We start from the raw sequence: 144,179 nt of genomic DNA, 5'->3' as shown, positions 1-144,179 counted from the left end.
TGCAGTTTGCAGGCAGGTTTTGTTGAATTAGTGTCAAAACTTAACATCGAAGCTCAGATAGCTTGTCACACATTTCTTTGTACTGATTCCAGTTTTAAAAACAGTTTTATATGAATTTTCTCTGTAAATAGCTGCAAGGCAGCAAATGAAAATATTCAGAAAAATTACAGAGCACTTGTGCTTTATGGAAGGATGTTGCTATCTTTGTACATTGTGACCTAAATATCAAGCTAAGCATTTAGTAGAGATGAATTATTTCAGATTAGAAACTAAGGATAGTGGTAATTTTTATTTGATGGTCCCAATTCAAGCTGCGATATGCTTTAGGGCCACTGTAGAGATGTAACATCAAATTCCACACACTTATTTACTTTGCATTCTTTTTGAAGAATAATGAAAAACAGAAATATCATTGCACAAGCTATCTAATTATGTCAGATACTTATAAGTGAGGAAGCTGATACTTTAGAGTTATGATATGCTTTTACACACACTGGGAACAACCCACTCTATGGGGATCAAGATAATTTGACAATAGATGCTGGGATTTGGCTGGGTCACACTAAAGGTCATGCCCATAGTGACGTTCACTCCATGGTTGGTCGTTGCTCTTTGTGGGACATTAGGAGGGAGCTGTTGTTAGCTGGTGACTGTGTTCTGAACTGGCCCATTCTCAAGTTGTTTTTATTGATCTAATTCTGCAGGATCCAATTTCACATCATAGCTGGCAATCACAGTCTCAACCTGCTCAATTTTCCACAGCCAGTGCATGGCCAAATCCTTTTAGTTGACTTTGCAGTTTCTACCAGGACTCTGCTAAAAGTCTCAATCAGAATTTAGCACTTGCAGCCCCTCACTATGAATTCATGGCACTCATAGTGCTTAGCATCAATTGGTAAACATGTTTTTTTTAATACTCGCGATTTTGATAACACAGGTCAGAGCAGGATTCCCTCTTTTACACTGAAACTAAGCCATAAGTACATGGTCTGAGCATACCATCCGAAAGCATTGATTTTCAAACAATGCAGTAGTTTCATTATATGTTGCATGTTCACAATCTGTTGATGAATCCTGGCAATAATGTGCCTTTATTACTTCCATCAAAATATTGATATTCATTGTGCTCTTCTATGATCTGTTCTTTTTAAGATAAAAGAGATGCATGGAGAGTGTGTTGGATTGCCTGGAACTTAGAGATCTTCAGGCATTCTCAATCATCACCAGTTTCAAAAGGTATATGCCCCAAAATAGTTCACTCTTGGGTTTGTTATGTAATTGGCTGAACTCTGCCTGGGCAGGCAAGTGGGGAATGAAACCTCCATTCATTAACAGGGGCAGATGAAGATCACTATTCAAGGAATAGGTGCAACAGGGAAATAATTGAAGAAGATTTTTAGAGACAGGATTTAATTATATTTAGAAAAATAAGGCAGGGAGCATGGCTTTGTGCAGGAAAGGTCCTGTCTCACAAAGTTGATTGAAATTTTTGAGGAAGTAACAAAGATGATTGATGAGGACGGAGCAGTGGATGTTGTTCGCATGGCCTTTGACAGATCCCTCATGGCAGGTTGATACAGAAGTTGAAGTCATGTGGGATCCACAGTGAGCTGATAAAATGATTACAGAACTGGACTGGTCATAGAAGACAGAGAGGTAAAAACAAGAACTGCAGATGCTGGAAACCAGAGTCTAGATTAGAGTAGTGCTGGAAAAGCACAGCAGGTCAGGCAGCATCCGAGAAGCAGGAAAATCCAAGTTTCGGGCAAAAGCCCTTCATCAGGAATAGAGGTAGTGTGCCTGCAGAATGGAGAGATAACACTCTGCAGGCACCCTGCCTCTATGCCTGATGAAGGGTTTTTGCCCGAAACCTGGATTTTCCTGCTCCTTGGATGCTGCCTGACCTGCTGTGCTTTTCCAGCACCACTCTAACATAGAAGACAGAGAGTCATGGTTTTCCAACTGGAGATCTGTGGGCATTGGTGTTCCACAGGGGTCAGTTCTGGGACTCCTGTTGTTTGTAATACATATAAATGATTTGGAGGAGAATGTAGGTGTTTTGACTTGTAAGTTTGCGGATGGCACAAAGGTTGTGGGAGCTGCGGATAGTGAGGAGGATTGCAAGAAGAGACAGCAGGATGTAGATAGGCTAGAGAATTGGGCAGAGGAATGGCAGGTGGAGTTTATTCCAGATAAATGTGGGGTGATGCATTTTGGGAGGTGTAATGCAGGAGGAAAGTATACAGTAAATGGCAGCACCCTTAGAAGCATTGACATATCGAGGAATTAGGCATACAGGTTGACAGTTCCCTGAAAGTGGCAAGGCAAGTGGATTAGGTGGTCAAGAAGTTGGAATGCTTGCCTTCATTGGTGGAGGCACAGATTATAAATTTCTAAAAAATCATGTTGGAGTTGTGTGGAACGTTTGTAAGGCCTCATTTGGAATTTTGCATTCCAGAAGGATGTGGAGGCTTTAGAGAGGGCAGAGCAAAGGTTTAGCAGGATGTTACCTGGTTGGAAGGGTATTAGGAGAGATTGGAAAAACTCAGTTTGTTTTCATTCGATCATCAGTGACTGAGACATGATTGAATAGACGTTTACAAAATTATGAGAGACATGGATAGAATGGATAGCTGCACTCTTTCTCCCAGAAAGAAATATTAATTAATAAAGGACATAGGTTTATGCTATAAGGGGAACATTTAAAGGAGATGTGAGAGGCAAATGTTTACACAGAGGGTGGTAAGTGCACTGCCAGAAGAGGTAGTAGAAGCTGATACAACAGCAATGTTTAAGAGGCATCTTGACAGATACATGAACAGACAGGGAGTAGAGGGATAGGGACTGCGTGGAGGCAAATGGCTTTTAGTTTAGAAAGGAATCATGTGTTGGTGCAGGGTTCATGGGCCGAAGGGCCTGTTCCAGTTGTACTGTGTTGTACTGTCCTTTGTTCAGACACAGACCTGCATCTGCCGGAACTAAGGCTGTCATCTTCTCTGTGTCCTTCTGATCTACTTTCTGAATGGTTTAATGAACAGCTTGGCTACAGCTTCTGCAAATGGATTTTCAGTCTTTTTTTTAGCATGTCAGCCTGCTGCTAGGAATTGTGAACAGCTAATGACCACTGCAGCTAAACTGAAAAGAGCCAAAGCTCAGATTTTGCTCTGCTGTTGACACTTAGTTGCTCCATTGCTGACATTACCCATCAGCTCAATCCTAGGAGAGGAGCTGATTGGTTGGTGGCCAAACTCAAGCCAGTTGCATTTTGGCAAATATTGTTTAACAAGCCTAGCATTTTAGTGATAGCCTTCAACGTTCCCTTAAAAACAAATGATTAGTCTACTTATAGACTGCTTTATTCTGAAAGCAGCCATTTCAAATTCAGGGCACAGCAGTTTTGAAAAGGGGCCTCAAACAGTTGTAGGCCCCTAATTAGTAGATGCAAAGAGTTAACATCTGTTTTAGGCCCAAGGTGTAATTTTTTTTCTTTTTTTAATTAAAATGGCAAGTGGTGCACTTTTTCTGTTGAATAGGTGCAGGCAAGTGCTGTCTACATATTGGATGCTTTATTACATATGAACTATTTCACAACTGTGCTTGCTTTTCCTTCATTTAATTGTGCTTCTACTAACATCCCAGAGCTTAAGACTGTGAAATGAGGTGCACAGAAATTAGGGCACCAAATCTACTGAAGACTACTAATGAGATGCAAACTGCTGCATAGCTCGTCCTCCAAGTATATCACAAATACCAATCCTATGAGCATATGTACCCCAATATTTAAGAATGAAATCCAAAACGCATATAGCAGGTCACACACTGTAAATTTTTTTTGGAGTAAAAAAAATTTACAACTACAGAAAGAAGTCCAGGGGAATTGTTTTATTTGCAGTTGGATTTCTATGTAAAAATATGAATGAAAATTTGATATAATAAAAGGTGTAGAAATGGTAAATGCCAAGAATACTGACAAGAAAATGTATCAAGGTCACATTTTCATTTACAAAAAAAAAAGGACAAGCCATTTGTGCTTGGGTTCTCTTCCATTATATTTGTAAAATCACTGTGGGAAATGCAGAAAAAAAAATTGCAGGAGCTGCAGTTTATCAGATCATCAAACACTATATGAATATAGAGGCTTTAGCCTGTTAAAACTGGAAATTATACTTGCAGCTCTTTTTAAGGATCAAGGGTCAGACAAGAGCTCCCTGCAGTACAAAAGACTGTTATGGACCCTCATTGACAATGAGCGAACTTCAGGCAGTATGTCACGAGGTTGCACTTGGGTTAGTAACATTCAATAACAAGTTCAATGACATAAACACCACAGGCAAGAAGCATTTATATAATATCTATTAATATTGAAGGATGTTGAAGGCAAGAATAAAATCAATGTGTAGATATTAATTATACCTGAGATTTCTTAAAATTTCAGTATTAGATCATCAAATAAAATAAATCTGCACTACCCTTTCATCATACCCCTCTTTTGATATGCTTGTTAGAATTGTCATTATTTTCCACATTGCGTTTTACAATGTACAACCTTCCATTGGCCTGGCGAAAAAAAAAGAGCTTGTAGAGGATTGCAATGATACACATCTTTTTACATTTTAAGTGCCTGACAGAATTGTTCCATTAAAGAAAACAAGAATATAGATTACTATTCCCCACCAGCTTCCTCCAAGCCCCCCCGTCAACAGTGCCTTTTTAAACAGGAAAGAAAATCAGCATAATATGTTGCCTGATTCAGTCCTGCCACGATGTAAGACTCTCCTTCACTCTCTCAGCTTTCTCTCCTTCACCTGGGGGCAGCTGCTGATGAGTCTCTTGTAGAGGCAGCTTAATGACTGTTTCACGGCAACTGTCAGTTGTTTGAAGCCAAGTAGTACTGCATATTGGTGTATGAGCAGACTTTTTATATGATTTGCCTGGCTGTAAATGAAAGATTTTTTGATGTAGTGAAATGTAATTGGCAAGTGTCAGCAGTCGCAGATAATCATCTCCGCTTTTCTTCTTAATGGCTGCCTGACAAGTAATAACAATTAGCCTTTTTCCACTCAAACATTTCACACAAAAAGTGACACGCCGATTGGAATCGTCCTGGAGAAAAAGATTACTGCATTGTAATGTTAAATGTTAAAATTGTAAAAGTTTCCGAGAACTTGTATGTATTTGTATATTGTTATTGTGCTTTTTTGTGTGGTGTTGCTGCTCCCGAGGGTAACACAATAACTGGTTACAGTGTAGGATATGACATGATATGGCTGTTTCTCAATGCAACAGAACAGAAGCGATTCAAGCTTTCACTTAGATACAATACTTGAACTAAAGTTGTCAGATGATCAGTACAATGCAAAGATTTAAAGATTCTACTCCTTCTCCAGCCTACAGTGACCGGAATGCATTCAGTAATACTCCGCCCCTATAACATTGCCTCAGAAAGTGGAATATTTAGCATGTTATAGTTAGGTAAGCGCTGCAGAGAAATTGCACAATACAGAATAGAATGGAAAGAAGTTTAACAGCATGGTTCATGAGCAAAATAGAAAGAATTGTATAAATTTCAACATCTTTAGTTCAGATTCGGATGGGCATTCAGAGAACATAGAACATAGAACAATACAGCACAGAACAGGCCCTTCGGCCCAAGATGTTGTGCCGAACTTCTAACCTAGATTAAGCACCCATCCATGTACCTATCCAAATGCCGCTTAAAGGTCGCCAATGATTCTGACTCCACCACTCCCACGGGCAGCGCATTCCATGCCCCCACCACTCTCTGGGTAAAGAACCCACCCCTGACATCTCCCCTATACCTTCCACCCTTCACCTTAAATTTATGTCCCCTTGTAACACTCTGTTGTACCCGGGGAAAAAGTTTCTGACTGTCTACTCTATCTATTCCTCTGATCATCTTATAAACCTCTATCAAGTCACCCCTCATCCTTCGCCGTTCCAACGAGAAAAGGCCGAGAACTCTCAACCTATCCTCGTACGACCTACTCTCCATTCCAGGCAACATCCTGGTAAATCTTCTCTGCACCCTCTCCAAAGCTTCCACATCTTTCCTAAAGTGAGGCGACCAGAACTGCACACAGTACTCCAACTGTGGCCTAACCAACGAATATCTTTGAAATTTAAACTGTTCACTTTGGACTATCTCATTTTCAACATTTCTTGTTTATTTTTGTAGACTTTAAAATAACATTCAGTATTACAAAACACCATCTTGTATTGGTGACTGATGTTAAAGGTGAAGTTGCCATCAAGGATAGGATGCCACTATTAGCTATGCTTAAACCAGAGGAGCAGTTGACAGCTGGACGGGTTGACTTTTTTTCACTTTGCACAAGTCTGTGCTGTTTAGTGTGCGTGTGGGAGTAGCATGATTTGAAAGTGCAATGTTGTTTGCCAGCAATTGCATATTGCATAATATATTCAAATATGAAGGAACGTTACTGGTTCCCTGAACCAATCAGTTCCCAAAACAACATTCACCAGTGCTTTGAATGTCATACAGCCAAAATGCATGTCCCCTTTGGTGGAGTTCGAATGCCAGGGCCTGCCTGAACAATGCAAACTCTGTCAACACCAAGATATGCTACGTGTTCACAATGGTTTCTGTTGTGCTGCTTAATTTGTGTAGTTGATTCTTCCAGTCGATCGTATTGATAAAAAAGAGAATGGACTGAGGGCGAGTGTGGAGTTTTCCAAGATGGCAAATTTTTGCTTAGGGGAATCAAGTAAAAAACAAACAGTTGAGATAGTGAGTGAATTATAGAGCAATCTTGAAGAACCAACTCAATATTCATGTTCCATAGGTTCCAATCACACATCCTTTCTGCCTGTCGGGTCCCCTACTGGTACAGCACAGATATAATTTCCTCAGCCCACATTCATGTAGCCAGTGTATGAGTGATTGGCTCTGAAAAGGTTAATTTTGGAGGCTGCATTAAATTATGTCCAATCTGATGCCATATGGCTTTGGATGCCTTGTGAAAAAAAAGGACAATAGACATAGTCAAGGAAAGACACCACCATTACAGCATAAGAAATAGGAACAGGAGTAGGCCCTTGAGTATATTCTGCCATCCAATAGGATCATGGACCACTTTCCTGCCCTTTCCTAATAATTCTTAAATTCCCCTAATGATCAATAATCTATCTGTCTATCTCATTTTTAAATATACACAGAGATTCTGCCCCAGAGTTCTCTGTGGCAAGGAGTTCCAAATGATCGCAATCCTCCGAGAGAAGAAATTTCACCTCATCTCAGTCTTGACTTGGTACCCCTTTATTCTGAGACTAGTCCCTCTGGCCTTAGACTCTCCCATAAGGGAGCAGTCTCCCATCTACTCACCACTTACCCTGTCAACCTCCTTAAGAACCCATTTTAATAACATCACCTCTCATTCTTTTAAATGCTAGTAAGTAGAGTTCTGACCCTTTTAGACAATCCCTCCATACCAGGGTTTCATATTAATGAATATTGTTTGAACTGTCGCCAATGAAATAGCATTGTTCTGTAAATAAGACTGAACATGCTCACAGTGCTCCAGCTAAATTCTCACTAATACCTTGAACAGTTGAACTAAGATTCATATTAGCTGTAAGCTAATGTGTCAGAACTTCATGAATAAAACTGACAATCCCTTTTAGGCAACCAGACCAAATTAAATGAATGGTATTAAAAATAGCATGAAAAGGCTGAAGTTAACAGATGAATGTTTAAAACTTAAAATACATACTGCTGTCATATCAAGAGGACACCATGGGGCATAGGTATAGTAAGAAAATCAAGGGATATAGGAATACATTGTATTGAGATGGTAACAACCAGGTATGTTGCAAAATAGAATTGAGGTGATAAAAAGCACAATTTTAAAACTAAAAGGTCTGAGTGAAGAAGATAATTACAAGAATATTGAGTTTGTGATAAGAACAGGAGACCTTTAATTTAAGCCTTGCTTCTGTCAGGAAGTATTTAATAAAGCTGTGCATGAGGCTTTAGTTGGTGAAGTTGTCGAAAAGAGCATGCATTGTGTATTAACCTATGAAAGGAGAGAAATCATATATTTTGCTGGGAGAAACCCAAGAAACATTCATTTATTGTTCCCTCAGAAGGCAGAATTTGTATTTGACTACAAAAACACAAAAAAAAGTACAGATACAAAATGTTATTATTTAGTGGAATTGAAAACTTTAAAGTAAGGAAAACAGGATATTGCTATGCTACACAACTTGAAAACTTCAACACAAGGAAAATTAAACAGTATTTCTGTTTAGAGAAGAAAAGAGGAATGATGTCAGGCGTGTTGAGATAGTGCAGAATTTAAAGTTTGAAAGTAAGAAGAATAAATAATCACCTTAGGAAGACATGGAAGCAGAAATATACTACCTGCAAGATTTAACATTCGAGAAAGACAAATTAGGGTTGGACATCTTTTTAAAAAGTTCTTATCATTGAAAACATCAAAGAAAGGAATAGGTGTAAGGGATTCAGATCACTGAGCCCGCTCTGCTATTCAGCTTGATAATAGCTGACCCTGTATCACACAGCCACCTTCCTACTCTCTCCCCATACTCCTCAAAACTTTTAATCTCAAGAAATCTAGCTTTTTATTTCTTAAAAATATCCATACCCTTCTATGATAGAGAATTCCACATGTTCAGCATCCTATGAGTCAAGAAATGAAATTTCTAATCTCCAAAGTAACTGCTTGTCTATCCTGGTTTCCTGATCTTAGGCTGTTCCTCTCTATTGTGCTAATGCCAACATTAATTAGCAGAGCCACTCCTCCACCTTTCCCTAGTTTCTTGTCCTTCTTAATTGTCTAACCCTTCAGTATTCAAGTCTTAATCTATGTTACCCTCTAGTTTGATATTTGTAATAGCTATTAAATCACGCTTCTGGATTAGTGGTGCTGGAAGAGCACAGCAGTTCAGGCAGCATTCAAGGAGCAGTAAAATCGACGTTTCGGGCAAAAGCCCTTCATCAGGTATACAGGCAGAGAGCCTGAAGTGTGGAGAGATAAGTAAATCACGCTTGTTTTTTTCAGTTTGCAGTATCAACTAACTGGCTTTGTTTCAAAAGTTGTGTGCATTCAGGCCCAGAGCCTTTGCCTTCACTTTTGTATTAATTTTGGGGTTTAACGTCTAGCCTTATCTGTTTATTTAGACTTAGATTTGCTTTCTCTGACTTTTCCTGTTGTGGTCTGTTTATAATTTCCTTCTCACTCTCTTGCCTTGTCTCTGCTCTTTGATTTACTACATCTTTCAAACTTGATCCCTGATCCTTTGTCTCTACATTTTAAAGGAAGGCACAGAGACTTTTGGAGATGTTCTGCAAACAATTTTAATACAATTTAACAATTAGCTTAATCGGGCAAGAATTCTTACAATTCTTGAAAGAAGAAGATAAACAGAAGTATTCAGAATTCAGGAGAGTATGTATGTAATTTGTCTTTATTCACTCATGAGATGTGGACATCATTGGTTGAGCCTGTATTTCTTGCCTATCCCTAATTATGTTTGAGAAGGTTGTGGTGAGCTGTGTTCTTGAACTGCTGCAGTCCATTTGGTGGAGCTACAATTTCATCAATGGTCTTTACAATTTAGTTAAAACTATAACTTGAACTTTAACTTGGAATCTTGAAAACAGCATACACAAGAAACAGAATTATCATTGGAATTATTGATGGATTTTTGTCAGATTTAATTTAGTATAAAAACGATTTTACTTTGGAAAAATATGTTCAGATTTTGCTAGGAGCAGAAACTGGGAGGAATCACAGGCACATCCCTGGAGTAAAAGGACAGCCTTATCATTGGAAAGCAACAGGACTGATCTACTTTATAAAATGCAAACATACTACAGAGAAACATGATGAGCCTACACAAAAAGGAGTACAAAGAACAGATATTAAGAGTCAGTTTCAGTGCTGTGGATTAAGAACATCCCACAAGTACAAGCGCTACTTATCTTTGACAAAAAGAATGCTACATTTGTAGTACTAAAAGTTACATCCTGAGGATAATGCAGAGTAAGAAGACAGTTTCAAACTCTCAACAAGCAAATGCCTATTTATACAAAGATTTAATTTGATAGATCCATCAGCATTCGAGAAGATATCCAATGCATTCCAAGGGCATTTGGTGAGATCCAAGCAACTCTTGTTTGACAGAACCTCTTATGTCAAGAGACATTGTGTGCATTTTAAGTGTGATATCAGGATGAATGTCTTAACAGATTGAATACATGGCTCAAGAAACAGAAATCACATTCTATAGAGGTTAAGCTACATGATCCAGGTGGCATAATTCACAAGATGATTAAAGATATGCCACAAGCAACTCAGCAACACAAATAATGTAATCGAGCTGAGAATGGATACATGATTTAAAATCAACTCTTTCATATTTGAGACTGTGCAAATGTTTTGAGTTCAATGTCCTTGAGGTAAACAGAAGGTGTTCAACTGGTTCTAAAAGACAGCATACAGGTCAAGGAAAACCAATTTATACAAAGTTTATTCTGTCTGTGTAAATCTTGTCCAGCCAAAAGCTAATGTTGTCCAATGATCAAGAATAACTGATAAACGATTTCATTTACCTTCTTTGACTCATGGCAGAACCCAAGATGACAGAAGTTCAATTGACACTGTCTATGCTTTAACAATAATGACCTTGGACCAGCAATCCACAACTCCAAGGCCATCAAAATCATGGCTTCTACTACTGAGTTGAACAAGAGCAGCAGATTCATGGGCACACCAACACCTACAAGTTTCCCTCCAAGCCACTTACCATCCTGACTTGCAATATATTGTCATTGGTTTACAGTGACTGGAGGTCAGATGGTTTAATTAGCTGGATGGCCAGCTTGGGATGCAGAGTGATATCAACAGTGTGATTTTAATTTCTCACACTGACTAAAGTTGCCATTGAGAACTCTCCTTCTCAACTTCTCCCCCCACCTGAGGCATAGCAACCCACAGGTTAAAGCACCACCAATCATCTCTCTCTAATGAGAGAGCTACCCTATGATCTGGGAGGACTATGGCAAATTTGCTCGGTCAAAATCCTGGAGTTCCCTTTCTAACAGCACTCCATAATTGCAGCAGTTCAAAAGGGAAGTTCAGCACAAGCATTTCCAGGGAAATTAGGTATTGGCAATAAGTGTTGTCATAGCCAGCAAATTACAACACCCTATGAACAAATAAAAAATAAATTCTATTGATGAATCTTTTACATTATTGATTCATCTTTAATAATAATCTCTCAGGACAGTAGCTAATGCTTCTTACACTTTATTTTGTTCACTCATGGGGCATGGGCATTGCTTGGTGGGCCAGCACTTAAAGTTGCTCTTGAGAAGATGGTGGTGAGCTGCCTTCTTGACTCAATGCAATTCACATGCTGTAGATAGACACACAATGCCATTAAGGAGGGAATTCCAGAATTTTGTCCCAGTGACAGGGAAGGAATGATGATATATTTCTAAGTCAGGATGGTGAGTGGCTTAGAAGGGAACTTGCAAGCGGTAGTTTTACCTTGCTCTTGTCCTTCTAGATGGTAGTGATTGTGGATTTGGAAGGTGCTGCCTAATGAGTTTTGGTGATTTTCTGCAGTGCAGCTTGTAGATAGTGCACACAGCTGTTACTGAGTATCAGTGAATGTTGGTGTATGTTGTGTCAATCAAGTGGACGTAAATTTTTATTTTGTTCTGGTTGTAAGTCATACTTTACAACATCTCTAGTAGGATGTAGTGATGTGGAGTTTACCATTTCATGTATTCCCAAAGGACTGAGCTTACGCTTGTACAGGCCACCCATTAACTTGATTCTCTCTCATCGTGTCTGCTTACTTCTTTGAAGGCACCAGAAATAAGAGCGAAGGAATAGAAGTAGGCCACTCAGCCCATTGAACGTTTATTGCCCTTCAATATGATCGTCGCTGTTTGAACGCTTCAATAGCATTTATCCAGCCATCCCCATACCCTGTGTGCCACTAGTAGTCAGAAATCTATCACTCTGTGCCTTAACCATATTCATGGACTGAGCATCCACAACTCTGTGTGGTAGAGAATTCTCAGTATCTTTCTACCTTGCTGTTACCAATTTTACTTTCTTCTAATTTAAGTTACCCTTCAGTTTCAAATCCTCTTGACAAGCTAGTTTAATCCCACTCCAAAAGCACTAACAAATCCCCCTGTGTGGATGTCAGTCCCAGTTCCATTATGGTGTAACCTCTCCAACTTCTACAGGTCCCACCTGCACCAGAATTGGTTCACTTGCTCAGAAATCTGCTTTCGCTGCTACACAAGTTCTTCAGAGTCGAAAAATGTGACACTGGAAAAGCACATCAGGTCAGGCAGCATCTGAAGAGCAGGAGAGTCAACGTTTTGGACATAAGCCATTTTCATCACGGCTGATGAAGGGCTTATGCCCGAAATATCGACTCTCCTGCTCCTCAGATACTGCCTGACCTGCTGTGCTTTTCCAGTGTCACACTTTTCGACTCTGATCTCCAGCATCTGCAATCCTCACTTTCTCCTAGACACAAGTTCTTCAACCATGTATTCAAACAATTAATGCTCCTGCTCCTAATTTTCTACCAAGGTTGTTTTTACTAATGTGAGCCACAACTTCAGGCTGATGCCCTTACCCGAGGAGGATATTTTGGAGCTCCTCTAAGACATCTTGACCCCGGCACCAGGGAGGAAACACACCATCCTGAGTCATGTTTCATATATCTGAAATACCTGCCTGATTCTCTAACAATGGAATCCCCTCGAACTAGTACTCTTCCATTCTCTTCCTCCTCTATTGTATTGCTGATTCAACTCCTGGGGATTTGAGCATGGTACTAGCTGCACTCCCCTGAGGGACTATCAGCCTCATCTGTTTCCAAAATGGAATATCAATTTGCTGAGAGGACACCTGCTTGGTTTGCTTAGGCTGTCTGACAATCATCTATTGCCCTTCTGCATGTATGCTTCCAACCTGCAATGTGACCATTTCCATATATGTGCTGTCCATGTAGTCCCATGCCTCATGGATACACATTAGTGACTCCAGCCACTGCTCAAATTCCAGAATCTGGAGCTAAAGCTTGTGCAGCCTGTAACACTGACTGCAAATGTGTTTGTCAGGAGCACATGATATGTCCATACATACCAAAGGTTGTACACTTGACCCTTCTGACCTGCTGTCCCATACTCTAAAAACTATTTATTACCTTAAAAACAATTACAGACTTATGATGAAAAACTAGTAATCCATTTCTCAGAAAAAGAAAGACATATGAAGTCTTAAACACAAACTAAATATCCAACTTTCACTTTAAATATTGGAAATACTAACCAAACCTATTCAGCAGTCATCTGCTTTCCCTTTACTTGTGATGTTATGTCGTGGTTGATATCAGTACCTGGAGGCACTCTCAATCTGCACTGAATTTCCTGTCCTCTAATTGCTCTCTCCTTGCTGGAGACTTTATTTCTTGAAGTAAACCCCACCCCAAATTACCGCTTTGCCCCAAATTCCCAGTAACTCACCCTGTCTCAATCTTACTCTGGCAAAGTCTCCCTCATCCTGATGTGCACTTATCCTGACTAATACTGTTGCCTTTTAGAAAATGTTCCACTTTTCATCAAATGTACTCAGCCGTTTGCCAATAATTTTTTTTGAAATGTGACTTCTCATTAGTGAATAAAATAATTAAAGAAATAAAGGTCATAAATGTGCAGGCTAGGTAGATTAGTCATGAGAAATGCAGTGTTACAAGAATAGGGTAGGGGTGTGGATTGGTTAGGATGTTCTTTGGAGGACCAGTGTGTACTTAATGGGCTGAGTGGCCTGCTTCCACACTGTAGAGATTGTGTGATTCCATGATTCTAATTTTTAGAAGTTGGGGACTTTAGTGGAGCTTTAATTGCCTGGGGTTGGGGTACATCCAGCATTATTCCAGGGGGTTCCAGCTTCAGAAGACCGCTGTTCAATCAGGTTGATCAACTACTTTCCAGTCCCAGAACTGTCACCAGAAGGCTTGGTGACTGCTGGATCTGTACTGAATCTGGAAGAACAGACCTGGCAGCTGCAATGAAGGTATACCTGCAGGGGTCTCACAGTGGTATCAGGAGAAGAGGACACAGGGTGAGTGGTCATGTGGTAGGACTAAGCTTCGATGTGTTGTCCACATTCGGTATAGGATATCCAATAGGGAGTGCCCCTCTCTTCCTGCCTGCAGCATCAACAGCCTAACCCATTGGGCCTCCCAACCCTGTTCCTAACTTCCCTACTGCTGGGCTAACCCAAAACATACAACCCTTTGGTGACTATGAGTTGGTGATTTAACGGCCTCAGCTGGGGCTAGGATAGGTAGGCCCCACCTCGCCTTGTCTGCCATCTGTAGAATTGCCAATAGGTTGTGGACAATTGGAGGAAATAAGGAGGAATGGGGAATAGCAAATTAAAAGCTGTCCATGAAAGCTTCTATGATATCTAAATAAAGCTGATGGCATTAATTCAATCTCAGCTTACTCTGACAAACAGAATTCGAGAGCAAAAGTGTCATTTGTTGTGATGTCACTCAAAGCCCTCAATTAGATTACAACTCACACTTCACCACAATGTTTTCACAGACTCCTGAGCTGAGAATGTGTGTTCTGTTGCCATAGTTATCTAATTTCATAAAACCGATATCTGATAGTTTGTTGACCTTCAAAATCCTGCAAACCATCATCTCCTGAGCTGACCTTTTAAGTATCAGGCTACTAATTATAAAGCCTCACATGAAAACAACTACAAGTTGCCTCTGTTAACGCAAGGAAAAATGACTTTTCATTTACAGAGCTCTTTCCATGACCACTGAACATCTTAAACTGCTTTAGAGCTGATGGAGCACTTTTGAAGTGTAGTCACTGTTTTGATGTAGGAAAGGCAGAGCCCTTTGTTTTTCTTGAAAACATTCAATTATCCATAATTTTGAATTAAACAATTTAAGTAGAATAAAACAGGAAACCAGTTTATCGCAAGAATAATGTCTTGAATCATCACAAATCAAGTATACATGATACAAAAGCTTAGGACTGAATATTACCAAAAATCAGCAAAATGTCAACTTCAGGGAGTTTCAAGGAGGGTTTCTCTCTGTGAGCTCCACAATTCTCTGCTCAGAGCTCACGTTCATGCTATCGTGTGCACACCATCAGCAGAAGTGCTTGCTGCAGCTGGGACTTTCCAGGATTCTACCCGTTGTGCCATCTTTATAGCCAGGCTGTGCACTCAGTCAAACGCTGCTGACCAGAAATAGCCCTTCACAGTCCATGAATGGGGTGGGAATGAAAAAGAAAAACTTTCTGAGGATAGATAGTTGACGCATCATGGCAATAGAAGATCACGTGTAAATATATTGCCACATTACATAATCAGCTGTTTGATTGACTGTCACTGTAACTGAAGCTAAAAGAAGGTAGCTACCAGGACTACTTGTCCTTAGCACCATGTCTAAAAGAGTGCTACACTTGCTGTAATGCTCAGCGTTTTCCTCCTCTCTCTACAAGAATCTCAGGGAGTCCCTCTCCCACTGCAACTCCCAGGTCATTTACTCTATGCTACTCTCTCCCCACCCCCACCCTCCCCTAGCTTATCTCTCCACGCTTCAGGCTCACTGCCTTTATTCCTGATGAAGGGCTTTTGCCCGAAACGTCGATTTCGCTGCTCGTTGGATGCTGCCTGAACTGCTGTGCTCTTCCAGCACCACTAATCCAGTATTTGGTTTTCAGCATCTGCAGTCATTGTTTTTACCTTGTTGATTTTAACCCTACTGCGAATCCTCTTGCAAGGATGCCTGCCTTGAAGAAGTTTTCCTCCTCTCTCTACAAGAATCTCAGGGAGTCCCTCTCCCACTGCAACTCCCAGGTCATTTACTCTATGCTACTCTCTCCCCACCCCCACCCTCCTCTAGGTTATCTCTCCACGCTTCAGGCTCACTGCCTTTAATCCTGATGAAGGGCTTTTGCCCGAAACGTCGATTTCGCTGCTCGTTGGATGCTGCCTGAACTGCTGTGCTCTTCCAGCACCACTAATCCAGTATTTGGTTTTCAGCATCTGCAGTCATTGTTTTTACCATAGCATAACATCTTCTCATTGTTGAATGCGGGAGCATCTGCTGCCGTAACGTGTTCAAACATTTGTTAGCATTACCTTTTATTAAACAACAAGAAGGTCAAAGAAACAACAAACATAAAAGCTGCATTTGTTTCTGAGACTAAACAAGGGTTGCCTCCATTTTGAGCAACAACAAATTTAAATCAACGAATGATAAATTTACTCAACTCACATCTATCAGAATTTGGCATCAATTAACTCTTGTCTGGCTTGAAGTGCCCAAGCTACATCATTCTCTCAGACAGAAGGTAATGTTCTCTTTCTTAATGTCTGCATTTTCCTTCTTGAGTGGCTGTTGCCATCCTCTCATCCCTTTAGGCGTCATCATATTCCCTCTTTACCTGCAACAGTTGTGCATAACATAGCAGATGAGGATCATGCAGCACACTCCGCCTGGAATGTATTTCAGTGACCCGTCCCAAACTGATCTGAAATTTGCTTCAGGAGGTCTGTCACCTGCATCGCAAATGCCCTGGTGGAAGAATGGACTGCATTGTATCTCCACTTAGCTTCAGTAAGGAGGCTGCGAAATGACGTCAGTCAGTCAGTCATAGTTAGGAGTTATCCCTTGTCTCCCAGCAAATATCCTAGTCAGGCCCTTGAAATGAAGCAGGAACCTGAGAGTTATCAAGTAGAGAGGCATCATACAGCTCCCAGGAGTAAACCTTTAAGTTATGGTACACATGATCCCAAATTACCTAAAAGTTAACCGAAGAGAAGTCTTTATTGTACCTTTATTGAAAAGTGGCCACAGTGACAGTAAGACATGCTACGGCAAGATTAAAACAGAAAATGCTGGAAAGACTCAGCAAGTCTGGCATCATCTATGGAGAGAGAAACAAAATTAATATTTTGATTCTGGTACGACTCTTGTTCAGGGCTGCTGCCCGAATCGATTACCCATTGTTTCAGTTAAACATACGTGAGGCTGATCAGAAACATAGAGAGAGGCTGAATATTCTATTCTGAAATACACAGCACAAACCTTGTCACGCAAATTGAGTAAGAGATTGTAAGTATAGTAAAATTACTGGTTCCTGTCCCTTCTACCGCACCCCAGTTCCATTCCACATCACTACATCACCCAAGAAAAGCAACATTGCATAGACAAATACTTTGTCAAATATTTACAGTTCAATGTAAGAAGAGATCAGCTCCACACTCTTGTTCAGGCTATGGCATCTTGAATTGTTTATTGTTAACTGTGGGCCACACAGGTGACATTTCAAAAGGCTTTTGTGATTACTGCTTCTTCACAGAGGTAACAATGATCAATTTGTAATGACACAGTCAAGATTGCTTGTGGCCAGTATTTGTAACCGACGTGGTTCAACAGCCTCTCAATCTAGGTGACTCCCCCAGACCAAATGTTCCTTTCTACCATGCAGATCCTGTCAACCGCCGTCAGTTCTGAGCTTTCAAACATGCCCATTAAAGTCTTATTTTTAAGTCATAACTTCCCTACTTTACATCCTAAGGCACAAGCCTTCAGCTTAGTTATGCTAAACATCACAAAGTACCATCTTCCCATTGAAGCCAGGGTTGCAGAGAACATTGAAGACCTACTCCCACTGTAACACGTGTCCTCCAGTGCACGATTATTTCCCACCCGAATACGTCAAGGTGCACCCTTTGCAGTAATGCCCCCTCAGCACCCAGCATGTTGCTGTCAATCTCTATAGTTCACTTCCCCAACTTAGCCACCACAAGTGGCCACTGATAGCATTCATTAACTTTTAGTGAACAGAACTCCCACAATAACTGCAGCCTAACCCTCTGACTTAGAAGAACAGCCATAGTAATGAGTGACTAGATCCCTTGCTAATACCTGTGCAGCTCCCGATTGATCTACTGTTAATCCCTGGACCGGTTGCACTGGTACTTCAGGAGTATAATATTTATAGCACTGTTCTTCATTTGAAACATGAAGTGCAATAATATGGAACCCCTGATCCTGAATGACCAACCGACCAAGTTAAACTTCTGGCCTGGAATCATTAATGCCTTTGCCTGACTGCAATAGCATCTTGTCTGACAACAGTTGCCATTGACCTGACTGATGACTACTGCTGTTAGACTTTGAGACATTGCCATTTTGTTGAAGCACATGCAATGTGTTTGTCACATAAGCTGTTGGCAGATGCTGAAGGTGTGATATCAACGTAACATGATTCCATACAGCAAATATCCACCCCCTAGACTGATCACTGCTGAGAACCATGATGAGCTGTCTGGCTTTGTGTCTATGATAACAGTCAAGACAAAAGTACCATGAAGCACTTGGTTCTGAATAATGTGGCAACGTACAAAAATCAAGGCAAGGTAAGACAAAACAGAGCTGCAATGAGCATCAAAATTGGCACAAAACAAGTGAGCACTAAGAGAGCAAGTGAAGACCCCGATACATTCAGTTTTAGTGCATGAGATGTGTGCCTGTCTCTGTGTGCATCGTGGCTTGCCAAAGGTGTTGGTGAGTTATAATTTGCAATATTGAACTGGAGGACCTCATTATAAGTTGAAAGAGTGGCACAATGATGTGGTGAGGCTGGTGCATGTCACATGCTAACCTCCTGTCTTTGAGGTCAGCAGCCTATCCTAAGGTCAAGATGAGAGTAGTTCTGGAAAAGACAGCAGGTCAGGCAGCATCCGAGGAGCAGGAGAATCGAAGTTTTAGGCGAAAGCCCATTCATCAGGAATATGAAGGGCTTTTGCCCGAAACATCAATTTTCCTGCTTCTGGCATGCTGCCTGACCTGCTGTGCTTTTCCAGCACCACTCTAATCTTGACATTAATCTCCAGAATCTGTAGTGCTCACCTCCGCCTAGCTTATCCTACAGGATAAGCTTTATGAATTAATAAATGCATTTGGACCAATCTTGTGATGTGAAATGATTGGATGAAAGGCTGAAGAGAGATATTGTTAAACAAAAGGTTTGTTGGTGAGAGAAATCTTCATGAACTGCACTGATCACCCCATACTCTTAACTTTAAGATACTGGCGCATATTTTTCTTCTGCTACAAAAGAGGTCCTTCCAAACTCACTGCATCACATTCAGACTGCCTGGGTCCAAATGTGGACAAGTGATCCTTTCTCAATATCCAATCATTTACTAATTTGGATCGAACGTATTGATTATATAAACAAAACCCTTCATAGCAGAACCTTGATTCAGAAATATTATGATCTCAAGCCAAGCCCTCAGCACAATAATACAGCCTGTTGCTGCTGCTCCATACAGGTAAACAGAGGGATGCCTTAAATTTTTCACCACTTTAGTTAAAATCTATTACATTCTTACATGCTTTTGTTTTAGTTTTCGTTTTCTTCGGATTGAATTGCAGAATCAGTGAATAAATGAGGTGTAGGTACAACGGTTTGCCAGCTGACTATTTTTATCTAGAGTTTATTGAATCCCTGATCCAAGCACATCATTTCTTGGCAAACTTATTGAACATTTATCAGAATTCAACTGTAGTGCTGAACCCTATCATGCCAACTTCTTTACCAGCACATTATACACATTGGAAAGGTCTCTGAAGCATTCAGCTTGACAAGTCATTGTATTTGGCATTTGATTATGCTCACCATTTGATATTAAGATGCATATCTGTTCTAATTTTTAAAAAACAGTTAAAAATAGATGTAAAATCAGAAACTCGAAAAGTACAAACATTTGAGTTTCTTCAATAATATTTATTTGTGTTGATGAGTCTGCTGTGTATTTTTGACATTTTGCTTTGCTGGTTCATCAACATGAATCACTATGACTATCTAAATTTGCCTTTTTGTAAATTAAACCTATGATCTCTTCAGGGTTTTACCTTCATTGCCTGTCTTTGAAACCAGCTGCAGTGTGACATTAGAATAAACTAGTTATTTTCCACAGCACAAAAAGTATGAGTAAGTTATTTTAAATTATATTGTAATATATAATTATATAATTATAATTATGTAAAATAATTATTTTAATTATATTTTAGTTGACGAGGAAGAGAGCCATTAAGTGTGTGGAATTCTCTTCCACGGAAGGAATGAAGACTGTTTCTTTCAATTTATTGAAGGCTGGGTTGGATTGAGTTTTAACAGACAAGAGACTCAAGAGTTATGAGGTGCAAACAGGAAAGTGAAGCTGAGATCACAACTGGACCAGCCATGATCTTATCATGGGGTGTTGTGTGCTCAAAGGACAAAATGGCCTATTCCTGTTCTTGAGGCCTCTGTTCCTGTGTTTCTGCATGTGGTATTCCATGAACTTGAATTCATAAAAACAGCAAAAAAAAGCAGCTTCAAAGTTCCCACATCAAAATACTGACTCTTACAAAGCCATTTTTATTTACATAGTGTTAATATCTGTGAAGCAAAAGTGAATACATTATTACATTTTGTGCTCCCGACTTAAAGCTTGTCCTTTTGGGAATCTGGGTACAAAGGCCATTAGACCTATTGGATTCTGTTCTCATTATGGCATCTTTAATAACCTCAGGATATTCCACAATGCTTAATAATTTATGTAGTTCTTTTGAAATGCGTCACTATTGTCTGAAAATATAACACCTATGCCTGAAAAGCAAGGATCTGTAAACAAAAATGAGATAAATTACCCACTAATTTTCTTCCTTAGATTTATTGTGAAACATGTCAGAAATGTCAATCAGAATTCCCCCTTGTTTATCGCAACAGTGCTATGGGATCATTTTTACGACCTGAGAGAATATCTCATCAGAAGCAGCATTCTCTAATTGTACATGACTGATTGATCAACCTAGAATTTGGGACAGATTTTTATAGAATTGGGCCAACTCTGGAGTCCTTTAAAAACAGAAGGCAGCGTCTGGACATGTCCAATCCCAGTTCAATAGATGTCTGGTCAGTTGTAGCATTAGGGAGGAAGAAATAGACATGAGTCATGCAAAAGGGGAATGAGAACTCAGTTGAGCTATTTGAGATTTGTGCTGAGTTCATATACAGTCCATTCTTAATGTTCCAATGGTCTTAATATGCAGTGTGGGAGTCATAAATGTATGGAGGAGGCTTTAATCCTTTTAAAGGATAGAATAAGTCTGTTTTAGTGTTATAATCTGAAGCTACTTAAACACCAAACCCTAGACAAATTAAAAGAAAAGAGACTATGGCTTTCTGTTGGAAGAAAAGCAAGGGTGCTCACTATTGGAGTGCATTGATTGACAAGCCATTGGATATTGCTTAGAAAAAGTAATTAGCCTTTTGTTCCTACATTTTCAATAGTCGTCACTGTTAATAACATTTCCCAAGAGTTATTATTGTAGCTGAGCTTATTATGAATATTTGAGTGAGTTTCAAAAACTCCAAAGCCACATGTTTCAGGAGGGAGACTGAAATTATATTCCAATTTTCAGCATAAAATGGAATTAAGTAATAAATTATTTTTGGAATGGTTGATGATTAGAAGTTTGTTGTTATAACCAATGTTGGGAATTGGAATAATTTTTCAATACATGATTGAGGCTATATTCAGAATCAAAAGTGAGAGCTCACTTAACTTGTTAGAAGTTTAATTTTTACATCTCCAACGGCTCATGAGGTTTGCCTATAGTGCATATGGAAGTGGCATAGAGGTATGAGATGGTATGAAGGTGGAATTAGAGATTTGAGGGAGCATTCAGGTGGCATAGAGATTGAGGGACATGGATTTGGCATCTAGCTATGAGGGAGCATGGGTATATCATTTAGGGTGAGGGCTCAAGGCTATAATAGCCTGTTCTGCAACTGAGCTGAAATCTCAGAGAACTAAGGCAGACATTCTAACCAGCCCATCTTGGCACTTGCTGCTTTTGTGGTCACGTCCAGACTGTCGCCATACATATTCAGGCCTGGTTCCATGCTTTCTTACATTTCTAGAATGAAAATGTGACAGATGGGGCCCTTGTAATGAAGATGGGTCTGCTGAATCACTGATTCAAGTTTCCTGCCTCAATGGTGAAAATCCAACCCTAGGTTGTCTAGTCTCTCAGTTTTGTTTCCTTACCTAATACCATTGGTTCAGCATAGTCAAAATTCTGATGTTTGAAGTAATCAGAAACTCTGAAAAAGTTTATTTAAAGCCTTAGCTTTAATTACGTGTCTTGCACGTATGGCATGAATATATTCGGCATAACATGATATAATTAATTAAATATTTAGAAGGGAACATGTTTATATTTATTCTTTTATGGGTATTATGGTAAATTGGATTTTTAAATAAAGTTTCTGAGAAAAATCTGTGGGATGGTTAGAGAGGACTTCAGATAGAGGTTTTTTTAATATTGAAATAAATAGAAATACAGACATTTTATCATCAGATTTGAACATGGATAAAATTAGCATCGACAAATGTATAATTGCAAATGGGATATAATTGAGCAGAGAATTAGTTTTGAGGGAATACATTTTCTTCAAAGCATATCACCTTTCCTTTTAAATGTACATTTGTAAAAAAAAGACTACATTTTAGAAAATTCACATTTCTTGTCCCAGTGCTTACTTATGATTTCAACTATCCTTGTCTCAGCCTTCTCAAGTACCATTACTGAATCTGCTATTTGTCCTGGTGCTCATCTACATGATAAAAAGGTGTCCTTTGTATTGCCAAATGCATTGCTACTAGCAATAGTTAAAAAGGCTATAGGTTTCAGATTATCTATCAGCAAAGACATTCACCTTAGTTCAAAAAACATCTTCAGCCAAGCCACCAGTTGGTACAAGGGAAATAATTTAGCTTTTAGTTGAGAGGGATGGACTCTTTTTCTCAACAACTAGCTAACTATGTATCACAGGTGTCCCTGAAAATAACTAAATACAAGCCTGTTTTATATCTCTCCCCACAGTGCTTTCCCAACCATGATGAGGGAAGATTTTATAATTAAAAACATATGGAAGCTGTGTTGGAAAAGAGGTATACTGTATATAGGCACTGAGATATTCATTGACAATTGGCAGTTGTGATATTTTTACAAATTGTTTTTGGCTTATATATTACAAGGATCATAAAAAAAACAAGTTCTTAAATTGTAACTGAAATGTCTCTACTTACAATGTTTTAGTTGTTGAACAATATTAGAGACTCAGATGCAAGAGAGAGTGACATGAGATGGGAACTAATCTGCATAAAGGACAGTCTCATGGAACTGAGCCATTTACTTTATTGAGAGCTGGTTATTGTATTGTACCATTCTGATTGATTCTAACCTGAAGGAGATAGGATTAGTGGGAATGCTGTAAGTGAAGAATTATTGAAAAGGGTGCAGTAAGTGCATAAGAAGACACTGCAGTATCTAACTCATCACCCAAAGATTTCATGTATTATTAATACCCGATGCTTAATCACCACTTCGACTCTAAATTTGTAGAATACTAGTTTACCTTTCTGTGGAAATATATCTTCTAAACTAGAATTAAACAAACCCGATTGAAGTCCAGAATTCCTACCATTCTGAATTTGTTTTTTTAACATTTGCTGTCTTTTGTTCTAAAGGATAAGGCCAGCTTATCAATAAGATGATGTTCCTGATATACATCTTATATGGACAATTTATAAATAGGATATTGTAGGATATAAATAGAGAGAATAGAAAGAAGAAAGGAGGAAGGAATATTTTAAACTTCTGATAACTCTTGGGTGAACAGTATGAATTGGCAGCGATGATGACAATACTATCATATTCAAAGCAGCTATGCTCAACAGGACTCTGCACTGTTTAATCACTGTCCCACAATAAGCAGGCGTATCAACATATCTCATAAAAATACCATTAATGACAGATTTAAAATGTGTACAATTATTAATATTTGTATTTTATAAGCTTGAATTAGATTATCAGTACTCTGATATAAATCTTACTGAGGAGTAGTGATGGAATTGTTTCCATCTTTGCAGCAAAAATATAGGTCAGAAAGCAAGATTGTGTTGTCCTTTATACAAATAAATATTGCTTATCTGAGCATACAGTAACAGATTAATATTTGTATTTCATTGCTTTTGACTCGTTTCACCTTCTTGATGAAAATTAATCTTTCATTTTAATCCTTCAATCATTTATTGGAAGACAATATCATTTTGGCTTAAGAAAATCAAAAAATTACAGACAGGATTGTTGGTGTGTCATTTTCAACTGATGCATCTTTTGGTCTTTCAATCAACATATATAATCAATGCGCCAGTGGCATCCACAATTAACACAGTCAGAAAAAAGGTCTAAGAGCTTCCAATTAAATATAGGAATTATTATGATTGCACTTAAACATCTTTTATTAATAAAATATTTGTCATCCATCTTGCTGTTTTGTGTGTATGGATATAGGTTGCTCGCTGAGCTGGAAGGTTCCTCAACCTGAGCTACAAATCTTCTCAAAACTCATTTTACATTTATGTTAGAAAGGTAGATAATATTGCAATAAAGAAGATTTGTGTTTCCATACTGCCTCTCAACTCTGAGGAATGTACCTGAGTTATTAAGGAAAAGTACAATTAGTCTGAGTAGCATACTTAAGGATCTCACCCATGAGTCTTCAATGAGATTTAGTTCTGTTGCCAGAATACCAAAATCTGAAGACATTTGATGATGACGTTAATGTTGTGCCTAGGTGAGGCAATCAAATGTACACTATCTTCTTCAAGGAGCAGTATCTTTGTAAAGTCCTTCTAATTTATTTGCAAGTGTGTGATGGTACACAGTCATTTGCTGATGTATCATGCTATTATGAGGAAAATTATGGATAGTTTCTGTAGTTTCTCTCCCTCACTGATCAAAAAATGCCTTTACCAAATATATTTAAAGCAAATGGCAATAATTTTTAACCTAGAATTATGCAACTTTTGTTTTATGTTCTTGCATATAATGAAACAAATTTTTCATGAAGTTCAGTCTTTCAAGATTACATAGAATAAATGGCACAGATTTGGCCCAACCACAGCAGTGGTTAAACTTCACTTGAAAGTCTTCCCATCTTTCTTATCTAAAGCTGTCAGTGTAAAATTTTGTTCACTTTTCCCTCATATGCTTCCTTGTGTTAACATGCAATGACAACACATGGTTGGGTAGAATGCTGCCACCATCCTCTTGTTTTGGCTGAAACTACAGGTCCTACCTGATCTAAAGTGGTTGGGGAAAAACATTAGGTAATTTAATAAGAAAAGGCTCTTACCTTAAACAAGGTGTAGTTCATTGCATGATAGTTACAAGTTACATTATGTGCAAGTTACATTAATATGATAATCTTTGTTATTAAGATGATAAAGAGATCTAAATGGTCTTCAAGATCCAGACTACTTCTCAATTTCTCTGCCTGAGTTCTTATGACATCAGATGGTTGGGTGGAGCTTAATGAAATTTTTAACATTAACCTTTTCCAAACTGTTATCTTACACAAACTGCCTGTCCAACCCCTTCAATGAGCTTTTACTATTCAATTCATTCATTTTCTGTGTTTGAGAATTGCAAATACTCACTATCTGGGAAAGCAAAATGTTTCTAAATTCATGATTGGATTTCTTGATGACTATCTTATAATGTATAATTATACCCTTCCCCACATGTGGAAGCACTTTGCCTGTATTCATTTCATCAAAACCTTTCACCATGTTAAGGTCTTGTATTAGTCATCTCTAAGTCTTCTTTTACAAGAATAAATAGACCCAGCCTGGCAATTCTTTGCCTCTTTGTCGACATTTCCACATTATCATTTTTGATATGATCAATGCAGGTTTAGAATAATTTCCCTACTTTTAAGTCCTGTCCTGCTGGAAATAACCTCGACCCTTGATTTATATTATTTTGTAGTGTTGTAGACATAGTGATTGTTGCTTTTGTATACCAAGATTCATTTATTCCCCTACTTCATTGAGACCTGAAACTTCTAAATAATAAATTACCTTTTTGTTTTTTCTATCAAAATTGACTTCTTCATATTTATCTGTGTTGAAACTCATTTGTCTATTATTTTCCCATTCTGTAACTCCATTAAAATCATTCTGAAATTTGTTCCAATCCACTTCAGTGTTGACTATTTCCACCTGCCACCATCAATTTGGTGTCAACTATAAATTTGTCAATTATGAAACAAAAACAGAAATTGCTGGAAAGACTCAGCAGGACTGGCAGCATTTGTGGAGAGAAATCAGAGTAAACATCGTGAGTCGAGTGACCCTTCCTCATACTAGATGGGTTCCGTGGGGCAGGAGCAGGCAGAAACATTGGGTCTGACCAGGCAGTCCAGTTTGTGGATTTTGGGAAGGAGTTATTTGTGACCTGAGCAAGGTTGAGAGACAATCAGCTTGAAGGAAGTGTTGGGTGTGGAGGCTGGTGGGGATGTGGAAAATACTAGATGAAATGTGGTTAGTGGCCATAGTGGATACAATGGCCTGATCTTCGATGGTAGGATCATGGTTTGGGGAGAGATAGGAGGAGGTATCTGAGAGCTGATGCTCAGCGTCTGCAATGTAGAGGTCAGTCCACCAGACAACAGCAGCACCACCCTTGTCAGCAGGTTTAATTACAAGGTCAGGGTTGGATCTTAGCAAATGGAGTGCAGTCAGAGGGGTCGATAAAGTGTGGTATTGGAGAAAGCACAGCAGGTCAAGCAGCATCCAAGGAGCAGGAGAGTCAATGTTTCGGGCAGGGCACTTTCATCTCTGCCCAACAGCATCACATCATACTGGCTCAGAGCTTCCCTGCTCCCCAGGTACACTTTATCATGTACATGCTAACAAGAATCTTTTTCTTTTCCTTTCATGCATTAAGCAGAGGCTGAGTGTCAGCTCGCAGATACCTCCTCCTAATTCTCCCTGAACCATGATCCCACCATGAAAGATCAGACCCTTGTGTCCACTATGGTCACTAACCTGATTTCATCTGGTGATCTCCATATCTCCACCAGCCCTCACGCCCAACACTTCCTTCAAGCTGATAGTCTCCCAATCCTGCACAGCTTGCTTCTATCTCCTTCCCAAAATCCACAAACTAGACTGCCTGGGCAGACCCATTTTTTATGTCTGCTTCTGTCCCACAAATCCAGTCCTCACTATCTCCTATTGGACAAAGAGGTCAAAATTGTGCATATGACAATGCATGGCACTGAGTTTGGATCTCAGAATGTGGCACAAACTGCACTCTGTAGAACACTGAACATCACAGAGATATCTGTGATCTTGGCTGGATTAAAAAAAATACAAGATGAAACTTGAGTTGGAATCCATGTGGGGTAGGTCTGAGCTGGAGGCAGTCACTGAGAAATGTGATGTGGCTATGGAAATGAGTTTCAGCAAATACCTGGTCAAGCACTAGGAGGGACAGCAAAATTAATGATAGTGGACAAGAAAATAGATTGGAACAGAAATCCTGTCAGAGAGACAAACAGAACTTTTTCAAGGTGGGCATGTCTGGAAGAGATGTGTCCTGAGTTAAATACTAAATAAAAACCAAAAACACTGTGGATGCTGGAAATCAGAAACAAGAACATAAATTGCTGGAAATGCTCAGCAGGCTTTGCAGCATCTGTGGGAAGAAATCAGAGTTAATGTTTTGGAGTGCTCCTCAGAACCAATTGTGTTTTAAGTTCCAAACTTATGTTGCTATTATAAATTGTGAACAACAGTGGTGCCAGTACTGATCCTTGAAGAACACCACTATCCTCTCTACCATGGTTAATAGATTTGCTTCCACTCTTTGACCTTTTGAGACAACAGCTTGCAATCCAATCCAGGACAAAAGTGAGGACTGCAGATGCTGAAGATCAAAGTCAAAAAGTGTGGCACTAGAAAAGCAGGTCAGGCAGAATTCAAGGAGCGGGGGATTCCTGATGAAGGGCTCTTGCTCCTCGGATGCTGCCTGACCTGCTGTGCTTTTCCAGTGCCCACCTTATTAGGGAATCTGAGTAAATTACAAATACTGCAACGCCATTTTCTACTCCTTTCAACATCGCATCACAAATTAGCCTTGCAAGATTTTTCTTTTTGAAGTCCATATTGACTATTCATTTTTATGTTTTGCAAACCAGGGAGAAAGGAACAGGGAACGCTTACAAATTCAAAAGCATCTAAAACATCACTCTTAATTATCTCATCCTCTGAAGTCAAAACCTTCAGCAAATTATCTATATTTTTCTTTGTTTGTTATTCCTTTGTCCTCAGATAGGAAGCATATGCAGTTGAGTTAGGTGTTTTCAAAATGACTTGCAGGTTAGTCAGGGTTCAAAGGGAAGGCAAGTAACTGGGAGGCTTGAAGTAAAAGGCAGCATTGAGGCCAGCAGTCATAACCCTCCATTCCACCTTCGAGGGACCAAATCTTTAAACCAGTCAACAGTATTGCATTTGCCATAAAGTGATTTATAGAATCTAGAACAACACAGCACAGAAATAGGCCCTTTGCCCCACTATGTCTTGTATCAACCATGATACCATTCTAAACTAGTCCCATCTGTCTGAACATGGTCAGTCTGCCTCTATTCCCTGTCTGTTCATGTATCTGTCTTAATGCCTTTTAAATATTACTCTTGCATCTGCTTCCACCACCTACCCTGGTAGCACGTTCCAGGCACCTTATCTGTATGAAAAACATGCTTCGCACATCTCCTTTAAACATTACCCATCTCACTGTCCCCAAGTATTTAACATTTCACCCTGGGAAAAAGACTCAAACTATCCCATCCCTGACTCTCATAATTTTATATACGTCGCTCAGATAACCCCTCAGCCTCCGGTGTTAAGTGAAAACAATCCAAGTTTGTCCAAACTCTCATAATAGCCATTGCACTCCGATCCAGGCAACATACCAGTAAAGATCATTTGCACCTTCTCTAAAAACTCACATCTTCTTTTTTCTGAGAATTATTCACGTGTTGATCACCTCCAACAATATATGTGAGAAATTATCCTTCAGTAATAAAAACAGAAAAATACTGGAAATATTCAGCACATTGGGAAGCATATGTGGGAAGAGAAGCAGAATTAATATTTCAGTGACTTTGCATCAGAAACCCTCCTTCATCCTCTGGTACTTGTCCTGAAGTAAAATTTTGAATATAATTGCTTTGTTGTTTTTATTTTCTTTCTTATCTGTGACACAGTTGCTTTTATATCAGGTCAAAGATTCTCCTCTCTTTTAAAGACAGTAACTAAAATTAGATTTGAAATTATCCTCTTTAAAGTTGTTGAATAGTTTCAATCTTCCTTCAGAAATTTTTTATGAATGAATGTATAACAATGGTAGCAGCTGAAATCCTTGAGTTTCTCATTTCAAATTATAATCAGTAACTTATAATGCTTGGTTTCATAACAGTTAATCTGCCTGCTGCCTCATTCCTTACTCCCATTTGTTTAATTGGATTTGCCACGGAACCCAGGGTTTAATAAACATAAGTGATCACGGGTATTGTGATAAACAGTATCTATGAGAAATAAAGTGCAGGCAGTAAGAATGTTCATGTTGTGCTTGAGGAGTTTGAGGTGCTGTTTAAAGTACTGTATGTTGACACTGTTTGTTTATTAGGAAAGCTGCTGCTGTGCTTTTACAGTGATTGATGGGCTGCAGTTCCAGCCATAGTTGTTGTCATCAGTCATGCATGGAAGTGGCATTTCCTTATGTGTTCAGCTACTAACATAGCAAGTACTGTACTAGCAAAGTGTTTGACTCGGGGTCGGACCCTATGCTTTTTTGATCAAGCTGTTCCCACCCCTCAACTTTTATCCATGTGCATTCATATCTTTAGATATTAAAATTAAACCAGCAACAATTCTGATTCATACTATATTTCTGATCTGTTTTCTCTGATTTAATCTGTGTGTAAAGCTTACAAGGTCGCATCTTGACGATGTTATACAGTATCTGTTTGGTAATTGTGTGATATTCCTGCTGTTTATATTTAATTAATATCTTTTGCATGAAATATTTGATTGGACTAGAACTCTGTTTATAGTTCGAAATACATAAATATAAGCCACGTTTGAAATCACCTGCAGCTTTTCAGAAACTTGTGACATTGATCCCACAAATGTTAAACATTCTGTGGGATGTCACCTTAAATCAGTCACATTGAACACACTGACTGTTGAAATCTAGAATCTTGGCCACTGTCCATCCCAAAGTAAAATGAATCTCCTCCCATCTAATTTTTAGCAGCATATATGCAGACACTTTCTGTTAGAGACCGGTAGCTAAATAACTCATGACTGTCATAGGTTAGGAAGAAAGATGAGAGAAAGGTCATTTTACTTGCATATTTTATCTGAGAGTAGCCGAAGATGAGAGCCAGGATAGGAGAGTGACTTCAACTTTGCATGCACTAGGCATTGTGGGAGCCTGAGGAGTGCAATTCAAGAAAATGATTTATTATTCTGGAAACTGATAAATGGCAGCAAGAATTTGCATTTAATATTTTGGCTTACTTCCTTTCCTTTAAACAAAATGCTTAATTACTGAGTTCGAAATTGGCTCAGAGAAATTGCTCCATCCTTCATTATTTGGGATGCGTGGCTGAAGTTTCAAAGTGGGATATTGAACCCAACACCCAAATAATTGTAAAGTCCCGACCGCCTTGCTCCCAATTGTAGTCTAATTGTGTCCAAGGTGAATTGGCTTAATTAATGCTGTTGAGCACAAGGAGGAGGTAGGAGCTGCCCACAGAGCATGAGCTACAAAGGCAAACAGCAGACAGCAACTGGGCCTACTGCTGCCTTGCAGCATAAATGTATCTGAAAGTGATCATATGACATAATAAGAGGTGATATGTTTGGTCTGGCGCAAGTTTTCCCAGGTCCCAAGGCTTTTCACCACATCAAAAGAAGCTTTTGTTTCTCATATTGAACCCAAAAGAGCTGTGCAAAAGCGTACATCAGATGTTCATGCCTGCGGAAGCAGCAATTGAAAGTTCCATTCTTACTCTCGCTGGCCCATTAAAGAGATACTCTTCAATTGTCCCTTGATTAAAGGATAACTTCTCGTCACGATCATATACTTCTGCAATGGGTCACGTTATGATTCCAACTGGTGGTAGTACTGATTCAGTCAGATCCCAGTGTGAAACCCAACTTGATAGGCCATAAGTTTTATTTTTTTCTTTGTGTTTACCATGGAAGTCAGTCATTGAACCAATTTATGGAAATATAATGTACATTTAACAAAAGAATTTAAATGTTTATTATGTAAAATAGAAAAAAATGTATATTACATGCTACACGAATTATTGTAATGAATTCATTACAAATACAGAATAAAAAGATCTACCCCATTTTAGATTAGATTCCCTACAGTGTGGAAACAGGCTCTTCAGCCCAACAAGTCCACACCGCTCCTTGGAAGAGCAGCCCACCCAGACCCATTCCCCTACATTTACCATTTCACCTAACACTACGGGACAATTTAGCATGGCCAATTCACCTGACCTGCACATCTTTGGACTGTGGGAGGAAACCGGAGTACCCGGAGGAAACCCACACAGACATGGGGAGAATGTGCAAACTCCACACAGACAGTTGCCTGTGGTGGAAATTGAACCCAAGTCTCTGGCGCTGAGAGGCAGCAATGCTAACCATTGTGCCACTGTGCCGCCCATACATTTTTTTCCAATTATAACCTTACAGACATTCAGAACTTCAGTGAGGAATCACCCCTTCTCCACACTAAAGCTCCTTGTTAGCAAGCATAGCTGTAATTCATTTCCTTTTCAGCAATGTTATGGGCATTTACTCAGTGGTATTCTCCTTACATGATGTCATTTGCTAACCAATCAGCACCCTTTTCTCCTGCAGTATAAATTGTTGTTATTGATTGAAATGTTGGCACTCTTGTATTTGTCCTGATGCACGTAAGATGAAAAACTTGAGCAAAACCTCCCTCTTTTTATTATCAAAGAAATAAATGAGAGAAAGAGATAAATAAAATGACAAAGAACTTTCATGTATGGTATACCACGTCTTCAATGAAATTAAGTGAAATTTGGAAAAGCACCACAAACAGTTTATTCACATATATATTTAAGTAGTGTGATGGGCTTCATTTGGAATAGTTATATTCCATTTAGAATAATGATGGATTGTACTTCATCATTGATAAGATTATTTATGATATAATTTGATACCAGAGGGTAAATATTAAACAAATTGTGCTCCTGATCTATGATATTCCACATTGAGAAAGTGACTTACAGAATCTGCTTTTATTGCAACAGTTGGATCTATGGGTTCCAAACTCCATTTCCTTGCTTGGATGAAAGGAAATGCAGCAAGTGGCAGCACTTTTTTAGACATTGATATTCAAGTGTCCCTTGCCTTGGTATTACTGGAGTGCAAATGCTGTATTACTTGATAAGAAGAAAGGTTGTGAGTTCTTTTTTGTACAAGGACACCCTGCTAAGTAACTTATTTTGTCAACTGTTCCTTCTTGCAAGGACTTACGCCCAGACTGGTGGGAAAATTTCAGCTCTTGTCATCCAACATTTAAAAAGCCCTTTGAGTATAGGAGTTGGGAGGTCATGTTGAGGTTTTACAGAACATTGGTGAAGTCTCTTCTGGAGTACTAAGTCCCATTCAGGTCACCCAGTTATAGGAAGGATATTATTAAGCTGAAGAGGGTTCAGAAGAGATTTAACAGAATGTTGCCAGTTTTGGAACGTTTGAGTTATAAAGGATGGCTGGGTAGGCTGGGATGATGAGAAGTGTCCTTTTCGAAGTTTATAAAATCATGAGAAATATAGTTAGGGTTAATGGTAGTTGTCTTTTCCCTAGGATTGGGGAGTCTAAGACGAGGGGGCACGTTTTTAAGGTGAGAGAAGATCGATTTTAAAAAAACACATGGGAATTTTTTACGCAGAAGGTGGTTCACATGTGGAATGAACTTTATGAAGAAGTGGTGGATGTGAGCACAAGTACAACGTTTAAAAGATATTTGGATGAGTGCATAAATCAGAGAGGTTTGGAGGGATATGGGCCAGGAGCAGGCAGGTGACACTGGATTAGTTTGAGATTATGTTTAGCATGGACTGTTTAGACCAAAGGAGAAGGAGAATCAACGTTTTGAGTATAAGCTCTTCATCAGGAATGATTCTCCTGTTCCTTGGATGCTGCCTGACTGGCTGTGCTTTTCCAGCACCACACTCTTCAACTCTGATCTCCAGCATCTGCAGTCCTCACTTTCTCCTTTTTTTAGACCAAAGGGTCAGTTTCCATGCTGTATGATGCTATGACTCTAAAAATAGCCAGAGTTTAGTCTGGATGGTGGTAGGTGCTGGATTCAAATTGTAGATGGGTGCCTCTAGAAGAACTGAGAGATTTGGAGAAGGATTGATGACTCTGACTCTGAAACAGTGTCCAAAGTTTTAAAAGTAATAAAGTATGAAACATCTCTCTAATAATTATTCCTCACCCGCCCGTGTCCCCAAAACACACTGTATTTCCCATCCATGCCAAGCCATTCCAACACATAGCCCCAACCACCACCTCAAGTTGCTCTTACCTCCATGCCAAGCTAAATCCCCACACCCACTTCCCTGTAGCCCTTCTATTCTTCATGCAATTATGTGTGCCTCTATCCAACCCACATTCTCTTTAGTAGCCCCTATAGATTACTTACGGTGTGGAAACAGGCCCTTCAGCCCAACAAGTCCACACCGACCCTTCCGAAGAGCAACCCACCCAGACCCATTCCCCTAAATTTACCCCTTCACCTAACACTATGGGCAATTTAGCATGGCCAATTCACCTAACCTGCACATTTTTGGACTGTGGGAGGAAACTGGAGCACCCAGAGGAAACCCACGCAGACAAGGGGAGAATGTGCAAATTCCACACAGACCGTCACCTGAGGCGGGAATTGAACCTGGGTCTCTGGCGCTGTGAGGCAGCAGTGTTAACTACTGTGCCACCGTGCCACCCAGAGGATAGTAACCTATCCTGTCAAACTAGCCACATTGCCCTTATTGCCCCTATGCCAACTTAGTGCCAACTCATGCAAACCATGCCCTCTACACATCACCTTTTACCCTTACACCTATCATACCATCTTACTTAGGAAATATCAGGACTCACGTTGAGATGAAATATTACAAAGTTCTAAGTATCTGTTGCAGACATCAACATATTAAAGAAAGCACTCTCATTCATTAAAAATAACTACAGTTTCATTCTTTCAACCAAAGAAAGCCTTATAACAACCAACTGATAAACAATACATTGGAATTTATTTTCCCACCTCCATGAATCTGTACCCATTTTAGCTGTCAAACAAATTGTGGAGTAGCAGATGCTCTATTCTAAAGAATATTTGTGAAATCAGTCATGCAGCGTTGATTCAGAAATAGAAAAGCTCAGGCTTCTGTCAACAGATAGAGTGAAATAGTAATTTTAAACATTTGGGAAATTCTATCCAAAGCTTAAAGGGCACAACATTGCATTGACAACTTGACAGCTCCCTTTGTCAGATATTTTTAACAGGACCTTGTGGTGGGTGTTTCTGACTGTTTTGACAGTTTATTTTGACATATTTGTGACAGCTCCAATTATTTTGACAGAAATCATGTTATAGACATATGATACACATATATATCCAAATTTATTAATTTCAAAGGCCACCTTAGCTCCTCACAAATGTGTCTCAAGACCAAATCTAAAGGAGTACCTTTTTCCCTCCAGAGGTGTGCACTAGCTATCTAAACAATTCCATAAAGTACAAGTTGCTGTTTCCAGGTCCACACCAAGGCTACCATACTTCTTGGAGGCAGCTGGTGACTTACATGGCTAGCTAATAAAATGTACAATCATAAAATGTGTCCCAATTCCTTCCCCCCACAACCCCCACATTCCTGTCCCTGCAAAAGTGGGAATTATCATATTTGAATCAAGATTTGCAATTTTCAGCCATTTTCATCCCGATGGAGAGGCTCATCTTGTGTATCCCAGAGCAAGGTACAGGCATCACCAAATGGCATGGAAAATGCAGGAGATCAGATGTGTGTTTCCACAGTCAATCCTAATTGTTACAAAGGAAAGTAACATTTTAATCATTCTAATAAGATTGCTCTTGGATAATGAGCTGCTAGCAGGCAAATGAATTCGAGCTTACAATCAAATTTATTACCTGGGCTCAGAATCCTGCAGGAGATAACTCACCTCCTGATTCCTCAAAACCTGTCCACAAGGCACAAGTAAAGAACATGGTCTACTTGCCTAAATGAATGCAGCTCCAACAGCAGTCAGGAAGTTTGACACCATCCAGGAAGAAGCAACCCACTTGACTGGCATTATATTCTCCACCTTCAAAATTTACTCCCTCTGCCATCAATGAAATGTGACAGCACTTTGTACCAGCTACAAGATGCATTACAACACCTTGACAGTGCCTTGCAGATCCATGTCCTTTACCATGTTGAAGAACAAGGGCACCGGACAGTTGGGAGCATCACCATGTGCAATTTCCATTCCAAGCCACATATTATACTGACTTGGAGTTGTATTACTGTTCCTTCACTGTTGCTAGGTCAAAATTTTGGATGTCCCTCAGTAACAGCACTCTGGGTGTATCTTGGCCACATGGACTACAACAGCCTGAGAAGGTAGTGCATTATCAGTTTTTTTAAGGGCAGTTTGGAATGGACAGTAAATGCTGATGGTATCCTCAGCTCATGAATTAATTTTTTTAACAAAACCAAAATAGAATATTGTAGTGGCCATACTGAGCCAGATACATTTGGAAAAGAAATGGTTGTAGTCACAAAGCAAAACGTGAAAAGCAATATTACATAATGTGCCTAGGCCAAGGGGTTTAAGATCACAAAATGTCATTTGTTTTAGTCTTCCCAGGAGTTTCGCTCAAATAAAAAAAATTGCTTTGAAAATGATCTTTTCTCTGAACACGATAAATGAGAAAGAAGGCTCAGCTTTATTAAAGATAATCATCAGCAAGCATGTTTCTGAAAATGGAACAATGCTTCAAAGTGGGATCTCACTTTAGTCACTGAGTATGTGTTAACTAGAAGCAGGTCCTGGAAATACCCAAGGGCACAGACATTGCTGGCATATGGCTTAAATTGCTTTTGATTTGTTCTTTCTATTGTGGCTTACTGCTCAGAGTTTAGTTTAATATTTGATATAATCACATATAATACTTGATATTGTAAGTTCAATTAGTGTAAGGTCCTTTACATTAGATACTAATACTTCACTTTTCCCTCTAAGCTCCAAAAGAAAACCTAGTCAGAAGCCCAGAAACTACATAAATGCACATTTTGATGTTCAATATTTGAGTAATTCCTAGGTCTGTGGATTATCCATGAAGGGAAATGTTTCTCACTTACCACACTTCTCCAGCTTCCAACATTTCTTCTGCGCTCAAACATAACATTGATTGGTATATACTTGACCTAGGGATGGCATGGTAGCTCAGTGGTTAGTGTTGCTGCCTCACAGCACTAGGGACCTAGGTTCAATCCCAGCCTCGGGTGACTGTCTGTGTGGAGTTTGCACGTTCTCCCCATGTCTGCATGGGTTTTCTCTGGGTGCTGCGGTTTCCTCCCATAGTCCCAAGATGTGCAGGTCAGGTGAATTGGCCAGGCTAAATTGCCCATATTGTTTGGGGCAAATGAAGGGTAGGGGAATGGGTCTGGGTGGGTGAATCTTTGGAGGGTTGGCGTGGACTTGTTGAGCTGAAGGGCCTGTTTCCACACTTGAGGGAACCTAATCTAAAAGCTTTACAGAATGTGTGCAATTTTACAGAAATTGTTATGACTATTATGAGAACCCTGGTCAAGCTGTATCTTTGTAATGATCTGGCTTGATGGTCTGCAGTCTTTTAAGGAATTGAACATGTAAAATGCCCACAAGTAGGCCAGTAAACACTGGGTTGATTATACCAACTTCAATATAGCTAAGCACTTATACCTGTTAGGTTGACTATATAGGTAGGATGCTGATTCTAAACATACACACACATTTCCAACTCACATCCTTGGTGAGAAGGATGGCAAGCACATGAACTTCACCAAGAGAGAGTCCAAAAATCAAAGGAAGGTTTTAGCAATTCATTTCTCCTGCTTCAGTTGGCAGGTCCAGTGGGTCACCAACAGCAGATTAGATTAGATTACTTACAGTGTGGAAACAGGCCCTTCAGCCCAACAAGTCCACACCGCCCCCCCGAAGCGCAACCCACCCATACCCCTACATCTACCCCTTACCTAACACTACGGGCAATTTAGCATGGCCAATTCACCTGACCTGCACATCTTTGGAGTTTGGGAGGAAACCGGAACACCCGGAGGAAACCCACGCAGACACAGGGAGAATGTGCAAACTCCACATAGAGAGTCGCCTGAGGCGGGAATTGAACCCGAGTCTCTGGCGCTGTGAGGCAGCAGTGCTAACTGCTGTGCCACCGTGCCACCCACACAGATGAAAAGCCTGTTTGCCTATATTTGCTTCTCTTTTACACCACAGCCTTCAGGAATTAACTTTGTCTTCTACCCAATCAGGGAAGTTGAGAGGCAAAGCAGTCTTGGTCCTGGCAGATTGCTTTTCACCCAGTTCGGGGTAAGCACTTGGAGCTTTGACCTTAGCACAATCTGGAATACGGCTTAAAATGAGGTTTGCAGTCACTTACGCTGTCACCCAAGCAGCCTGTCTCCTCGACCATCACCAAATCAAACTGACACACCACAAACAGAGGGCAGCTGATGGTACAGTGGCATGGAGCCATGAAAGAAAGAAGTGGCATTCTCTGAGTGGTATGGCACTGCAAGAGTAAAGGGGAGGAAGAATATGTTGCAGAAATTGTGATCCAGTCAGTGCTTGTTGGGCAGTGGTGTTCTCCAGTCAGTCTACACTTTGTGTTCTAATCAGTGCCATAACCAAGGAGCTGTACTCCAATTAATCCAGGGCAAGAGGGAAGGTTGGGTTGTGTTCCAGTCAGTCAAGGGCCAAGCTGTATCAATTCACAATGTGTGTTCGAGATATTCTGAGGTAGGGTGCGATCCAGTCTGTTTAGACAGTCTGCAGTTTGTGTATCAGACAGTACAGAGAGTGGATCCCAGTGCATCTGAATGGTGTTGGCTGTGGTTGGATCACATGAGTGAAGGGTTTATTCATCCATACGGAGAGCAACTGATGTCTGGCACTTGGCCTTGGAGATGCTGATGAAGCAAAGGGAATAAGCAGTCAGATAGGAGGGCAGATGGACGTTCTGTTCAGGGATTTGGAGGTTGGAGTGGGAATGTGCTGCTTCACTGGTGGGCAGTGGGTCAGTGAAGATCTAGGAACAGCTGGGTGCATGGGACTTCAGTCAGAGAGGTGTAAGACTTAGCCACAGCAGTGGGACCTGGAGAAAGAGTGGGGGCATTAATGGTGACAATGATAATTGCTAGTGCGCTAAGGAGGGGAGACAGGAAAGGTGAACCGCCGAGGATGGAAGAGAATAAGGGGGGGGAGGCGGGGTGTGTGTGGTAGTGTGATGATAGTTCTCGGGAAAGGGGGCTGGAATCAATGAGGTTCGGTATTTGAACAGTCCGACAAGCAAACTGAGCTGCACCCTTCTGAAAGTTTCTCAAAATAATGTGCAATAATCCATCAAAGTAAAAATGGCTGTAACCAAAGTAGGGGGACTTTTTCATTTCAGGGCAGGGTAACATCTTGTGCACATAGACAACTGTCGGGGTCCCTTTTAATCAGGAGAGCATTTAATGGACGTTCATTGCTCCATTCGCAATGTAACAACAAGACTTGAGCATTCATATTCTAATGAGATTTTCTCAAAGTCATGGATCCAAAACTATCGTGGCAGCACAGTGGCACAGTGTGGGTGGCACGGTGGCACAGCAGTTAGCACTTCTGCCTCACAGTGCCAGAGACCCGGGTTCAATTCCCACCTCAGGCGACTGACTGTGTGGAGTTTGCACATTCTCCCCGTGTCTGCGTGGGTTTCCTCCGGATGCTCCGGTTTCCTTCCACGGTCCAAAAATGCGCAGGTCAGGTGAATTGGCCATGCTAAATTGCCCGCAGTGTTAGGTGAAGGGGTAAATTTAGGGGAATGGGTCTGGGTGGGTTGCTCTTCGGAAAGGTCGGTGTGGACTTGTTGGGCTGAAGGGCCTGTTTCCACACCGTAAGTAATCTATAGGGGCTACTAAAGAGGATGTGGGTTGGATAGAGGCACACATAATTGCATGGAATTTCTATCTCGGGCAACCAAATCAACACGGACATTTACGAGAAACCGACCGACTCCCACAGCTACCTAGACTACACTTCCTCCCAACCTGCCCCCTGTAAAACCGCCATCCCAGATTCCCAATTCCTTCGTCTCCGCCGCATCTGCTCCCAGGAGGACCAGTTCCAATACCATACAACCCAGATGGCCTCCTTCTTCAAAGACCACAATTTCCCCCCAGACGTGGTCGACGATGTCCTCCACCACATCTCCTCCACTTCCCACTCCTCTGCCCTTGAGCCCCAACCCTCCAACCACCACCAGGCCAAACCCCACTGGTCCTCACCTACCACCCCACCAACCTCCATGTACAGTGTATCATCCGCCATCATTTCCGCCACCTCTAAACGGACCCCAACACCAGGATATATTTCCCTCCCCTCCCCTATCAGCGTTCCGAAAAGACCACTCCCTCCGTGACTCCCTCGTCAGGTCCACACCCCCCACCAACCCAACCTCCACTCCCGGCACCTTCCCCTGCAACCGCAAGAAATGCAAAACTTGCGCCCACACCTCCCCCCTTACTTCCCTCCAAGACCCCAAGGATACTTCCATATCCACCACAAATTCACCTGCAACTCCACACACATCATTTATTGCATCTGCTGCACCCGATGTGGCCTCCTCTATATTGGGGAGACAGGCCGCCTACTTGCGGAACGTTTCAGAGAACACCTCTGGGACACCCGGACCAACCAACCCAATCACTCCATGGCTCAACACTTCAACTCCCCCTCCCACTCCACCAAGGACACGCAGGTCCTTGGACTCCTCCATCGCCAGACCATAGCAACACAACGGTTGGGGGAAGAGCACCTCATCTTCCGCCTAGGAACCCTCCAACTACAAGGGATGAACTCAGATTTCTCCAGTTTCCTCATTTCCCCTCCCCCCACCTTGTCTCAGTCAAATCCCTTGAACTCAGCACCGCCTTCCTAACCTGCAATCTTCTTCCTGACGTCTCCGCCCCACCCCACTCCAGCCTATCACCCTCACCTTGACCTCCTTCCACCTATCGCATTTCCAACGCTCTTCCCCCAAGTCCCTCCTCCCTACCTTTTATCTTAGCCTGCTGGACACACTTTCCTCATTCCTGAAGAAGGGCTTATGCCCGAAACATCGATTCTCCTGTTCCTTGGATGCTGCCTGACCTGCTGCGCTTTTCCAGCAACACATTTTCAGCATTATTGGCTGAGCCAGCATTTATTGCCTGTCTGTAGTTATCCTTGAGAAGGTGGTATTCGGGAGGGAATTCCAAATGCCATTCGGGAGGGAATTCCAAAATTTTTACCCAGTGACAGTGAAAGGATCAGTGATATATTTCCTATTCAGGATTCTCAGTGGCTTGGAGGGGAACGTGCTGGTGGTGGTGTTCCCATGTATCTGCTGCCCTCCTCCTTCTGGACAGTCGTGGTCATGGGTTTTCAAAATGCTGTCTAAGGATCTTTGGTGAATTTCTGCAGTGCATCTTGTAGGTAGAATGCACTGCTGCTACTGTGCATCAGTGGTGGAGGGAGTGGATGCTTGTAGATGTGGTACCTATCATGTGGACTGCTTTGTCCTGGATGGTGTCAAACTTCTTGAGCATTGTTGGAGCTGTACCCATCCAGGTAAGTGGGGAGTAGCCCATCACACTCCTGACTTGTGCCTTGTAGATGAAGGACAGGCTTTGGGGAGTTGGGAGGTGTTACTCACCACAGTATTCCTAACCTGTAAGCTGCTCTTGTAGCCATGTGTTTATGTGATGTCCAGTTGCGTTTCTGATCAATGGTAACCCCAAGGATGTTAATGTTGATCATTAACCTGACTATCCCTTATTTTCACTTTCTTCTGCGTTCTGATAAAGTAAATGAGTTTTATAATCTTTCAGAGTTCATTGGTATGTTTTGAACCAATCTAGTTCTGTCTCATAATGTCTTTGGACTGTCATTACTATGAGCAATATTGATAACATATCTCCTGTTCACCATGTGCACATGTGCTTTCTGATCCTACTTTCCTAGTTGCTAGCCTCTCAAAGCAACCTGATCCCAACATTTAAGTGCATGAGACTTCAAGGTATTTCAAATGAATTTATCCCATATTCTACTGTTAAATATTGATTCCTAAAATTAAATGTTACGATAAGATGTGTTAACAGTGAACTAGATTTCACAGGACATTGGAGCAGTGTCAAATATAATATAAAAAGCAGATGCACAATATTCAGCACAGACACCGATGTCTTGCACCCATCACCTTTAATTGGATCAGACTGAGTTGGGACCCAACTTCGACAGTACACTTTTCAAGGTCATGTTTCACTTCAATGATTGTCACTGACTGTGGACAAAGCTGAAGGTTTTAAAGCTAATAATAAATTGAATAGTTAACCCTTCAGTTCTTCAAGGTGAGGAACATCTAAAACAATTTAATAAGCAATGAGTTTGGTTACTGAACAGGTAGTTCTGTCATGCCATTCCTTGAGCGATCAATTTCCTTTAAAACCTGTCGATCAGCAATGAACCGATATACCAACCACTGCAATGGACAACCGGAACCAGCAACTGGAAGCAGCAGGAATGAAACCAAATAAATTCCAACCAAAACTGTACAGCAGCACATCGCAGGAGGCTCCACAGCACTGAAGGCGTCACCTAGAAAGGGGATGAAATGTCTGCAAACCAACTACCCAGCTTGGTGAACATATCCAAGTAATAAATCATATTGAGTGGCTGATCGCAGTCAGGCCAACCTGCCATTTGTGATCATTTGCCTTTATCTAATTTATGCCCCTTCTTAAAGCAATTCCAAAAACAAAAATGATCGATGCAATGTATTTTGATTCCTTTACACTCAAGGGAGGCTTTCATCGTGAGCTGAGCACATAAGATTGTGGGTATCATGCAACCAATCAAAGTGGCAATGTTAAAATGATGCAGAGTAACCTGATGCAGTCGCACAACATGTCAGGACAAACGCTGCCACAGGTAGTGTTAATGTGATTCAGAGCTGAAGACAGGGACTCCATAGGGGACAGGAAAATATGGGTGGCACGGTGGCACAGTGGTTAGCACTGCTGCCTTGCAGCACCAGAGACCTGGGTTCAATTCCCACCTCAGGTGACTCTCTGTATGGAGCTTGCATATTCTCCCTGTGTCTGTGCGGGTGTGCTCCGGTTTCTTCCCATAATCCAAAAGTGTGCAGGTTAGGTGAATTGGCCATGCTAAATTGCCCGTAGTGTTAGGTGAAGGGGTAAATGTAGGAGAATGGGTCGGTGTGGACTTGTTGGGCCGAAGGGCCTGTTTCCACACTGTAAGTAATCTAATCTGATACTTATTGGCCCCTTGAGCTTGCTCTGCCATTCAATGAGATCATGTCTGATCTAACTCTCCTCACACCCACTTTCCTGCCCTTTCCCCATAACCCTTGATTCCCCTACTATTCAAGAATCTATTTATCTTGGCCTTAATTAGATACAAACCTGCTGTCTCCACAGCTCTCTGTGGCAAGGAGTTCTAAAGACTCATAACCCTCTGGGAGAAGAAATTCCTCCGTATCTCAGTCTTAAATTGGCCTCCCTGATCTCCAGGAGGTGATTGCATATGCTTCAATTCAGGAAAGATCAAGTTGAAAAGCAAAGCTCTAGTGCTCTGGGAGAAGAAATTCCTCCTTATTTCGGTCTTGAATTGGGAAGGAAATGGTTGCACTGGAGTGGGTGCAAAAGGAGATCCATAGGATATTGTCTGGAATAAAACTGTTTAACTATGAAGAGGGGCTCGATAACCTCAGGTTGTTTTCTTGAGAGCAAAGAAGCTTGAAGGGGACCTAATCAAGGTGTATAAGATTATAAGGGGCATGGACAAGGTGGATAGAATGCAGCAGTTCCTCTTAGTTAAAGGGTCAACACCAAGGGGGTATAATTTTAAAGTGAAAGGCAGGAGGTTTACAGGAGATTTGAGAAAAAACATTTTCACCCAGGGTGTGGTGCAGGTCTGGAATGCACTGCGTGGGAAGGTAGTTGAAGTGAGAAACCTCAACCTTCAAAATGTACTCGGACGAATACTTGAGGCATCATAATATTCAAGGTTATTGTCTACAAGCAGGAAATTGGGGCCAGTGAAGGTAGTAGTATATTTTTGACAGTAAATACTTGATGGGCTAAAGGGCCTCTTCTGTATTGTATAATTCTACCATGCTATGGTCCTATGATTTTGGAAAAACAGTGAGGAATATTTGAAGCATTTGATTATGGATGATTTGGAGATGCCGGTGTTGGACTGAGGTGTACAAAGTTAAAAATCACACAACACCAGGTTATAGTCCAACAGGTTTAATTGGAAGCACACTAGCTTTCGGAGTGACGCTCCTTCATCAGGTGGTACCACCTGATGAGGGACCAGCGCTCCGAAAGCTAGTGTGCTTCCAATTAAACCTGTTGGACTATAACCTGGTGTTGTGTGATTTTTAACTTTGATTATGGAGGTACCAAACGTATGGGCAAGTCAGTTATTAGGATCAATGTAAATATTGTGCCTGTGTGGTGCACAAATTTGACTATGTGCATCCATTATCAGGGAGTTTCCATTGTGTTGGCAGGAAGCACACATTCAATATAATTTGAAAGTGCACAATTTGCATAATAATAAAGTTTAAAAAGCCTGAAAAAGGTGTTAGCTTATTACCACTTATTAAATCAGCATTACTTGATTGAGGTCCTCACAAGTGGAGTGCATGGAAGTAGCCACTGGTGGGTGCACTCAGCAAGGTGAGGCCTACATGTTGCTTAATAAGATAGGACCTGCAGTAAACTGATCTTCAACAGCGAGCTGCCTGTTCGCTTTTGCAACTTGCCAGATTCGTAGAAATCTGCTCAGAGCTTTCATTGATCAGATGCAGGGATTTAACCTTATTCCCACTGTAGACCCAAATTTCTTAACGAAGAAGTTTGAAGCTGAGCTCAGAGTCAAACAAGCTCTCGTCATTCTCCAGAGGGTCCCAGAAACTGCAAAGGATATGGGCATTGACAACATTCCAGCAATTTTGCTGAAAACTTGTTCTCCAGTCCTTGCTGCATTCCTGACAAAGCCTTTCCAATATAGCTACAATGTTGGCATCTACTTTCCAATGTTGCCAATGTCCCAGTATTTCCTAGCCACAAAAGCAGGACGAATCCAACCTAGCTAACTGCTGCCCTTTCAGTCCACTGTCAGTCATAAGTAAAGATATGGAATGGATCAGGAATAGTACTGCCAAGCAGCACTTCCTTAACAATAGCCTGCTCACTGATATAAAGCTTGGTTTCCACTGGGCTCATTTGCTTGCTGACCTCATTGCAGTCTTGGTCCAAATATGGGCAAGACAGATTAGATTAGATTAGATTAGATTACTTACAGTGTGGAAACAGGCCCTTCGGCCCAACAAGTCCACACCTCCCCGCCGAAGCGCAACCCACCCATATCCCTACATCTACCCCTTACCTAACACTACGGGCAATTTAGCATGGCCAATTCACCTAACCTGCACATCTGTGGACTGTGGGAGGAAACCGGAGCACCCGGAGGAAACCCACGCAGACACGGGGAGAATGTGCAAACTCCACACAGTCAGTTGCCCGAGGCAGGAATTGAACCCGGGTCTCTGGCGCTGTGAGGCAGCAGTGCTAACCACTGTGCCACCGTGAACTAGGGGGAACTGTGAGTGGCTGCCCCATGAAAATAGGGAAACATTTGACTGAGAGTAGCATCAATGAGCTCTAGCAAAACTGGAATCAATAGGAATCATTGGAAACCAAGCACAAAGGAAGGTGGATGTGATTGTTGGAGGTCAGTCACTTCCAGGACATAGGGGTTCATCAGGGTCGTGCCCTAAGCCAGACCTGAAAGACCTGCAAACATTTAGGCTTGGGCTGATTCCAAAAAGAGAGAATCTAACCTTGACATCCAATGGCATTAGCATTACTGAACCTACTATTATCAACATTTTGTGGATCAATGTTGACCAGAAACTGAACTGGACTAGCCAGATAAATATTGTGGCCACACAATCAGGTTAGAGTCTCAGAATTCCATGGTGAGTAACACCCCTCCTGACTTCTCAAAGTCTGGCTCCCATCTACAAGGCTCAAGTGAAGAGTCTGATAAAACATTCTCCATTTGCTTGGATGAGTGCAGCTCCAGTAACGCTGAAGAAGCAATTAATGGTAGGGCATTGGGTAGTGTTGTAGAACAGAGGGACCTCGGGATTCAGGTACATAATTCTTTGAAGTTTGAATCACGAAGAGACAGGGTGGTTAAAAAGGCACAAACAAATTACTGCAGATACTGGAATCTATACTGAAAACAACAAATGCTGGACATCACAGCTGGTCAGACAACATCTATGGAGAGAGGCCATGCTCACATTTTGAGTCTGGATGACTTTTCATCAGAGCTGAAGTAAAGTGTAGAAGGATTTATTCTATAGTTTGGGAGTTGGGGTTGGGGTGGTGGTTGTAGGGTGCTGATGGAGAAAATATGTTGATGGTCCAGATTAATTGATCTGAATGTGAGAGTGGCAGAAAAATAGTGTGTCTCTTGCCAGAATGGGAAGGACAGACAGACTGAGTGGGAGGAGAGGGGTGGGGTTGGGTAGAGTGGACATGATTAGAATGGTGCTGGAAAAGCACACAGGCCAGGCAGCATCTGAGGAGTAGGAAACACTTCAATCCAAGTGCATCAATGTGGACTTCACCAGTTTCCTCATTTCCCCTTCCTCCACCTTATCCCAGTTCCAACCTTCCAGCTTAGCACCATCCTCATGACCTGTCCTACCTGCCAATCTTCTTTCCCACCTATCCGTTCCACCCTCCTCTCTGAGCTATCACCATCATCCCCCACCCCCATCCATCTATTGTACTCTTCGCTACCTTCTCCCTAGCTCCATCCCATCCCATTTATCTCTAAACCCTGGAGGATCCCTGCCTTCAGTCCTGATGAAGGGTTTTTGCCCGAAACGCTGATTTTCCTACTCCTCGGATGCTGCCTGACCTGCTGTGCTTTTACAGCACTACTCTAATCTAGACTCTGATTTCCAGCATCTGCAGTCCTCACCTTTACCTGAAGAGGACATGATAATAAGCTGAAAGAAAGGGAAAAATGGGAATGGTTCACAATTTAGAAGTGTTGAACTCAATAGGGCTGTAAAGTGCCTAATCTGAACATGGGATGTTCCTCCAGTTTGTGCTGTGATTCACTGGAACACTGCAGCATACCAAGGACTGACAAGTGGGCATGTGAGCAGGACTCTGTGTTAAAATGACCAGCTATGGGAAGGTTGGCGTCTTGCTTACACATAGATCAGAGGTGTTTCGCAAAGTGGTCACCCAGCTTGGTTTCTCCAATGCAGAGTAGGTCACATTGGGTGTAGCGAATTCAATACACAATATAGGAGGAGGCACAGGTCAAATGCTGCTTTACCTGGAAAGACTGTTTAGGCCTTTGCATAATCACAGCACAAACTGGAGGAACAGCATCTCATCTTCAGACTAGGCACTTTTTTTTACAACCTTCTGGACTTAAATATTGAGTTCAATACCATTAAATTGTGAACCAACTCCCATTCCTTCCCTTTCTTTTAGCTTTACTTGTTACATTCTCTGTCACCATGCCTTCTCTCCCCTCTCCCCACCCCAGTGGGACTGCCTGTCCTTCCCAGTCTGGCAGGAGACACACTATTGTTCTGCCATTCTCACATGCCAATGAACTAATCTGAACTATCAACATCTTTTCTCCATCAGCACCCTCCCAGTACCCTCACCCTCACCCCCACCTCCAAACTATAGCATAAATGTTGTCCCCACCACACTTTACTTCAGTTCTGATGAAGCGTCATCTAGACTCGAAACGTTAGCTTGCTCTCTCTCCATGGATGCTGTCTGACCTGCGGTGATCTCCAGCATTTGTTGCTTTTAGTCAAAAAAGCATTTGGCACACTTGACTTCATTGCTCAGTCCTTTGAGTATTGGAGTTGGGAAGTCATGCTGAGGTTGTACAGGACATTGGTGAGGCCTCTTCTGGAATACAATGTTCAGTTCTGGTCGCCCAGTTATAGGAAGGAAATTATTAAGCTGGAGAGGGTTAAGAAGAGTTTTATCAGGATATTGGAATAAAGGTTTGAGTTGTGGACAAAGGCTGGATAGGCTGGGAATTTTTTTGACTGGAGCATGGGAGATTGAGAGGTAACCTTATAGAAGTTCATAAAATAATGAGAGGTATAGATAGAGTTAATGGTAATTGTCTTTCCCCTAGGGTGAGGGGGGTTTCAAGATCAGGGACACATTTTAACGCAAGAGGAGAGAGAGTTAAAAAAAACATGAGGAGCGAAGTTTTTACACAGAGGGTGGTTCATGTGTGGAATCAACTTCCAGAGAAAGTAGTGGATGTGGGTACAATTACGATGTTTGAAAGACATTTGGATAAGTGCATGAATATGAAAGGATTGGAGGGATATGAGCCAGGAGTAGGCAAATGGGATTAGTTTAGTTTAGAATTATGCTTGGCATGCACTAGTTGGACTGAAGTGTCTTTTTCTGTGCTGTGTGACTCAGTGACTCTATGTCCACCACCTCCAAGATACTCGCCAGCCTTGGAAATATATCACCACTACATCAGTGTTGCTGGGTTAAAATTCAGGAACTTTCCTCTCTAATGGTGTTGTGCGGCTACCTATGGCACATGGAAGGAGGCAGTTCACTACCACCTTCAGAAAGATAATTGAGGATATGCCATAAATGCTGGTTCAGTCAACATTGCCAAAATCTCATGAAAGAACAAAAAAAAATCTAATGAGGATGGGATTTTGAAAGACATTTTTAAGTTAAACACCAGCCACTTATGTTTTTCCTTCCCTCTAACAGTTATTTTCCTACTCTAATTAAGATGTAAATGGCCTCGAATTCACAGTAAAGGTTTTGTTCTGTATATATGGATATGTGACTCTCTTCACACTGGATTAGAAAATTTCCAAAACCGAATATTAAGCTCAAGGGATGCGCAAGTGAATGCTTACACCCTTATTCTTACAAATAAAGTTAGACCAAGGATAAGCACCATAATGCAATTGTTCCAGTCATTATATGTTCTGAAAAGCATTTAATTACAATTCAGTCATGAACTGATTGTTTTAACCCATGTTATACTATCATTTCCGTGATAGATTAGATTACTTACAGCGTGGAAACAGGCCCTTCAGCCCAACAAGTCCACACCGACCCGCGACCTACCCAGACCCAGTCCCCTACATTTACTCCTTCACCTAACACTACGGGCAATTTAGTATGGCCAATTCACCTAACCTGCACATTTTTTGGATTGTGGGAGGAAACCCACGCAGACACAGGGAGAATATGCAAACTCCACACAGAGAGAGTCACCTGAGGTGGGAATTGAACCCAGGTCTCTGCCGCTGTGTGGCAGCAGTGCTAACTGCTGTGCCACCATGTCAACGTATTATTCTAAGTTAGTCCACACTTTGGGCAGAATGTCATGCCTTCTCTGTAACAGGTGTGGGGCATTAAATTTTTCAGGAGGTTGGCGGGTGGGTTTGTGGGTGACCTTAATGCCTACTTAAGAGCCTCTTCTTGCCTCAGCCAGTATTCACCCAGTGAAAGTTGGAGGTGGGGGGTGCGGGGGGAAGAGGGACAGGGTTTGTAGACTTGAAAGCAGAGAAGCAAATCCTTTTGGGGTTGCTTGCAGGCTTTGGATGGGTGTGGAGGTTTGTGTCTCTCACTGTCAGGCACTTAGTGCCTGTTTGAGGGACCTGGTGTAGGCAAAGAGGGAGATCCACTGAGTGTCACCCTGCTGCCCTTGCTGTGACATGCCCCAACCCACTTCCCCACCCTTTTGACCCCACCTCACGATTCTACTACTGTCATCACTCCTGTTGCACGGGCCTATTGAATTCCTTGGTGCTTACATTACTGGCACCAGCCACCACCTCTTAGTGACACTATTGAGCAATGAAGGACTGTCAGTATCTGATTGCTTGGAAGTTCTCGGCAGGTGAGACTTGTGCCCCCAGGGTCTTTGATATGGAGCATGAATTCTGTCATCCAGTTAATTGCCCACTGGCACTAGTCCACATCACTGAAATGAAACAGCACAGATTAATCTTTCTGAGAGCTGACTTTTTCTTTTAAATTGAGCATTCAATAAGTACTGAAAATGATTGGCCTTTAGTGTGGTGGGTTTGGAAAAAAAGAAATTATCTATACCTTGGTAAGATCCTAGCCACCTACACCAAATTTTGCCTATGGAGAAAGGACTGATTATAAAATTCATCCTACTAATAGGTGTACACAGGACTCCATGAGATGCAATCCCCGATCAGCTTCAGACCCTAAAAACCTTGAAGATCAAGTCGGCTGAAAGTTTTATTTGTACAAAAGGAGGCTGAAGTTTGGGACAGAAACTTGTTATACTCTGATTCTGCGCTGTTTGAAATTGGCCTTTGAAATTCTGATGAGAGGACTGCAAACAAATCAGACACCATCAGGTCTCTTCCCATGCACATCAAATATTGTGTTGGTGGAGGAAGAGGGCAATGCTTTTGGTCTTCCTGAGAAAACTCTACTAGATACAAATTGAAGTCTTCAACAACTCTCAGATCAAGTGACATGAATGTGCTTGAAGCATTCTGAAAGGTCCTATTAAATTGTCATAATGAATCCCAGTGGGGATTGCAGACCTTGTCTGGGGGCAGAATGTGTTGAAGACTGTGGAAAGGTGATCTGTATGGTAGTCGAATGTTGTTAACAGAAGGCAAGATGACCTTCTGACGACAGTGAGCACTTTATAGTAAATACACTCTGCTCTTGTACAATTTTGTTATTCTTTGGCTGAATACTCTAGAGGGTATGTATTGCCATACCAATTTAAATGTTTATTTGGGCATAACGATAAATAATGTTGGGCATTAGGGAATTGCAGGTGAAGTGGCTGTGGACTGCTATTTGAAATTAAGCCATATTCAAGTGATGATCAAAGTGAATAAAATTCATAAATCCTTGAAGATAAAATAAACCTTTTCATTGAAATCTATTAGGCCTCTTAATTCAAAATATTAAATACAGCATAGCTTATCTTAATGCTCTTTGCCAAATAAATATACTTGGAAACACTCTTCAGTTGTATATTTGAACTCTGCACCACCACCGACAGCACTCCCCACCCCACACTCCCTCCAATTCCTCCCACCACCTCCAATTATCTCCACCCACACACACATCCAGTCAATGACTACATGTTGCCTTATATTTATGTGACTACTCTTAGAGATCCACAGAACACACATTTTCACAATAAGGTTCAGTATGCACAATTCTTTCAAAGATTTGGCTGGAACATATTGTAAACCTGTACTGACCAAGTGTGCCTATCTCAAACAGGTCAATGTGATTGATCCAGCAACGTTCTTCTGATAAGTCTCAATGTCATTATTTAATCAGAAAACTGCTTACAATCCCATAGGAGGTTTTAAAGCTTGTCTTGTGACTCCATTTCATTCCTGTTTAAGACACTATTTCCAGTTAGATTACTACCATGCCATTTGGGGGGGACATGTTATTTGTGTTTCAGGTGAATGCTTGGTAGAAATTGTTGTTTCATACATTAATTATTGTGCTTATCTTCAATTTTAGTCACATTTCAGAGCAGTTCACCTCTTGTCTATTGCCCTCCATTGATGGTTCTCTCTATTTTCAATTCTGTTTTAATTCCCTCATTCTCTTATCTGAATAAATTTCTATTTGGATGGTGGAATAATCTAGAATAAATGTTATATTCTACACATTGCTCCAGAATGCAGCTGAAAAGTAGGAGCCTATTTGCCAATTATTTTTAATTCAGCTAAAGTATAGGTGAAACATTCTGAAAGTACAATTGTCAAAACTGACTTCCTGTTAAGCCCAAAATTCAAGTTTAAGGTATTGACTAGTGTATCGTAAACTGTATCTACCATTAAATATGGTTGTTAACAACATACTTGTGCTCCGTTACCTTTGCATTGCAGGGCTCAAAATAGATTTAATTTTTTTTTTGCTTTCATACCTTATGGCCATCTTATGCTTTAAAAAGAGCTATGTGATAGGTTAACACAGATAGAACATTGAATGGGTATTCAGCTGTTACTTTGCTTACAGATGGCAGAGCTATACATAAATTCGACAGTGAAGACCTCCATCAAATAAGTGATTGTTAGTCTGAGGGAAAAACAACACAATTCTTTTTGAAAAAGAAAGGACAAGAATGAACATATAACATCTGAAATCATGTGGACCAAAAAGCAAACAATGGAGAGGACAATAACTGGATAAAGGAACAATTTTGGATATCACTGCATCGCTCCAAGAGAGCAAACCCAGAGGTCACAAGATGTAGGGAGATTCAATCTCTCTACAATGTAAACAGAAAATTCTAGAAAAACTCAGCTCTGAAGAAGAACCATATCAGACTTAAGATGGAGACTCTGTACCTCTGTCCACAATTGCTGCCCGACCTGCTGAGTTTCTTGAACATTTTCCATTTTTATTTCAGATTTCTAGCATCCACAGTGTTTTGCTTTTATTCAATCTTTCAGATATTAATTGTCATTCCATTTTCCAGTGGGAAAGTACGTTTTAAGCCCAGAATAATATCTAGGCCCACTTTGAAACAAACAGGGAAGACTTGTAAGCATTTATTTGAAGTGGGAGTGTGTTCCCATTAACTGGAAATTTATAAACACACGGTGCTGAATTTACAGGTGCTGTGTACATAAATGAATGGGGCAGATTTTCTTTTGTGTAAAGAAACCACTTTAGTAGAATAAATGGAGAAAAATCAGGAAGGAGAATTTAAAATTATACTCAGTGAAATCGGCAGCAAATTAGACAAGCTCTATTACTGACCTATTACTCTATTACTCATGACACAAATCAGGCATGATCTCATTGGATCATGGAGCAGGCTCAAAGGTTGACTGGTCCTTATGTTCCTATTACAGACACAGTTGCTCCATTTGATTTTACACTAAGCGTTGCACTCAAATGCTCTTTACACCAAGTGTATTAACAGAAAATCTTACAGCTAAACGTGCACACGTCATTTTTCTCATTCTGTGATTTATCTTGGGCAATATACATACATTGGTAAACAACTCAGAATTCTTTCTGGGCAAAACTCAATCTGTTCAGTGGGCGTATGAAATATATTGGTAACATTGCACTGATAGCTACTGCAGCCACAGAAAAGTTCTATAATTAAAATAAACCACCTATGAAATACAGGTGATAGAAATAGACACTGCCAGATTATTTAAAATCAATAATCTAAATTTGGTATCCACATAAGACATATGAACCACCAGCAGTTTATAAAGTTGATTGAGTCTATCAGTGGAAAAACCCAGTTGTTTGCTGGTCATTGGGGCCTGATGACTTCAGTTGACTTCAGTTTGCAATACTTCATAATTGCCCGCTAGTATCCTTACCTGGGTACTTTGGTTGAGGATGAAAATAGAACAAATTAATTTATATTCATTCACTTTAAATGTGATTTGCTTTGTCTAGCTGAGGCTGTTGGCACTATGCTAAAAGATGTATCACTGATGACAGTTTGTTTAAATGAAACTTAAATGCCATTGACAGTTTGAGATTTTTTTCTCAAAAGCCTTGAAGAAATATATTAGCTTGTAATGCAAACAACACATTTTAAAGGTACGCACATCACACTGAAAACACACTAAGAAACAAGTAGCAATGGCCAGTGAAGTTAGTAAAGACTATAAGCAGACAGCTGAGTGATTGATATTTAAAATTCATTTCATGACTTTTTTTCCCTAGAAACAAACATGCTGAACCAGAACAAGCTATGTGGTTCCTCCAGCCTCTCTACTGGAGCTGTGATGCATTATGCATTGTGATTCAGACACTTGCTACCAAATATGGAGAAGCAAACAAAAACAGTTTTTAAAAACTAAAGCTGATTAATCAAATAATATTTTTAAAAACACATATTTTAGACAAACTGAATTAATCCCGAGATCACACTGGCCGTAATTTATATTACTTGGCAATACAGTCAAGCTCCCTTTGAAGGTATCCAGCGAATCAACACTTACCAAGCAAGCGAACAACTGATTCTACTAGGCTTACGATAGTCTAGGAATAGTAAAAGTGTAAACTGGGATATTGTAAACTGGTTTGTATCCCTATCTAAAGAAAGATAGACTAGCATTAGAGTCCAGAGAGGGTTCATTTAGGTGATAGCAGGTATGGAGGTACTTGCTTATGAAGAATGTTGAGAACATTGGGCCTGTACTCATTGGAATATAGAAGAATGGGAGGTGACCTCACTGAAACATACAAGATTCTTAGAAGAATTGACAGGGTAGTCATGGAAAGCTTGTTTCCTCTTGTCCGAGAGTCTAGGATGAGGGGGCATGACCTCAAAACAAGAAGTCGCACATTTAAGACAGAGACAAGGAAGACTTCCTGAAGAAGAGTCACTAGACTTGAAACATTAACTCTTCTTTCTCTCCATCTATATTGTCAGACCTGCAGAGTTTCTCCAGCAATTTATTGTTTCAGATTTCCAGCATCTGCAGTTCTGTGTTGTCAAGGTTGGAGGATTTGAGGAATAGAGAGAGGCTGAATAGGCTGGGGCTGCTTTCCCTGGAGTGTCGGAGGCTGAGGGCTGAGCTTATAGAGGTTTATAAAATCATGAGGGGCATGGATAGGGTAAATAGTCATGATCTTGTCCCTGAGGTGGGGGAGTCCAGAAGTAGAGGGCATAGGTTTAGGGTGAGAAGGGAAAATTTTAAAAGGGCCATAAGGGGCAATGTTTTCCTCGCAGAGGATGGTGCGTGTATGGAGTGAGTTGCCAAAGGAAGTGGTGGATGCTGGTACAATTACAACACTTAAAAGGCATCTGGATGGGTAGATGAATAGGAAGGGTTTAGAGTGATGTGGGCCAAGTGCTGGCAAATGGGACTAGATTGGGTTGGGATATCTGGTTGGCATGGACAAGTTGGACTGAACGGTCTATTTCTGTGCTTTACATCTCTATGACTTTATATGAGAATGAATTTCTTCTGTTAGAGAAAATTGAACCTGTGGAATACTTTCCTACAAAGCTTCAAGGCTAGGTCATTAAGTATATTCAAGGCTGAGATAGACACTAGTTAAATCAGTAAGCAAATTGAGGGTTATGGAGAAAAGGCAGAAAAATTGAGTTGCAGATTATCAGATCAGCCATGATTTTGATAGAATGGTAGAATGGATTAGATGGGCTGAATGGCTTACTTCCATTCCTACTTTTTATGATTTTATCATCTTAATATTAACTCAAGTTCAAGGCTCGGGTAATTTATAAACCTGAGCCTGGACCTCCCTTCACCCCCACCACCCATCTTAACCCCAGCACAGGCATTTGGCCTATCGAGGATAAAGTGACATGTTTCATTTTAGACATTATTATAGCCTGCTTCAGTACTCATCTTAGATATTGTTCCACTGGCTTCTATCAGATATGAATTGGTTGTGAATCTATGGAGAGTTATGAACTATGACACCAAGACCTTTTGTTTCTTCACAAGCCATAGTTCTGCTGCCTAAATGGTGCATGTTGGTCCTGAGAAGCACTGCACTTGTCTAAGTTAAATCCCATCACAGAAATTCTCTGCATGTTTGTGGCTTTTCAGTTAACCAATGTAAAACCATTTTAAAGAAGAGACTGACTCAGGAAGGGCAAACTATTAGTGACCTCTGTGGCTTGTTAGTTAAGGTCGCCATTTTCCTTATGCTTATGTTTTTGAGTTAGTTAGGCTTTCCTCATGATATGATTTCAAATGAAGAGCTGACGAAAAATGCTGAAGATCTTAGAAAGAGAATAATCACATGAATCAAATAAAGTTGACAGGCTTACAATTTTAAGGGAGAAAAGAAGTATTCAAGAGGCTTTTAAAGATCACACATTTCAGTGCAGTCATAGACGTGAGAAGCCAGAAAAATGGGAAAGGTTATATGTTAAAATTGAATCAAATAAGATATCAAATAGATCCGTAAAAGGAAAGAAGTAAAAACAAAAATAAAACAAAATTGCTTAAAGTTCTGTAGGAATGCATGACAGTCACAGTCAAACCCTAAAAAATAATTTTTAAAACTCAAAGAAAATGCATGCACATCAATGTTGCTGATGTGTTTATGGTTTGCACAGACCTGCACTCATCATTATTAAAATGGGAACATTTCTGGTATCTTAAGGAAAATGTTGCTTTTAACAGAGCATTTCTGAATAAATGGTGCTGTGAATTTCAATCTATCCCACTAAAAAAGATCCAGAACTAGGTGAAACATTTTATTTTGATTTATTTAATATTGTCACTTGTACCTTGGTACAGTGATTTACTTACCTATGCTACTTAACTATGTGATCTGTCTGTATTGCTCGCAAGACAAAGTTTTTCACTGTGCCTCGGTACACGTGACAATAAATTCAATTCAATAATGTTGGCAAGCTCTGGCACAATTTTGGATAGAATATCTTGGATATCCAGAATATCAAAAGAATTACTATCCAAGCGGAATAATGCTTAGACTTTTACAGAACTGAGATTGGCCAACATCAGTTAGAGAGCCACAGTGCAAGAGTCATAGTTATTCAGTGCAATAATCCAGATTGTCTCAGTTTCTGATTTCTTTTAGTGCTCACTCCAAGCTGTTAGTTCTAAATGCATCCATCATTTGTGTCAGGGTCAGTAAGAACTCCAATCCAGTTTCCATGCAAATGTTGTCAGCATTCATTGGTTAAGTAAAACTATTCAACAAACTAACAGGAGAATGAATGGTGAATTTAGTGAAAATCCCTTTTCACTGCTTAAAGATTTCTAAAACGAATACTGTTGGCCGGGTCATCTATAAGTAAAGCAAAACTTCAGCCAGGTACTGATTTGTAAAATTTCTACAAATTTATCTATTGATTGTCAACTATTTATAGGATGCAATTAATAGGTTTTGGTCTGACAATTTGACATTATTCAACTAGCTTAATATCTCATCTATGATGCTTGTGTCTCCTTCATGTTAGTTGTGTTCTCTTCTGAATTGAGGGATCCTTGATATCATCAATAATCATTTGTAAATCAAGACCTTAATAAATTGCCAGAAATCAAAAACAACAAGAAATATTTGATCAATGTTTTTTGACAAATCATCACTGCTAACAGCAAGGTTTGCTGATCACATCCCTTTGAATCCACCATCAATATCCTCTTCAGAGCACTCATATGGTGAGCCCAGACAAATCATTTCAAGCTGCTTTGTGATGCTGCCTCTTTATCATTGTCAAATATATTTTTTATTTCTATTGGTATACATTTATAACATAGTAATGGATGTTTACCCATCAAGTTGTGCAGCATGCAAGAGTTGGACCTACCAGGACTTGCCTGACAGGTGTACAACCAACATTACAACAGCGGTTACACTATTAAAGTACTTCACTAGTTCAGAACACTCTGAAAGGAGAAAGTGAGGACAGCAGGTGCTGAAAATCAGAGTCAAGAGTGTGGTGCTGGAAAAGCACAGCAGATCAGGCAGCATCAGAGAAGCAGGAAAATCGACATTTTGAGCAAAAGCCCTCCATCAGGAATTCCTGATGAAGGGCTTTTTCCCGAAAAGTCCTATTTCCTGCTTCTCTGATGCTGCCTGACCTGCTGTGCTATTCCAGCTCCACACCCTTGACTCAGAACACTCTGAAATCAAGAAAGACTCTCCATAATTGCTAATTAATCTTGCTTTTATATGTATGGCAAAGCTAAAGATTGCAATCCACAAACCTTGATAAAATTCAATGCCAATCTTTCCATAATATTTAAGAAGGAGAAGGTTTTCTCGAGCAAAAGTTCCAGTGACCTCAGATATTGGTGTAAGTAGTTTGTTAGAGAATCTCTTCACAAGGCAATCAGTTTTAAGTTGGGATAGATTGGATTTCGGAGAGTTCAGTCGATTGGGCAGTTGGATAGTGATATAGAGTGACACCAACAGCTTGGCTTCAATTCCCATACTCATTGAGGATACCAGGAAGGACTCTCCTTCATAACCTCTCCCCTTGCCTGATGTGGTGACTCTCAGTTTAAATAACTGTCAGCCATCTCTCTTTAATGGGAGAGCAGGACAATGGTAACTTCACATTTAGATTGGATTGTTTGTGGAACTGGGTTTGTCAGTTAGGCATTTTTGTGTAGTGAACAATGATGTGCTCAACAGGGTAAAACAGAAGAAGGTAACTATCAGTGAACACAGGTAACCAGACTAGAGGAATCTGTGTAATTTACAAGAATAGGCTCCTGTATCAGTGTTTGGATGTCACAAAACAATTATAAACAATGACAGAGAAGAGCGAGCAGCCAGAGGTTGTAGTTCATGTGGGAACAAAGCTATTTAGACAAACGTTAGTTGGAGACTTTGTTAAACAATATCTTGGAGCTAAATTCTTAATCAAGAAACAATTTGGAGCCTGATATTTTTAAAATCTATAATAACAGTGCAAGAACAAAGGTTCAAATTTTTGATGGTTCATTTTCTAGGTAAGAAGACTTGATTGCTTTCATTTACAATTATTGCATGTTTAACAGTAATTACTGGAAATAATTTTCTGTGGCGAGTTTAATGAAGAATTAATGTACAAATGAAACAATTTCATGAAATCATCAGCAAGCACCCCCACTTCTGACCGTATGAAAGGGGAAAAGTCATTGATGAAAGAACTCCCACAGAGATGTCCTAGAGGTGAGATGAGTGGCCTCCAATAACTACAATCATCCTACTTAGTGCTAAACATGACTCCAAACAGTGGAGAGCTTTCCTCCAATTCCCAATGACTCCAGTTTTGCTTGGGTTCCTCGGTGCCACACTTCATCAAAGGTGGCCTTGATGTCAAAGACTGTTTCTCTCACCTTACATTGGGAACTGAACTCTTTTGTTCATACCTGAACCGGACTGTAATGAGGTCAGGAGCTGAATAATTGTGGCACAGCCAAAAATGAGCATCAGTTAACATATCATTGCTGAGCAAATGCTGATTCATAGTTCTTGATGACTACGTCCATCACTTTACTGATGGTCAAGAATAGACTGACACAATGGTAATTTTTTGAGTTGGATCTGTCCTGTGTTTGCCTTGCTGTGTTTAGGACACATCTGGGCAATTTTCCACATTGTCAGGTAGATGTCAGTGTGATAGTTGTACTGGAAGACCTTGACTAGGTGCTTGGCAAGTTCTAGAGTTCAAATCTACAATACTATTGCCACAATATCATAAATGAGCTTCACATCCACTGCTTTCAGCCATTTCCTAATATCACATGGAGCCATTCAACTTCATTGAAGTTTGTCAGTTGTAATGGATGGGACTTTCTGAACAAGGCCAAATAGATAATCCACATAACATGGCTGGCTGAAGATCATTGCAAATGCTTCAGCTTTCCCTTCTGCACTGATGTACTAGGCACACCCATTATGGAGGCTGGGGATATTTGTGGAGCCTCCCCCTTCAGTGACTTGTTTAATTATCCACCACAATTCACAAGAGGATGTAGCAAGTCTACATAATTTAGATATGATCCATTATTTGTGGAAACGTTTATCACACGCAAATGTCCTAAGTCATTGCTTTGCCAGGATAACAGTCATTTTGAGGTATGCCTGGTATTGCTCCCGGCATGTCCTCCTGCACTCTCCATTGAAACAAGATTGATATCCTGGCTTTGTAATAATGGTAGACTGGGCAATATATTGGCCATGAGGTTGCATATTGTGCTAGAATGCAATTCTGTGACTGTTGACTGATCACAGTGTTACATGGATGTCTAGGCTTGAGTTTCTAGATCTGTTAGAAGTCTGTTCTATTTAACACAATGATAGTATCACACAATATGATGTAAGATACTATCAATATTAATGCTGAGCTTTTTCTGCACAACGACTGTGTGGTGCTCACTCTTACCAATAATGTCATGGATAGATGCATCTGCAGCAGACAGATTGGTAAAAATGAGATCGACTATGTTTTTCCTTCTTGTTACTTCCCTCATCACCTGCCACAATCCTAGTTTAGAAGCAATGTCATTTAGGGCTGGTCTGGCTAGTAAGTAATGGTACTGCTGAGCCAATTTTGGTGAATTCTCTTTAAAATGCCCCAGTCAGAGTATATCCTTTGCCACATTAGTACATCCTCCATGTGCCTTTCAACAAGGAGGAGCATTGAATTAACAGAGGGTTTGGGACCGCAGTAGATGGTAAACAAGAGGATGGCTACTGTGTCCACCTGATGCCATAAGATGTGGCATGTTCTGGATTCAATATTGATGATTCCTATGGCAATTCCCTCCTGACTATAAGCTACTGCACTTCCACTTCTGTTGTCTGCAACATTGCCTGTAAAGTACAATTCTGTGAGTATGACTACGTCAAGCTGTTGTTAAACGGGTCTGTGAAACATCTCTCCCAATCTCTTCCAGGACCTTAAAACAGAAGCCCAGACAAACAAGTGGCAAGATATATCCAGAAAGTAAATGCTCGGGCTTTCATGTCGGGAATAGGCAGCGTATAGTTACTCAACAGTGGATGGGAGAATCATGAATTGCATATAAATGAGATGAGATTAGCTAATAATGAGATGCAAATGAATGCAATTAATGTAGTTACTACTTATTAATGAGATTCAGAACTTGCTGTTGAACCCTTAAAAGGAAAATCTGAACTTTCTTCCCAACATCGAGAGTCAGATTTCTCAATTCTTGCCATATTTTCCCGGCATTCTCACCACTGCCCACCCAACTTGAGGACTGGGAAAATTCTGCCCTTTCGATCATTTCCACAACGTTGTTTTTTTAGAAAATTCTGTGCCAATATGATATAACACAGTCAAATCTCCAGGATTGAATGATTTGTACCCAAGGGCAATAAAAGATACACTTGAGAAAATTATGGATGCACTATTCTTCATTTTTCACAACTCGCTAGATTCTGTAATTAGACTGAAGAATTGCTCAGGCTGTTCCATTATTTAAAAAGAGAGTGGTAAACCAGGTAGGTCTCAGCTTGGCATAAATTGTGGGGAAATTTCTGGAATACTATCGTGAACAGAGACTAAGCACTTTATTAAGTATGGGATGATCAGAGAGTCAGCCTGGGACTACGAAAAATATACGGATTATTATTTGCTTTCTCCAGGAGGTCAGTAGCATGCTGGTTAGGGAAGTGCAAATTGTGAGCAAGAATTTCAAGGGATATAGAATAAAGGCAGGTAAATGAAGTTGAGATGCAGATGAGCTATGATGTAATTCATCGGGAGAACATGCTCAAGGAGCTGAATGACCTACTCATGTCCATATGAGTCTCTCACTGTGGGCAGATAACTACAAAACTGGCACATTAATTTAGGGGAACAGACACAAACTAGATTATGTTTTTTGATGTACTTTCTGCATTAAATTGTAATGCACACAAATAGCTCTCACTTATACCACTGCCATAGTTTGGATCTGAATGCTTCCTTTGATCTTCTAATGCAGATCTGTATTTTAGAAGATGAAAGGGGAAAATTGGGCGCACTGAATAACATCGTTACAACTAAGATATTGTTGTATGAAGAGCCAAATAAAAGGGGCCTAGTGTAGTTTTAAATGGCCTTTTTTGTTTGAGAAAAATATAGAATCACTCCACTGCGGTTTTTAATGGCTGGCTGTAAGTGAATCTATTCACAGTGGAGACTCTAAAGAGTCTCCCACTTAAATGGTGTGAAGGGAGGACAGTTATGTTATTTTGAGGGAATAGGTACCACACATTCAAGTATCACAATAGCATTAGCATCTCTCGAGTGGCTTTTAGCTATAGTCCTTCAATAAATCTATGCACCCAATTGAATTTTCCATGAAAATACAAGTGAAAAGATGCCTCTGAATTCTGGGCTGGCTGTTTAGAGTGAGGAATGGATGGACACTATTTGCTAGCTGTCACATAAAATCAGCACTTGCCTAACACATAGCTTGTATACTTTGTTATTGTAACATCCAAAACAAACAATGGGTAAAGCAAATGTTACAAAGCTGCAACACAAGAAGTGCAAATGGTAAGATAACCAAGAGAATGCCACATACTTCAAGAAAACAGAAGCAAATTCACTTTTTAAAGAATATGATTGGAAATTTAGAATAGAGAATATAGAACATAGAACAGTACAGCACAGAACAGGCCCTTCAGCCCACGATGTTGTGCCAACCACTGATCCTCATGTATGCACCCTCATATTTCTGTGACCATATGCATGTCCAGTAGTCTCTTAAATGTCCCCAATGACCTTGCTTCCACAACTGCTGCTGGCAACGTATTCCATGCTCTCTCAACTCTCCGTGTAAAGAACCCGCCTCTGACATCCCCACTATACTTTCCTCCAACCAGCTTAAAACTATGACCCCTCGTGTTAGTCATTTCTGCCCTGGGAAATAGTCTCTGGCTATCGACTCTATCTATGCCTCTCATTATCTTGTATACCTCAATTGGGTCCCCTCTCCTCCTCCTTTTCTCCAATGAAAAAAGTCCGAGCTCAGTCAACCTCTCTTCATAAGATAAGCCCTCCAGTCCAGGCAGCATCCTGGTAAACCTCCTCTGAACCCTCTCCAAAGCATCCACATCTTTCCTATAATAGGGTGACCAGAACGGGATGCAATATTCCAAGTGCAGTCTAACCAAAGTTTTACAGAACTGCAACAAGATCTCACGACTCTTAAATTCAATCCCCCCTGTTAATGAAAGCCAAAACACCATATGCTTTCTGAACAACCCTGTCCACTTGGGTGGCCATTTTAAGGGATCTATGTACCTGCACACCAAATCCCTCTGTTCCTCCACACTGCCAAGAATCCTATCCTTAATCCTGTACTCAGCTTTCAAATTCGATCTTTCAAAATGCATCACCTCACATTTATCCAGGTTGAACTCCATCTGCCACCTCTCAGCCCATCTCTGCATCCTGTCAATGTCCTGCTGCAGCCTACAACAGCCCTCTATACTGTCAACAACATCTCCAATCTTTGTGTTGTCTGCAAACTTGCTGACCCATCCTTCAAATCCCCTCATCCAAGGCATTAATAAAAATTACAACAGTAGAGGCCCGAGGACAGAGGCCTGTGGAACACCACTCACCACTGACTTCCAGGCAGAATATTTTCCTTCTACTACCACTCGCTGTCTTCAGTTGGCCAGCCAATTCTGTATCCAGACAGCTAAGTTCCCCTGTATCCCATTCCTCCTGACCTTCTGAATGAGCCTACCATGGGGAACCTTATCAAATGCCTTGCTGAAGTCCATATACACCACATCCACAGCTCAACCCTCATCAACATTTCTAGTCACATCCTCAAAGAACTCGATAAGGTTTGTGAGGCATGACCTGCCCCTCACAAAGCTGTGTTGACTGCATTTAATCAAGCCAAGCTCTTCCAGATGGTCATAAATCCTATCCCCCAGAATCCTTTCTAATGCTTTGTAGATGACAGACGTGAGACTTACTGGTCTGTAATTGGCAGGGATTTCCCTATTTCCTTTCTTGAAGAGAGGAATTACATTTGCCTCTCTCCAGTCCTCAAGTGCGACTCCAGTGGAGAGCGAGGATGCAAAGATTTTTACAAGTGGCAAAGCAATTGCATTTCTTGTTTCCCAAAGCAGCCGAGGACAAATCTGGTCCGGGCCTGGCGACATGTCAATCTTAATGTTTGACAAAATTTTCAGCACATCAATTTCCTCTATCTCTATCCATTCCAACATGCACACCTGCTCTTCAAAGGTTTCATTCACTACAAAGTTCGTTCCTTTCATAAAGACAGAAAGAAAAAACTCATTTAGGGCTTCCCCTACCTCCTCAGACTCCACACACAAACTCCCTATGCTATCCCTGATCGGCCCTAATCTTTCTTTGACCATTCTCTTATTCCTCACATAAGTGTAAAATGCCTTTGTGTTCTCCCTAATCCGTTCTGCCATGCCTTTCTTGTGCCCCCTCCTGGCTCTCCTCAGACCATTTTTGAGTTCCTTCCTCGCCTGCCTGTAATCCTCTAGAGCTGAGCTTGACCCTAGCTTCCTCCACCTTATGTAAGCTATTATGTAAGCTACCTTCTTCCTTTTGACGAGAAGCTCCACCGCTCTCGTCATCCAAGGTTCCTTTATCTTACCCCTTGCCTGTCTCAGAGGGACATATTTATTCATCACTCGCAACAACTGTTCCTTAAACAGTCTCCACATGTCTATAGTGCCTTTACCATGGAACAATTGCTCCCAATCCATGCTTCCTTACTCATGTCCAATTGCATCATAGTTTCCTCTTCCCCAATTAAATATCCTCCCATTTTTCCTAATCCTCTCCTTCTCCATAGCTATGTAGAATGTGAAGCAGTTGTGGTCACTATCACCAAAATGCTCTCCCACCAGAAGATCTGATACCTGTCCCAGCTCGTTTCCAAGCACCAAGTCTAGATTGGCCTCTCCCCTCGTCGGCCTGTCAACGTACTGAGTTAGGAAACCCTCCTGGACACACCTTACAAAAACAGCTCCATTCAAATCTTCTGCTCGAAGGAGGTTCCAATCAATATTGGGAAAGTTAAAGTCACCCATTACAACAACCCTACTACGTCCACACTTTTCCAAAATCTGCCGAGCTATGCTTTCTTCCATCTTCCTGCTGCTATTGGGGGGCCTGTAGTAAACCCCTATGAGGTGACTGCTCCCTTGCTGTTCCTAATTTCCACCCATACTGACTCGGTAGGCAGATCTTCCTCGACAATGGAAGGTTCTGTAGCTGTGATACCCTCTGATTAGTAGTGCTACACCCCCTCCTCTTTTCCCCCCTCCCTATTCTTTTTAAATGCTCTAAACCCTGGAACATCCAGCATCCATTCCTGCCCCTGAGAAACCCATGTCTCTGTTGTGGCCACAACATCATAGCACCAGGTAATGATCCATGCTCTAAGTTCATCACTTTTATTCCTGATACTCCTTGCATTAAAGCAAACGCACTTTAACTGATCCCTTGGTTCCTTCCCAGGAAAACCCTTCCCACTAGCTGGTCTACCTCTTGCTATTGCCTCATCTGCATCAACTCTCACCTCCGGTATACAGCTCAGGTTCCCACCCCCCTGCCATACTAGTTTAAACCCTCTCGAACTACTCGAACAAACCTTCCACCCAGGACATTTGTCCCCTTGCAGTTCAGATGCAACCTGTCCTTCTTGTATGGGTCCCACCCTCCCCAGAAGGCATCCTAATTATCTACATATCTGAAGCCCTCCCTCCTACACCAGCCATGTGTTAAGCTGCGCCCGCTCCCTGTTCTTCGCCTCGCTATCTCGTGGCACCAGTAGTAAACTAGGGAACACTACTCTGTTTGTCCTGCTTTGCAGCTTCCATCCTAACTCCCTGAAATCACTTTTTATCTCCTCAATCCTTTTCCTGGCTATATCATTAGTGCCAATATGTAACACAATTTCTGGCTGTTCGCCCTCCCCTTTTAGAACCTTATACACCCGATTGGAGACATCCCGGACCCTGGCACCAGGGAGGCAACATACCTTCCGGGAATCCCGATCCTGACTACAAAATCTCCTGTCGATTCCCCTAACTATTGAGTCCCCTACCACGAGTACTTTTCTATTCTGCCCCCTTCCCTTCTTTGCCACAGTGTCAGGCTCAGTGCCAGAGAACTGACTGCTATGGCTTTCCTCTGGTAGGTCAATTTGGGCAATGATTTTGTAGGAAGGCTTAGCTGTCTGGTCTGACTGCCCATAGTTACTATTTCATTAAGCACTGGAGTAAACATTTCCATTAAAAAAGACAAACAGAAGAATGTACACAATGCATTCAACATTCTTCCCTGGTATTATTAACACTAATTTTTAGTTTATTGTTGGTTTTAGTCAACACTTTCATGGGTGCATTCCAATTGTAGCTCTAATTCTAGTTTTGTTTTGAATACCTTGATGTTAAATTGACAGGCGACGAATGCATCTTAGATGAAATATTGCAGTTGTGATACTGCTTTGCTAAATTATATATAATCACTGTCTGTTTTCATAACTAATAATTTGTTCTCAGTAAATTTGTACAATGGAATTACCCCCTCTTCTTTCATTGCACAGCCCATTACTTCTGAACTGGAACATTAGCTCCCACTGAGCGAGGACTAATCTGGATCAGCAGTGGGAAGACTGTACATATGCAAATGAAATTTTGTTTGACACAGTTTGTGCCATTTATGCAATCACAACAAATGTCTAGATCAAGAAAACCTTCTCATAAATTTTATCGCATGTTTTCAGAGTACAAACACTTATAACAAACTATTTAACAAATGAGTCTAGAATCTTGAACTCAGATGCCCTTTGTCAAATTTCAGACCATGTTCCACATGAAAGAAGGGAGGAAGTATTTGTTTGCATCGTGCCATTTGTTTATTCCCCAAGGCAGGCAGTACTGCAAGGCAATATTCTTCATTGACATCGGTGAAGAACACTTTGCTGTAGCACCTGCAACACTGCCTGCTCTATGAAATTGATGTATATTTTCTAGCATTGTTACATCATCAGATTCTTTTCCTAGATATCTGTGTTACCACTTTTAATATGCAATTAACTTTCTTAATGTACTCTTGTTCTTCTTTCTTGAAATATCTGTAAATATCATTTCAGATTTATTTTCTCTATTTCTTTCAGTGTCTTATACAATATGTTAAAGCTCAAGAGTGAGCAGTAGTATCATATTAAATTATACCACATCATCCTTCTCTCAATCCTGGGACTGGTCTCATTAGTTTCTCGGACTTCCTCAGTCCAGAGGGATGCTACTGCTGCAATGACCAGAATGCTGTATAGAATTCCAGGTTTGTTTGATCAGAATATTGTACTGATATTGTGAATAGAATTAACTTGGCTGGAAATTCCCTTTACATCTCACTCTACATACACATGGTAAGAAGCAAATTAACTGTCACCTAGGTCACTCGCCACTCAGCAATTTCTATCATGCCAGTACCATATATATGTGTTCCTATCTTATATACTTCCATACTGTTGAATGCACTTGTCCATATTGTGTTAAACAGTCAACCTTAGTTCAGTGGCAATACTTTTACCTGTGAGGAAAGGACCTGAGCCCTCATTAGGTCAAGAGGAAAATTGGCTTAATAGTGGGACACAGAGGGTGGTGGTAGAAGGCTGGGTTGTGTGACTGAAGGCCAATGTCTAGTGGTTAGGACAGGTATCGGTGCTGGATCCTTTACTGTTCATATGTATATATACGTCGTGGTACAGAAGAGAATGTTGAGGGGTGGATTGATAAGAAAATTTGTGGATGACATGAAGATTGACAGAGGAAGAAAGTCTTAGCTTACAGGGAGGCATAAATGGATTGATAAGATGGGCAGATCAGTTGCAGGTGGAATTTAACACTGAAAAAAGAGAAGTTGTGCACTTCAGAAGAAAATACAAGATGAGGGAGTACTCAATAAATGGCAGGACGCCAGGAAGCTCAGAGGAATAGAGGAATCTTGGAATGTTTGTCCACAAATCCCTAAAGCCAGTAAGACAGATTTAATAGCATGGTTAAGAAGGCATAACAGACACATTTTTATGAGTCATGACATAGATTATAAGAGCAGGGACTTTATGTTTTAGCTGTACAATACCTTGGTTAGGCCATTGTTGGAATTCTGTGTGCAGTTCTGAAAGTGGAGGAGGAGTGTAACAAGGTGTTCTGGAAGGAAATGTCCTTGCAAATGCTGATAAGGGATGGGAGGGAATATGTGATTGTTTGTAGCATCCCGCTACGTGTAGGGGAGGCTGGTGGGATGATAAGTGAGGACAAGAATGACACGATAATTGTTGTGAGAGGGAGGGAAGGGCATCATCTCCATCTATTTGACTCCCACTCCCCCAAAATCTGCCATCAACATAAATACCAACATTTCCCATATACTTTTAGTTTTGACAAAGGGTCACATTAACAATATTTCTCTCTCTCTGCGCATGCTGCCAGACTGTTGACTCTCTCGAGCACTTTCTAACTTTAACAATAACATAGTCTTGGATTTGATGGAGGAAAACATGCCGGCTCATTTCACAAAAGTGTTGTCAGACTGAAATTAGGTTAGATTACCTACAGTATGGAAACAGGCCCTTCAGCCCAATAAGTCAACACCAACCCTCCACAGAGGAACCCATTCCCCTAACACTATGGGCAATTTAGCATGGCCAATTCACTTGGACTGTGGGAGGAAACCAACGCAGACACAGGGAGCATGCATAAACAGTCACCCGAGGTTGGAATCGAACCCGGGTCTTGGCGCTGTGAGGCAGCAGTGCTAACCACTGAGCCACTATGCTGCCCTAATTAACAGCCATCTGGACACAAAGATGAGAGAATGGTGACAAAAATGCTTGAGTAAAGGGACATATGGAAGATGGCAGAGTTTCACCATCAATACCAGGTGACTGTAGCCATTTCACATTTGGAAGACCATTAATTGCGAAAGGTAAGACTTCAACCCCTGCTATAGGAAGGAAGTCCCGCCTCGGAGAGGTGTTGGCCAACCTGATGATCAGCAGTACTATAGTCCCAGCAGTGCCACGTATAAGAGGTAGTCACTACTTGCAGCCAGTTCCTAAAGAAGAGGAACCAGTCAAGGCTGGACTGAAATCACATACAAGGTATCAGTGGGACCAGGTTTGCAGGTCCAACTGAGAGGAGTGACAGTGTTGTAAGATCAGGTTTGAGAAGGTTGGGAGAGGGATCAGGTATGGAGGGTGGCATGTGACATTTGTAGCTGTGTTTCCATTGGACACTCTCCCTTGCTCTATCAGATTGCAAGATGCCTTGGCCTGTCCAGCTATGCCTTGCAGTGACAATCGATGCACGCTAACAACCAGGCAGCTGGCCTTACTCTACAGCAGTGCTCAGTCAACGTCATGTACATCCTGTCTTACAGCAGTGTGGCATCTCAGTCTAGCACCTGCCTGTACTACATGGCATCAGCGTTCATGCCAAATACATGAACAAACAAACAATGAGACATGTCTGTAGTTTTAGGGGAGGAGACCACAGTGATGTCCATGGGAGTGCCCATCAAACAGGGAAGACCAAGCACAATGCAGCCTCCCATCCCAGTCCCAGGCCATGGTCAGATATCCAGCTGGAATGGCTTTGCAGAAAGGATTTGCATTTCTGTCCAGACTGCAGGTTGTGGTTGCCCATTTATCTCCACGGGGGGGTTGGTTGTGGTGTCCACCAACTCGAGCTCGGGGCACATGATGGCCAAGGCTGGCAGGTTAGATCCCTTGTGGTATGCCACTATCAGCCTGGCACCAACACTCACAGAAATCAAGGTTGAAGGGGAAAGGGGGTGAGGAAAGGGTCTAAAGAAGGGGCTGAATGAATAGGTAAATGTAAGCAAAAATACATGGCTTGGATGATGACCTGCGGAATTGTGAAGTCCACACATTTGACAATTAATGCAACTAGGAAGAAAAGTTGGTGTTGGGGATCTCAGTGGCATGTTAACACTGAGGCATAAAGCCTGAAACAGAGGACAGCTCATTGTAGTTCATTCGTCAAGAATATGGACAGTGTGCAATATGGAGGAAAATGTCTGCAAAGAGACCTGTAATGGCCAAGGTTCATGAGCTGATGTGTGAGGGAGGGTTTGCATTTGCAACCAGTCACTTGGCATCAACATAGAAACAACATGCACAGTATCCATTCCTTAGTCAGCCTACAGCTGTATGTTGCACCTCCTAGGCAACATAAAAGCTGGCTAGCTTTCTTAAATATACATTCCCACACTAAACAGTAGGCTGTGCTGGATGGGAGAGGACACACAGGTTCTGTGGGAAGTGTTTTCATGTATGTGCATTACTGCAGTTCTCCCACATGACGTGTTTGGTGTTCATTGTACACCCCCGAGCATGGACCTATGCGCCACACAGAGACAGGGACAACCACGTGAAAGATGAAAACATGAATTAACTATGTTGCACTGTGGGGGGGGGGGGGGGGGGGGGGGGGCGGGGGGGGGGGCGGGGGGAGGGGGGAGGGGTGGAGGAGGGTGGAGGAGGGTGGGGGTGGTGGTGACGGGAGCTTGCCGCATGCTGGAGTCCATTGGCCCTGGAAGTTTGATCAGACAATCCTGGGATTGATTGTTTGGATCCAGGCAGACAAGACACACCGAGGACCTTCTTGCCAATTTGTCAGAGTCAAATTGACCCACCACAGCTGGAACTTCCAACAGTCAGAGTTGGGGTGCAGGCAGTGTGGACTTGGAGGGTCTGAGCACCTCCACAGTGTCCTGTATTAGAGACTTTCAAAGGGTCTGTGTGTGGCTCTTCCTCCGGCTAGATGCCTCCTGAAACCACCCTATCTCTATGTGAAGAGGAGGCATCTGGACTAAACTTAGGGTTCCCTGTCTTACTCTTGCCCTGTCTTCAGTGTTGGGGAACAACGCATGGAGTAATGTTTACAGGTGGAAGTGACTATCTGGGCATATCTCCAGCTCCTCTGCTATCAGGGCCAATCCCTCCTGTATACATATCTGGCACCTCGCATCTGACCAAAGTCCACATCACCGTGACCACAGGCTCCTCCTGCCAGGAGGTTCACTAGGTCCCTGGTCTCCTGCAGTCCTCTGAGTGCCTCTGGCCTGGGACATTTCTCACTCACCCATCAGTGGGGCTGTTGGTGTGTGGAACTCACTAGCGTATGGTCCCATACCACACACGTGTAGACTGTCATTGTCCTAGTTACTGGGTGGTCTGGCAGACAGTAACAATCATGATCCCTCTGAGACCTGAACACTCGATTGTCAATCTCTCCTTCATGAGAAACTGGCTGATCCTTGAGAGGTTGGATACACCTGGAAGACATAAGAGACAAGAGGCATTGCAGCCATTGATCAGTCATAATTTGGGCTGAATTGCAATGACCACCTGGTTAATATGAGATTTGCAATGGAATGGCAAGTGGTACATGCTCAGGTGTTGGGATAGGGATGTTTCTGATTCCCTGCTGAATTGGTCCTTGTGTTCTCCTGTCCTCAGTGTGGATGAGGAGATGGATATTTGGCATCTTCCTAACCTACCCACCCCCAAACCTTCCATTGTAGCTCCGCCCTCTTTCGTGATGTCTTCTGTGGTAAACATAGAAAGGGTCGAATGAGTAAGAGACAAGTGGGTGTCTGAGCATAAGCATTGATGGTGCAAGGTGGATCCGGTGTCAGGGATGGAATGAGTGTGAGTTAGCAAAGAACAGAGTGGTGTATTTACCTTGGTGGAGTGGAGAAAGCTATTTGCCTTCTTCCTGCACTGCAGCCTAGTCTTCCTCACCCTGAAGATGGCATTGACCGCAGTAGCAGGCTCAGACCTGCTGGTAGTCTGGTCATGTGGCCTCCTCTATCAGTACTGCAGGAAGAGGACTCCTGTAATCTCACCCACATCATCTGCAAGGACCTCAGGACCTTCTCCAAATGCATGGTTCCAGTATCCCCTTCTCGGTCATCTCACCAACCCCTTCCATGACTAATCTAGGCAGCTTCCAAATGCCAGCAGTCCTGAAGGTGTGCAGCAGCTTTAAAAGATGGTGTGGATGCAAGAGGTGCTGGTCTTAGGGCAGGTATCAGGTAGGTGGGGTGTTGTTCCAGGAATGCTGCGTGGTAAGGTGGGGCAGAAATTATACATGATACTTGCCATGAGGGCTGAAACACTAATTAATGTGGCGAGTTTTGTAAAAGTTTGAAGCAGAAATTCAATTGGTGTCATGGTGAGAATCACTTCACCAAACTCAATGTAACTTGAACATAGACAAAAGATCATAAAATTCAGTTCTGCGTTAAGGTACATGTATCATAAATCTAATTTAGACCATATTGCATTTCCTCTTGACCCCATCTAATACTTCGCTGTTTCTTACTCTAGAGCTCTCCGTCTCTCATTTTTTTTGTACACATTAATTTTTCTGTCTCGTGTTGCCACCTTATTCCTCTCCAACTGCTAAGTTTATTTAAACACTCCTCAGTCATACTAACAAAGTGTCCACAAGGACATTGGTCTGAAACGGGTCCTATTTAATATGAGCAGTTCCTGGGTGAGGTTCCTCAATTTGTTAGGCGCAAGTGAGGACTGCAGATGCTGGAGATTAGAGTTGAGAGCGTGGTGCTGGAAAAGCGCAGCAGATCAGGCAGTATCTGTGGAGCAGGAGAGTCGATGTTTCAGGAAAAAGCCCTTCATTAGAAAACACCCTGAAGAAGGGCTTTTGCGCGAAACATCGACTCTCCTTCTCCTCGGATGCTGCCTGACCTGCTGTGCTTTTCCAACACCACACTCTCAACTCCTCAATTTGTTACATGGAACGTGTCAAATCATTAAGCTCTCAGATGTGGAGGGATGAACTGGCTCCCCATCTTTATTCATCCGCACCTCAGGTGGTTGTAACAAGATTAATTTAGACATGGATATCTTCCTTTGTGGGTACATTAATCCCAGACCCAATTGAATTTACAATCTAGAATCAACCATTTTAACTAGACTATCTTGAATTAACAAAAAAAAATCAGTTTATTAATTATTAAATGGAAGAAAAAATGTAAAGTAACACATAAACATCAAGTAGAAATGAGAAGTGAGTTCAAGAAGGTAAAAGTAAAAAAGCACATTCATGAAGAGCAGATATGAAGATGTTGCTGTTATTATTTATCACATAGGTGACATTGACACTAGCAGTTGAGGAATCAATCTCGAGAATTTTGATTCATAGATTGATTGAAATTCTCTTTCCTGATTTCATTTGAGCTGTGTGGAGGCCTTCATTATTTTATTCTTTTTTTAAAATCATTTTTGGTTTGGAGCTGTGAACTGTGAACATAGAGCTGAAGCTGAACCTTGAACTGTGAGCAACAGCTCTTTTTTTTTTAAAAGAGAACAGACAAGCTGATTTTTGCTTATGAGGTCATGCCTGGAAGTTACTTGCAGGTTAATACTTGTAAAACAGATGTTTTGGTTCCAGAGAAGCCTTAGTAGGTGTTGAATGTTAACTGGGATGGGACATGGAGACAACCAGTGTAACAAAGTAAAATCAAAGCTTGAAGTTGGTGTTTAAGCTTGTGTTTAAGTCAAAAGCATTGTGCCTGTGAAAGCACAGGTCAGAGATTTGATTACTCCCTGGTTATCCTCTTGCTATCAACATGTTGAAAGTTCAGAGAGTAGAATCTCAGTTATAAGTATTATGTGAATATTCCTTGGAGCTCACTGGAAGCTGTTTGCATGCACCAATGTCTTCAGAAACCAAGCAAGGTGCAATCCCATGTATCTCTGATGTTACAGACTATAGCGTCTGCTTAAGTGAGCAGGCCAGTTACATCACTTTTTTTTAACCCTTAACAGTTTCTGTTTGTCAGCTTCCTGATGAAGGACTTTGGCCCAAAACATCGATTTTCCTGCTCCCCGAATGCTGCCTGACCTGCTGTGTTTTTCCAGTACCACTCTGATCTAAACTCAAGTTTCTGTTTGTCAGTCTGTAAATGGAGGCTGGAATCAAGGAAGATTGACTTTAAATCATAGACATCAATTAGGTTACCTTTGCTGTGAATACAAGGATAGGGAGGTTGATTTGCTTTGGCTGTCTTTTTTTGTGTCGCGATAACTAACTGACAGCATTCGAAACAAAAGTCTTTACCTTTTGTTTTACTTGCAGTGCAGAGATGTTTAAAGTGGTTGTTCTCAAATTTGTGACCTTCATAAAATGTTAGTCTACACAATAGGACATCTGCCCAACATCACGCACAGACAAATACTACAGTTAGTTTTTAACCACTTTTTGTGTATATTCCTAGAGGACAGAACAGACATCTGCAAGCCTTCTGCTGAGTCCCTTATTATCACTTCTTGTCAAGTGTCCCCCATTTGATACTTCTCTTTTACAGGTGAGACATTCAACTGGCATCATTAAGGACTTTGCGCTCAGTGCACTCAGCGCACATTCATCTGCTCTATTCCCCTATTTCAATACTCACCAGCATGTCATATGCGAGTAAGTTGGAATTTATTACCTTCAAAGTCCCTCTTCTCAGTCTTTTTTCTAGCTACCTCAAATCTGTCCAGAGGGCCTCAACACTCTTTCTATCTATATTGATGGTACCAATATGGATGATGACCACTCCCTCCTTAGACTGCTGTGTACCTGCTCAATTACATCCTTAACTGTAACACCAGGAGACAACATGTCATCCTGGATATGGGATTCTGGTTCTAGAAATACCTATTTGTACCCAGTCACTGCAATATTTTGCAAATTACTTCCTGCTAGGGAAGGTTTTCTCCTAACCTAAGTTAACAGAACTCCAGACCTTTAAGATTAATTTGAAAAATATGACATTTTGAAATATTTTTGCACAATTAAAGAAGAAACCCTGAATTCAATTGGTGACCATCTGTTTGAGGAGTGTTCTCTAAATGTCTTTATAATTAATGAAAAAAGTCATTATGAATTCATCATTTATTAACCCCTCAATTGCACAAGCTGCAGGGGCCCATTTTCTCCTAATTGCATCCATTTGGTACTGGCAGTAATATAGAATACAATATCTAACAAATGATGTTTTAATTTATACCAATCAGCACAGCTTGTCTTACTGCTAATATCTTTCTCTGCTGCATTGTTTTCAATGGGAGAGGGTGCAGTCAGTCTGCAAATGAGATAGTGTGTGCAAAGTACAGAATTGGGAACTATAAAGAATTTGACCTATTTGTTTGGAGAGAATTAGGATTGATTGTTTGTTCCATAAAAATCTGAAATAGCAATGGTTTGGGAATGGATTTTTTATGTCCCTGCTGGGTGTGTTTTCAGCACTGGGGTGGCATGGGAAATAGAGCAGATGCCCATGCTACCACCTTTCTATCCACCCCTAAAAGGGCCTCTATAATGCAGTCATTGGGAGCATGCTGAAACCAGCAACGTCCCCATGCATTAAAACCTCAGGTTACATACCAAGTGCAAATAAATGGGATTAGTGCAGTTTAGTGTTTGTAGGTCAACATAGACATGGTGGGCCCAAGGGCCTGTGTCTGTGCTCTATGATTCTGTGATTCTGTTATGACCCTGCTTGTGCCAGAATAATGTTGATGTGGGTGACCCAGTTCTTTTTTTGTAAAATTTTTGTAAGCACAATATCTTTGTAAACTGTCTTGTGTGCACCATTGACATCCCTGTCATAGATAGGACCCCCTTCTTATCCTAATAGACTTTAAAATCAATCCCTCCACTTTGTCTGTAAGCCCTGTCTAGTTAATGTTGCTTCCTTACTTGGACCCATGGATCCAGTAATCCTCTTCTTGGGACAATTTGTGTACCTAGCATCATTCAATACTGAGATCTGACATTGCAAATATTGCTGGAGTTGCTTGCCAAAATGGTGGGAGTTCCTCTCAGCAAGAGGTGAAGTTCTATTCTGGATTAATTTAACCTGCCAGTGCTGAACCATCCAGTCTTATCCTCCAGCACTCCCATGCCCCATAAAATGCATCCTGTAGTCTTGTAGTTCCGTATCTTACAGCATTAGATTAAAGTCAACTAGCTTATCCAATATGCGAGATTTAAGGCTGTGTTTCTACAGGTATCCACGCTGTTAATGAAAGTTAGCAAACAGTTTTAGCAAGTTTTGCAGAAGTGAAATCCATCGAGTTATGACATTTCCAAAAAGACAACTGCACTTCAAAAAGATTTCTTTGTCTGCAAAGCATTCTGTTGGTGCAGAAAGCTGTTTTATTAATGCAAGGCTTTTTTTTAATTTCCTGGAGCCTGAACACAGAATGTGGAGAAGATCTCATGGTGCCAGAATTGCAGAGGTGTTATGGTGTAAAATGAGACTATTCAACCCACGTTTGCTTTGGCTCTTCTAATAACCATCATTGTTTGCTGTCAATCTCCTGTTCTTTACCTTCCATACAATTTCTATCTAAATGATTATCCAATGCCATCTTGAACACCTCAATTGAACCAGCCTCTACCACGCTTGCAGGTAGTGTGTTCCATTTCCTAACTATTCGCTGTGTGAAATAATTTATTCTCACCTTGTATTTACTTTGTTTTGCAAATCACTTTAAACAAAAGTAGCAAATACACGGTGAGAATAAACATTTTCACACAGCGAATTATTAGGAAATGGAATACACTACCTGCAACCATGCCTTCTGATACTTGATCCTTTCATGTGTGCGAACAGGTTCTCCCTATTCACTCTAACCAGCCCCCTCATGTGTTTGAAAACCTCTACCTGATCTCCACTGGGTCTTCTTCTCTCCAAGGAGAACTGTCCCAACTCTTTAAATCTATCTTCATAATCGAACTTTCTCAACCCTGGAACAATGCTCGTAAATCACTTTCTGTACTCTCCATAATGCATTCACATTCTTCATCTAATGTGGCACTCACAATTGTACACAGTACTCCGGCTAAGACTAACAAGTATCTTACATACGTTTAACATCACTTTTTTTGCTCTTGTACTCTGTGCCCCTCGTAATAAAGCTGACAATACTGCTTTATTCATTGTTCTCTCAACCTGTCCTGTCATCTTCAATGATCTGTACACATTTATGCCCAAGTCCCTCCTGCGCCCCCTATAGAATTGTGCACCTATTTTATAATGCATTTCAATGCTTTTCCTAACAAAATGCATTGCACCACCTCCTCTGTGTTGGATCTCATCTCCTACCTATTTACACACTCCACCAACCTGCTTAAGTCCTGCCTATTCACACACTCCACCAACCTACTTAAGTCCTTTTGAAGTTCTCCACTATCCTTCCTACAGATTGTAATTCTTCAAAGTTTCATGTCATTTACAAATTTTGAATCCATCCCTTGAATACTGATATGGACCAGGCCGGACCCCCTCAAATCATTTTAAGAAGGTAGCCCAGACCCTAATTTTTTCTTATTTTAAAGGCAGATGTAAAGTGAATATTCCAGGAGTGATGCAGCTGGTCAGACCACTCAGCTTTAAGCAAAACAGAATTTATTTACACACTATAGTTGAAACACAAACAAAAGAAAACAGAATTTAGAATAACAACTATTTGAAACCCCAATTGACTTCATATAGCAACTTAACTATGGAGCTATTTCAATCTCCATAAACACACCCCTTGGCAAAAGGTAAATTCAAACACATGTTCTTACAGACAGGAGAGATTTCAGAGAGAAGAGTCAGGCAAGAGACATCTGTTGAAGTATGGTACTTCTTTTCACTGTAGTCGTTTCTCTGCTACCAGCAGCATCTGACTGCCTGCTAAAACTAAACCAAACCAGAAAAAAATCTGAACTGGGCGAACTGGCCACTCGCCTGCCATTGTTAAAGTAGTCATTTCCAGACATATCGGCACCTTTGCCTTTGTGACCCCTCTTGAAAGAAACAAGGACAAAATGACTTTGTTAAAGGGGCAGCATCATCACAATACAAAACCTCAGATCATTACAGTGTATTGGGAAAAGCAAGGGCCCCAATTCCAACCCCTGGGAATTCTACTACAAGCCATACTCCTGTCTGAAAAATATCGATTGACCTTCATTCTCTGTTCCCAATCATTCAGCCAGTTTTGTGCCCACATTGTTCCTATTCCTTTTCTTCCATGGCCTTTAACTTTCCTCACATGTCTATGTGTGACATTGCATCAAACACCTTCTGGATGCTCAGGGACACCATACTCATGATGCATACCTCTGCAGTGATTACAACAAGATCGGCCAGGTGGATCATAACCTGGTCCAATCAAGGAGTCTGGCTGATAGATAAAGACAGGAGGTTCACAGGCTCTGTTGATGCTGAGAGCTGGCTGTGAAGAAACAAGACCAATGTCAAGTACTATGCACTTATCAATAGAGAGTCACTCAGTGTTGGGATACCAGTCTCTGTTGAGTTATTTCATCCTCATTGAATCTTTTGGTTACCTCCTCAAAAGCTCCAAAATGTCAGTCTAACATTGCTGTGGGTCTGGAGTTATGTTTGGCCAGACCAGGTAAATACCGCAGATTTCCATGCTTAAAGGACATTAGTGATCCAGCTAAATTATTAACCACAATTGATGATCATCGTTGGTCACAATTACAGATACAAGCAAGTTTGCAATTCCATATTCATTAATTCAGAATTTTAAATTCCATCAGCTACTGTTTTTGAATTTGAACCCACAATCCCAAAACATCAGTGAGGATGTCTGGATTAATAATTCACTCATATTACCACAATTCCACCATTTACCCTTGACCTCTTCATGCTCTGCCAACTCAAGTTATTGATTGTGGGGTACATTTCGAGTTCACTTCACCTGTTGGCCCTCCATTGTAGGAAAGGAAATCCTTAGGTATGATTAGATTAGATTACTTACAGTGTGTAAACAGGCCCTTCGGCCCAACAAGTCCACACCGATCCACCACCCACCCAGGCCCATTCCCCTACATTTACCCCTTCACCTAACACTAGGGGCAATTTAGCATGACCAGTTCACCTAACCTGCACATTTTTGGACTGTGGGAGGAAACCGGAGTACCCAGAGGAAATCAACGCAGACATGGGGAGAATGTGCAAACTCCACACAGTCAGTCACCTGAGGAGGAAATTGAACCCGGGTCTCTGGCACTGTGAGGCAGCAGTGCTATCCACTCTGCCACCGTGCCGCCCACAAATAATTATTTCGTGCAATTCCTTTTTGTCTCCTGAGGTTAACACTGCTGTAACTATTATGTGTCCAATGAATTTATCACATTATTACATGAATAAATTATTGCAATCTGCAGACTTGATATGGTTGACTATTTCTCCACTCACCTTGTAATAGCATTCTTGGTTAAATAGTCTGCACTATTATTGATCATATATTGATCATATATTGATAACTCTTGTATCATATTAAAGCTTGGATCATGTATCACATTTCCCAAGAAAGCATTGAATGGACTGTTTTGCAATGTTGTACCACAAAAAAAGATGGCTGAAATGGCTAGACTCGTTTAAAATTGAGAATACTGTGAATTCACTTGTCCTCCTCAATTGACACTTCTAAGAGGCAAAATAGGAATGTAGTAGTAGTAGGAACACAACAGCCATCTCTTTTTGATAAGACAAAGTCCTTCTTCAGGATGCAGACTTCCAAGAGATTGGCACATCTCCCAGTGAAGGCAATGAGGTTATCATCTGAGGCCAGGATCATGCTGACTGTATCTTGCCCACTGGTTAGAAAAGCAGCAAGGAACTGCTCTCAGTGTTGTCAGGGAGACCTACAGAAAACCTATCTGCCAAGAGCTGACAGTCAATCAGAATTGTTGGCATTAGCACCACCAGGAGCAGTGCTGCTTTTGGCACTGCATCAACCCAAGGCCCAAGGATTGTGGAGGGACCCTAGGCCATAGAAAGGTGAAGGCAGGACGGTGGTCATGAAGTGGACTGGAGTTGCAGGAAAATTGGGAGAGGGTTGGAGGTGAAGGGAGGGTGCTGGAAGGTGTCTTTCAGAAATCATCTCCGTGTCTGATGCTGCGTCCCTCAATTGATCACAGAGTGCCTGATGTCATAGGAGGCATCCCAGTGGGAGACTTTCCAAGAACATAAGAAAGATACATGTGCCCTCTATTTTATTCTTCAGCCTTGAGTACATTATTGCCTCGAGTAGCGAGAATCCCACTTCAATCACCTCCACTCTTTGACTCAATCAGGGGTCACTTTGGTATCACAGGGAGACAGACACACAGCTTCTCTTACCATTAGGTGGGCTTGGCTGCCATTATTCCTGTTGTGTATCGAATTCAACCTCTGGTGTGTACTGATTCCAATGTGGTCAGACTGTCTGGAGATGAGTTTTCTCAGGGTTCAGTAAAAATCCCAATTAACCTCACATCCCCCAGTGCAGCTACAGATTAAAACATCAATTCAATTACTTCAGTTCCGTTCAGTTGCTATCTATCCATCTTAGCTTAAGCTAAGAATATAAAAATAAAATTTACCAATTTGCAAAATAAGACTTTGGATTACTCATGGCACCTATCCATAATTTGTATTTATGTTGATGCCTTTTTCTTGAAAGACTCCATTTTTAAATCCTGACCTGACTTTCACGTTTTTGTCTTGTGAAACAGTTTCACTTGTAGAACTGTCTGGTGATTAGTGTATCATAATCCAAGTGCTGTCCATGATGAAGCAGACACAGTGGATTGTGTAGCCCTGGCTGTGTAACTTGGAATTTCTGCATATTTATTGCCAAATCACACTGTAAATGGCACAAAGACATAACTTTGCCTGACACTCACCTTAACTGAAAAGAGATATGAAATTAAGTTCCCTTACTCACACACTAAGTGCTAAATTTAAAGCAAAAAGCACATTATTGTTGTCTGATCATTCTGGGATGTCTTACTAATGGTATAATTTGAACCTACCTTACATACAGGTAGAACTGTTAACTAACCGTGGGTGGCACGGTGGCACAGTGGTTAGCACTGCTGCCTCACAGCGCCTGAGACCCGGGTTCAATTCCCGCCTCAGGCGACTGACTGTGTGGAGTTTGCACGTTCTCCCCGTGTCTGCGTGGGTTTCCTCCGGGTGCTCCGGTTTCCTCCCACAGTCCAAAGATGTGCAGGCCAGGTGAATTGGCCATGCTAAATTGCCCATAGTGTTAGGTAAGGGGTAAATGTAGATGTAGATGTAGGGTTATGGGTGGGTTACGCTTCGGCGGGGCGGTGTGGACTTGTTGGGCCGAAGGGCCTGTTTCCACACTGTAAGTAATCTAATCTAAATAAGAGACAAACTAGGATGTTTTGGAGCTTTGATTTTGTAGGGAATTATATTTGGCAGTCAGATATCTGACGGCAGTTTTCTTTATGTATATATTCAACTAATTGGCCTAAAATGTTACCAGCAAGAGTTGTAACATATTTAGCTTAGGGCTCACATCATGGTTCTGCCTCTCCATTTAGAACATCTCCCTCACAGCAGGGCCCTAGTATTAACTAGTTTTTAATGACTGACTTGGATTTCCTATCTTAACATTCTAATATGTATGTGCTGTGCGTTTGAGTAATGGATTATTCTCTGCATAAATATTCAAACAAGCTAAACATCAGGGCATGTACATAGCAAATCAATGGATTAGTCAATGGCAAATGTCTTGAATTGATCCAATGCTGGCAGGAAGATTGTTGGAACGAACTTTAATGGGTTGGATCCCCCCAGGTATTGGATAGAGTTGTTCATCCAATGGGAGAAGGAGTTTGAAACTCAGTTGTTCTAATTTTGGAAATACTTGTTGAACAATTGTATCTGTTTATATAGCTCATTGTGTGTACTTTCAAAATTAATTATGGGATCAACGGAGGAGGTTGAATATAATGGCTACCCTCTTGCAAATACTTACCTAAGAGAGCACTACGAAAAAGTATTTTGTATGCTATGCCGCCCTGGGATAACTCATTTAGAGTGCTAGCATATTTGGCAGATCATATTACTGATATTGATGGTCAACTCATTATATCAAGCATTCAAAAAATAATGTTGGCAAATATTATATCCATGAGGTGTTGATGAATTAGCTAAGAGGTATAATCCATGACAGAAACAAATGGGAAATATAATATTTGTTTGGTTATGTAGGACCTTGCTTCCTCTCACAGGATAGTTGTCAATTTTCCCGTCTGCAGTCACTGAGCTGCCTTCCTCCTTTACATATGTATTCACTTTCTGCATTCACAAATAACAATCTGAAATCATCTCAGTCTGTAGACATCATTCAGTTAAATTGGCACTCCAACCGAACTGAATATCACCTGGTGAAATAAATATTTAATAGTCATTAACATCCAGTTATTTGTCTTTTCACATCCATAATACCTAAATGCTTAACACATTCTACAAATGGCCTGTTAATGTTTGGCACGGCAATGTTTGAGGATTGTTGTGTTGACATTGGAGCGCATTGCCCTTCATGCCACAGCTAATGCTGCTAGTTTTGTTTGGAAACATTTAACAGTTGAATAGTTTGATTAAGAGCACTGCTGTAAATGGTAGCGCCTTCAGTCATTCAGTGGTACAGAGCTGTGCAGCTCATTAAAAAGATGAGTATCCTGTTAAAAGATTACGTTTAGTTCATTCACAGTTCTAAATATTCCTTTAGGAAATGAAATGAATATTGTCAGGTCTCAAATTGTTTAAGCGCCTTCTTTTATACTCTGTAAAACAGTGGTAATTATAAAACTTAACATGTTTGGTTTATTGAGTGCAGAGATAAATAAAAATTTAAAATACTGTAAGATTGTAATAAATGAAATAGAAAATTCTACTTTGTCTGAAAGATTGCAAGTTACACATTACCATGGAACTCATTGTCAGAATAATGAAGAATCCCACGTAAAAGGTTAGTCTATCTTCTTTTGTCAAATACTGATTGACCATGCATTTAGCTATGTATTATTGCAATTTTCATTTTGTTGCTTTTTTAAATGTCTTCTTCAATGAAGGGGTACTCAATCTGAGTTTATACATATGGAAGCCGAATATTTCACTGTTTCTTGTGATCAACGGTTGCCTAGCAAGTGCAGTGATGAGATCATGTTGAAATCTTCACTGTGTGCATTGCTGCATCATATGGAGCTTGCTCCTTATCTGCACCTGTCATGTCACCTACTTCCAGTGCAAAAAACACACTGAACATCATCTTTACAAACTCCACAGTATACGTGAAAGAATTAGGTGGCTATGGTGTTCTTTCCAAGCTATAAACTCCTTTTCCACATCACAGTTTTCTTAGCTCTGCTTCAGTTATACTCCTGTTCAAGGGGCAATACAGGCAGGTTCAATCTGTTCCTTCCTATTATTGAAATACATATGTGGAAATTTTATTCTCATTGACTGAAAACAAAAATTGCTGGAGAGCACCATCGATCAGGCAGCATCCATGGAGAGAGAACAAGGTAATGTTTCGAGTCTAGAAAACACCTCATCGTCTCTGATGGAGAGTCATCTAAACTCGAAACATTAGCTTGCTCTCTGTCCATGGGTGCTACCTGACCATTTTTGTTTTCAGTAAAGATTCCAGCAGCTGCAGTAATTTAATTCTGTTTTATTCTCCTTGTTGTTTCATTTCTGTTTAAAACTAGTGCATGCCTATTGCAAATTGAAATCAGGATTTGGAGGTGTTATGATGATATATCTCAACTTTCCAAATTCACCACTTTACTGGTATTATTTCCTGTTCCTAATCCCCACCTTAGGCAGCAAGAATGTTTGAAATTTAGTAGGCAACTTATACTAGTGGTCATAAAGGTCTGATGAATCAACAAGTATTACCAAGAAGGAGAAATAATTCCCAAAGCAGTTCAGCAGCTTTCAACAACATGAATGACGACAGTAACTCTGCTGAATTACAGAAAACCTTGGGCAAGGATTGATAACAAGAAGACAGATGTCGGGGCATAGAATCCCTGCAATGTGGAAGCAGGCCATTCAGTCCATCAAGTTCACACTAATCTCTGAAGACCACCCCATCCAGACCCATCGCCATGCCCCTATTCCTGAAACCCCAAATTTCTCCACCTAACAGCTCACCTTTGGGTTGCGGGAGGAAACCGGAGCACCTGGAGGGAACCCACACAGACACAGGGTGAATGTGCAAACTCCACACAGACAATCATCGGAGTTTTGAATTGAAATTGGCCCCTGGCATTGTGAGGAAGTAGGGCTAACCACTGAGCCACCTTGCTGCCCCAAGGTCCTCATGAACCGTGCAGAAGATATGAGAGATGGTGGAAACTTTGAATGAGACCATTATGGTTCCAACCTGCCCTACATAAACACCTTTCTCCTAACCCACAGCATCTTTCTTCCTGTACCTTCAGGCTCTTGAGATCCTGCACATCAAAGCAGGAAGGAAGATGTCTGGAGGAAGACAAATTCTACCTTGTTTCCCCAATGCCGAATTGGCAATCTACCTATCAAGAGCTAACAAAGTAACATAAATGTAAAAGCTGCTCCTCTGTCTGATCATTTCTCTTGTCTCAATCATCTCCATTTCAACAAGCAAATGAGAATTAACCTCACTGTTTCTAGCTGATGTGATTGGCCTCCATTGATAGCTACAGCTGTAAAATCTGGTTAAATATATTGCTATGAAGTTGAATGCGTGTATTGTACATTTAAGAGAGAGTGAATGCTGTTTTGTGCTGAGAGCTTACAAATACATTTCATATGATTAGCTAGCAGTCTCAGATTGTAGTATAAAATTGAAACATTCGGCTGTGAAATGGATACCTGAGTTGGTTGCTGTTTTGACAACAATTCAAATTTAACCAAGCAGTTTAAATTATGCTTCAGGATACTAAAACCCAATCAAGTTTGAAGTTATTGTTTTGCCAACATCGAACCAATGAGACAATCCAATGTTGGGGATATAAAAAAAGGTAGGCAATTTGAAAATCAGACAGAGCAACTGTCATTTGAAACACTCTCTATGAAAGGTAACTTTTTCATAGGAAAAATATTCATAGTAAAGGAAAGACGACCCAGGGAGATCTTCAACTGTGAAGGAAGAAAGTCACCAAAGGTGACAGCTGCTACATGGTTTTGAAATTAAGTTGATGTAATTTAAAAGTGTTTTATTGGAACAGCATATTGTTATAGAGTTGGAAGCAGATAAGAAGCAGTTGAGAGAAAGAGGGCCTAGAATTGTAAATAGTTGTTGTTTAATGTTCACTTTTAGATATTAAAAAATAAATTGATATTATTTTCTCTAAACAGTGGAATTTGGGAATTCTCTATCACTCATATTTTAACAGATTACGAGGTGAGGTAAGCTTTTCTGGGTGTTTGGTTTAATTAACAGAAGGGTTCACTGCCATGTTGTAACAATATTTTCTCATCATTCATCTTAGGATGGAGACTGATTGTGATATCCTACTGCCAACTGAGCTGAGATTGACTTACGCAGCATGGAGCAGACATCAAAGCTGACAGATATTGGTTGTAAAAGGTTAAACCAGCATTTTGGCCTTTTATTGCATTACTTGTGTTTGTTGATGAGATTCATGCATTGTAGTTGCTCCTGGGCATCTATTGCTATTTGTTTTTTTTGACAATGCACTGTCAAAGTATTCCAACCTCCATTAGTGGAGAGATGTTTACCTTAGTGACTAATGTTTCTAAAGTAGACCGAGGATCACATATTGGTGAGTTTAGCACTGGCTCAGTTCTGGACCTAGAGGAGGAAGAAATCACCAAGGTCTCTGACACTCCAGAGCTGATAGAAACAAGCCTCTGCTGAATCCACTTGAGATGATGAGCCTCTGCATTTGGAAATAAATGAATTGATGGAGATGCAGAAGGAGGAAGTGGAATGCTGACAAAGGTGCCAGCAACCTCATTTAGCCTGGAATGAAAAGTAGAAGAGTCTGATCAGACTGTCTGATATCAAATCTCTGGCCTGTAAATGTATTGCTGTCTCCATGGACTGGGTGGCAGCCATCATGGAGAACCAGGCCCAGCGGTAGAGTAAGTATCCCTGAGACATACTCCACCATTCAAGCCAGAAATGATTTCATTCATTGGTTCAAGATGTGGGCACTGGAGATTTTGAGCTCAGTATAGGTCCCCATTCCCTCAAGGGGTTTGGGAGGTGCCATGCCGACCAAGAAGGAGGAGGAATGACAGACAGACAACCAGGTTTTGTTCTCTCAGGACACTCCAGAGGGGTGCTGCTACATCACTTCTCCCTCAGCCAGAAACACAGTTACCTCATTCAGCTAAGGCTGACACAGTCACACCAAGATCTGTTCAGGACACTCCCCTCAGGAGGCCAAGGTACTCTAGACTTTGGCCACAGGACAGTGTCTGTCGAAGTCATCAATGGAATAGCAATCAGCAGGCTTCTATCAACATAGCTGTGGCTGCTGAGGTAGCACCCATATGCACAGGTGGAAAAGGAAGAGAGTGAAAGTATGTTAACATCACTTTAGCATTAACCTTTTGTAAAGTACTAGACAGATTAACCACCATTTTCTTCATTTCTCTACTCTCATATAATGTGTTTATGCCTCCAACAATTGTGCATTCCCTTCAAGAATTCCCTAAGAGACAATGGTCACCTTAGATATTCATATGGTCTTCAAGTGCAACAAAGACCACTGATGGTCTCATCAGGTCTCATCAGGAAGGAGGAAACTCTTTAAGAAGTGAGAACATGATTATGACTCAACCAATTAATGGTGTAGCCCCTCAATATTTCTCTATCAAAGACTATCCCTTACCAACAAGCTTTATGTATTCAATGCTGTTCCCATGTAAGCTGTCATAACTCACTGGAATAGTGCACTAGAAATTAAGTGTTGCCATTCCTGGAGATTTCATAAAATATTCAAGGTGCTTAAAGTAGATACACAAAACTCTACAATTTACCTGATCATGAGAGCCAGGTTGATCAAAAACATGGACCATGTTTTCTGCACTTAAGAATTACAGTTTATTACAAATAATTAGACTCTAGATACAGGTAAACAGTTATAATACTACTAATTAAAGCTCTAATCCCATTATAAGCTCCCCTTACATACACTCAGACAGACAAATGAACAGATAAAGGAAAACAAAACATACATGGGCAGAGGGGCAAGTCTGGAAAGACAGCTCTCGCAGAAGTCTTTGTCTACAAATTCTGTTGCAATAGTCCTTGCTGATCCAGAAGTTTTTTCCTGGCTTCTCTTTTCTCAGTGTGTCCACTGGTTTGAAAAAGACACAATTTACAACAACTGCTGAAGGAAGTTTAGTTGATTTTTTTTCAGATTTACAATGAGTTTTGACTACTGAGAACAGAGAAAGATTGCTTCGAAATTGGTGGAAATTAAAACCCTTTTCTGCAACTTATTCCCAGCTCCAAACTGTTTAATTTCTCAAGAACTAATCAATCATTGTTGCAAAAATAAAGGCCCTTATCATCAGTAACTAGTCTCCAGTCCATAGACCAACCAACTTCCTGTTGCTAATTAGAGTTTCTGAACCCTTCAGCTCCTGTCCACCTGCAACTATTTCAATTACTGCTTGTTTCAAACAGCTGTACAAACACAAATGTTTGCCATGCCTGTTGGGTAACTTGGTTTTCCAATGATTGTTTTTTAAAAAACTGCTCTTTCTCAATTCAGCACAATCTTAAACAAAACTACATGAATAAAAAGACACAGTCCTCACAGAGCCCACAGATCTCCATCTTGATGCTCTGGCAGTCAAACCCAGCAGGAGTTTAGTGCTACAAAGGAAACAAAGTAATGTACAATTTCTGACAAGAAGAGCAATGTAAGTTGCACCATTGTAAAATTGCTTTTCCCAGTCGGACAGCAATGTTTAAGAATCACAAGTGGCTATTACTTCTAACTGTGAATAAATGTTCATGCAAGGCCATTCATTCTCAAATTAGCTGCTGTTAGGTTGTCCTGAACCTGAATGCCTTGTTTCATTACTGCCTCAGTGTCCTCAGTATCCTCAGCATCAGTACTGGCTACCTCAGCATTTCTGTCATCCCCTCCTTTTTCATCTGATAAGATGTGCAGCTGGTCCATCTCCTCCTGTGCTAAGTTCTCACCCTTTCATTGAGCTAGGTTGTGCACAGTGCGGCAAACAATCGATAATCTGGAGACTTTGTCCATTGAATACTGGAGCGCTCATAGAATCCCTACAGTATGGAAAGAGGCCATTGGCCCATGCAGTATTAACTCTGCAAAGACCATCCCACATTGTTCCAGTCCACTACCCTATCCCAGTACCCCTCACTTACCGTGACTAATTCACCTAACCTTTGGACTGTGGGAGTAACCCAGAGCACCCAATGGAAACCTATGTCAACGTAGTCATCCAGAGCTGGAGTCAAACCCAAGTTCCTGGCATTATGAGGCAGCAGTATTAACTACTGAGTCAACATGCTACACCTCCTGGGTGGCCTGAGGAATAGAAGTGCATCTTCAGAAGACCAATTGCCTGTTCAAGGCTGGCTGTGGTAGATGTATTTATAGGGCTGTTCAGCCTTAGCCTGAAAGTTTCACACTGGGGTCATTGGTCACACCCGACCTGTACCTCCACAAATGTCGTCTACTTTACCCGTTGCATCTGATGTTGTCTCCTCTACATCGGGGAGACTGGACACCAACTTGCAGATAGAACATCTCTGGGACACCCACACCAACCAACCCCAAGGCCCCGTGGCTGAACACTTTAACTCCACGTCCCACTCCGCCAAGGATATGCAGGTCCTGGGCCTCCACCATCGCCAAACCCTAACCACCCAACGCCTGGAGGAAGAACACCTTATCTTCCACCATGGGACCCTGCAACCACACGGGATTAATATGGATTTCACCAGTACCCCATTTCCCCTTCCCTCACATTATCCCAGTACCAAGACTCCAACTCAGCACTGTCCACTTGACCTGTCCATCACCTTTCCCATCTATCTGCTCCACCCTCCTCTCCAACCTATCACCTTCTCCCTACCTTCATCTACCTATCACATTTCCAGCTACCTTGCCCTCAGCCTCACTCCCCTCCCATTTAACTCTCAGCCCCTCCCCTCCCCCCCCCCCCCCCCCCCCAACCGGCCCACAAGCCTCATTCCTGATGAAGGGCTTATGCCCAAACCATTGATTCTCCTGATCCTTGAATACTGCCTGACCTGCTGTGCTTTTCCAGCACCACACTCTTGACTCATTAGCCTCAGCATCTCTGAATACACCTTGCCACCCAAGAGCCAGCTCAGATTGATGGGAGTGAATATTCAAGAAACTTGGGAATGGTGCAGAATGTAAATGTTGTGGCAGCATCCTGGATAGTGACACACACTACTGGAATTGTGATCTGTGGTCTGGAGCTGGACATTGAGGGAATGAAATCCCATCCTATTTAAGAATCTGACTGAACAATGCCATGGAGCTCTGAAGCCCACATGTGGCATCACTGCCTCATTGTACCTGAAGGAAAGAAGTGAAAATCCCATGGATTTGGCTACTTGGCCATCAGGTTCATCCTGAACTGGGCAAACTGAATTGCTGTTCTGTAAATGGATTGAATAATCCCTGAAATGTAGTTGTGGGCTGCTTATTAGGATCCACCAGCTGGAGATCACTGAACCTTGTGTCTCTGATTATGCCGTCGATGATCTTCCATTCTTTTCCTTTTTCTCCTGGAGGATAACTGCTGGGTTCAGTGATTCCAATATCTGACGTGGAGTTACTGATCTCAGTCACAGTCATTGGTAAATTTCAGCCTTCATCAGGCTACTCCAGTCCTGGGTGAAAGTCATCCTGCATGGTTTCAACCTTCATAACCCATGACTGGTTCCTCTTCTCTAATGCTGCTACATGCAAGATATTGGTGCTTTTTCCCTTAATATTGCTTTGAATGCATGTGTCAAATCGCACATTGTGAATCTATTTGCCTTGCATTGTCTGCAGCCTTTATTCATTGAAAGGATAAGTTATCAGTGTCACCACATACCGAAGCCTGTGACTGATTACATATGACTGATATATATATCAATACCACCATCGTCTCTTAACACAAACATTAACACTGCTGCTGAAACTTCTGAACGCGTGATTCTGAACCAAGACAGGAGGTAACAAGTTCAAACAGAGAATAGAGAGTAGTATATGGCTTCTTGCTGAACAATAGAATAATAATTTATTGTCACTTGTATTTATGAAAATACAGTGGGAAGTATATAAGTTGCCATAATCTTGCGTCATTTTAATTACATAAATCATAAAAATAAATCATTTAGTCAAAGTTTAAGACAATGTTCGTCTTTTGTTACCTCCAAGGCTCCTGGGTTTCTGAAATGGCTATGGGATGCTGCCAAAGCAAGGATTTCCAGAGCAGACCCACCACTCTGTCACTGCCAAAGCCAACACCAAAACAGCTGTGTCACCATAGCCAGGAGGAACAGACTGGACACACCAGTTCACTGACCCTGGAGCCATCACCACCTCATTTGCCACTGAAGCAATCACATCACTGCTATGGCCACAAGGAATAACCTGGAACCACTGTCCTGCCATTGCTATAGTCAGCACTGAAACTGCTGCACCACTGCCAGGAGGAATGGACCAGGCCCACCATGTTACCAACCTGCATTCGAGTCTCATTCACTGTGGCCAGACAGCTGGATTCAGCACACTACTGCTGCCTCATCAGGCCCTCACAACTCCTTTCCTCCATCCCAGCTGCAGAAAACAAGAGAAGAGAAATGAAGGAACAAAAAATAAAGAACCAAGGAAGAATGCAGCCGGCCATGTGAATGGGAATGGACTGGCTCAGGAAGCCTGATTCTTCCTACCCTGCTGCTGCTACTATATTGAAACATGGCACTGAGAGAGGAAGCACGAAGTTTATAAAAGAGCATGGTGAGCAGAGAGTGGCTTTATTCTGAGCATGGCATTGAGAGAGACTCAGTCTGAAAAGAATTCAAAAGTGACATCAGACAAAATCTATTAGCTTATTGCTAAAAAATAACCAAAAATTTGCAGGTGCTGCAAATCAGAAAAAGAAACAGAAATTGCAAGAAAAACTGAGCAGGTCTGTCAGCATCTGTGGAGAGAAAGCAGAGTATTGTTTCAGTTCCAGTGATTCGCATGTTCTGAAGAAGGATCACTGGACCTAAAACATCAATACTGCTTTGTCTTCACAGATGCTGCAAGAACTGCTGAGTGTTTCTAACTATTTCTGCTTTTGTTTCTGCAAGTTTATTCTTTTAATGAGACCCTCATGTTAGGGAGTGACTCTAAATATCTTACAACTGAAGCAAAAGTATCGCTTATAATGAAGTAGCACATATTTGGATTTCAAGAATAAACACTAACAAAAGGGATATGAAATTAAATCAAGTCAAAATCAAATAAAATATTGAAGTAAACTCAAAGGAAAATAATGTTAACAAAAATGAGGTAAAGGGAAGTAAAGTGTAACAAATGGCTTTCCGTGATAGAGGATGACAAGTTAGCAGGTATAAGTGAAGTGTCTATCCTGCGATAAATGTGAAGTCATGGACACACCATGTATCGTAAACAATAATGTTTGCCTCAGGTACCACTGCGTTCCCTGTTTTAAAACCTGATCAGTTGCTCAGGGGACTGTTGCACACCCCTGAGGCAGAGAACTACATGGACAATGTGAACAGTCGAGATCTTTTCTGCAGGTGGGGATGTCCAAAATTAGAGGGAACAGGTTTAAGGTGAGAAGGGAAAGATATAAAAGGGACCTAAGAAGCAACTTCTTCATGGCCAGGGGATGTGGGAGAGGTGGGTACAATTACAACATTTAGTGGAAATTTGTACAGATACAATGTTCAGAGGGATATGGGCCAAATCCAGGAAAATGGGACTAGTTCAGTTTAGGAAACCCGGTTAGCATGGATGGGTTGGGCCAAAAGGTCTGTTTCCGTGCTGTATGACTCTATGATGGCACATAGAGTGGCCACATCACAGATTAGAAATGTACAGGCAGAAAGGGAATGGTGGCCACCAGGAGGTCTACATAAATCTGGCAGGTAATGCAGTCGTTCTCTGTGTATAGTGTGCTTGCAAAGCCAGACTGAACCTGATTGGCACCTATTTTCAGTGGAACAGAGATCACATAGAAGCCTACAAAATTTTATCAGGACTAGGCAGGTTAGATGCAGGAAGAATGTTCCTGATTGTGGGGGGGAGATCTAAAACTAGGAGTCATAGTTTAAACTTAAGAAGTAGGTCCTAAAATCCTTTCAGGGCTGAGATGAAAGGAATTTTTTTCACCCAGAGCCTGCAGAATTCATTACCACAGAAAGTCATTGATGCCAAAACATTACATGTTTTCAAGAGGAGGTGGCTATCGCTCCTGTGGCTAAACGGGTTAAGAGATATGAAGGGAGAGCAGGGTTAGGGCATTGAGCTCAATGATCAGTGTTAATGGTGGAGCAAACTTGAAAGATTGAATGGCTTATTCCTGCTCCCATTTTCTATGTTTCTATGAGCAATAGGTGCAGAAGACCATCATGGATTGTAGAATCATCGTTGGTCAACATTCTAGCATTTGGTTGGCATTGTTGTCATGAATTGTAACCTTTGCTTTTTTTGTTTGTGTTCCCTTTTGGTAGCTGTAGATAAAAGCTCATGCTTGCCCTGATTGCTTCCCTATACATGATGTTCCCTGAATGAATCAGATGTGGGTGTTAGGGGGCAGTGAATTAGGGAGGACATTTAGACGGAATGCCTATAAATATGGCACAGGAGTACGTGATATTGATCGTTCGATAGATATCAGGTAAGAGCGCTGTTCTGGGAGTGGTGAGTGGTAAGATGAGGGTAGAATCAGACGAGAAGGACGGCACAGTGGCAAGATAGGTAGTTAACATGGCAAGTTTGGTTAGCTATTGTAAGAAATCTTGTGAGGCCTCATGGTGACAAAATCACCAAAAAGCCTGAGGCCATTTGCACCTTGCCAAAAAAGTAAGCTTCAGCCCAATATCTTTGTGAAGACAGGCAAAAATTTGTGGAAATCCTTAATGATCCTTGGCCCAACTCTCTGGAGCTCTTGCCAAGAAGTAGCTATAGCACAGCTATTTTTTACCATTCATATGTGGGACATGAGAATATTGTTTTCAAACAGGGTGTTTTATTTTAGAACAGTAGGACAATAGCATCACAGGCAAGGAGTGACATTCATAACGTGTTCTGACAGGGGTATTTGGGGATCCTGCTGTCTGATTTCATGTTATTTTAAACTTGAAGGAAGTAGAATTTAGGCCTTGTGGGCAATCTATTTTCTGTCAGTGCCATTTGACACCCAGATTGCCCAAGCGAGGAATCTGTGGCAGGTTCATCTTCCATCTTTTGGATATGATGTTACACCAAAGCCATATCTATCTGCTTGGGTGGATGTAAAAGGTTCAATGGCACTATGTTGAGGAAGTGTAAGGAATTATCTCTAGTGTCCTGGCCAATATTCATCCTTGGCTCACCATCTAAGAAACAGATTACCTGGCATTATCACATTGCCTTTTGAGGCAATCACTATTATAAAAGCAACTATATTTCAATGGCAATATGAAGTGCTTTGAGACTTCTGGCTGTCTGGATAGCACCACATAAATGGAAATTTTCCTTTCTCTCTTAAAACGCAATCTCTAAAACAGAGCTTCACAAGTTTATTTGATGCAATGAATGTAACCCCCTTGGTCAGTGTTAATAATGGGCCCACTTAAATGAGTGCAGATGATCATCCCGTACCTTTGCAGTCTAGAATCACAATCCTCTGTAATAGAATGCTTCTCAGGTGATGGATTAGGCAACATTTTTAACTAGTCCGTGATGTATTCCAGCACTCTGAAGCCATCCTTCATGTATTGCACAAACAACAATTGACATCTTCCACCTGGCTTACCATCCTCAGCACTCGAAACTCCAGTTACAGAGCAAAAAACTCAGTACAGAAATGTCTGGAAAATCTCAACAGGTCTGGCAGCATCTGGCAGTGGAGAGAAATCAGAGTTAATATTTTGCAAGACTGAAAAGCAAATGGTTTCTGTGAGTTCTAAACCCTCAAGATGTACAGTTATTAGAGGGCAAGGAATACTCCTCTTGATCTTAAATTCATTTCCACAACCAGTATCAATAGATCATAAAATGTTGGAGCAGAGGTAGACCATTCAACCTACTGGATTTGCCCTGCTATTTAATGAGATCACGACTGATCTGATAATCCTCAATTCCACCTTCCTGTTTTGTCCCCATAGTCCTTGATTTCCTAACTGATTAAAAATCTGTCTACCTCTACTTAACAGCACAGACTCTAAAGCCGTTTGTGATAAAGGATTCCACAGGTTCATTACCCTCTGAGAGAAGACCTTACTTTGCACCTCTGTCTTAATTAGAGGACCCCTTACTCTGAAATTATGCCCTCCACAAGGGGAAAGAACCTTTCTGCAACTATCCTGTCAATTCCCCTGTTTCAAGAAGATCATCTCTTACATCTCTGACTCACTGAGGCTGTGTGTCTTAGTACACGCCCTTCCTTACTAGACTTTAAATCCCCTGGAATGATTGGGAGGGAGGGAGAGCCTGAGTAAGTGAGTAATTGTAACAGTTAATATGGCAAGTAGTGAGACCTGTGGAAGAGGCCACATGCAGTATTCAACTACATTAGTTTCGACAGAGCTTTGCCTGTTCGGTCAGTTTGATATCTCTGAACCATTTTATGTGAAGGTGCTGAAGCCTTCAAATTTGAAAATGATACATCATTTCCTGCTTTCATCCCCACATCCCCAAATAACAAACTCCCAATCAGCAAGATATCCCTGTATTTGTTCTCCATTATTTAACTGGGTTAACCCAAGAGATTAGCATATCATTGATCAAGGTGGAATTTGGGATCACCGACATTATCTTGGGCTTATGATCAATTGGAAAAGTGCAACAGAAAACATGAAGCACAAACGGTAAATGCAAGTAGCATACTGCAGTCCAGGCTGATTAGGTTCAGTTGTTCTTTGTCAGTTATGAAATGGCAGCAGCAGTGAGCTAAGGAATTTGAAATGTCAGACACTTTACTGTGTTGATCCATGATGTATCTGTTCAGTCTCATACATTGTATTTCGGAACTGCCTCTGGGCAGAAATCCAGTCCAAACAGGCAATCAAACAAGGCTGGGGGAGCCTACATAGCATCTTTATTTTAGTAAATGACTAAGGAAAATAAAACAGCTGATCAGAGCCAGCCAAGTCTGTTGAATATTTTGACAAGTGGAGTTCTATCTATAGGTTTGTGTTACCAAGTTGAGGGGAAACACTTATCTGAGGCATATTCGTGATTGCTTTAAAAGAAACCTGTCATAAAAGTGTCCAAGTTATTGGGAATGTTTTTTTCTGAGTCATTACAGAATTTTGAGACTTTGGATGCAATAAAGGGAAGTATTATTTCATCACAATAAGGCATTTGCCTTTTCTCTTTGCCAATATAATTGTAGCAGTATTTCTGAAAAAATAAATCTTGCATTTAATATTGCACATTTATGACTACCAGATGTCTCAAAATGTTGCCATCAATTAAGCACTTTTGAAGTGTAACCACCATTGTAATGTAGAAGATGAAACAACCAATTTTCACACAGCCAACTCCCACAAACTGCATTGTCATAACGACCAGATATTCTATTTTCAGGAGTTTGATTAAGGGATAAGTATCTGTTGGAACATCAGGGATAAATCTTCTGCTTTCCTTCAGGATAGTACCATAGCACCTTTAATACAGCACATAGAGCCTTCATTTACAAACTCTTTTGAACAGCAGCATCTTGAACAGTGCTGTACTGTACTGGAATGTTAGTTTTGAATTTTGAGTGCAAAAATTGGAATAGAATTTGTGATCATTTGGGTGTCATGGTGTCCATTTTAAGTTTGTAAAATGGGCATAGCATCAATTACTTGATAGGCCTCTCACTTGCAGCAAAAAATGCTCTCACGTTTTTGCAAATTTTGCAATTTTAAGTTTTGCATGTGAGGGAGAAGAAGAGATTTGAAATGTCTTGTCGTTGACCATGGTAATAGCAGTGTTATAATGCAGGAGTAATTTGGCTGAGAAATTATATTGGTGTTGCTAAGGTTTCTGCATATTACATAAAGAACAATGGATACCAGTAGCAATTTCATCATTAAAAAAAAGCTTCTTGGGCTCAGATAAAACAGTGAACTGTGAGATTGATATTTAATAACTCACATGAACTCTGAGGTCAGATTAAACCATTGAAAATTTCCCACAAATTTCATTAAATAAAAAGTATTAGCTTGCAATTCGTAGATATGACTTCATGTACTTTCATTGCTTTTTGCTAGTGGCTGGCTTGGCATTTAGTTTTACTTGTATCACGTTATTATGTTATTGATAATCAACAGCTGGCTGCAGAGAAATAATGCTATTCGTAAGTATTACATAATTCCTCTAGTTGCTGGTGTTGTGACAAATATGACTTTATTGTTACAGCACAGAATGGAAGAAAATATAGCTTTATAATTTTTCTCCTGTGCTCAATGGTTTGAAGGTTAGAGCAATAGAGTGTTGTCATTTTAATGTCCTGATCTCAGTATCAATAACTCCCGGTCACATATACCAGTCAAATATAAACTACTGCTGCCTTCACTCCTCACCAACAAAATACCCACTTTGTATTATTGACCGGTGCACACTAGATGCTAGATTAAGCCAGAATGACATTAATTGGGGAAAACTGTGGGATTGCATCCATGATTTTCTGATAAGGCATCTATGGCAGAACTCAAAACTAATAAAGCGTTAAGCTGCTGTCCTCATCAATGTGCTCTCTCTCTCTCTCTCTCCATTGAAGATTACCAAAGAAAACGCTCAATTGGTCATTCACCTCACTGCTGTTTGTAGATCTGACTGTATGCAAAATAGTTGCCCCACTTTCATATTCAACAACAATACTACATTCAAAATAATTAACTGACATAGAAATGTGTCTGATAGATATAAGGTATTTTATAAAATTTCTACTGTTAAATTAATCTTGGTATATTAATAGTGGAGGAAAATGTGTTTAAGTTCCTTAATGATCTCACAACAGCAGGAAATGCATTGCGATACCTATTGATGCTGTCAGATTGGGAAGAATTATTTCAGTTTCCTAAGTATACTTTTGAAGGTGGTACAAGAGAGAAATATAAATCAAAGTATTTTGACAGAGGTATCTCCAAGCTCCCTGGCAAACTAGCATAGAACACATTCACTGCTTTTGTCAGTTGAATAAAGGGTGTATACAACAGAGTTCTCTGATGAGGGTTGAGATGGAAGGAGAGGGAATGTCAACTCATTGAAATAGAGAATCAGCTTATGGTCTCTTGTGGACAGATTCTTTGAGGGTCTGATTTCTGACCTTCCACTTGTGACCTTGATTTTGTTGAATGTGTGTGTGGAGCAACATGTATCCATTACATTTCCCTCCATGTAAATGGACTTCCTTTGTAAATATATTTCTGCTATTTTAGTTCACCCTTCAGCATGTACTATTGCACAGATCATTAGTAAATCAGCTGCTGTGTGCCATATATTAGTGGAACTCACAATTGTGAAGCATACAATATGATTGTGCTGTCTCTTCAATAACATAATAATTTATAATAGTTAATAACCCTTAGGTTGCTGACAAATGCATTAAAGGGTGATCTCCTCCAGCTTTCAACCCATGCACTTGTAGGACTGAAACAATTATTGTAAAACCTGAGTAGCTTTATTATACGATTACATCAATGTTATTTTAACTTAGTACATTTAAATGAATAAAAGCTTCATGGGTAAATTTCCACAGAGGTCTCCTGCTCATCTGGCACAACTTCAGAGTGAATTGTATCAAGAAAACCTTGAGAATGGAGATATACATATTGGGGTTTCTGTGAGGTTTTTCTCCAAACCTAAGGTGGACAAATAAGAGAAAACCCCTAGAAATTCACCTTTTGTAAAAGATACTAGCCCCTTTTTTTTTTACTTCTCTCCTCATACTGTGCTATTCCCTATTGTTCTACTTTATTATTTACGTTTTCAATCTAATCTCTTCTAAATAATTATCCTAAAGAAATTAAAACCTTTAAACTTGTCAGTTTCCTCCTTCCTACTAACATCACAATGCATTTGAAGTTTGTTCAAATAGCTAAAGTAGTGGCCTATATTTGCCTCAAAACAGGGCCAATAGCATTAAATCATGGGTGTAATTTAATGCCCCAACTTTAACTGATGAGGGTTTAGAGAGTGGGCAATTTAGTCAGTCAGGAGAGGACCCAGCTACTTTCAAGTCAACTTTGATTAAGTCTGAGGAACAATTGGCTTTCCCACCTCAATACTAAATGAACCCCTTCAGTAGTGTTATGGACCAGGCTAGACCCCTTCAAAATATTTAAGAATGTAGCCCAGACCCTAACTATTCATATTTTAAAGGTAGATATGAAGCAGGTGTTCCAGGTATGATGCATCTGGACAAACAACTCAGCTTTAAGCAAAACAGACTGTATTTAAGCACTGCAGTTGAAACATGAACAAAAGAAAGCAGAATTTAGAATAACAACTATAGGAAGCCTTAACCAACCCGATACAGTAACTACTACTAATACAGTGACATCCTATAAACACACCCCTTGGCAAAAAGGTAAATTCAAACACCAATTCATACACGCAGGAGGAAGCAGCATCCTGAGAGAGATTTCAGATGAAAATCAAAGGAATTCTTTACCAAAGCTTGCAACTCGCCTGAACTCACACATCTTGTGACTGCTACAGCTAAGAAAAAATCTTGATGTGCAGGTGTCGGTGTTGGACTGGGGTAGGCAAAGTTAAAAATCACACAACACCAGGTTATAGTCCAACAAGTTTATTTGGAAGTACTAGTGTTTTGAGCACTGTTCCTTCATCAGGTAACTGTGGAGCAGGATCATAAGACACAGAACTTATAGCTATCAAGTTGAAAAGCAGAAAATAGAGCTGAATCTTATTTCATTCAGTTTTAAGATTTAACATTGTATTTGAGGAAAATTTATTTAACAAATATCCTTTTAGCTTGGTAACAGAGCCAAACGATCTATTGATAATTTCTATCAAGATTTCTTTTGTGTAGATGACACAACGATAACTTTCAATGGGAATTCCGTTACTGTTCTGTGTGTTTTCAAACAAATAAAGGTTTGCTGTAGAACTCTGCATGAAGACTGTGACCCTTTAAATATTCACCCCTTCAATACAAAACAGAAAAATATGACAGCAGAGGGTAACATTTAACTCCACCATCAAAAGTGTTGTTCCACAAAGATCAAGGAACCAATTCAACAGTAAACAGAACAAATGGCAACAAGACCCAGAGTGGTCATTTTTCTTTCTCTCTTTGAACAGTTAAGTCAGTAATAATCTTCTGAGCCTGTCAGAATTGATTGAAAGATAATGCAAGAATTTTCCTGCCACAATTTACTACATGTATCCATTAGGAATAATTATGGCTGCATGATTTTGCTGGCTTTTATCTCTACAAGTGTTACTAATGGTTTTATCAATTACTCCCTGTCCAATAACTGCACGGTTGTAACTTAATTTAAAGACACTCTATCACCAGGCTGATTTGTGTAGTAAATGGCTGCACCAGCCCGTACACATACATCCTGATGTCAATCAGGCGACTCGCTTCAGCGAGTTAGTTAGTCCCTAATAATTAACAATTAGTATGTGTCCAGGGTAAGACATATTAGACAATGAGAGCTACATTGTATTTACATTTATAGTATAAATCAAGGCTTCAATTAGCTGTACTGTGTGTTTCTAAAAAGAAAACATTGTCACTGGAAGAGCTTCTTTTTTACTGATCTTAGAATTAGTGGGACAATTTTTTTTGCATATTATTCGAGGGCAGTCTAACTTCAGTCGAGCTCTAAATTCAGAGCAACAATTCACTCAGGGCATGTAGTATTTTGCTGAGTTACTGCACTGTTGGTTCAATTTCTGGAGCTGGGCATGGATTCACTCTCGACTGATAAAGTCCAGACCAGTCTCTCGTGCATTAGGTGTAAGGATTTGACCAATCTCGACTATCATGTGAGAAACATGAAACCACATTCTGATGTGAGAAAAAACATTTTCATGCAACGAGTTGGTAGGCTATGGAAGGCACAGCCAAGAAATGGGGCAGAGGCAGGTTTGTTTGAGGCATTCAAGAGGGCATTCCTTGGCTATTTGGATAATTTCTATTTGGGGAAAATACAGGGTATTGGTACTAGATGATCGAGTTGGACTAGATAACATAGCCAGTGCAGGCACAATGGGTCAAATGACCTCCTTCTACACAGTAATAATTCTACGATTCTGTATGGGTAATAATTGACTTCGAGGGGGATGTTGTACACTGTAGCATGGAAACCTTGATCAGTATTCAATACGGCTATCCCACAATCATGGAGTTAATTGTTTAAAAGCTTATCTTGAGGGAACAGCGACCTCCATTTTTGCAGCAGCAAAGGGAGCAGCAAGAGTGAGGACCAGAGGGCGACCAAGAAGGTAAATTAATCATTTAAAAGCTTACCTTGTGGATGGACGAGTGCACACTGAGCAGGAGCAGACTCGGAATGGTTGAGTAAATGAGGTAATATATTTGGATGGTTGCTTTACTTGAAACACTACTTAGGTGGTGTCTCTTACCCATCCTCCTCCTCTAACCAAAAAGAAAGTCCTGAGTGCTGATTTGGTAAGGTTACTAGCCTTTTTCGATATAGCCTGTTTGGGAATTCTGAACAATGGGAATGGATGTTAGGGTAGTTGAATGTGGGATGTTAGGGTCAGCGATGGGCACCCGTATGGGCCCCAGCTATGCTTGTCTCTTTGTCAGCTACGTAGAACAGTCCATCTTCCGTAGCTACACTGGCACCACTCCCCACCTCTTCCTCCGTTAAATTGATGACTGCATCGGCACCACCTCGTGCTCCCGCGAGGAGGTTGAGCAGTTCATCAATTTCACAAAAACGTTCCACCCCGACCTTAAGTTCACCTGGACCATCTCTGACACATTCCTCCCTTCCTGGACCTCTCCATCTCCATTAATGACGACCAACTTGACACTGACATTTTTTACAAACCCACGGACTCCCACAGCTACCTGTATTATACCTCTTCCCACCCTACCTCCTGCAAAAATGCCATCCCGTATTCCCAATTCCTCCTCCTCCACCGTATCTGCTCCCAGGAGGACCAGTTCTACCACAGAACACACCAAATGGCCTCCTTCTTTAGAGACCGCAATTTCCCTTCCCATGTGGTTGAAGATGTCCTGCAACGCATCTCATCCACATCCCGCACCTCCACCCTCAAACTCCACCTCTCCAACCGTAACAAGGACAGAACCCACCTGGTACTCACCTTCCACCCTACCAACCTTCACATAAACCGCATCATCCGCCGACATTTCTGCCACCTCCAAACGGACCCCACCACCAGGGATACATTTCCTTCCTCACCCCTTTCCACCTTCTGCAAAGACCATTCCCTTTATGTCTACCTGGTCAGGTTCACGCCCCACAATAGCCCACCCTCCCCTCCTGGTACCTTCCCCTGCCCCCGCAGGAATTGCAAAACCTGCACCCACACGTCCTCCCTCACCTCTATCCAAGGCCCCAAAGGAGCCTTCCACATCCATCAAAGTTTTACCTGCACATCCACCAATATCATTTATTGTATCTGTTGCTCCCGATGCAGTCTCCTCTACATTGGGGAGACCAGACGCCTCCTAGCAGAGCACATCAGGGAACATCTCCGGGACACCCACACCAGTCAACCCCACCGCCCCATGTCCCAACATTTCAACTCCCCCTCCCATTGTGCCGAGGACATGCAGGTCTTGGGCCTCCTCCACCACTGCTCCCTCACCACCCGATGCCTGGAGGAAGAATGCCTCATCTTCCATCTCAGAACACTTCAACCTCATGGTATCAATGTAGACTTCACCAGTTTCCTCATTTCCCTTCCCCCCTACCTTACCCCAGTTCCTAACTTTCAGCTCAGCACCGCCGTCATGACCTGTCCTACCTGCCAAACTCCCTTCCCACCTATCCGCTCCACCATCCCCTCTGACCTATCACCTCCATCCCACCCCCCATTCACCTATTGTACTCTTTGTTACCTTCTCCCCCCATTTATCTCTTCACCCTGGAGGCTCCCAGCCTCCATTCCTGATGAAGGGCTTTTGCCTGAAACGTTGATTTTCTTGCTCCTCGGATGCTGCCTGACCTGCTGTGCTTTTCCAGCACCACTCTAATCTAGACTCTCACCACTAGTGTTCCCACTGACGTCATCTGCAGAAAGTGCACCCAACACTAACTCAATGGGAACCGTATTAAGGAACTGGAGCTGCAGCTGGATGAACTTTGGATCATTCAGGAGGTTGAGGGGGTCATTAAGAGGAGTTACAGGGAGGTAGTCACACTTCAGGTATAGGAAAAAGGTAGATGGATTACAGTCAGGGGACGGAAAGGTAACAGGCAGACAGTGCAGGAATGCCCTGTGGCAGTTGCCCTCATTAACTAATTAACTGTTTTGGAGAAAGTGAGGACTGCAGATGCTAGAGATCAGAGCTGAAAAATGTGTTGCTGGAAAAGCGCAGCAGGGCAGGCAGCATCCAAGGAGCAGGAGAATCGACATTTCGGGCATGAGCCCTTCTTCATACAATTGGTGGGGGGAAACAACTTACCAGGGTAAGCCATGGGGTACAGGTCTCTGGCACAGAGACTGTCCCTGTTGCTCAGAAGGGAAGGGGGAGATACGCAGAGCATTAGTCATTGGAGACTCCATAGTTAGGGGCACTGTTAAGAGATTCTGTGGGAATGAGAGAGACTGGTGGTTGGTGTGTTGCCTCCTGGGTGCCGAGGTCCATGATGTCTTAGATCATTTTCTCGGGACCTTAAGGAGGAGGGGGAGCAACCTCAAGTGGTCCACATAGACACCAACGACATAGGTAGGAAAAGAGATGGGGATGCAAGGCAGAAATTCAGGAAGGTAGGGTGGAAGTTTAGTGCTAGAACAAACAGATTTGTTATCTCTGGTTTGTTACCTGTGCCACATACTAATGAAATGAGGAACAGAGAGACAGAGGGAGAGAGAGAGGGAGAGAGAGAAAGAGAGAGAGAGAGAGCAGTTGAACATGTGTCTACATGGACAGTGCACGAGGGAGGGATTCAGATACGTGGATAATTGGGAGTCCTCCTGGGGTAAATGGTACCTCTACAAATGGGATGGTCTACACCTGAACCAGAGAAGAGGGGGGTGGGAAATTAGCTAATGCTCTTTGGGAGGGTTTAAACTAATTCAGTAGGGGGATGGAACCTGAATTGTAGCTCCAGTGTACAGGAGGTTGAGTATTGCGAGGTCATGAATAAGGTTTCAAGGTCACAGAAATGTACCAGCAGGCAGGAAGGTGGTTTGAAGTGTGTCTACTTCAACGCCAGGAGCATTCGGAATAAAGTGGGTGAACTTGCAGCACGGGTTGGTACCTGCGAGTTCGATGTTGTAGCCATTTTGGAGACATGAATAGAGGAGGGACAGGAACGGTTGTTGCAGGTTCCAGGGTTTAGATAGAGTCATAGAGATGTACAGCATGGAAACAGACCCTTCGGTCCAACCCATCCATGCCGACCAGATATCCCAACCTAATCTAGTCCCATCTGCCAGCACCCAGCCCATATCCCTCCAAATCCTTCCTATTCATATACACATCCAAATGCCTCTTAAGTGTTGCAATTGTACCAGCCTCCACCACATCCTCTGGCAGCTCATTCCATACATGTACCACCCTCTGTGTGAAAAAGTTGCCCCTTAGGTCTCTTTTATATCTTTCCCCTCTCACCCTAAACCTATGCCCTCTAGTTCTGGACTCCCTGACCTCATGGAAAAGACCTTGTCTATTTATCCTATCCATGCCCCTCATAATTTTGTAAACTCTATAAGGTCACCCCTCAGCCTCTGACGCTCCAGGGAAAACAGCCCCAGCCTGTTCAGCCTCTCCCTTTAGCTCATGTCCTCCAACCCTGGCAACATCCTTGTAAATCTTTTCTGAACTCTTTCAAGTTTCACAACATCTCTCCAATAGGAAGGAGACCAGAATTGCACGCAATATTCCAACAGTGGCCTAACCAATGTCCTGTACAGCCGCAACATGACCTCCCAACTCCTGTACTCAATACTCTGACCAATAAAGGAAAGCATACCAAACGCCTTCTTCACTATCCTATCTACCTACGACTCCACTTTCAAGGAGCTATGAACCTGCACGCCAAGGTCTCTTTGTTCAGCAACACTCGCTTGGACCTTACCATTAAGTGTATAAGTCCTGCTAAGATTTGCTTTCCCAAAATGCAGCACCTTGCATTTATCTGAATTCAACTCCATCTGCCACTTCTTAGCCCATTGGCCCACCTGGTCCAGATCCTGTTGTAATATGTGGTAACCCTCTTGGCTGTCCACTACACCTCCAATATTGGTGTCATCTGCAAACTTACTAACTTTATCTCTTATGCTCGCATCCAAATCATTTATGCAAATGACAAAAAGTAGAGGATCCAGCACCGATCCTTGAGGTACTCCACTGGTCACAGGCCTCCAGTCTGTTTCAGTAAGATCAGGGAAGGTGGCAAAAGAGGGGGAGGTATGGCTTTGTTAGTCAAGGACAGTATTACGATGGCAGAAAGGACGTGTGATGAGGACTTGTCTACTGAGATAGTATAGGCCGAGGTTATAAACAGAAAAGGAGAGGTCGTCCTGTTGGAAGTCTTCTCTCAGCCTCTGAAAAGTTCCAAAGATGTAAAGGAAAGGATTGGATAGACAATTCTGGACAGGAGCAAAAGTAACAGAGCAGTTGTTATGGGGGACTTTAACTTCCCAAATATTGACTGGAAACGCTATAGTTCGAGTACTTTAGATGGGTCAGAAGGTTTTCCTGACACATTATGTAGAGAGGCCAACAAGTGGCAGAGCCATATTGGATTTGATAATGGGTAATGAACCAGGCCAGGTGTTAGATATGGAGGAAGGTGAGCACTTTGGTGAAAGTGACCACAATTCGGTTGTGTTTACTTTAGCAATGGAAAGGGATAGGTATATAACGCAGGGCAAGAGTTATAACTGGGTGAAAGGCAATTTTGAGGTGATTAGACAAGATTTAGGATGCATAAGATGGGGAAGGAAACTACAGAGGATGGGCACAACTGAAACGTGGAACTTGTTCAAAGAACAGCTACTGCTTGTCCTTGATAAGTATGTACCTGTCAAGCGGGAAGGAAGCAGTCAAGTGAGGGAACTGTGGTTGACTAAAGAAGTTGAATCTCTTGTCAAGAGGAAGAAGGAGGCTTATGTAAAGATGAGATGTGATGGCTCAGTTAGAGCGCTTGAGAAATACAAGTTAGCCAAGAAGGACCTAAAGAGAGAGCTAAGAAGAGGACATGAGAAGTCTTTGAATGATTAGATTACTTTTTTTGAATGATTAGATTACTTACAGTGTGGAAACAGGCCCTTCGGCCCAACAAGTCCACACCGACCTGCAACACCTACATTTTACCCCTTCACCTAACACTACGGGCAATTTAGCATGACCAATTCATCTAACCTGCACATTTTTGGACTGTGGGAGGAAACCGGAGCACCCGGAGGAAACCCAAGCAGACGCAGGGAGAATGTGCAAACTCCACACAGTCAGTCGCCTATGGCAGGAATTGAATCCGGGTCTCTGGCGCTGTGAGGCAACAGTGCTAAGCACTGTACCACCCATGAGGACTTTGGCAGGTAGGATCAAGGGAAATCCTAAAGCTTTCTATAGGTATGTCACAAATAAAAGAATGACTAGGGTAAGATTAAGGCCAGTCAAGAACTGTAGTGGGAAGTTGTGAATGGAGTCCGAAGAGATAGGAAAGGCACTAAATGAATATTTTTCGTCAGTATTCACACGCGAAAAAGACAATGGTGTCGAGGAGAATACTGAGATACAGGCTATTAGACTAGATAGGATTGAGGTTCATAAGGAGGAGGTGTTAACAATTTTGGGAAGTGTGGAAATAGATAAATAGATAAAGGCGCACAGTGTATTAGCTTTTATTGGTAGAGGGGTTGAGTTTCAGAGCCATGAGGTCATGTTGCAGCTGCACAAAACTCTGATGCAATTGTACTTGGAGTATTGTGTACAATTCTGGCCGCCGTGGTATAGGAAGGATGTGGAAGCATTGGAAAGGGTGCAGAGGAAATTTATTAGGATGGAGCCTGATATGGAGGCAGAGGGATTTGAGGCTGTTTTCATTAGAGAGAAGAAGATTAAAAGGTGACTTAATCGAGACATACAAGATGATTAGAGGATTAGATAGGGTGGACAGTAAGATTCTTTTTCCTTGGACAGTTCTTGGCAACAGAACAAAGCTTGAAGTGGAGGGATGACAGATAAAGGACAGATGTCAAAGGTACGTTCTTTACTCAGAGAATGGTAAGGGCGTGGAATGCCTTGCCTGCAACACTAGTAGAGTCAACAACTATAAGGGCATTTAAATAGTCATTGGATAAACATGGATGAAAATGGAATAGTGTAGGTTAGGTGGGCTGCAGATTGGTTTCACAGGTCGGCACAACATCAAGGGCTGAAGGGCCTGTATTGTGCTGTAATGTTCTATGTTCTATGATGGGAGCAGAGAGGTTTGGGAGAAGGCTCGGATTAGTGAGCCAGCTTTCATTATAAACCTACCTGACCTTCCTTTCCATTGAAGTCAATAAACAGTGGCAGATAATGAGGCCCACTTTCATTGGTTTTCCTCTACCAGTAAAATTGAAAGTGATCTGAATTTTGGATGCAGATTTGAAGGAGGCTACATCTAATCTCAATGTTTGATGCTAGAACTCCGTACAAAGAGATTTTTTTAAAATGTCTTTACACAATATGTATTTTCTTACAAAAATTCACCTCCTTCAAAGAAAATGATTCTTTCAAAGATATGGGGGGAGTGGGAGAAATTTAACCCCCAAGAACTGATGAATAAGAGAAGTACTGGAAGTAAAATGGTTTAAATCTTCACTCAACTTCAATTGACTCATTTCCTATTTTACCAGAGCTGGGGACAATAGGTGAGTGACCAATCTGTATTCCAGACACAAGTCAGTCAAAAAAACATTTGAAGAAACATTTAATGTTTTACGTATGGAAGTTGGGTTTCCTAAGGCTCAATAATTCAGGCAGGTGAAAGGATAAGGCCGTATTTACACCATCAGAGGAACAGGAATCTTCCTTCCAGGACTGGTTAATCTTTTTGTACACACTGAGATTGGCTGGAGCTGTTGCATAAATTGCAGTTCCCACCACTACTGGCATATGGGGCAGTTTGCTGCCACTTTAATTGGGTCTCAGGGCCTCATTGGTTTACAACTGTTGAGGAAAACGAGTAAGTCTTAATGCAAAGATACTCTTGTCTTAAACGTGATGTAGCTTATAGCCTGATAGAATCAAATACATGTTACATTAGTAAGTTAGACATTGTTACTAAGACTATCAGAAGACACGGAGTTTGGGTCTGTCTTGTTCTGACCACTAATCATATGGCAAGATCACCTCCAGACATATTGATTTTTAAAATTGCAACATATATCTTTTTTTTTAAAAGAAAGGGGGATATACAGGCAGAAAGTGACTGAGATTGTAAATTCAATGACTGTCTGGAAGGTCTGTGTGGATTATCTGCAGCCTTAAAGGAGACCCTGGAATTCAATATGACAGAAATCAAGAAAGCCTCAAAGAGAAGGTATTAAAAGGAGGAAATACACAGCAAACTACACTATAATCCCCTGTGAGTTATCTCAGACTGTGAACAGGATGAAAGAAGAGAGCAGTTTGAGAGAGAGACATGATTTATGATTTCCCTTTCAAGAATGCACAAGAACAGGTTCAACCCTCGTCTCTGTGCTCTCTTGGATGAAGGCATGTACAGTGAGGGTCACAGCTGAGAAAGCCCATGGTTATCCCTGTACTGCAATAAAAACTAAAGAAATTCTTTCTCTTTGCTAAAAGCCTGAAAGCAAGTACAACTGCAGTTGAAAAGAACAGGACAAAGGCTTTCAGCTGATCTGCAAAGCTCAAGCATCACTCACCTAACATCATTGGTGATATCAGTGGTAATGTCCACAACGTTGCATTTTCTACTCTTTGCAGACTGCAGTGATTGATCCACACAGCCTTTTTTAAAAATTGTTTTTTGGGGCTCATCTCTCATTCATAATCGTTGTGTATGTATCTTATGTTATCAGCTCTTTTCGTGTTTAGTAACAAATAAATTCACTCCTGTGATAACTCAAGAAAGTCTGGTTAAATTAGCTCCTTTCAAAGTATAAATTCATTTGGAAGCTCATTGTGCACATCACCAAATTCAAAACAGGGCAGGAACTCAAGTCCATTTCCTGTCCAAGCCCAAGGACACCGAGGTTAGTTCAAGGGACCATGCAAGCATCTCAGCTCTGATCAGCAAACTCAGCATTAGAATAGAATCAGGTATAGACAAGTGAAACAATTACTTAACTAACTAATTGAGAAAAGTAATATTTTAGCCACTCTGAACAGTATACTGCATTCCACCATATTGCAAGATTGCTGCTTGGTATTCTCTGCAACTGCCTGAGATGTCCTTGGATGACACACTAAATGGCAGTTCCAATATGCTCAGGAGTGAAATGGCTAATAACTTAGTTGTTGTTTAATTAGTTTCTATCAATGTGCAATCCTCAAGTATGTGCATCAGAGTTACTGTACAAGCTGATTAAATAATGAACAGGGCATTAGTCACAGTATAATCTATAACTAAGTACCCTCACTATACAAGAATTATTTTTCCACTTGATATCTTCAAGTAGCTGGATACTTTCAGCTCTCTTGTGGAATGATTTTTTAAATACAGATATATGTAATGGTACTTTTTTGCTCCACTTTTTCACTGATGATAACACTACAATTTCATAAAATTTGCATCTTACATGGGTTCTATCTTTCAAACTCTACTTTAAAATGCTGGTGCACCAGTATTCCTCACCAAACAATCCCACTGGTGTTCTGAAAAGTGTCAAAACAGTCTTTATGACCTCTATATCTGTCGTGCCAAGATGGATCACGGTCTTGGGAAAGTTTGAAAAGTGATCTTATGGCCTGTAATGGCTTAGTGACCAAAACAATTTTAGAACAAAAGTGAATGTTGAGGAAATGCTTTGGAGGGCAGTCAATTTAAATGGAAAGCAGTCATTTCAAATAATTTAAGGTCACTTTAAACTGGTTTAACCAGGGTCATGTGAAACTGATAGTTTAATCTCTTAAAACATATTTTTTAAAAATAAATCCAATGGCACAGTGGCCAACTCTATTGGACAATATGCTATCTCAATGTATCATTAATTAACTTAATTTGCTGGAATCATGTTAGAATTAATTAGACATTTCCAAATCACTTGCACAGCTAGAGTATAGAGAGAGTCATATAACAAAGCACTCATAACAGTTTGATCATGCATTCAAAATCACATTGCATACAATAATCCTTTCCTGTAAGGTTGTTATGTGTCTTAGATTAGTTGTTCATCAATCAACTTTGTGAAACTAAATTAATTTAGTCCATTCATGCTAAATAGTTCTCTCTATGACCTCTTTCAAAACTTTATTTATTCCTTCTTGTTTCGTTTTTTTCAATAACCACGACTAAGTTGTATCACAATGATGCTCTGATATGCCAAACTAAACTTGTTTCTAAATGCACTCTTATTCTTTCAAATGTATAAAATAAAAAGAACTGATGAGAGCTGAGAGGGTGGTTTGTGAATAAATATGAATATTCTTGTATCAAATTGAATAGAAATATTAGCTGCCTAAATTGTATAGGTTTAGTGTCTCTGAGATCCCAGAAAGTATCGATGTTGGTTATCATATTATAAGCAATATGGTTGGTTTCTGGAAAATATCCAACTTAATCAGTGCAGGCAAAACAATTCTGTCATGTCACCACGTTATGTGTGAGTTCTATTGGCTTTTGCACTGTGCAATCTTTGATGCAATTTGACAGGCTTCACAGGATGTACACATCATTTACTTGAAAGACGGCCACAAAGAAACTTTATTGCACTAATGTCAGAGCTTTTGAATCACTGCATCACCGTTATAGGGACAATTGTTCCATTGTTTACCCTCCCAACAACATATTGTTGCTTCCATCACCCAAATGAATGCATCCCTCCTCAGCAAAATGAAATTCAGAAAGGTTCCATTTTAGATCTCCCATTTGCACACACTCTTCTTGTGATCTAATTTGACTTCGCAAGGAGTTTAAGGAATAAGATCAGTTGTTGTAATAAAGATTTGAAAACACAAGAACTTTCTTACTTCAACCTTTTGGGGGAAAGATTTCTCCCATTACATCACAAATTATTCTGACATCTATCAGAAAGAAGTATTTTACACAAAGAGTGATCAATACATGAAGTTGATTTCTTACTATGGTCATGGAAGTAAAGACTTCAGATTCATAGAGGATCTGGATATAATAAATAGAGTTGTTCATTAGAAATTCAGGTACAGAAGTGGGACACATGGCCCATTACAGCTGTGACAGTATTTGCTCTTCAACTGGAGTTTTCTGGTGCAATGCCATTTCAATTTTTTTTTCTTCCATTTCAAATATTTATTGAATGTCCTTTCAATCATGTTACAGAGTACCTCTTGTGATACAGCATTATGTATTCTAATAGCTTTCTGTTTAAAAAAAAACAATAAACTGTTAGACTTTTAATAAATGCAAATAATGCTTATATTTATTTCAAGTCTCTGAGGGGACTTTTTACTTATTGGGAATAGTGTGAAATGCAAAATATTAGGCATTGCCTAATGGGTACTGATTCAACATAGTTCAGTATAAACTATTGGCAAGGTTAAAGTATGCTAACTTTTACTGTAGTAGTGAGAGGAGAAGTGTGGCGTTGTAAATGGAAATACATACGAGTTTTTATCTAAATAATTACCCACCAGAATAATGCTGGTTTGTCTTTGTTAAACCATAATGCAAGCAATAGGGCCACAGAGACCTAATGCTATTATCTTTGACTGGCTGCTGCAATTAGGAGTCAGTGAGAAAAGTTTTGAATTTTGACAGACAAAATTTATAAAGTCTTTTTTGAGATGTTGAGATTTTGGATACACAGTGTTGACTGGTACAGCTGTGCAGCTGACTGTGTAATTCAAGGAAAATTGTAGAAAGCTAAGCATATCATATTATCACATTCCTCTGAAAGAATCACTTTCCAACACTCTGGAGTAAATCTCTGAGTTTAATTTGAAAATAAAGTATAAAACAATCATGCAGTATTATGTGCTGGAACAAGTGTTTTGACTACCAAAAACTCCAAATATGTTTCTGGTTCAAAATTATGATTGCAATTAGTAAGACTTTGTCTAACTACCAAGCACAATAGGAGAGGATTTCATCTGAGGAACAAGCTGATTGCATTAGTACTTAATCATCTGATGTATTTAATAAGAAAAATGGTCCCAGGAAAGTGGACCGGGCAGGTATGCAGACTGTGGATAACTTGAGTTGAAGGTGTTTGTGTTTCTATTTATTGCCGTGTAATTCTTCAGGGTGCTCTGACAAGATTTATTTATCAGTTGATGGGTAGTAGGTATCTTCAGTGGTTTGAAGAATACCATAATGAGTGAAAGATATTCCAAATGCAAAAAAAACGAGATAAAACGAGAAAACAAGTCAACTTTTACGATCCAGGAGTTATTGCTGGAGAAACACTTCTTAGTCTGCAATAAATCCTTTGTTTAATTTCTGAAAACCAGCAGAATTTTCTATAGACTTTTGTAATGCCATTTTTAGTGTGTTGCTGCAAGCTTTAGACAGCCCTGATCGCTGACTGAAAATTCAAGCTTTTCAATCACTGAAGGCTTTTACTTCCAGCCATGTATACCTGAGGAATAGGAGGGATACTTAAAACTGAGGGAAAAAAGTTTCACAAGATTTCAACTCCAGCACTAGTGACATAAGATTATAAAGGATTGTAAGAATTTGAGCCAGTTCACACTTAACTCTCCTCTCTGTTCAACCACAGAAGACTCAATCAATTTACATTAAATCATGCAAAAATCCCAATTACAGTCACATTTCTAATTGCCAAATAAAAATGATCTGTGTCAGTTCAGTATTATTTTTGTTCTGAAGTGCACACATAGAAGCAATGTCATTTTCATGACATGAATGACAACTACGCAAACTGAGTGACAATATATTTTCAGATTTTAGATTCCCTACAGTGTGGAAGCAGGCCCTTCAGCCCAAACTGAGTGACAATATATTTTTAGATTTTAGATTCCCTACAGTGTGGAAGCAGGCCCTTCAGCCCAAGTCCACACCGACTAGTAACCCACCCAGACCCATTTCCCTCTGACTAATGCACCTAACACTATGGGCAATTTAGCGTGGCCAATTCACCTGACCTACACATCTTTGGACTGTGGGAGGAAACCAGAGCACTCAGAGGAAACCCATGCAGACATAGGGAGAATGTACAAACTCCACACAGACAGTTGCCTGAGGCTGGAATCAAACTTGGGACCCTGGTGCTGTGAGGCAGCAGTGTTAACCACTGAGCCACCATGCTGCCTTATCACATACCCTGATGTATATCTTTACATATTGCCTGGTGATGATGCTCACAGCTCATCTTATTTCCTGTTCTTATTCACCGTCATTTTGCCAACGGAATTTCACTGTCTCTTATTCTTCAGGAAGAAACTGGTGGGCTTATAAATGCTGGGTTGGAGGAATATTCCCCGTATGATCATCCAGCCTGCTCCCAACCTGCCTTCAATTTTGTGTGGGTGTGGTCAAAACTTATGGCTGCCCACTTTTGCTCACCCCAATTGGAGGCCTTGAGATCACAGTTATTTGTTATTTAAGGCCATTTCCCACCTGACCTAAATTTGGAAGCTGAGAAAGGAGAAGTTCAGGGAAGAAGAAAAGAAAAAAAAATAATTTTAAGAGTAAGAGACAGCTGAGCAGGCCACCCTGCTGAGCCCTCAGACAGGAAAGAGAGGCACCAACTTGCACTTTCTACATCAGGAACGGCCCTTACCGAGGCATCCTTCCATTAGATGTTCTTTCCCTTTGCTATCCTCTCTGTCAATATGCCCAACCCTCTCTTTTCATCTTCCCTGGCCTCAGTGAAAGTCCCTGTACTCCCAGGTACTGGACTCCATGACTTAGAATCTGTGGACTTCATGCTGTCCTACTGCCAGAACTAAGGAGCTGCCAGCCAACTTGATTGGCCGGCAGCTTTCTAAGGCAGGGCTTCTCACATCTCTGCTCGAGTGAGAGGTAGAGGTCCCCTCTCCAGCCAGATAATGTCCCTCAGAACTTTTGACCATCTCCAGGAATCAGGGTAGGAAAGGCCAGAACCACAATCATCCTGTCTTCTTTCTGTGCATCACAAACATCTACTGTTTTATCCTGGAATTTTCATTTCCTATTGTTCTCCCTGGTCAATTTATCTTTCACCATTCTTTTTCACTTTCTCCATCTGCACAAACATGCCTAATTTTGTTTTAGCTTAATCTATTTTTCTAATTAACTTGTTCAGAGATGTTATTACACAGCTCTGGAGCAAGTGAGACTTGAATCCAGACTTCCCTGTTCAAGGGTAGAGATACTATCACTGTGTCACAAGGGGGCCTCTTAAATAATTGATGCAATTAAACAATAAGACCATATGACATAGGAGCAGAATGAGACCATTCAGCCCATTGAGTCTGCTCCACCATTCAATCATGGCTGATAAAATGGAAGGAAAAGGCAGCCACTTATTGGCCAGGAACCAAACTTAGGTGTCCCACGTGGCAGACCAAAATTCCTCCACTGAAACACCAATCATTTTCTTGGTGCATAATCATTTTGAATGTGGGTGTATTTTTCCACTACCAAAGATAACGTTTAAATAAATTCTATATTAATTTTGCATATTCAAATTTAACAATTGTAGTAGTTACTATCCCCAATTTTTTTTTACATTATTTAACTTTATCAACTTTAGGAATGTAATGATTAGGCTGTTAGAGATTATTTTAATTATGCTAACTCAATCCAAATTACGCATGCAAATTAATTTAATTAAAAGCTCAATTTTTCTTTGAATTTCCTAGAATCTTACATAACAGAAGGAGACCATTTGGTCAGTTGTCTCTATGATGATTCTTTGAAATTCCTTGTGATTCTGTGAATGAGTTATCTTGAAGGGCGTTGATGTGATTTTGCTTCCAGCAGAGAATTTTGAATGATGTGTTAATACTTCTGATTTCAGGTCTTTCTGGTTTTGAGATTTGAAGGATACCTGATATTTCATTAATTTCATATTCCAAATTGTATTGTTACAAGTCTAGTGAAAGTGGACCATAAATATTCAACTTCTATCATCCGACATTCTTACCTGCAACTTTCAAAGACTAAAATTTTTGTTTTGAAAGAGATTGCTGATACAAAATGGCTGCTGTGGTCAACTGGTAAACTTATGATTCCCAAACAGAATATACAAAAACCGCCGCCTTGGAATTACTATTTTTAATCAAGAAGTACTGAAGCTTAGAGAAGTTTTTAATAAAAAGACTCTCTTGTTTTACTCAAATTTGCATGATAATTTCACATATTGGAGATGAAAGTATAGCTCCAGTGTTCAGTTTGAAAAGCACAATGGAGCTGGGCAAGAATATACGAATGAACTATATGACCATAGCTTGTTTTGAGCAACAAAGGGAGAGAATACAACAATAGACTGATCACAATAAAAAAGTTCCTCTCTCCTCTTCAGTCCAATCTCAGCAAACCAGCATGTTCATAAAAATAGCAAGCTGGTAACACTCCAACCCACTGAAAAAATTAGTGATATTTGCAAATTTCACTATTCCTGAGGCAACAGGACAGCAGCTAAGCAGTTGGCATTCAGGTTTCACTGTTGCAACTCAAAGACAAAAATAAACGTGTGATCTGCAACTGTCTTTATCTTCCTGTCTGTATTAGATACCCCAGCTCTCCCCTACCTCTTTGTGAACCCATTACCTGTACTTCTGTGCTTTTGAGTTTGTTGTCGCAATACTTTTGCAGATTATAAAACCCCACTCTTTTTCACTGAAGTAAACGTTGGATTCGGTTACAGAAGTGTAATAGCAACATGATAAAAATAAAAGACAAAAAAACTACTTCTTGCTACTGAGCAAATGGGATGTAAAAGAAAGGAGCAATGAGCTCTCCGTCACCTGGTTATAATGGATGAGATGACATTTTTCTGCATTAAACTTCATCTGCCTCATGCCTGCATAGTTTGCCAATCAATTCTATTTCTTCCTGAAATCTGTTACTATCTTAAATACAATTCAGTACCCACTACTTATTTACCAAATGTTATACCATTTCCAAACTTCATAACTGCACTCCCTAAAAGAAAATCTCGGCTATTTAGAGTCATAGAATCATAGAGATGTACAGCATGGAAACAGACCCTTCAGTCCAACCCGTCCATGCCAACCAGATAACCCAACCCAATCTAGTCCCACCTGCCAGCACCCGGCCCATATCCCTCCAACCCCTTCCTATTCATATACCCATCCAAATACCTCTTAAATGTTGCAATTGAACCAGCTTCCACCACTTCCTCTGGCAGCTCATTCCATACACTTACCACCCTCTGCCTGAAAAAGTTGCCCCTTAGGTCTCTTTTATATCTTTCCCCTCTCACCCTAAACCTATGCCCTCTAGTTCTGGACTCCCCGATCCCAGGGAAAAGACTTTGTCTATTTATCCTATCCATGTCCCTCACAATTTTGTAAACCTCTATAAGGTCACCCCTCAGCCTCTGATACTCCAGGGAAAACAGCCCCAGCCTGTTCAGCCTCTCTCTATAGCTCAAATCTTCCAACCCTGGCAACATCCTTGTAAATCTTTTCTGAACCCTTTCAAGTTTCACAACATCTTTCCGATAGGAAGGAGACCAGAATTGCACGTAATATTCCAACAGTGGCCTAACCAATGTCCTGTACAGCTGCAACATGACCTCCCAACTCCTGTACTCAGTTCTCTGACCAATAAAGGAAAGCATACCAAATGCCTTCTTCATTATCCTATTTACCTGTGACTCCACTTTCAAGGAGCTATGTACCTGTACTCTAAGGTCTCTTTGTTCAGCAACATTCCCTAGGACCTTACCATTAAGTGTATAAGTCCTGCTAAGATTTGCTTTCCCAAAATGCAGCACCTCGCATTTATCTGAATTAAACTCTAACTGCCACTTCTCAACCCATTGACCCATCTGGTCAAGATCCTGTTTTAATCTGAGGTAACCCACTTTGCTGTAAAACAATAAAACCAATCATCTTAATAATGACTTCTGTGGGACCACACTGCATTTACCTATCCAGAAAAGTGTCTGTCCACCATACTATTTGCCTTCACAAACAGAAATTGCTGGAAAAACTCAGCAGCATCTGTGGAGAGAGATCAGAGTTAATATTTTGGGTCGAGTGGCCCTTCCTTATTTCTGACCTGCTAAGCTTTTCCATCAACTTCTGTTTTTGTTTCTGATTTACTGCATCTACAGTTCTTCCAGTTTTTATACAATATTTATCTTGATCCCTGAATCAATTAAGTATGTATTCAAGTTATTATTGTCCATTTAATATCAATGCTTCAACCTTTCCAATATGTCTGTAATATACTTTATCAAATGCCTTCTGACATTCCATGTTTTCACAATGACTGTACTACTTTATGTGAACTTCTCTGTTATTTTATCTAAGAATTTATGGTACTAAGAATTCATATATTAAACAATTATGGCAATTAAAAACAACTGTATGTGTAAATAAATTTACAGAATATATTTTTTCTCAGTTCTACAGTTGGTATAGTGTATCTTTCCATCTATCTAAGAGTTATTCATCTGTACATAATTTGAGACAATTATCACAGTTCAGATATGAAACCTTCTTGCACTTGCAAACTTCTGCATCAAATTAAAACAGGTTTAAAAGAAAAGAAAGATTGTGATTTTCTACTGGTTTGGTACAACAACCAATCAATACCCACTAAGTAATCACAAGATGAGCATCAGTCTACACATAAAATATGCGGAAGGTTGAGTTATACACAACTCCTCCTTTCGGTGGAAGAAATATAAAACATATTCACATGGTTTCCTTATTAAAAAAGAGTCATCTGAGTTCTTGTCAACAATGACACAAGAGATCCATTCACCTTCAAAAAATTTGCAAAATGCAGGAATGGCTCACAATCATCTTCAGAGAACAATACACAATGAATGGTTTACAAAATTAATTACATATTTCATTGATTGCCCTGCTGAGCCATTAGAGCTCACCATGTGGCCACAGCATTCAAATTATACTTTGTCCTACGAAAAGTAAATTTCTGCTATCTCCTCTGGCTTTTGTCTGTACCTGTGTTTCTTTTCTTCCATTTTGTCTTTTTCATTCTCTTTCTCATTGCATAACTTTTTTGTTGCTGTACCAGTCAGTTAGGATTGTAAGTGACATTGACACCCATTTTTCCTGAGACCTCTGCATTTTAATTATGGCTCAGGGGTTAAATGGTGGCTGCAAGGCTCTGTCATGCCCTTGGAAGGTTGCCCAGTAAATACGGTCGGGTTTCCCAAGGTCTTCCTGGTGTGGCCCTTTGCTACTAACAGAGTGACTTTGATCCCTGAGTCACTTAAGTATGTATTCAAGTTACTATTGTCCATTTAATATCATACGTTTCAAACTTTCCAATATGTCCGTAATGTACTATATCAAATGGCTTCTGACATTCTGTGTATTCAACAATGACTGTACTACTTTATTTGAACGTCCCTGTTACTTTATTGAAGAATTTATGGAACTAGGAATTAATATACTAAACAATTATGCCAATTGTTTCGGGGATGTGTAGGGCAGCATGATGGCTCAGTGGTTAGCACTGCTGCCTCACACCGCAGGGACTTGGGTTCAATTCCAGCCTTGGGCAACTGTCTGTGTGGAGTTTACACATTCTCCCTGTGTCTGCGTGAGTTTCCTCTGGGTATTCCAATTTCCTCCCACAGTCCAAAGTTGGGCAGGTGAATTGGCCATGCTAAATTGCCCATAGTGTTCAGGGATACGTAGGTTAGGTGTATTAGTTAGGGGTAAATGTAGAGTATTAGGGGAACAGGATGGGTCTGGGTTACTCTTCGGAATGTCGGTATGGACTTGTTGGGACAAATGGCCTATTTCCACACTGTGGAGATTCTATGAATGATGGACACTGAATGACAGCCCCATGTCTTTTCCATCGATTGTTTCTCCTGTGACATCCTGCCAACACTTTCTTGTAGCCTAGTCCTGCATGATTCTGGGCCTTTGGTGGATGCTTTACTGCCAAGTGCCACCCGACCACTGCCTCCATGAGGGTGAGAAGCTGCCAATCTGTGATTGGTGACAATACTTCTGCCGCGGCGGACTTCAGCAGCATGGAATGTCCATTGGCTGCTTTGTAAGTGTCTAAAAAGCACTGGATTCCATCAGGTTTCCCCCTGGGACTGATGGGGGATCCCCTGATTTTCTGACCAGTAAGAGAGAACCCATTCGGTCTGACAGAATCCTGAGTGGAATTTGTTGAAGAATCTGAGACATTGACCTTTAGACAATCACGTGATTGGGCTCATGTCAATGACCATACGTTTCATGTTGGAAAGGATGGGCCCAGATACTGCACAAAGCTCAGTGCTAAGTTTCCGTTGGACTCATCCAAGTAGCCTGACAATAAAGCATTTTGCCAGACTGTCCGGTTCATCATCCATTTGGCTATGTACATCAATCAGCTGTTGCTGTAGCCAGCACCTGAAAGCCTGAGGCCTGTCCAGCATAACTAACGTGCAACCTCACTGTCTAACAAGCTGACACTTCTCCTTCTTCCTTGCTGCAGTTCAGATGCCTCACCACTTCTCACTCCTCTATAAAATGGGCATTGTGCCAGTAACCAAGTAGGTGGCTGTGACTATAAAAGCGAGCAATGATATCTTCTTTTTTTTTAAACTCTTCCTCTGCTTCTGAGATGGTTGTTAGGTATTTGAAAAGGAAAAGAAAAATAGGGCTGCATTGGGGGAAGTGTTGGGTAAAGTAAGAAGTGCATACTTTCAGTTGTTTCTGACTCAAAATGAGGAAATGAGGGATGTATGAGATGTGAGAAAGACATTACAGTGAAAATGCGATCAATTTTAATCATCTTGGCAGGACCTCAGCAATGGCCCTGCCCAGAATAGCCAATTTTTCTCCATGGAGACAAGAACATGCGGCTTGGCTCTTCCTTCTGCGGTTGGTTCGTGTTGCCTCTGATTGTTTACCAACGTATCCTATGACAGAGAATACTTGTGTCAGTGTGTGTTGTACAATATGTTTGGGTGATGTGTTTGTCATGGATGGATAGCTCACAGCATATCCAAGCTCAACAACTTCAGTTTGAGGATTGCAACAGTGCCAGTTGTGAAAGTCAGGTAAAGCGCAGAGGATATTAGTCCAGTTTAGTTATGATTGCTGGTAGTTGAGTAATGGCAATGTGTTGCAGTGGGCTTCTCAGGTTTTTAAAATAATTTTTTCATGGAATGTGAACATCACCGGCTCAATCAACATTTATTGTCCATTCCTAATTGTCCTGGAGAAGGTGGTTTTGAGCTGACTTCTTGAACAACTGCAGTCTATGTAATGTGGGTAATGTTCCCATGAATCAATTTTCCTTGTTCCTTCTAGGTGACCAAGCTCATGGGTTTGGAAGGTGCTGTCAGGGGACCCTGAATGAATTGCAGAATGACTTCATAGAAGGCACTCACTACATTGTAGTGTGGAGGCAGTGAATGTGGAAGGTGTGGGATGGAGTGATAGTCAATGGTAAACACTGCCAGATGTACTTGCATCTTATTAGGTGTGATCTCTTCTTCTTGTGCATCCTGTTCCCAACAAGGGAAATCAACAGTTCAAAATGAAGGGACCCTTATGAATCTACCTGTCTGCCTTTGACAATGATCTTGCATGACCCTTTCCTCGGGGGCTCTGTGGCTAGCCCAGTAAGAAAAGGAGGGGCTAATGATGATCATTCTATTGGTCTTCACTGAAGTTCTGGCAGTGACCTCTGCTCCCAGTGGCACTGCAAGTTCCAGAGCACTACAGGTCTGTGATTTGTCAACAGCTCTGAGAGATGGGTCACCCAACCTAGACCAGGAAGTGCAGTGGGAAAAAGCCTTTGGTGGAGCTGGAATTCCTGACAGCAGTTGAGAGTTAATCCCAATGGGTTTGCCATCGTGTCCCCAGCAGGTGGATGGGCCACAGTTGTACCCATAGTCTCTCACTTTGCCCAATTACTTAACCTTTATAATCTAATTATAGCATTCCTACAGTATGGAAGCAGGTCATTTGGCCCATCAAGTCCGCATCAAACCTCTGAAGAGCATCCCATCCAGACCTTGCCCCACCCTATCCCTGTAACCCTGCATTTCCCACAGCTAATCTACCTAGCCTACACATCCCTGGATACTATAGGCAATCTAACATGACCAATCCACTTACCTTGCGAGGAAACCCATGCAGACACATGGACAATGTGCAAACTCTACCTAGTCAGTCACCCGAGGGTGGAATTGAACCTGTGTTCTTAGCACTGTGAGGCAGCAGTGCTCACCATTGTGCCACCATGTCATCCCAAATGGACAAATCACAAAAAAACTTAATCCTTTTCTTGCCTAATATTTAACTCTCAGCAAGAATTGTAACAAGGAATGAGAACTTTGCTTCATTTATCCCCTTTTTGTATTTTCAAGAGTGTTGAAGGCATTTGTAATCCTCCAATTGTTGCCTGCTTAATATAAACAAAATATTAATGAATTGATTCTTCTCCACTTATTCATTTTCACACAAAACATTTTTTTAAGAAAAAGTCTGGCTTCAGAAGAGGAAAAATCAAATGTGTTTCATTTTATAAAGAGGCTTTGATTTTCATGTTATCGTCTAATCACATTGTAAGTTGTGACAGGCCTGATGGAAAACTCAAAGTATTTTTCCTTCAGCTTGGATTTTTCACAAGCTCATTTTGTGACCTAATGTAAAGAGCAGAACAACGATTTCAAAATTTTCCTGAGCCATTTGTTGTTTCTTTCTGACAATGAATTATTACTGCAACATATTTTCAAAAAGTGCAGATCGTGCAGATTAGCAGAAAATGTCCTAATTAGGCACAATATTGGAATGCAATATGTTTTTCTTCACCCCAAATTATGTTTATCATTTTTTTTCAAAGGAGTCTTTTTTTCCCTCTGTCTATACTGCCTAGCTCACAGTATATTGTTGTGATAATATACTGCATAACAGAGAGAATCAACCTTCACCAGTCTAAATTGACTAACTTTTTGCATTGTTGAAATTTGAATCAGGACAATAGCTCATGAATATACGCTGACCTTCCTTGTTGCATTGTTTGGTGAAAATGCTGTTTTGTAAGGTGCCAGTATTATGTTGTTCTGACCTTTGTTATACTTAATACTAAAGCTGTAATTTTTAATCCCATTCATATTAATTGCACAAGCGTTGTCAGTGATAGAGTGCAACATTATATTAAACAAGGTCTGACGATTAATTCATCTCCAGAATCATCCACAGCTAATGTTTTAATTAAAAATGGAATTCACCTCAATTTTTGTAAAAACTTTGGCTTGTTCATTGCTCATTTGCTGAGTTAAATAACAATTTTTCTTTTTAATCCTCCCACTTCCTCCAGAGCAAAGGGGTAGCCATGGACACATGTATGGGCCCCAGCTATGCCTGTCTCTTTGTTGGCTATGTAGAACAGTTGATCTTCCGTAATTACACCGGCACCACTCCCCACCTCTTCCTCCGCTACATTGATGACTGCATTGGCGCCACCTCGTGCTCCTGCGAGGAGGTTGAGCAATTCATCAACTTCACCAACACATTCCACCCTGACCTTAAATTTACCTGGACCATCTCTGACACCTCCCTCCCCTTCCTGGACCTCTCCATCTCCATTAATGACGACCGACTTGACACTGACATTTTTTCAAACCCACCGACTCCCACAGCTACCTGGATTACACCTCTTCCCACCCTACCTCTTGCAAAAATGCCATCCTGTATTCCCAATTCCTCCACCTCCACAGTATCTGCTCCCAGGAGGACCAGTTCCACCACAAAACACACCCTTCTTTAAAGACCGCAATTTCCCTTCCCACGTGGTTAAAGATGCCCTCCAATGCATCTCGTCCACATCCCGCACCTCCGCCCTCAGACCCCACCCCTCCAACCATAACAAGGACAGAACGCCCCTGATGTTCACCTTCCACCCTACCAACCTTCGCATAAACCAAATCATCCACCGACATTTCCGCCACCTCCAAACAGACCCCACCACCAGGAATATATTTCCCTCCCCACCCCTTTCCGCCTTCTGCAAAGACCGTTCCCTCCGTGACTATCTGGTCAGGTCCATGCCCCCCTACAACCCACCCTCCCATCCCGGCACTTTCCCCTGCCACCGCAGGAACTGTAAAACCTGCACCCACACCTCCTCCCTCACCTCTATCCAAGCCCTAAAGGAGTCTTCCACATCCATCAAAGTTTTACTTGCACATTCACTAATATCATTTATTGTATCCGTTGCTCCCGATGCGGTCTCCTCTACATTGGGGAGACTGGGCACCTCCTATCAGAGCGCTTTAGGGAACATCTCCGGGACACATGCACCAATCAACTACACCGCCCCGTGGTCCAACATTTCAACTCCCCCTCCCACTCTGCCAAAGACATGGAGGACCTGGGCCTCTTTCACCCTCACCACCAGACGCCTGGAGGAAGAACACCTCATCTTCCGCCTCGGAACACTTCAACCCCAGGGCATCAATGTGGACTTCAACAGTTTCCTCATTTCCCCTTCCCCCACCTCACCCCAGTTCCAAACTTCCAGCTCGCACTGTCCCCATGACTTGTCCGGACTTGTCCTACCTGCCTATCTCCTTTTCCACCTATCCACTCCACCCTCTCCTCCCTGACCTATCACCTTCATCCCCTCCCCCACTCACCCATTATACTCTATGCTACTTTCTCCCCACCCCCACCCTCCTCTAGCTCATCTCTCCATGCTTCAGGCTCACTGCCTTTATTCCTGATGAAGGGCTTTTGCCTGAAATGTCGATTTTGAAGCTCCTTGGATGCTGCCTGAACTGCTGTGCTCTTCCAGCACCACTAATCCAGTAAAAAACTATAGATATGTGGTTACATAGATGAGTTCTGTAGTCGTGTCATACTCATCCCAAAATGTTAACTCTGAGTGGAAATGTCTTTTCTTGACGTTTAAGGCCCCAATTTTTACCACAACAGAGAAAGTTTCTGAAATATCTGCCAAAGGCCAGTATCCCGTCAGCAGGTCACTCTCTCTCTCCTTGTGCAGAGTACACTGGCTGTAGCCAGCCAGCTCAGAGTCAGTCCCTGAACTGAGGAGTTTCTAATCATTAGTGGGCGGAACGGTGGCACAGTGGCTAGCACTGTTGCCTCACAGCGCCAGAGATCCGGGTTCAATTCTCGCCTCAGGCGACTAACTGTGTGGAGTTTGCACGTTCTCCCCGTGTCTGCGTGGGTTTCCTCCGGGTACTCCGGTTTCCTCCCACAATCCAATGATGTGCAGGTCAGGTGAATTTGCCATGCTAAATTGCCCGTAGTGTTAGGTAAGGGGTAAATGTAGGTGTATAGGTGGGTTGCGCTTCGGCGGGGCGGTGTGGACTTGTTGGGCCGAAGGGCCTGTTTCCACACTGTACGTAATCTAATCTAATCTAATCTAATCTAATCTAATCCTGGTTAGATTGGTCAGCCAGGACTTTCCTGATTGACCCACGTTAACAATCCTAATCAACGACCTCTTGGTCAATGAGGCCTATCTGGTTCCAATCACTGTAGTTCCCATTGCACTGAAACAAGTTGGGAATTCCAAATCCTGCCCCCAAAACTGGCACTTCTATTTTTCAGAAGGTGAAGCTGAGGGGCAGTGTAGTCTGCAGTTCCCAGAGGCAGATGGCCACTTAAATGTTCAGCTTTTATCAGCTGATCTGTCCTCGATGCATTTCTTTCGGATGGACAGATTACTCCTTTGGAGTCAGGGACTCCAAAGTCCCTGTGGGTGGGAGTCAGGGACCCTTGAAGCAACTGGCTTTAAAGTCAGGGTGGGTGACCACAGACACAGAAACTGGTCAGAGGTGGATGCATCAAGTGTTGGCTGGGTGACTGGGTATGGCCGCAGCTGACACACTGTTTACTGGAGGAGTACATTCATGTTGAAGGAGATGTTGCTGGCTCGTAAGGTGATCATCAAAGCTGCAAATGTTATTGAAATGTTGCTGCAATCTACTCAAAAGAACACTGACCTGTGTAGTTTCTAGGATCAAGCCTTGGGGATGGCTTTGGCCTGGCACCACTACTTTGTGCATTTAAAAATCAATGATTTAGTAAACTGGCTGAACACCATGGATGGAGCCCTTTTGCTACTTAGTTCAATGGATGCAGCCTTACTGTTTCTGACATCAGACCCCTCACATCAGCAGTGTGTAACAGAACAACAGGGAGTAAGACAATGGGACTGTCATTTGCGATTGAGTACTGCTTGGTACGTGGAGATGGATTTACAACACACATTACAACATGTGCATGTGTGGAACCGTTCTCTCAATCATTACTCAATGGTTATTGTCAGTAAGCATGCGAAATAAATGTGAGCAATGAGGTTAGAGATGTTCATGACCTGTTTCAGTTAACATTCCCATTAATAGCATTGCACAGAGGAGCCACTGGGGAAGGGATGGCCCAGCCATACATTGTTTCTTTAATCAGATCCTTCATATCTATGTACAGGAGGTTCAAAGAAGAAGAGATGTTTAATACCCAAAGGGGTGTAAGGAAGGGTATAAAAATAACATGGGAATAGGAATAGCAACAGCAGCAGCAAGAAGGTATGGGTGACATATAGTAATGGTGAGTGCCATGGGGATCGGCAAAGATCATTACTCCGATGCGACAAAAATATTCAATGGGCAAATGCATTCTGGCAAGTAGCTTGCACTTGGAGGTTCAAGGTCAAGTCACATCCGCATGGTGAAGATAAGGTGTGAGGCACAGCACATCCTTCAGCAGTAGACCTTGTGTGTGTAAGCAGCTCATGTAATTGCACACAAAATAGGTCTAAATAAACACAGATGCACTGAACAGCAATCCTCTAATGTGCTAAATATGAGGGTGAATTATTTATGTGCTGTTGCAGAGCAAAAGGGCAAAGAACACTGTGGAGTTGGCGCAGGCTAGGACTGGGTTAGGAATTAGCCATGAAGATTGCCAGGATGCCTAAGCAACTTCCTGTTCGAAAAGGGGAGTAATCAGTGACAGGTAATTGTCAACTGCATGAGCTCTGACAGTGAGAGTTTGACCATAACCACAGAGAGAGACACATGCAGCAACATTCTGAGTAGATGCAGGAGCAACATCTCAGCCTGGAAAAGGTGAGGGCTCCCTTAGTAGCTAGGTCACTGCACTTGGCATACCAATGCTGACATCTACAGAATACATGAGCAACTGTGTAGCCTCATCATGATGGTCACACTGTTGGCACAACAGTTGCTGGAATAGATTAATTGCAACACACCAACCCAACCAAGCTCACCTTGTGGAGGTTTCTGAGGAGACTATCATTGGCTTCCACTTCATCAGCCCCTTCACTAGAGTACTCACCTGCTCCATGGCCTCCTACAGAGAAGCAGAAGCCACAGGCTGAAGAAGATACCCAACGTGTACTTGCATGGCTTCCACCAGACTTCCCAATTCCTTATGGAGAGAGAGGTGAGCAGTCTGCCTCCACCTCCTCGAAGGCAACATGGAAATATTTTGTGGGACTATGCACACAGAGCACGGAATGCCATCTCATTTTCAACACTGGTAGGTTCAATGCATTGATACTTCTCACATTGTAATTATAACATTTGAGCATTTGTTGAATATAGATAATTTCACATCTAAAAGCCTCTGTATTTATTTGTGACATCAGCAGTTCCAAAAGAATGCTTAGAATGTGAAATTGCTTGGTAGCACTCGTTTCCAGAATGGCACATCAAGTTTCATGTTGACGTGTCTTCATCAGGAGCAATTATGATGCAAAGGAGGATTAATCCATTTCTACTACATCATAACACTGCAGGGGTCAAACATTCAGGCACTAGTACCCTTTTTGCATATAGCCAACCTTTTAAGTGACACTTAACCAGACTGCATAACCATGTACTGGTCATCAAATAGATAATAAGCTGGAATGCTGGGAGCAAGACATTTAAGTGCACTGCAGTGCTGCATTTATGCCGAGGTACGGCATAGCAGCTTAGTTGGTCATTATAATCAATGTAGCATCAGTTGTCTGCCATGCTCAGCACATTGACCTCATTGGCATACCCAGTGTCACATCTTGGGATATGTGACATGACAGACATAGGGACCTGTGTGTATGTCAGTCTTGATTATTGTCAGTCTGTGCAGATTGACCAAGAACTCAGAATGGATAAACTGTCAGCATGGATGCCTCATTTACTTTCAATGACATTCGCATGAGGAGGAAAGGGTGTAATGGCCATCTTTGTTTCAATGCTCAATATGTCAAAGCTTTTAATGCAGAGATAAACTGCACTATGTGATTATAACGTCAGACTGATTGCCGATCATTTGCTTTCTTGTTATGGTATGAGAGCAACATTTAAAAATTTAAATAAGAGAAATTATGAGGGCACAAAAGTAGAGTTGGCTAAAGTGGATTGGCATGTTCAGTTAAAGGATAGATCAGTGGAGATGCAAAGGGGATATTTGAGAATATGTTTCAACAAGTGAGAAAAATTCCAAAGGGTGCACCTAACATCCAGCGTTAACTAGAAATGTTGAAGATTGTATCAAACTAAAAGTAGAAGCATATAATTTCACAAAGGCAGTTTGCAGGTCTGAAGACTTGATTGAAAATGAAAACAAATACAAATATAGTAAAAAATGATGAAAAAGTTAATACAGGAAAGATTAGAGTACCAGACAAAGCTAACCATACATATAAAACAGATATGTAGGAAATGTTTCTATAAATATTTAAAGAGTGAACAAACTGAGCATTGGTTCAACAGAATGTGAAACTGGAGAAATAATAATGAAAAAATAAGGAAATGGTCAATGAATTGAACACATATTTTGCATCTGTCTTCACTATATAGGATACAAGTAACATCCCAGGAGCAGTGACAAATTGGGAAATGAAAGGGAGGGAAGACCTCAGGAAAATCACAATCTCCAAAGAAGTCACATTCAGTATATTGCTGGAGCTGTGAGATGGCAAGAATCCAGTTTCTGATTAACTTCATCCTCAGGTCTTAAGAGAAATGGCTAGTGTGCTATTTGGTGCATTGCTTTCACTTTTCAAAACTCTTTTGATTTGGGAACAGTCTCATTAAAATGGAAGTAACTCCTTTATTTAACAAAGGAGGAAGATAGAAAGCTGGAAACTAAATCCCAGTTAACTTGATATCTGTCATGGAGAAAATGTGAGAAGCCATTATTGTTTTTCTTTATTCACCCATGGGACATTGGCATCACTGGCTGGTCAACATTTTTTGCCCGTCTCAAGTTGCCCTTGAGAAGGTGGTGATGTGCTGATGTCTTGAACTGTTGCAGTCCACATGCTGTGGGTTGACCCACAATGCCATTAGGGAGGGAATTCCAGGATTTTGGCAATGAAGGCACGTGACATATTTCCAAATCAGGATAGTGAGTGACTTGGAGGGGATCTTTCAGGTTGTGGTGCTCCCAGGTATCTGCTGCCCTTGTCCTTCTAGATGGAAGTAGATGTGGGTTTGGAAAGTTCTGAAGGGGCTTTGGTAAATTTCTGCAGTGCATCTGCAGATACTATACATTTTTGAGAGTTGGTGGTGGAGGGAGGAAATGCTTGTAGATGTGGTGCCAATCAAGCAGGCTGATCAAAGATTTCCAAAGATGTTCCCAGGGTTGAAGGATTTGAGCTATACGGAGAGGTTGAATAGGTGAGGGCTGTTTTCCCTGGAGCATCGGAGGATGAGGGGTGATCTTATAGAAGTTTATAAAGTTGTGAGGGGCATGGTTAGGGTAAATAAACAAGGTCCTTTCCCTGGGGTGGGGGAGTCCAGAACTAGAGGGCATAGGTTTACGGTGAGATTGGAAATATATAGAAGAGACAAAAGGTGCAATTTTTTCATGCAGAGGGTGGTGTGTGTGTGTGGAATGAGCTGCCATAGGAAGTGGTGGAGGCTGGTACAATTGCAACATTTAAAAGGCATTTGAATGGGCATATGAATAGGAAGGGTTTGGATGGATATGGGCCGGGTGCTGGCAGGTGGGACTAGATTGGGTTGAGATCTGGTTGGCATGGACGGGTTGGACTGAAGGGTCTGTTTCCATGCTATACATCTCTATGACTCTATGTTTTATTCTGGATAATGTCACACTTTCTGAGTGCACCCATCCAGGCAAGTGGGAAGTATTCCATCCTATGCCTGACTTGTGCCTTGTAGTTGGTGGACGGGCTTTGGGAAGTCTGGACGTGAGTTACTCACCACAATATTCCTAGCCTGCGACCTGTTCTTATCGCCACTGTGCTTACATGGTGAATCCAATTGAGTTTCTGGTCAATGGTAACCCCCAGCATGTTGATATTGGGAGATTTATGGATGGTAATATCATTGAATGTCTTGGGACAATGGTTAGATTATCTCTCAGATTCTCCAATGGTTGACAGCACCCTCAGCTATGTTTGACCCATTTCCCACACTTCTGTCCTTACCCTTTCTTTTCCCTCCCACCACAACAATAGGTTCTCTCTAATCCTCATGTACTCGCCCAACAGCATCTAAAGGATCTTTGGCTGCCACTCTATCACATCCAGCAGGATGCAACTACCTGACATACATTCCTCCCTACTCTCTTGTCATCCTTCCGCAGGGACCATTCCCACCAGGATACCCTGATCCACTTCTCCTCCATTCCCAATGCCTCCCCAGATCCTATGGCACCTTCCCAAGCAAAGAATGTATAAAATCTACCCATTTACCTTCCTCTCTCTTCACTATCCAAGGTTCCTGATACACCTTCCAGGAGAAGCAGCAATTTACCTGCACTACACTCAATCTAGTTCACTGTATTCACTGCTCATAATGTGGTCTCCTCAACATTTGGGAAATGAAGCAGAGACAGGGCAACTGCTTTGAGGAACACCTATGTTCTATCTGCAAAAATGAGCTTGAGTTTCCAGAAGCCTGCTACTTCAACACACCACCATTTTCCTTGACCAATATTTTTGCTTCAGACCTGTGGCAATGATGAATTGAAGCTCAGTGTAAATTGGAAGAACAGCACCTCCTTTTCCACTTAGGGACTCTATAGCCTTAAAGACTCAATATTGAGTTCAATAGTTTTAGGTCCTGAGCACCGTCTTCCATATCCTTTATCCACCTCCACCTCCCAGGCCTTGTTATCACATGGCTTGCTTTCATCACAGTCAACCCATTTTCACCCTCTGATGGTCCCCATTAGTAGCTTCCCTTGCTCCTGGCTCACTATTATCCATCCTTTGTCTACCCAACTGCAGCTCTCTCTCACTCTCTCTGGGCTGCATCCCCACCTATTGTAAACTCCTTCCCCTCCCCTAACCCCATGTCTTCAGCACAATATCACATTTTCCTCACACTTCATTGTCTCTAAGGCACTTTGAGCTTTTTATATAACTTTCCTTTTACTTTGTTCTTAAAGATGACCTTAAAATGAAACAAAAATGGTTTTACAAAATGGGTTAGTGTGTAATAGGCTAAATATTTCAAAAGATACATCATTTTTTTCATAAGAAACAAGACACCTTTAATTCTTAAGAGCTGCATTACAACCAATTTATTCATGGGAGTTTGAGTTGCAGTCATGTAAAAGTTTAGTATTTAAATTTAAGAGCATGACTAAACAAAGTGTTTTGACAATGCACATCATAGCTTTTATTATGCTGTTTTCACAACTTTGCTGTTTGCATAAAGCATACCTCTATTGCTGCATCACTGAAAAAGGAATCTGAGTGCCATTACAGGTTTCTTTACATAAATCATGAACAGCCATAACTTGGCTTCAATGCCATTTATGTCTAACACTGGTTCTTTACATCAACATTTTTGTTTTATTTTTAGTGAATTTTCATAAATCATGCAACTTCTTGCATAGTTTCTGCTAGATCTTTGTAGTCATAGACAAAAGGTTCACAATCCCTATGACACATTGCCACAATTGTTTCCTCTGTTGGGAAGAAGGCGGGAAAAAGGGACAAGGACATCTTTCTGCAGTGAAATGCTGCTGCCATTTCAGACAGTAAGACAATAGACAAGTGCACGCTGGGCATCATGGGAAAAAAATGCTTTTTAAACTTTCCTCATAGTCATTTCATAAATATGTTGTGCACAGCACAGCTGATTTATTGAATTTTTGACACATTTGCTGGTTAAGCAGCTTGTTAACTAGGCGAGAAATGTTAAAAGGTTTGTGACAAGTGTTTCCCTCTTGCTTGCATTTTATCATTTCTACATTATGCAAAAACTATATACTTCCACCATCTTCTTTGCAAGACATAAGGGGCATCAAAAGTTAACTAATTTTTAGACAAATAATGAAAATATAGCTCTCAGTCCTTAATAGTAAATGCCAATATTATAAATTGATCTCTCACATAGCAGCAGAGGCCAAAGGACAAGTTTAATTATTAATTACCATGTTTGGGGTTCCAAGACTTGTTTATAGACCTGTATTTTTTTTTTTGATTTGGTCAGTACAAAGGGGTTGTTTGAAGTAATTTGTCCCTGTGAGAGAGACCCAGAATCCCTTGCGAGCTTTGATTCGGCAAAGCGAATCTAATTTTGTTTGCTTTATGCAAACCCGAGGAGCTGCTGCTCACTTTGATTTCTCTGAAGGGTGATATGCAGACAAATGGGATGTGTGGAAATTTATGCTGTGGGAGCACTGGCCTCGTGCACATATTTAATTTAGCTGGATGATACTGAGTAGATGAGTTTGAAAAAATATTCCAGTCATGTGCACTCTTCTCCTATAAAGGTGTGCAGCTCTTTGATGTACTGATAAGTTCTTGTATCGAAAAATATCTCAAGATCTAGTTAACCTTTTCATTAACATATGATGCAGTATGTCAGAATATATTGTGCAACTGAGTATTTGGTACTGTGTTCATTGATAATAGGAGGAAAAGTGGCAGGATATGGATCTCTCATTTAATATGAGAGGCCTGAAACACCGAGGCCAATAGTGCAGGACATCATCAAGAAAAATCAGTAACTCGTAGGTCGCTTTTATCAAGCATCAATTTTTTAAAATGCTGTTTACTACAGCAGAAAGTGCCGAATGTTGATGTCCAGGGAAAAGTGTGTATGTAGGTCCATTTGTCGGGAGGTGGTGAGTTACATTGTCACTGGACCTAGCAGAGACTCAGACAAATGCTCAGACATGGGTTCAAGTCCCAAGATGGTAGATGGTGAAATTTTATTTAATAAAATCTGGAAATAAAAGCCAGTCTAATGGCAATAATATAATCACTGCTGTATTAAACAAAAACACAATGTGCTCAAGAAAACAAAATCATCCTGATCCAGTCTGTTGTACATGTGACTCCAAACCCACAGCAATGTGGTTGATTGCTCTGTGAAATAACTGAGCAAGCCCCTCAACTTAGGGACAATTAGGAATGAGCAATGAATGTCGACCTTGCCAGAGATGCTCACATTCCAAGAGAGAATTTAAAAAAAGGCAATGCAACTCACTTAATCATAATTTGTCCCTAACCTAATGCACAGCCAACTAGATTTGTTTAACTGAAAATATAGAGAGGTCTTTTACATGATGGGAAGTGTGATGGGCAGAATATCCGTCTCCTGATCAGTCCAGTTACTGATATTGTCCCACACTTTACATATAGTTTTATTAGAATATTCTGGACATCGAACTGGGATTTGTAGGTTTGGTCTCTTAATATTTCCACAGAAATGCTTGCAATCATTTGAGAAGTCTTATTCATATGTGTTATACATCAACACCATGAGCACGATTTTAGATTTTTTGTTATAGGTTTTACTTCTTTTTCTCTGATGTTGGTGAGTCCAGTGCCAGCAAAAGTTTAATAGTCAGTTACATCCCATTCAATTTCCTTTCTAAGGGAAAGTAGGAGTGTTCTCCTCCATGCAGTCCCCAGAAAGAAATGGCACATTCATCAGCATTTTGGTGTACCTACAATATGAATTGGTCATGTTGTGCTTGCTTAGTTTCTGTTCCCCTCTCCATACTCTCTCTTGCTCCCACCCACTCTGTTTCCTGCCTTCCCCAATCCTTTACTTCTGTAAACCCTCCTATCTCCTCTTCAAAGTCCAATTTTCCCTCTTCCCTTACTCTTCTGTTGTACCACATTTTCAGATGTGTCTGCAATACCTTTTGAAAAATCCCCTGAGGTACCTCCACTAACTGTGGCATGGTGAAAAGCAGGTGGATTGCTGAACTGAACAAACAAACAGAATCAGGAATCTTTCTCCAACTATAAGCCTAGACAGGCAGAAAGATGACAACTGGCCAGGAGATCTGGGCTCAGCTTCTCCTTCTCTTCTGCTTCTTGTCATTTCTGGTAGTAAAAGCAGCTTCATTTTTCCTGTCAGGGTTTAGAATCGATCACGCAAACAAAGCAGTCAGTTTCTCAGAGAAAGGTAAATGCAGAGAACAAGAGGTCATGAGTTGCTGAACCAAATAAGCACAAGATTATGGACTAGAGCCAATTAACAGGCAGGACTGCAGCGTGTCACATCACTCAGAGAGATGAGAAACGGTCAACAGTTTCAATGATGCCCTTGTTGTTTGAGAACCCCATTTGAACAGATCTTGTGCACCATTAGTGACACAGAATTTTGAGGAAGAAGGGTCAATCTGTCCTCATAAAGATTTCACGAAATTTTACAACACAAGAAACATTATGATAATAAGTTAGACAAGCAGAACAAATCACAATGCTGTGCAGTAGGACTTTTGACTCGACAATTCCCCTTTAAAGAGGGAGTGTCATTTTCCTAAGTCCTTTCAAACAAAAATTATTGTTGTGAACTATTGTTCTTTCAAAAAGATAGACATAAGAGCTTAGAAAATATGAGCAGGAATAAGTTATTTGGTCCTCTGAGCCTATTCCATCATTCAATATGATCATGTGTGATCATCCAACTCAGTATCTTATTCTTGCTTTCTCTCCATATCCTTTGATCTCTTTAGTCATAAGAACTAACTCCTTCCTGCAAACATTCAACATGTTGGTCTCAAGACTTTTCTGTGGCAAAGAATTCAACAGATTCATGTCTCTCTGGGTGAAGAAATTTCCTCTCATTCCTAAGTGGCTACCAATAACCTTAAACTGTGACATGTGGTTCTGGAAACCCCACTCATTGGGAACATCCTGAATTTTTCCTGTCTCGGCCTGATGGCATTTTCTAGGTTTCGCTGAGATGTTCCCTCATTCTGTTGAACTCCTGTGAATGCAGTCCTAACCGATCCAGTCTCTCCTCAGGTATCAGTCTTGCCATCCAGGAATCAGTCTGAAATCAATCTTTCATTTTCTTCCTTCTTGTCTCCTCACTTTATACAATTCTTTTGCTTCTACCAGGTCCAGCAGTTCAAAGAGAAGCCATACTTAAACCACATGCCTGCTGATGTGTTAATTATATTTGGTGATATCACAGATAAAGCCAGCCTTATTGTCCCTGGTCCTAAGCAGATCAGCAACAGTGGAAACAGCTCCTAGAAGATCCATTGCCACTGCATGAGACAGGCAATTTGTCAGCTATTTCAGAAATTACTCTTCACCATATTCATCATTGATGGATGAACTTAATCGTAAAGCAGTGAATTGTTAATGAATTTAAAATAAACAGGTCAATGACTTTTTCAAGATAGCCAGCAGATGACTTCAATAAGAATGTTATGCACTTGCTCAGTAATTTTGAGATTGTTTGTCAGTTTCTGTGTCGATTCCAATACACGGCCACCAGGACTAGGAAGGGTGTGTTAGCTACGTAAGGCATTGCAAGGAGTAGGACAAGCTGACAGAGTGGTTCATAAAGCATCCTAGGATGTTTTAAATAGGAGCATCAGGGTATAACAGCAAAAAAGATATGTCAAAAATGTGTAATACACTGGTTCAGTCACAACTGGAGCATTACATCCAGTTTTGGGCACCACCCTTTGGGAAATATGTGAAGTCTTTGAAGAGAGTACAGAAAGATTCCAAGGATAAGGAACGTCAAGTGCACAGATACATTAGAGAGGTTATGGTGGGAAATTTTTGACAAAGGTAAATTTGAGAGGATATTTGGATAAAAATAGGCAAAATCATGAACAGAATGCATATGGGGAAGGATTGAAAATTGAGAGGACATTGATTTATGGTAATAGGCAACCAGGCAATGGAAACTGGCAGTGAGGTGTTAAGTTCTGGAATGTGCTGCCTTTGACTGAGATGGAGGAAAAGACCCAAGAAGAAATTGGATGACTATCTGGAAGGGAAAATACGCAGGATAAAAAGGAGAAGGTGAGAACTCAGTTTAAGAGCAAAGGTCCAAACAGCCACTTTCTGTGCTGTAGCTACTCTGTGATCCTGTGAAGTTAGATTAGATTAGCGACAGTGTGGAAACAGGCCCTTTGGCCCAACAAGTCCACACCGAAAAGCAGCCCACCCAGACCAATTCCCCCACATTTACCCCTGCACCTAACGCTATGGACAATTTAGCATGGCCAATTCACCTAACCTGCACATCTTTGGACTGCAGGAGGAAACTGGAGCACCTGGACGAAACCCACACAGACACAGGGAGAATGTGCAAACTCCATACAGACAGTTGCCCAAAGTGGGAATTGAACCCGGATCCCTGGTGTTGTGAGGCCACAGTGCTAACCACTGAGCCACTGTGCCGAGTTGTGAAGAATTTCGTTGATGATGCTACTGGAAGAAACAGAAGAAACTTGGACTTCACAGTCCTAATCCAAACAGACAGCACAGCAAAATGATCCAGCTAATTAACATGCCCACACATATTCTGTGTTATAAGATGCATTAATAAGGAAAATAGTATTTGGATAGAGAGTCACCCTTTGGTAAGGTGGTCTTCAGCAGGTTTTCAGGGTTGTTGCAAGTGAGGAAAGTTTATTAAGATTACAATCTCAGCTGTGGACACAGTGGCTGGATTTTGAATTGACAGCAGTTTTCCCAACACTGGATTGGACATGGATAACAAACCGATCTGGCAGAGAGCAGGATCCAGGAGCACCTCTTGTTGGCACTAACTATAAGTAGCTTCTGGCAGAGCTGCAATTCCTCTTGATGACGGTCCATGTTGTAGAGGCTGGCAGAACACCAAGCTCAGCAGTGCCATCCAGGGTACCCGGAGGTTGAGGGCACATTGATGGCTGGCTGTCCTCACAAGCATGGAAGTGGAACCTGACAGTTCTGCACTAGTCAGGCAGCCCTGCTGAGGTGGGGTCACAGACAGCATGCACCTCTATTGGATAAAAGCAAATTACTGCAGATGCTGGAATCTGAAACCAAAAGAGAAAATGCTAGAAAATCTCAGCAGGTCTGGCAGCATCTGTAAGGAGAGAAAAGAGCTGACGTTTCAAGTCTAACTGACCCTTTGTCAAAGCTAAAAAAAGGGGAGAAATAGGGAGGTATTTATACGAGGCTGAGAGAAGGTGAGTCATGGCCTCAGAAGCAAAGGTAGCAATAAAGAGATGATAATGATAGTGCACAGAGAGATTATAGGGAGATTAGGAGCTGTGAATGACCAAGGCTGAAGCCAGTGCTATGTAACAAAATATGTGGGGGATGGGAGGGAGGGTGAAGCAGAGGCAAAATGAAAAACAGGGAGGAAGGGTAACAAAGGGGGAGCAGGAGAGAAAAAGGTGATGAGAGAGTGGGGAGTGAGAGAAAGAGAGACAACCAAGAAATAAGAGGTAGAGAACAGTGAAAAAAAATGCATAAAAAAAGATAAACTAAATAAATGAAATAAAATTATCTGAAGTTGTTGAATTCAATGTTGAGACTAATCAGAAGATGAGATGCTGTTCCTCCAGTTTGCATTGAGCTTCACTGGAACATTGCAGCAGGCCATGGACAGACATGTGGGCGTGGGAGCAGGATTGTGTGTTGAAGTGGCAAGCCACATGAAGGTCCGGGACCTGATTGCGTACAGGCCGATCGCAAAGCAATCACCCAGTCGGTGTTTTGTCTCTCTGATATAGAGGACACCACATTGGGAGCAATGAATGCAATAGACCAATTGAAAGAGGTATAAGTGAAACACTGCTTAATCTGAAATGAGTGTCTGGGGCGTTGGATTGTGAGCATGGAAGAGGTAAAGGGACAGGTGTTGCACCTTCTGGGATTGCAAGCTCCTGCCCCACTGAACTTATTTCACCTACCTTGACTTCATCCTCACTCCTCTGGTTCACTCCCTCCCCACTTACATCCGGGATTCCTCTGATGCCTTACGACACGTTGACATCTTTCAATTTGCAGACCCTAACCACCTTCTATTCACCATGGATGTGCAATCTCTTGACACCTCCAGCCCACACAAAGATGGCTTGAAAGCTCTTTGTTTCTTTCTCGAAAAGAGGCCCGAACAATCTCCATCCATCACCATTCTCCTCTGCCTGGCTGAACTTGTTCTCTATCTCAACAACTTCTCCTTCAACTCATCCCATTTTCTCCAAATCAAAGGTGTAGAATTGGGTACCCACATGGGTCCTAGCTATGCCTGCCTTTTCATGGGGTATGTGGAACATTTCTTGTTTCAGGCCTCCCTGGGTCCCCTCCCACAACTGCTTTATCGATACATCGATGACTATTTCAGTGCGTCCTGACCTGGAAAATTTCATAAACTTTGCTTCCAGTTTCCATCCCTCCATCACCTTCACCTGGTCCATCTCCGACACTTGCCTTCCTTTCCTTGACCTTTCTGTCTCCATTTCCGGCAATAGTCTATCCACTAATATCCATTACAAGCCCACTGACTCCCACAGCTATCTGGACTACAGCTCTTCTCACCCTACGTCCTATAAGGATTCTACCCCTTTCTCTCAGCTCCTTCGCCTCCGTTGCATTTGTTCCGATGAGGTCACTTTCAAAGTGGTGCTCTTAATATGTGCTCCTTCTTCTCCAACCGTGGCTTCCCACCTACAGTTGTTGACAGGGCTCTCGACAGCGTGCGGTCCATCTCCTGCACCACGACCCTTACCCCCTCCCTCCCCTCCCAGAACAAAGATAGGGTCCCTCTTGTTCTCACCTTTCACCCCACCAGCCTTCACATGCATAGAATAATCCTCTGCCATTTTCGCCAATTCCCAACACGACGCCACCAGTAAACACATCTTCCTTTCCCTCCCCCTGTCTGCATTCCACAGAGATCGTTCCCTCCAGGACAACCTAATCCACTCCTCCATCACACCTAACACCTCTCCCATCACACACGGCACCTTCCCATGCAATCGCAGAAGGTGCAACACCTGCCCCTTTACCTCTTCCATGATCACCATCCAAGGCCCCAGACACTCATTTCAGATTAAGCAGCGTTTCAATTGTACCTCTTTCAATTTGGTCTATTGCATTTGTTGCTCCCAATGTGGGCTCCTCTATGTTGGAGAGACAAAAAGCAGACTGGGTGATTGCTTTGCTGAGCACCTTCGGTCTGTACACAATCAGGTCCCGGACCTTCCTGTGGCTTGCCACTTCAACACACAATCCTGCTCCCATGCCCACATGTCTATCCTTGGCCTGCTGCAATGATCCAGTGAAGCTCAACGCAAACTGGAGGAACAGCATCTCATCTTCTGATTAGGCACGTTACAGCCTGCCGGTCTCAATATTGAATTCAACAACTTCAGATAATTTTATTTCATTTATTTAGTTTATCTTTTTTTATGCATTTTTTTTCACTGTTCTCTACCTCTTATTTCTTGGTTGTCTCTCTTTCTCTCGCTCCCCACTCTCTCATCACCTTTTTCTCTCCTGTTCCCCCTTTGCTACCCTTCTCCCCTGTTTTCCATTTTGCTTCTGCTTCACCCATTCCCCCCATCCCCCACATATTTTGTCACACAGCACTGGCTTCAGCCTGGGTCATTCACAGCTCCTAATCTCCCTATAATCTCTCTATGCACTGTCATTATCATCTCTTTATTGCTACCTTTGCTTCTGGAGCCATGACTCACCTTCTCTCAGCCTCGTATAAATACCTCCCTATTTCTCCCCTTTTTTTAGCTTTGACAAAGGGTCAGTTAGACTCGAAATGTCAGCTCTTTTCTCTCCTTACAGATGTTGCCAGACCTGCTGAGATTTTCCAGCATTTTCTCTTTTGGTTTCATGCACCTCTATTGCTTCAGAGACAGGCAGCTCTCACCTCAGGGTCCTTTTAGTGCCCAGGCTGCCCAATAAGACAGGTTTGTCCCCTATCCCAACTCTACCCCCACCGCTTGGTTTTACCTGACAGTGTCTTCACTTGATGGAAGGCCCTTCCTAATGCTGGTGAAATGGCAGCAGAGGTACGATTGAGCCACATTGGAGACATAGTTAGGTTCCATGCTGGAAGGTAACCTGCCATCTTTCCCATTGTTAACAAAATGATATGGCAATGGTAGGGCAACAAGCATGTCACTTTCCATCTTCATGCCTGCAGCAAAAGGGCTAGTAAAATCAGCCTAATCTTTCAGTATTCATGGATTTGAAGGGATGGAAGGGATTGTTGCCAGTTCCACAAAGTGGCACTTACAAAAGAATAACCATCTAACTGATGCTCAGGGGAGACCTTGATTCAAACATTGATAAAAGAGCTGAACTCCAGAGATAATGTCAGACTGACTGCCTTTGTCATCAAGGCACCATTCAACTGACTGGGTGTTAAGGAATCTTTGAAAAAATGACAGTCAATGCAAATGCTTTGTGTCAGTGAGCTTTGGTGAAAGGTCACAAATCCAACTTGCTAACTCAATTTCTCTCTCCTTGGATGCTATTAGACCTGATGAGTATTTCCAACAATTCCAGAATAAAGCATCTACAATATCTTGCTTTTGTGTCTTTGAAATCACTGGCTTGCAAATCGCATGTTTACAGTTGGAGACAGCCACACACTTTTGAGTCATATAATGTGACCTGATATTTACGGCTTTGCATTTCACACTAACAGAATCACGGAACATGTATAGCAGTATCTATGGATGATGTTCAGACCAAACCGGCCATGCCGTCTTGAGGGCTTCCTCTCAATCTTCTCACTGTCACCCTCAGCTCTTGACCATGTCCAGGTCACCAAATGTCCCCATGCTACTTCAAATCTGTTAACTGTGAGATATAAAGGGGAAGTTAAAATTAACCAGATATTTTGTTCTTCTAATGTAAAGATTCATGATTTTCATGGGAAGTAATTGCCCCCCATCAACCATGCAATTTGCGTCTTCAGCTCACTCTCTCATAGCCCTTTCTTTTCTGCATTGCAAATGAAGGAATATTGTGCATGTTTTCAGCATCAGCATCAAAAACTACATAACTGTGCATTTTTCTGTATAATTGGCTTATGTTCAAAATTATTACCTGAATTTACAACTATTTTGATGCACCATAGTTTTGTAAAGATTTGATCGTTTTTAACTAGGGTTTTAGGCTGGCATGTTATCAGAGGAAGGTTGTTCAACGAATTACCCAGACATGACCAATATTGGTGCTTTCGGATGAATTTTCACGATTGTCATCATTTAGGGTGGAACCTGCCTGGTCCCTGATTGACATGTGCCCTGGCTCAATCATTAGGAAAAGCATGTCAGATGGTCTTAGAGGACCTTCTCAACGTTGTGAATTTTCCAACTAAGTGTTGAATGGTGAGAAAAGATCATCACCGGTAAGCGGTGAGAGACCTATCTGCATGCATTGCCATGAATTATTACCTTGTTATTCGTGAATCATACATCATTATACACAGTTTCCCAATTTCCCACGTGCCAGATAGAAGCAAGACAATGACAATTCCAGACCTGAAAGTCAGAGTGGTTACCTGGTAACCTCAGCTTGCCACTTGTAGACCTCCATTTTAGACATAAGGCACCAATATCTGAGGGCACATTCCATGAGCATGCAACCATCCCCACAGACCTAAGTATCTAGCATGTACCAGCCTCCCCACATTATCATGGCCTATCTCCTCTCTACCTACAGTAACTTCATTGCTGCATATTGGAGTACACTGATACCATTCATTGGAAGGCTGCTACAAGGACACAAGGACAGATACACATCTCATGGACTGGACCATGGTTTATCTCAAGCCTGTTAATGCAGCCTGTCAATGTTCATTCACTTTGCACTTACTTCCATTTCTCAGCATCAAAGCCTTTTGGTCTGTTCCCCCCTTCACAGTGCTTTTGTTTGAACTTGCTGTTTAGCAGAGATACAAAACTGATAGCTTCTCATGATTATCAACAGTCATCAGCCAAGGGGAGTGGACATGTTTCAGTGCAACACAGTGTTATGTGACTGTCACACCTCCAGCCCATGCCAACACTTAACACAGCAAATGCACTGGATGTGCATTTACCCAACAGTCATATTTCAAAGTCAAGGGAGGCAGTTATCCTGGTGCAATATGGGAATCATCAGATCTCAGTTCAGAGGCTTAGACTCAATCAGTTTTCCTCTTGGGAAGGTCACAATCAGTTAAGGAGGTTAAGTGGTTGTGGGGGCTGAGTGTTGAGGGCAGTCCATATCACTTCAGTCTGCAGACTGGGTCACAATCAGTTCTGCAAGTCCAACGCAAGTAGTCAAGAGAGTTGCAGTATGTCAGCTGGGGAATTGCCCATTGATCATTCAGGGGTCTGGTCACTCATCTGTCAGAGCTATCCATCAGCAGACACATGACGGCAAAGTTTGGTGCTGTGTTGATAATGAGGAAGAATGCTGTAAATCTCAGCAAGATATCAATGAACAGGTCACGTGGGGAGTAAAATAGCAAGAGAACTTTAATCTGGAGAATGAAGTGTGATAAGGTGAATTTGAGGAAGATATCAAATGAAGACCGCATACAATAAATGGAATATTCTGAGAAGTGTAAAGAAATTGAGACCTTGAAGTGCAACTCTCTGAGGCTTGATAAAGTGATCAGGAAAGTACAGAATACTCTCCATTATTGGATGGGTAGAAAGCAGGATGGTTATGCTGGAACGATGTAAAACACTTGCAATATCAAACAATGATGAGTCAGTGAACATAAAACATTTGCATCACAAGGAGCAGAGAGCATGGCTGAAGTCATACAGTCTGGAAAACTTTCACAGATAGGTAACATGGTTGAGTTTATGAGTGGGATAACACTACAGGGGTCTCCAGTTTACGACAGTCCAGCTTACGAATGCTCATACTTATAAATGCACTCTCGTGCAGCGGTGTAATCTTAAAGCTCTGACATATGAACATATCCTGTATTTACAAGTGACTCTTTTACATTGACTTTTATTGTTTTCCAATTTTGATTCAATTGGCTTACAAATGGAGTCATAACAGAACCCATTCAGAACCAAAGGAATGTATTGTGTTTTTGAACTCAGTGAGAGAGAATTTAACCTGCCTGAATTGCAACAGCCCATTCCTCTATTTCTCTTTCATTTCAGCAAAGTTTGTATGCTGCAAAACTACCTAAAGTCAGCCTTACCACTTGAGGAGATTTCTTCAGATGGATTTTCTTGGAATTTATCTGAACTAATTTACCTGAACTGTGTGCTGTTCACTGTCTGAACTAAAAGGAATTCAACAAACTATAACTGTTCCAGTTAATGACTGTGCCAGCAGCTTGTGGATGTGTGCAGAATACATCTACTCAGAACATTATTTGAGACAATCTATGACTGATTTTTTTTTTAATGTGTGTAACTATTACTTGACTACTTACTTCTCTTTCACCTCAGCAAAGTTTGAGTTTTTTTATTTCTCCTCAGACATGTGTATGCATTAAACAGAAACAGAAATTGCTGGAGAAACTCAGCAGGAATTTACAGAGTTAACATTTTGGGTCCAGTGACCCTTCTTTAGAACTAGCAGCCTCTAATTAACTCTATTTTCTCTCCACAGACTCTACCAGACCTGCTGAGTTTCTCCAGTAACTTCTGTTTTTGTTTCATTCAGATCATTAGCATTTGCAGTTTTGTTTGTTTTATTTTAGTATGAGTTTTGGTTTTGAAAAGACTAGATATATATAATCTAAACGGTTTGTCAATCATCTTTGCATCTTTGACTAAGTTTGTTTCTGGCAAAAAAAAAGGTATTGCCTGTTAGCAAAAGAAGCCTGGCTGATTTATTCTTAATGCTGAACTTGACATAGTCTGAAACTCACATAGTCTGAAACTCAATTTGGCAAATGGCCAACCTGGTTCAATTTAAAATTCATTGTAAACAGTGGAAAGAATGGGACTAAAATGAAAACAGTGCAATCCCCATTTTATTGTTAGACTGCAGTAAGACTGCGTGCTGTTCTGTTAAACACGTTATTTGAGACGTGATTGCTAGAGAGGGAGCAGACAAAATTTATGAATTTGGTCCCAGGAATTGTGAATTTTAATTATAAGGAAAGATTAAATAAGTTTTTGATCTTTTGGAACAGAGAGGGAATTTAAGTTTGGGGTTTAAAAAAATGTCCTCGATAAAGTAGATAGAAAGGACTTATCTCTTCTGACTGAGAGACAAGTAAGCATGGTGGGTGGTGGCAGAGATTTAAAGTAATTAGTAAGAGGATTAGATGGGTGTTCAGGAAATTTGGTGTTGTAGTGAACATTACCTTCGAGTAAAACAGGATCTTGATCAGATGGGCAAATGAGCCAAGAAGTGGCAGATGAAGTTTAATTTAGATAAATGTAAGCTGCTGCATTTTTGTAAGGCAAATCAGAGTAGAACTTGCATACTGAATTGTAGGGAGTGTTGCTGAACAAAGACACTTTGGGCTGATGGTTCACAGTTGATGAAAAGTAGAGTTGCAGGTAGACAGGGTAGTGAAGGTGTTTGGTACACTTACCTTTATTGGTCAGTGCATTGAGTATAGGATTTAGGAGGTCATGTTGCAGCTGTACAGGACACTGGTTAGGCCACTTTTGAAATATTGATTAGATTAGATTACGTTACATTAGATTACATTACAGTGTGGAAACAGGCCCTTCGGCCCAACAAGTCCACAATGACCCGCCGAAGCGCAACCCACCCATACCCCTACATTTACCCCTTACCTAACACTATGGGCAATTTAGCATGGCCAATTCACCTGACCTGCACATCTTTGGACTGTGGGAGGAAACCGGAGCACCCGGAGGAAATGCACGCATTCCATTCTGACCTCCCTGAGAAAGCAAGATGTTGTGAAACATGAAAGGGTTCAGAAAAGATTTACAAGGATATTGCCAGGGTTGGAGGTTTTGAGCTATAGGGAGAGGCTGAATAGGCTGGCGCTATTTTCCTGGGAGTATCGGAGACTGAGTGGTGACCTTACAGAGACTTATAAAATCATGAGAGGCATAGATAGGGTAAATAGTCAAGGTCTTTTCTCCTGGGTAGGGGAGTCCAAAATTAGACAGTGTAAGTATAAGGTGAGGGGTAAAGATGTAAAAGGGACCCAACAGTAACTTTTTCACACAGACGGTGGTGCGTGTATAGAATAAGCTGTCAGAGGAGGTGGTGAGGCTGGTACAATTACAACAATATTGAAATGCATCTGGATGAATATGAATAGGTACAGTTTAGAGGGACATGGGCCAAGTGCTGGAAAATGGTACTAGATTAATTTATATTAACTGGTCACCATGGACAAGTTGGACTGAAGGGTCTGTTTCCGAGCTGTACATCTCTATGACTTTATGACTCTATGCCTTGTGTACCAATTCTTGTTTGCCCAGTTACAACACTTCAAAACTACAAGATATTATCTACAAAGCATTTTGGAAATCTTAGAAACTTGAAGACTACTAAAGCAAATAAAATAATTATTTTATTTTACAAAATACAATGCTTACATTGTTGTGTTTTACACAGATAATAGCAAATAATCTAAGGGGCAGTGTGTTCAACACACAACTTGTAGCATTTTGTATACAGAAGAAATCTCTGGTTGAAGTAAATTGTGTGGCAGTGGTACATAAGGGACTGTTCATAACAAACACCCTGGTGGGTTCTCAGAATTATGTGAACCCAAGCTAAAATATGAAACAGCTTGTTATTTTTCAAACACATGCACCTGAATTTCATTTCGGCAGCTGAATTCTATTCAGTGAAATTATTCTTTCCAGTAGAATCCCACAATTTGAACAACAGTAATATTAGTATTTATTAACATTTATTAACAGTAATATTGGTATTTAATTCATTGCATATGACAAAACAAAATCACATCTTGGGCTAGGTTTCATGTAATTGTACATGTGGCAATTAAAACTCTACACAGAGAGTGAAAATTCATGCCATTTAACTTTGGCAAATACAATTAGCAACTATCAATACCCAATACTATCAATATGCAAAATTAAGAGATGAAACATTGTTGATTGTTTCTTACAAATTATCTTTCACTTCATTGTCATTTTTCAATTTATTTTGCATTGCAATAGGGAAAGGAGCAGTTTATAGTTTTATACTTGCAGAATCAAAACAAAAACATATAACCAGTTCAAGTACCCCTCCCTACCCAATACAGTTCCCTACAGAATATCTGACCTTCCATACTGACATGAACTTCTTGCTTTCAAAATTATTGGGGTGTCCTACTTTCTTTGTCTGGTTGATGTAAAAAGAAATCCCTTGCTATTTATTTATGTAAATTGGTAATGGATAATAATTCAAAAACATTTCATTAGTTGAGATGTGCTTTGGGTTATCCTGGAGTCATGTCAGATACTATGCAAATACAACTG

Source organism: Chiloscyllium punctatum, chromosome 3, assembly GCF_047496795.1.
Source record: "Chiloscyllium punctatum isolate Juve2018m chromosome 3, sChiPun1.3, whole genome shotgun sequence".
Taxonomy (NCBI): Eukaryota; Metazoa; Chordata; class Chondrichthyes; order Orectolobiformes; family Hemiscylliidae; genus Chiloscyllium; species Chiloscyllium punctatum.
The sequence above is the reverse complement of the archived record's forward strand: the minus strand, read 5'-3'. Positions refer to the sequence as shown.